This window comes from Cryptomeria japonica, chromosome 1 (assembly GCF_030272615.1).
Source record: "Cryptomeria japonica chromosome 1, Sugi_1.0, whole genome shotgun sequence".
In the NCBI taxonomy this organism is placed as follows: domain Eukaryota; kingdom Viridiplantae; phylum Streptophyta; class Pinopsida; order Cupressales; family Cupressaceae; genus Cryptomeria; species Cryptomeria japonica.
The window spans coordinates 282,621,756-282,765,934 of record NC_081405.1 but is presented as its reverse complement, the minus strand read 5'-3'; positions in this window follow the sequence as shown (position 1 = coordinate 282,765,934).

The window sequence follows — 144,179 nt, the reverse complement described above, 5'->3', positions numbered from 1 at the left end:
GCACACATAGGATAGTTAAAGGGAAAAGTTTGAGAACCACTGATTCACCATCATCTTAGTGGTACATTGTGTCTAACAACACTGTGAAAAATAAACTATACACTCAAGACTGCAAAACTTCAAAATTTCAAACTCACATAGAATAGACAAGATGCCCTTAAGAATTTACACAAATTTTCACTGTACTCTCCCCCCTTTGACAATAATGCCAAAGAGTCCGCCAAAACTAACATATAAAGAATATGTACAACTTCTCACAAAAAATTGAAGATGTCTACAAAAATTGTTCTAAGGGAAAGCAAATGGTTATCCCATGCCTTCTTCAAGCTTTCCAAAATTCTTATCATCCCACTGAAAAGGTAGGCATGCATTTTTGCTCCCTATCTATCTGCTGGAACAAGCTAATTTAGTTCACCGTTAACATCCTACATGCTACTCATCAAACAATATATCCACATAGTAATAAGACTCCTCAATTTAGACACTCTACCCAAAACTCTATCCTTTTCTTGGTTTAAAATCTTTAACTTGTTCAATAAACTAAAAAAAATGGGGTTCAAAATTGCTAGCCGAAGCTAATTGTGGTGTGTACCACTATGATATACTCGCTAGCTAGCCTTCAAATTCCCTTATTTTCTTGTCAATGTCTATAGTAAACCTGGACAGAATCAAGCAACTTGTATATATTACCTCCTTCATCAATTGCATCCTGAATACTTTATAGTGCAGTAACTAAACTGACTCTATCATATTCCATCATCTTCAAAAATTGTTTTATTTTTATTGCATTGAATTGATTCAAAACTTTGATATTTTCTGCGTTCTCTAAAGACTCAAAATGAGAACCAACAACATTTAGCAAACCCTTAATCTTACCAAAGGGATCAGATGTATCTGGTTTGAAATATGGCATGATTATCTCCAGCATATCCCCTACCAATGATATCAACTCCTTGTCGGCAAAATGGGACTTAAGAAAGTCCTCACTAGCTTTGGCTTGAGTGAGAGTTACCAATTTTAGTGCTTGAATTGAAGATAATGAGCTTAGATCTATATGCCCTTAGCCAAAATCATCTAAATCGGTAGTAATTTGTTTCCCTTTATCAACACTAGTGTCTCTTGCTAATGTTGTCAGAGCCTGATCTGCCTTCTCCTCTCCTTTCACCTTATCTATAGCCTCTACACTCTCATCCTTTCCACCTTTTTCACCATCATCCTCATCCTTCTCCTCATTCACTGTCTCCTCAACTGATTTCTCTGACACAACTTCAATTACTAGAGGTTCCTATACAACATCACCAGAGATATCATTTGCACCATCAACATTATCAATTTGAGTTTGATCATTTGATTGTCCTTCTAGAATGACTTTCTTAGATGATTGATCCTTTTGTTTATCAGGGAGAATGGCATGTACTTCTAGAATTGATATGTCTTGAGACGGTTCTTCCAGATTCATGTCAACTCTTTGATCTATCAAAAACTATCTCAAAATTGTTTCAGTCTCCTTTGTCACCTCATCTATTTTCCCTAGCATAAGCTTATTAACCCTCTTCTTGCTTCAAAATCTATCCTTATAAAGCTTCAATAATCTAATAACTTTGTCCTTAGAAATGACTGAGGATGATTTACTAGTACATATTTGTTTATTCTCTCATCTTCTAAACTATTTGTATACCTCCTAGCATCCAAAATTTCACACAAGCTTTTAGGAATCATAGATGCAAGTTCTATCAATGTCTTGCTATAGACATCCATACATTCTACAACCGCTTCTTCAATTGCCCTCTAATATTTATCAACAAATTTTTCATAAAATGTAGGCACATTTTTTAGATTTACATACTTAAGAATTTCATGAATTAACACTTTCAAAGTCAGTGGGAGCACAATTTCAAATGTACCTTCAATTTTACCAGATTTTAAAGCTGCATCTATCTTAGACTTCTACTTATTTCTTGCTCTATCCTTTCCAGGTGATTCTCAGGAGCACCTCAAGACTAAGATGATAAGAGAAACAAAGGCTAAAGGTCACACATGGGAATGTGACCTTCCAATCAATGTAATAGGATAGTCTTGTTTGTTTGATTTTTGTAATAAACCCCACCTTGTCACCCAATGACATGGATTTGGAAAATTGATAAGACAACATAGGCATATGGGCCTAGGGGTATTTGGTTGAGTATTTTCTAGGTGTTTATGTGTTGGAGATGTCTTAGGAAGGTTTAAGAAATGTTGAAACATCTCTAGGTAGGCGGATTTAACATATGTCAAAAGTTGCTCAAACTTGACAACTTTTGGTTGCAAATAGAAGCTTCTTTCCAATGGTCGCCTCAGTTCAAAAGGTGGTTGATAACCATTTAGGAAGGTATATAATGTCATTTACAATCATTATTGAGGGGAGAGGATGACTTTGTAAACATTTTGGCATCATTGAAGTAATACAATTTTGAGAATTTCTTGCAATTATGTTACCCTACACGGTGTATCAAACTCTATGATCATTTTGGAATTAGGAAACCACTAGGATGTGCTAGAGTGGCCAATAACCTTTCAAATGAATCAATTCTGAGGTCTTAATTCTCTAGGACAAGAGAGAAACCTGTAACTTTCTAGAAGTGGTCTAGATTTGACAGTTTTGCCTAGGGTTTTGCAAAGAGATGGCCTTACGTTGCTGATCTTTCATTGGTGGTTCATGGATTTGGAGGGGATGAAATTAAGGCCAATTTATTTAGGATTTTGATGGCCTTTTGTAGGTTAGGACCAGTTGGAGGCAAGGCTTTGATGTATTAAGGTGGGAAACTCCATGTCGCCACCATGCAAGTGTAAGCAAATAGGTCTCACGTCAGGGGTTAGAGGTCTAATAATGACCTAAGACTTAGAAATTGGTGCATTTTCCATGTCCTAAGAGTTTCCCTTGAGTTTTTTTGGTAAGTTAAGGTTTGTGTCTACACATTCCTTTGAAAAATAGGCCTAATTGGGGATATTAGGTCTCCTAACCAAGATAGGGTTTGGATTCTTGTACTCCCAACTAGTCAGAACCATTGGGATGTGTTTTGTAACTCTATAAAGGGTATCCAAATTTGGGATTTTTTGTCTAGGTCCTTTGGAGAAATAAGGAGTTAAGTGTGGAAAATTGGTCTAGTAGGGCTACTAAGATTAGTAGGCCTTATTGGAGCAGTTACCCCAAACCAGTAGAGGGAACCTAAATGTATTGATTGAAGGAAGTCTCCCTGGCCTAAGGGACTTCAAACCAAACCTTAAATAGCCATTGTTTGCCATAGGGTCCTTAAGAGCCTCTAGAAGACCTTATGAGATGCTCAATGAAAGAGACCTTGTGAGGGAGCTTCTTTGGAAGAAAGGGATGTGGGACTTGTCAAACTGATATTATTTGACCCCTTGTAGTGTGTTGTGATTTCTAGGTTCCTTGGTGTGCTCTTGGATTAGGGGAACCTATCCCATACCTATACCAGAGCTCTACATCAGATTGGTATCAGAGCATAGGAGAAATCCTTTCGGGAAGAAGAATAGTACATGTCAGTAGAAGAATCAGAGGGTGAGGCTAGAAGAATGCCTCCAAAGTTGACAAATGTGGAACTTGCCAGGATGGTGCAAGAGAACAAAGAAGAGAATGATCAGCTTAGAAAGTTGACTGAGAACTTGGAGGGCAGGCTAGAGAGACCTAATGGCTCGGAGGAAGTGGGAGAAGAAGAATTTCCTATAGAGCATAGGTACCTGGTCAATGCCTTGAAGTTTGTGGAGAGGAGAACCATGTACTAGAAATCAAACCTTCCTATTTTTAGTGGGAATATGGATGCTGATGGAGTGATAGACTGGATAGAGTCCTTAAACAACTTCTTTGAATGTGAAGACATTACTGACAACCAAAAGATGAATATTTCCAATTCAAAAATGTAGGGAGAAGCCCTAACATGGTGGAACTTTGTGCAAGGAGAAAGAGTAAAAGAGGGAAGAGGAATGATCACCTCTTGGAAGAAGATGATTGTAGAGATCAAGGGAGTATATGTACCTGAGGACTATGAATTCCAATTACACAAAAGAAGGCAGAATCTTAGACAGAAAGAGATGGATGTGTGTGCCTATATTGAAGAGTTTCAGAAACTGAGTATACAGTTTAAGAAGGTTGAAGATGAAAGTGAAAGAGTGGCAAGGTATTTAAACAACCTGAGGTGGAACATACAAGAAGAGTTGAACCTCTTATGTCCTGACACTATTCATAGATGCTATCAATTATCATTAAAGGTGGAGGAGAAGCTCAACAGAAGACAAGAGTAGAGCAGTAGATGAAGGGGTAAGCAACGAAGAAGAAGGAGAAACTTCAAAGGAAGAGGATAAAATTTTGAGTTTCAAGGAGAGAGCAGTCAAGACTCCTCAAGGAATGTAGCAACAAAAAAGGCAACTTTAGAGGGAGAAGGCCTAATTTTAGAGGTAAATCATCAGGAAGAGGAGTAGGACCAATAAATTGTTTTAATTGCAATTGAGAGGGACACATTGCTAGCAGATGCTCGAAGAAGATGAGGTCTAGTTCCCAAGGAAAAAGTAGAGCCAATCTAACCAAAGAATCAAATTATCAATCAGTAGTAAACCTGATTCATATGGTTATCTAGAGATCGAAGAGGCACTGATGTTGATAAGAACCCTCTTGAGCCACCTTAGAGGAAGTCTATCTTCCACACCACTTGTCAATCAGGAGGAAAGGTATGTAAAGTTTTTATTGACTCAAGGTCTACTGAGAATTTTGTGTCAATAGAAATGGTAGAGAAGTTGAAATTGAGGAGGATACCCATCCATACCCTATAAGGTGTCTTGGCTCACAAAGGGGCAACAAACACTTGTAGAAGAGAAACCATGGGTAGAATTCTAGATAGGTGCATATAAAGATAAGATTTTGTTTGATATTGTTAACATGGATGCTTGTCACCTCTTGTTTGGAAGACCATGGCAGTATGATCTCAAAGCACACCATGATGGATTTAGGAATACCTACTCCATTACAAAGAATGGAAAGGTCATAGAGCTACTGCCCTTGACTGAAGACAATGAAGAGCAGAAAGAAACTGAGTCCAAAGTGATGATGATGGAGGGTAAACCATTCCTGAAGGAGATAAAGATGGAAGAAGGAATATGATTTGTATTTCTTCCCATACCAACCTCAAAGTAGAAGCCTAATGTACATGACAAAGCAGAAGGAAAGGACAAGGATCTCAGTCCAGAATTGAAGGAGATCATTGGTAGATAACAAGGCATAGTTGCAGATGGAGTGCCAAGGAGTTTTCCACCAATGAGAGAGATCAGTCATTGTATTGACTTGATCCCAAGGGATACTTTTCCTAACAAGGCTGCATACAAACTCACACCACAGCAAAATGAGGAGATGGCAAGGTAGATTCAAGAGTTGCTAGATTCTGATCTGATTGGAAAGAGTCTTAGCCCATGTGCACTACCTACAATTTTGGCACCCAAAAAGGATGGAACATGGAGGCTTTGTACTAACTCAAGAGCTCTCAATAAGATCACCATAAGGTATAGATTTACAATGCCTAGGATAGAGGATTTTCTTGATTGTTTGGGGGTGCAAAATATTTTTCTAAAATTGATTTAAAGAGTGGATACCACCAAATTAGAATTAGGCCTAGTGATGAGTGGAAAAAAACCTTCAAAACAAATGAAGGGTTGTATGAGTGGAAGGTTATGCCATTTGGTTTGTCTAATGCCCCAAGTACGTTCATGAGACTCATGAATGAAGTTTTGAAATAATTCATAGGAAAGTTTGTAATAGTATACTTGGATGACATCCTAGTATTCAACAGGACAAAAGAAGAACACTTGAGGCATCTAGACATGGTTTTGAAAAAGTTGAGTGAAGAGGAATTGATGATCAATATGGAGAAGTGTTTGTTCATGTAGGAAGAACTCATCTACCTTGGATTTGCGATCTCCAAAGGTCACTTGAAGATGGATCAGGATAAGGTAAATGCAATTCTTTCTTGGCCTACTCCTAAGACTATTGGTGAAGTTAGAATTTTCCATGGATTAGCCACATTTTATAGAAAGTTCATAAGAGGTTTTAATCAAATATGTTATCCAATGTTAGAAACCATAAAAGGTGGTCAAAAGTGCAGGTTCTCTTGGACAAAGGAGGCGGATGAGGCATTTGAAACTCCCAAGAAAAAGGTAGCTCAACAACCAGTACTTGCTCTACCTGATTTTAACAAAGTGTTTTAGATTGAATGTTATGCTAGTCATGTGGTCATAGGCAATCATAAGCCAAGAAGGTAGACCTATAGCATTCTTTAGTGAAAAGTTCAATGAGACAAAGACAAAATATTCTTCTTATGACCTAGAAATGTATGCACTAGTTCAAGCTTTGAAAAAATGGAGGCACTATCTGTTACCAAAGGAATTTGTAGTCTATACTGACAACCAAGCCTTGAGTTTCATTAATAGCCAAGAAAAGTTAAACCATAGGCATATGAAGTAGGTAGAATCCCTGCAAGCCTATACCTTCTCCATAAAACACAAGAAAGGAGTAGCCAACAAAGTGGTTGATGCACTAAGTAGGAGAGTGCTAACCATATCTTAAATCCAATTAGAAAGCATTAGTATTGATGCAATGAAAGATATGTATGCTGGAGATGAGGACTTTAAGGAGATCTACAAGGCATGTACTGAATTTGGTGAAAGGTATCATGTGGAGTTTTCTAATTTTCTGATCCAAGATGGACTTTTTTTTAAAGGTGGGCAATTGTGCATACCAAAGTGCTCAATGAGGACTAATATCATCAAGGAAAAGCTTAGTGGGCCTATGGCAGGTCATTTTAGTTTAGACAAGACACTTGAATTGGTAAGGAGGCACTACTTTTGGCCCAAATTGTAGGTTGATGTAAGAAAGTTTGTAGATGCATGCACCATTTGCCAAAAGGTAAAACGAAGAAGCACCAATGTTGGTCTCTATCAACCCTTACCAATTCCCTCAAGACCTTGCAAAAGTGTGTCAATGGAATTTGTAATGGGTTTACCTAGGACCCAAAAGGGGTTTGACAGTGTATTTGTGGTAGTGGATAGGTTTAGTAAAATGGCACATTTCTTGCCTTGTAAGTCCACTAGTGATGCATCTTATATATCAGATTTGTTTTTCAGAAAAGTAGAAAGGATTAATGAAATTCCATTGAACATAGTGTCTGACATGGATGTCAAATTTGTTGGCCATTTTGGAGAACTCTATGGAGGAAACTTGGCACCAATCTATCCTTCTCATCAGCCTATCATTCACAAATGGATGGGCAGACAGAAGTAGTAAACCAGTCATTAGGGAATTTGTTGAGATGTCTTACAAGGCAGCATGGTGAATGTTGGAATTCTACACTCTAATGAGAAATGATGGTGTTGTCATTGATGACAACCTTTAGGAACCCTTGTGGCATTCATTTGGTAAACCACCGACAGGCACTGACATCAACAGACACTTCACCGGCAGCAGCAACAATGCATACCAACACCCTAGCCGACAGGAATAAACTTTTGTATATTGTATTTAATTGTAATTATCTTTTGTAAATCTGACATGGCATATTGTAATAGACTCATATATGTATGAGATCTTGTAAATCATTTAGATATATGAGATGGAATAAGAATGAGCGAATAATAAGGAAGATATATGCAAATGCATAAGGCCGATTTTGTACAAGGTTTATGGTTATAGTATGAGCTTAAACTGGTACTAAACCTGGCATAGTTGATGCTAATTTGAAGCAGTACATTGTATTGGATTCTCATAATCCATTTTGTAAGTTAGTGAGACTTCTATTTTGTAGATTGAGCAGTGAGCTCTAGGCAGTTGGCTTCTTGCATGTGCATGCCCCTCATTGTAAGTAATATTTATTCATTGGCTAGTCAGTGAATATTGTAGGTCACGAATCCCACCGAGGTTTTTCCCACACCGGGTTTCCTCATTAAAAATCTTATGTTATGGTGTGTTATCTATGCTATCTTTATTGTTCATGTTTACTGCATTAATTCTTATTTACCGATACGCTATTTTGGAATGCAAAATACTCAATAAGGTTAAATATTCTGTCAACCGGTTAGACACCGATTCACCCCCCCTCTCAATATCTTTGGGACTATCATTAATCCTAACAATTGGTATCAAAGTCTGGTCCTCTATTTTCAAAAGCCTAATAGCTTGAGGAAGATTCTGACACCGGTATAGATGGAGAACTTAAGAAAGCAATTGGAAGGAGCTCTTGTAGACTATGATTCAGAGAAGTTGAAGAATATCAAAATTGAAGATGATCTGAGGACTGCATAGGAATTCATTCAAGGACTTCAGGAGAATCTTACTATTGCTAGAAATAAAAGGAAAGAACTTCATGAGAAGATGCAGAATGATAATGATGAAAAGGAAACTCTTAATGAGCTTGTGAAAAATTGAGGCAAGAAAACATGACTATGAGGAATGAAATGCAAGATATGACTATGAGATTTTGTAAAGACATTGAAGATAGGAAGAAGAATGAAGATGACTTGACTAGGAGACTCAATGATGCTGGAAATGAAAATCTAAGACTCAGTCATGAAAATTATATGTTAAAGATAGATCTTATTCACATGCAACATGATAAAACTAAACTTATGAGACAAATGGGAATTCAGGAAAATGAGTTGGCTATTGCAAATCAACACAAAGAGAAATTCAAGAAAAGTTCAGAAGAACTTGATGATATGCTGAAAAGTCGGAAACCTAATGGAGATATTAATGAACTTGGATTTGAAATTGGTGAAAGTTTCTATAGTGCAAACAATCATGATCACAGTAAACCAGTAAGACAACCTAATGCTTACAAATTTAATGGGAAATGCTTTAACTGTAACAAGTATGGTCATAGAGAAAATCAGTGTAGATCTAGAAACAATCAGAACATTAATGCACCCATTGGTCAATGTTCCAAATGCAACAAAGTTGATCATAATTCAGAAAACTGCATAATGAATGTGAGATGTTATGTTTGTGGAAGATTTGGCCACTTATCTAATCAATGTAGAACACAAACCGACATAGTATATGAAAAGGCTATTCAGAAGAATAATGTGACTTGTTATGCTTGTAACAAAATTTGACATATTGCAAAATTTTGTAGAAGTAAGACTTCACTGGCAAAGAATAAAGGACCCAGTTTGAAAGGCAAAGAAAAGGTTGATGAGGTAAAGAAAGAATTTTCAAAACAATGGATTAGAAAGATAGATCAGAATGTTGATGAGACTATTTCTTCACCGGTAGAACAAAGTATTACTCCATCGACAGGAATTTATTCATCCAACTGAGAAGTAACCCTTTGGGGGTATTGCAGCAAGTTGAATATCATGCAGATTACCCTCGGTTGATGGTGAGAAGATAGATTTCTTCTTTACCAGTAAATGTGTTAAGTTTTCACTTAACCGACGATCATTTAATGCGGCTGTCGAAAGAAATTTTATTATAAATCATCCGTTTTTCCTCTTTTTTGATTCACCGAGCATTCAAACTAGCAGAAAGCACAAAATTTGAGCGAAGGCACTCAAGGCGAAGAAGTGAAGCAATTTCTTTCAAGGATTGAAACATTATCAGGCAACTTAAGGTAATTTTCAAATGGCTTCCTCTTCTACTCCCGAATTTATTGCAAACCCTACTATTGTGGAAATTGTAAAATGCCCTGGGCCCATTTTCAAAATTATTCCCGAGATAGTTAAGCAAGATTATTCCATAGGTGCATTCTCAAAAATTCCTAAAGGTGTAGCTTATGCTAAAGACCTTAGGATTTATAATCACTGCAAGATTGAAGAATTAGGTTATGAGGAAGTGTTAAAGATGTTTAAAACTATAATTTGTGATGAAAATGGAAATGTCAAACCCAAACACAAGATTATTGAGACTTTAGGTTTTGTGGAAATCTTGAACATCCCTAAATTTTCAAAGGAAGTAGTGAGAATTGTCCTAAGTAGGGCACATGGAGAATTTCTTTGGTTAGATTTAGTCTGCAAATTCACCTAGTAAGAAAGTAGGGCAATGACAGGTTTACCCTCAACCGACAACAGACCAGACAAGATAAAGAAGGCACCTAACAACACGGTCGTGACCTTAACTAGAGCAACATCTGATAGTAGATCTCTGAGAGTAAATGAAATCAAGGATATCAATGTGAGATTCATAAGTATGATTTAAGGCTATAATACTACACATGCAAACAAACTTAACTCAGTTTCTAGTCTTTGCATTAAAAGTGCTTATGATATGGTAAATAACAATACAAAAATAGATGTGTGTGAATGGCTAAAGGATGAACTAGTAGATAACTTGAAAAAGATAAAAGGTGAAAAGAAAGGGACATTTTGTTTTGGTAATATTTTGGTATGCCTTATGTTGTATTTCTCAAAACAAATTCCCGGTATTGGACAGAAAGATTTTGGATATGACATACTGGTAGGCAAATAATTGCAAGAAGATTTCACTGGCACATTGCTAGGGAAAACAATATTACTGAATATTTCAAAGCTTTCCAAGCCAAAATGAAAACCAGAGAGAGACTACCACAGAGTATAGTAGATAAATATGATAAGGAAATATGTTTTGTGATTAAGAAAGATGAAATATGGATGGAAGAAGTTCTTCCTAGAACTATATGGGTAACTGAAATGGGGTATGAGGCTGATGTAAATATTATTGAGACTTATGCTAAAGCCCTGTTAGAAGCACCTAGAGAACCAACATAAAAAGTTTTTGGTAGTGCAGAAACAATTGAGATTGATGTACAAACAATGAAACAAGGAAAGAAAAGAGAAAAGTACATAAGGAGTGCATCAAAACAGGTAAAGGAAATAAAAGAAAATGTTATGAACCTTACTAGAATAAAGGAAAGTGAATTGGAAGGATTGCAATTGGAGGCACATATTTCACTAGTTGGTACATCATCTGACAATGAGATACCTGCTAAATTTAAGAGAGTTGATAGGAAGAGAAAACCCTCACCAGTACCCTCTCCTTCATCCAAGAAAACAAGAACTCTGAGAAAGAAGCAACAAGCGGTAAGACAACCAGAAAAGAAGTTAACACCCTAGAAGAAACAAAAATAGGTTATACCACCTTTGGATAATTTACTAAATGAAATCACTGATGACGGTAACTTGACAAATGTGAGCAAGTTGTATAACACATTCACTGATTTAGAAAAGGAAAGTGTAGAAAATAGTATTATTCTACATCTGGATATATACAAGAAAGTGTTCCTTGAAGTAGTAGATGACTTACCAAATGATCTATATAGAAGGTTTAGATGTAAAGAGGATTGCAGTAATGGAGTTGGACAAGAAACTTAAGGTTGAAAAACTTCTAGCTGTACATCTAGTTAACTCTAAAGAGGAGATTGATGAATTAATCTGTGAAGCTAACAGATCAGTTTTTGCTAGTAGTCACTAACAAGTAAGCTTAATGGATGGTAGAGTTAATGAAATTGCAGAGGAAACGACTGATAAATGGGATATCTTTTTTGTAGAAAAGGAAAAACAAGAAGAATTAAACCGACCTAAGAAAACATTCAAAGTATATCAGAAGGACAAGGAAAAAGGGAAAGGTAAAGTTGGTGTAATACTAAACATCAAAATAACTGACAACTTACCACCACCCTTGGATACTACACCGGTACATACAGATGATACATCAACTACTAAAAATGTGGACATAAGACATGATGACACTAACCCTGAATCAGAAATTTTATTCACCATGAATGTTGATACTCAGGAAGTGAATATTGTTGTGGACAAGGACAACACAGAGGTACAAAATGATATTGCTAGTAGTGGAAACATTGTTGAGCAACAGACAAAAAATGTTGAGGTTGAAATACAAATCGAGCAAATAGAGCATACAGAGAAACCTTTGGATAGTTGAATGAATACTTGTAGTATAGATGCTAGCACTGAGAAACCTATAGAAACAGAGACAGAGATATCGGTAGCTGATAACATAGAGAAAACAATAGAGAAACCGGTAGACGCAATGGTACATACTGAGACAGTGAAACCAGTAATCACTGAGAAACCCAAACCATTACTAGTTGAAATGGAAACTCAAATAGGTCCACCAAAGGTTGATACAAGAAAATTGGTTAGTAATACTGGAAGCACTGAAATAATAAAGGCAGTTGGTCAGACATCCAAATTCAGACCTACTAATGTGACAGAGGTACTTCTGGACTCTATTAAGAAGATAACTAAATGTAATGCATTGGCCTACAAGGAAATTGATGATACAATACCTATTCTTAAGATGATTTCACCAAAATGTAATGTAGATCCTGTAAAGGATTATTTAGGCTAGTTACACACATTATCTAAATTTATTGCTAGAAATGTAATAACAGTTGATAAAGTAAATGAGGATACATTCAAAGAGAAAATGGAAAAAGAAAAGGAAAAATTCTTTGAGGACACAATAAAGAAGTGCACTGAACATATTAACACACTTTTACTAGCACTGAATACAACCATTTTAGAATATAAGGAACTATACAAAGAAACATGCAAGCCACATCTGTTGACCCAGGACATCGAAAAAGAAATAAGCAGAGTACAAAAGGAAATTGATGATATAGCTAATAACATTATTGGTTCATCCAAACCTATATCAGTTATTGAGAAAGAAATAATAGGATTTGAAGAAAAGTTGGAGAAATTTGAGAAGGAAAAAGCAAGGATCAAGGCAAATGCCAGAGAGCTTAAGTATAAACTTAGTCCTAAATTGGATAACCTTATCTCTCTGAGAAATGAGATCTCTAAGACATTAATTCAAGGGGAAAGATCACCGAAAGAGCATATGCATCATCTCACCAACACGATCCAAAAAATTGAGGCAACCATGAATGATAGCAATAGATTCATGTAGAGTTTCAATTTGGTTTTGGCTGATATATTTCATATTGTAACCAACCGGTTACAAACCTTAAGGTGAAATTTTGCACTTGTTTGACAATTTTTGACAACCTTTGTCATTGATGTCAAAGGGGGAGTAGTGGACAGAGGAAAATAGCTATTCAGAGGAGATCATCTGCTCAAGGGGAGCACATCTTTTTGGTAAATTTTTGGACTTCACTTTTTGGAACAGTTTTTGGATTTTTCTCATGAGTGTTGCCATCAATGCCAAAGGGGGAGATTGTTGGCATTCTACACTCTAATGAGAAATGAAGGTGTTTTCATTGATGGAAACCTTCAGGAAACCTTGTGGAATTCATCTTGTAAACCAACACCAACAAACACTTCACCAACAGTAGCAACAATGCATACCGTCACCCCAGCCGACAGGAATAAACTTTTGGTTATTGTATTTAATTGTAATTATCTTTTGTAAATCTGACATGGCATATTATAATAGACTCATATATGTATGAGATCTTGTAAATCATTTTGATATATGAGATAGAATAGGAATGAATGAATAATAAGGAAGATATATGCGAATGCATAAGGCAAATTTTGTATAAGGTTTATGGTTATAGTATGAGCTTAAACCGATACCAAACCTGGCATAGTTGATGTTGATTTGAAGCAGTACATTGTATTGGATTCTCATAATCCATTTTGTAAGTCAGTGAGACTTCTATTTTGTAGATTGAGTAGTGAGCTCTAGGCAGTTGGCCTTTCTGCATGTGCAGGCCCCTCATTGTAAGTAATATTTTTTCATTGGCCAGTGAGTGAATAATGTGGGTCACAAATCCCACCAAGGTTTTTCCCACACCGGGTTTCCTCGTTAAAAATCTTGTGTTATGGTGTGTTTTCTATGTTGTCTTTATTGTTCCTATTTACTGCATTAATTCTTATTTATCGGTACACTATTTTGGAATGCAAAATACTTAATAAGGTTAAATATTCTATCAACCAGTTAGATACTGATTCACCCCCCCCCCCCTCTCAGTATCTTTGAGACTATCATTAATCCTAATAGTGAAAAGTGGGATTCAATCTTACCTCAGGCTAAGTTTGCCTACAATGACACTGTAAATAGAAGTACAGGGAAGTCGCCATTTCAAATTGTGTATGGGTTACATCCAAGAGGGTTATTGGAGTTGAGAAAACTACCCCATATGGATACCATAAGTGCAGATGGTGAGAGGTTTGTTGAAGCTATAAAGGAAGTACATGTGAAGGTCAAAATACAACTTCAAAGGTCATCAAACAAGTACAAGGAACATGCAGATCAGAAAAGGAGAGAAGTGCAATTTCAAATTGGAGATTTGGTTTGGGTAAATTTGAAGAAGGAAAGGTTACCCAAGGGCAAACACACTAAGCTCATGTAGAGGAAAGTAGGACCATGTCAAATCTTGAAGAAGTTTGGTACCAATGCTTATGAAATTCAATTACCATCAAACATTGGCATATCTCCTATTTTTAATGTGTGTGATCTAACTCATTTTAAAGGTGACTCTAATGTAGGTGACTCACAACAAGTCCTAGAAGATGTAGCAGATATAGACCTTCCCAAACATGAACCACCTAGAATTGAGAAAGTGTTGGACACCAAGATTGTAAAGAAGACCAAGAACAATGAGTACAAGCAATACTTGGTCAATTGGAAAGGAAAACAAGACTCTGAAGCCATTTGGTTGGATGAAGATCAAATCAAGAAGCATGGCACTACATTACATGACCTCATCTCAAGTGGACTTGAGATTCATTCACCTCGGGAGTACGGTGCAACAGAACCTCAAGACTAAGATGATAAGAGAAATAAAGGCTAAAGGTCACACATGGGAATGCGACATTCCAATCAATGTAATAGGATAGTCTTGTTTGTTTGATTTTTGTAATAAACCCCACCTTGTCACCCAATGACATGGATCTGGCAAACTGATAAGCCATCATGGGAATATGGGCCTAGGGACATTTGGTTGAGTATTTTCTAGGTTTTTATGTGTTGGAGATGTCTTAGGAAGGTTTAGGACATGATGAAACATCACTAGGTAATCAAGTCTGAGGTCTCAATTCACCAGGACAATAGAGAAACCTGTAACTTTCTGAAAGTGGTCTACATTTGATAGTTTTGCCTAGGGTTTTCCAAAGAGATGGCCTTACCTTGTTGATCCTTCATTGGTGGTTCACGGTTTTGGAGGGGATGAAAGTATGGCCAATGCATTTTAGGATTTTGACTACCTTCTGAAGGTTAGGACCAGTTGGAGGTGAGGGTTTGATGCATTAAGGTGGGCAACTCCATGTGGCCACCATGCAAGTGTAAGAAAACAGGTCTCACATCAAGGGTTAGAGGTCTGATCATGACCTAAAACTTAGGAATTGGTGCATTTTCCATGTCCTAAGAGTTTCCCTTGATTTTTTTTGGTGATTTAAGGTTTGTGTCTACACATTCCTTTGTAAAATAGGCCTAATTGGGGCTATTAGGTCTCCTAACCAAGATAGGGTTTGGATTCTTGTGTTCCCAACCAGTCAGAACCCTTGGGATATGTTTTGTAACTCTCAAAAGGGTATCCAAATATAGGATTTTTTTGTCTAGTTCCTTTGGAGAAATAAGGAGTTAAGTGTGGAAAACCGGTCTGGCAGGGCTACTAAGATTAGTAGGCCTTATTGCAGCAGTTACCCCAAACCAGTAGAGGGAACCTAAATGTATTGATTTAAGGAGGTCTCCCTGGCCTAAGGGAATTCAAACCAAACCTTAAATAGTTATTTTTGTATTGGAGAAGGGACCAACCCATTGTTGGCCATAGGGTCCTTAAGAGCCTTTAGAAGACCTTATAAGATGCTCAATGAAAGAGACCTTGTGAGGGAGCTTCTTTGGAAGAAAGGGATGTGTGACTTGTCAAACTGATATTCTTTGACCCCTTGTAGTGTGTTGTTTTTTCTAGGGTCCTTGGTGTGCTCTTGGATTAGGGGAACCTATCCTATAGCTATATCAGGGCTCTGCATCAGATTCACTTTCTTCTCTTGGATTCTTTCTTTGCGAAACTCCACCAGATTGTGGGTTTTTCACCACTCTAGAATAGGTGGTTGTCTTCTTCACTTATTTCACTGCTTCATCAGATTCTATCACTACATCCATGACAATGGTAGAAACATATTCTCTTTGGGGTTTCTCCTTCTTCCTCTTCTCCGCCCCACCGATCAGTGAAGCTGATTGTGATTTAGGTGGAGGAATGGGCTTCTGCACGTCAGAAGTAGGTGCAAACTAAGACTATCTTGGCTTGGCCTACTTCATAGGAGTGGAAATAGGTTTATAATTCTTGTGCTTCGTCATATCTTCCTCCTTCAATATATTATGATAGTCCTCAGCTCAACTGCCTCCATGTGACATTGGTCCTTATCAACCATGAAGCAAATGGTTTTATCATACTTCTCAAAAATCTCTTTAGGAATCCTTTCCCTATTTTGCATTGTGGTTTGAAAGGATTTAAAATAACCCCATAAAGCAGATTTTTGTGCATCAATATCACCCAAACCCCGCAATCCTTCCTTGTTCTGAACGACCACCTGTTTATCATAAGCCCACATAATCTTTCCAATACCAGGGATTTCATTTAGGAAATACAATGCTAAGAAAACAATCATGGAACCAAATTTGAATACATGTTTCTTGTCTTTCTTAATCTTCTTCAGATTTCTCAAGAGCTCACTAAGAAGAACTGAACAAAGATCATACCTCTTGCCTTCCTTTAGCATCTCATATGCTGCAAATATAGTGGTGTTAGATACAGAATTATGCTTGCTGGATTGATTCACTTTATATCTAGTCATAATTGAGGCAAATATAACATCATGCTCTATGATATCACTGATAGTCACTGATTGGCTATCATGTCAAGATCCGGTAGCCTTTGTCACCATTGTATTTTGAACTTTCCTTAATCTGGAGACCTCACTGGTTGCATTTAAACATGTAACTGCTTTAATGGATTGCTTGGTGATCTTGTGAGGTTGGTCCAACCACATGAACTCATCATGGATTTGACTCAAAATGTATCACACCCATTTAGGTTCATCGAACATCGGGAAATGAATGAATTGGATGAAAACCTTGTCATGCAATGACTTGAATTTTGGCTTCAAATTTCCCATATCATCCATCATATGCTTGGTATAAAGTGAGATCATATCTGCATTCCCAAGCTCTTCAATGTTGCAATGGATGTATGCCCTAATATCTTCATTGTGAAGTATGCCATGCGAAACAAAATAAAATGCACCTTCTGGATAATCTCCAGTTGATTTGAATGGGTGCCTTTTGAATACGGGCCTTTCCCTCTTAGTAATTTTGACCACAAATGGATTTACAACACTAGATGTAGATGCATATGTGATTTCAAAATAAGGGTATAAATAGATAGCTTTGAGAATATATAAATACCTTTCTAGTCGCAACCGGATGCTCAAAATTTCTTATTGATCACTACAGGCTTGGATTTTGCTGCTAAATATTTTTCACTATGCTTCTCTACTCTTTTCTCTTGATCACATTGTGAAGAATGAGCTATTGATATGCCTTTTTATCCACCAAAAAACTAATTTTAAGTTGTAATAAATGCACAACCCTAAAGGCTTCTAGATGCCCTATTCTTCATGAATTTACCCATCAGAATCCCAAATTGCCATGAAATCTTACGGATAAAAACTGTATGACTGATCTCCATCATCTACAACCATCCTTGACTAGTTAGAGATCTTCGAAAGGGGATTTCTAAAGATATGCATGAAAATATCCCCCCTAAGGCATTAGGCCTTAGTTTACCAGATGAGGTTCCTACACAAGAATCAGGTGTATGGCCATTTTGAATAGTAGAATCTCTTCTCTTTACCCACATCTTCTTATGCTAATCGCTAATCTCTTCCACCTTAGCTTTTCCATTTTCATCTGATTTATTTTTGTCTACTGGAACATTCCTGCTTCTGCAATATCTTGCAATATGATTAGGTTTGTTGCATGCATGACAAATGACATTTCTTTGCATAGGCCTTAAGTTCACTTATTTTGGTCTCATCCTACATTGGTTAGAAATGTTCCCAAACATACCACAAGCATAACATCTCTTATTCTGAAAATTGTTCTACATGTGTTTGACTTATGACCAAAGTTGTTGCATATAAAACATTGACTGGTAAAAGTAGGACCATTGTTCTTCACTTTACTCAACATCCCATTATTCATCGTACTTTTGCATTGACTCTCCATGTGACCAAATTTACCACAAAAAAAAAATTACCATTGAATTTATAGGCATTAGGTTGTCTTACCAGAGGTTTCTTGATCTTTTGCTGATGATTTCTCTTACTAGAACTGGAGGATTCTCATTTCTCAAATCCAAGTCCTTGCATGTATTTTCCATGTCTCTGACTTTCTAGCATCTCATCCAACGGGATGAACTAGCTTTGAATTTTTCTTTGTACTCATTAGCAGTAGTCAGCTCATTTCTCATAATTATGATATGTCTTTTGAGTTCTTGTCCTTCATTATTTGTGTGCACCAATTCAAGCTTCAATTGATCATTCTCATATGTCAATCTACAACATTCATCTCATCTATCCTTCATTGACCGAGTCAAGGTTTCTTTGAATTATTCTTCTAGTCTTCGATCTCCTTGGTTAGCTTCATTATAATGGATTGCATCTCATTCTTCAAGACTACATTCTCCCTAGCCAACTTCTCACATTCATCTTTCTTGTCTTTTAGGGCTTGATTGTCTATGCTTTGTTCTTCTTTCTCCTTCATCTTATCCATCAATTCTTTTCTCTTCTCTCTTGATGTGCTCACTTGATCTTTCAATGTCTCAATGAAGTCTTCACCTGCATTTTGATTTCTTTTTCAGGGAAATCACTTCATTTCTAGCTGCATCAAGATCTTCAAGTGCCACACTAAGCTATCTGTGCAAACTAGAGTCCATTGATTCAATCTTCCGGATCTTCCTCCTGCTATTAGGCTTCTTCTGAGGAACAAATCTCTGATACCAATTGTTGGAATCAATGAACAATGAGAAGGGGGGTGAATCAGTGTTTTATAATTTGCAAACTTATTAATCTGATTCTTAAACCACTAGATACATGAGAAAGTAATCAAAGTGCAGAAACATAAAGTAAACAACCACACAAGCATAACACCAATATTTTTATGTGGAAACCCGGAAAGGGAAAAACCATGGTGGGATTGAGTACCCACAATATTATTATATTATGGCCAGTAGTAGAACAATATTACAAAAGGGGAATGCACTTGCATTTAGACACACTACTTGGAGCTCACTGCTCAATTACAAAAGGGCTACAACCCGAAGGAAGGCTCACTACCTTACAGGTTAATATAATTGATTACAATACTAAATGAACTAAAGTATAGAATCTAAATATACTAAAATACAGTTCCAATTAGGCTCATATTGTCTTCTACAACTAATCTGATATTATGCTTTGTTCTTCTGCTCTGTCACATACCAGAGCATCAAAATATTCATCAAACTTAGAAATGCGCTCACATAGACTTCCTTTGCTCATGAAATTCTTCAAAATGATCAACCAAATCAATCTTATATAATTGCATATAAAAAAGAATCATTTACTAAGTTGGCTTCCAAAAATCATATAACACGCAACTTGAAATGTGTTCCACCAAGTTGGCTCAATATTATCACAAATCCAAATGCGGACCAAAACAAGATGATAAAATGCTTCCCATAAGTCGGCGCAATCACCTCAAACATGAAATTGATCACTAAAATTAACCCAATAATTTTGCAACACATGTTACACCAAAATAGCTCTTCCCTAACTAAATTACCAAATACCGAAGCTCTAAACTTGCACACAATTCAATACTGGATATCAGGATCATGAGATAATCTATCTCAAACCTCAAATCAACTTCCTTGATCAGTGCAATAAAAAATACATCACCGAAATCAAGATGTGCACCATGATCTCATGCTCTATCGGTTACTGTGTTGCACCTTCCAGACTTATGTCTTATGAACAAAATGACTTTTGGTAAACCAAATTTTCATACACCGAATGTGATCTGCAAACTAAGTTTCCATCACTAACAACCCCTAAACATCTATCATGCACTAATCATCAGTGGAACGATATCTCTTGCCAACATATTCCTATTGGGAGACAAATACAAATAGAAAGCAAATGTTTTAATACAAAACATTTGGCAAGCAATAGACATAGAGTGGAACAATTAATCCAATGCAACTATTTGTCCCTCCCTAAATAGGTTTGGCATGACCAAACCTTAGACTTGGCATTTCAAACCTATTAGGTGAGTGTCCTTTTTGGCACATGCCAAATTACCCTTTTTTGAAAGAAAAAAAGTAACAACTTTTTGGTTGCACATCTTGATGCATATACCCCTTGGACAATGACAATCACTGAACAACATCCGACACTTTTTTGATAAAAAGTTAGAGAATATTCTGAGCAACATCCTGCTCTTGAATTTGTTATCAGTATCTACTTTTGATACCTAGAGGATTAGGTTGCATAGCCCCACAGTCCAACACTTTTTTGCTCAAATTGCAACACAAGTTGCATTCTAATTTCCATTTCCAGATCTATAATCAAAGTCTACATTTTTAATTTATAGCTTACTATTTATGCCAGTTAGTATCAATTTAATATCATTATCCCTCGTTATCACATTCTCTTATCAAATAAAATCATAAGCACAAAAAATAATTGAATCATAGTGTCCACCTCCCTCAATAGGTTTGAAGTTGGGGCTATTAATTATTATTAAATATATTGATGTGGTAAGTGAGTTTGATTTTATAGTTTACATAATTAGACCAATGGATCCCATTTACCCACATTATAATAACATTTTAAATCAATTCACGTATATGTATAAAATCCTCACCTATATCTCTATCTCACAAATTAGGATTGATTGAAGTAGTTGGAGTACTTGACACCACAGTCATCATTGTAGATGGAAACATAATAATGGCAACTCCACTCATCTCTCCATGATCGTAATGAATCAATACCTTAGCTGAAGAGGATGATGATCATGATACATGTGCTTGACAATTAGGTCTCTCTAGTAGTGTATCATCATCCATCTCCTCTCTCTCTTCCTTCTATCCTCTATGATTAGTTGACCTTAATCTCAATCTTCAGAATGATCCTGATCTTTCTCAAGCTATTCATCTCTATCCCCATCCTCCTATGAGTCATTTCTTTGATGAGCCCATGATCTGGGATTTTTGGTGTGATGATCTACATGAAACACGAGGTAGGACAGACAATCCTCAATCATATGGTGTATCCCTAAGATAGACCTACATCATCCTTGTTAGAGATTGTAAATGTATCTTGCTCCTCATCATAAAGTTCACTCAAGGTAACATCCAATGTGGTAGGACAGGTTCATCTCTAGGTCTCATTGCACTATGAGTTAACTGCATGTAGGTCAATAGTGCATAGGGAGCTTGCCTTGTCTTCCTAAACTACCAGATAAAAGAAAAAATAGGAGCCACACTTTAGGACAATTAAAATATTTGTGTTCAAAAAAGTTAAGCTACAAAGGTTCCATTTCAAACACTTTTGGCTAGAACTACGTGGCCTATATATAGCCCACAAGGTTTTGAGTAAAAGGATTTTGGCCAAAACCCAAATTCAAATTTTTCTTGTTGTGAAATTTAGGTTGGTACAAAATTTTCTTTTATGGTTTTAGCTCGAATTTTTTTGTCTAGAACTATTAATATGGCTACCTAGTTGGCAGCCACCTCATCACTTTTTAGAGTTTATGAAACTTTTCAGTTTAACTCAATATTTCTTTAAGTCAAAATGGATTCTTTAACAAAATATAAAAATCTTTTATAGATCTTGGAGTCTACAATCCAAACATCTATTTGTTTTTTTTAATATTTTGATTAGTTTTAATATGTTTTTAAAGTAGTGCAAGTAGATTGTTATAATAAAAGATGAGGTTGATTAAAAAAATAAATATTAAAGCATATTCAATTTAAAAAAAAAAATGTTTAGTTAGAGGGGAGAATTATCTCCAAAAGGGTATATATATATATATATATAATAGACAAAATTGATGTTAAATTGGAAACTATCAAATTCTGGTAAGTTTGACTTCAAAATGTTATTAAGAGAAAAATAATCATTAAAATTTTTTTTCGATGCATTAGATATTAAGTTTATTTATTTGATTAAAAAATAAGAAAAAACAACATTCTTTGATATTTGTAAATTGTGGTCCATTAATTATACCTTAGTTTTTCTAAAATTTTCAGCAATTCATAATTTGCTCTTAAATTTACAAAAAAAAAGTCAAAAGGTTTTTTTGTTTTTTTATTTTTTTATTACAAACATATGTAAACTTCATCAACATTTCTACATTTCATTAGTTTACATCATTTTTAAATTCAAAACATAAAGGCTACTTTTATGCATTTGAAGTTGACAATTTTTTATTGCGTTGGCTATTTCCTTTATAAAAGTGTGACATAGGTTTGTATGTTTACCCTTCCATATCACTCAATCATAATAGAATCAAATAATGATGTACTCATAGTGGCTCCATGATTCTTTCCCATCCCATAATAGTCATGTACAACCTCCATAAAATGTTTGTAGGGTCTAATCTATTAAATAGAACCCTCTAATATCTTCTTAATTTGTAGGCATGCGATCATGGTTTCATCCAATCAATATTGACTAGATAGTCCAATGGTCTAATGCATTTAATATACTTGAATACCCACACTTGGAGAACTATGCAGGTCATCAAGCTATGTGCCTCATAGTGAACATATCATTTAAGATCATAATAGAGATGTGTTGGCATACTCCATCACCATACAAAGATGATCCTTGATGCTCGTCCATCTCTCAATAAGTGTGTACAAGGCCCCCATGTGGGTGTGTGCCTCACACTTCTATTTATACCACAAGAGTGAATAGTAGTGATAAGTATGAGCCGTAGGACAAGAATGTTTGATTGGTACTTTATATTATCTAGCACATAAATAGTAAGATTTTCTCTAAAATCTCTTGGTATGACTTGACTAATGTAGTACATTCAATCCTTCTCAATGATGCTTAGTGTACATTGTCCTACTAGACTCATGATCACATCTCACACTGGAAGCTATACTATCTTATACATGACCTCTAAGGTGAGCATCATCTCTCCCATCAAAAGATAGAAATTGGAGGTATTTGGATCCTACTACTCCATGAGAGCCATCAACAACACTTAATGAAATCTCATCTTTGACATGGTGTTGACCCACCATACGACAATCTCTTGAAGATGTACTGCGTTCTTTAATGATATAGAATATGCTTGATCTTGTAATAATATGCATATGTGACCACCCACATGCTCTCATAATGTTGGAGGGACTTACCACAACATTAGAGATATTCAATCAATATTTTTTTTAATCAAATTCACCAAGTTTTATGCAAAATATCATGGACACTTATTTGGACAAGGGCACCCAAGTTGGACCCTAGTTCCAAGACATGATTTAAAGGTGGCTAGATTTGATAGAAGTGTCCAATTTGGATTTTGGTGCCCATGTTGGACTTTGACTAAAAGGATTACTAGGGCTCTAAAAGTATTATTTGTCCCACCTAATACAACAAAACATAAAAATTCAAGGCATAGAAAAGTTAGTTTGGCCTACCTCATGAGTCTAATTCCATTTGCAATGTGTTGGCTTAGCATATGAAGTGTAGGTGGCTGATACATTCATCTATATAGAATCCTCTCTCTCATGCTTGTGTAGACCCCTCTATAATATGACAAAGTGAATAAGAAATGAATCCTAGAAAAGTTAAAAAAATTCACTCTATGGTAAGATTTTTAATATACCCTAATTTTTCAAATTTCAATCATTTCATCATAACTTGAGCTTGATAACTTTAATTTTTCATGTCATTTGTTGCATTGAAATCATGATTCCTCTCTCTGTCACACTAAGTGATCTTCGATATGGAATTGTTTTACTGAATAATCCTACCAAAAGAACTTGTCATCACTTCTTTTATAGTTCAATGTGGTATACATGATACCCTATTTCCACCTGCATAATAAGTAAGTAGAAGTAGGGGCATCTTAGATTTCATCTTTCTTAGTAATGATTCTAGATAAAGTTTTATTTCGCTAACTATGATTTTGCAAGATGTAGTTCCTAACATTGTGAGATTGCAGGTCTTGCTACGCTAGGGTTTACATTCAACATCCTTATGAGTATCCTTTTTCATGAGCATTTACTTTTATGTACTTTATCTTGCATATTCACATAGTATCATATGACTATTAAATTGGGGGCTAAATACAGTGTCGTAAATTGTACTCCTTAATTATGAGCCCAATTTTACACTCTCCTTAGCATTTAATTTATTTCCCACTCCCCTAAATAATTTTTGGACAATTTATAGATTTAAATTTATCCCAAACTCAAGGTTCTCTAGTTGTGTCCGATTCTAATTTAAAATTTAATTATTTTATTTCACATTTAACATTGTAAAGAACCAAAATTAGGACCAAATCTAACATCATAGGCCTATTTTGTCACATCTCCCTTTTAAACAACTCATTTTGGTGGGACCAAGGGACCCAACAACCATATTTTGCCAAAATATTTCAAGATTTCAAATATTTTAAGTGTTGGCCTTGACATTATGAAATCTAGTCTCAATTTCTATTTATAACCATTTTATGTTAGTATCTTATCAAGAATAACCTTGTGAGTCTTATAAAATTTAGTAGCTTTCCTCTTATAGATATAAAATCTTTGTAATAGCGAAGCTTTGCTAAATTGATCACATAGGAAATCTGCAACATGGAGTTTTCAACATTATCCATCCACCATTATTTCAAACATGATTAAAGCTTCAAATATTGTTGGAGGATGATACAAAATTACCAATTGATGATGGGTTTGGTTCTATGTCGTTCTCTCATTTATGAGTTTTAATCTCTAGATCTTATAATAATCTCTTATTTGTTATTATTTACCTATTTATGCACTCCTAAGTTGGTTTGTAAACCACCTTTTGATTGATTCATCTAGGGATCATTCTAACACACTTGAGTAGGATTTCCTTTTACAATGTATGCATGTTATTACTTGCCACAATCTTAGACATGGTTAAGGTTTAGAGTAAACACTTTTGTTTTGGATCCAATTTAGCTATTCATGAAGGTGAGCATACCATAACAAGGGACTAAATAAGGAAAGATCGTATATAGAAAAATTAGAATTTTATGATAGTCTAAAAGTATCGAAAGATTATGTTTATAGAGATATAGACAATCACAACAATTTTGAGAGAAAATAACTAGCCAACAGTGCCCAATGGTCTAGTCCTACATATTTTGACAAGAATTTTAAGGAATAAGACATCCCTATCTACTAATCCTAGATCCGAATAATTATTGCAATCTGGACACCCTTTAAACTATGGCATTCAATGGTCGTGTTCGACACTTTTAGGCTACATTTTCAATCATAGGTACAAATCTATATATTTGTTCCATTTTTCATGACTTTCAGTGGCTTCTTGTGTGTTTTTAATTTTAATTCAACAATTTATATAATAATTTATGCATTATTTATTAGCCTACATCTAAATCAATCAATCCATCTTCTATGCAACAAAGGAATAGATACCAAATTGTTCAACTCTTTAATTAGAGTTAGTTAAAATAAACACCTTTGTTCTATTCATATTCCAATGTTTTATGAAAGAGAGGTTGGTTCTAGTTAATTTACTTGCTAGTTTTATGCATCTCTTTTCCATATCAAACAACTATTAAGAATATATTTCCCCTTTACAAAGCTTCCCTACTTAGATAATATCAAAGAATAGAAAAATTATTTTAGACAATCAACAATGAGTTTGGTAATTTTCATGCTATTTTTTGTAATAGAAAGTAAGAGTGTAAATGCAGTCAAAAGTGATATCCCTCACTTAAAATCAATGATATGATTGCATATTTGATTGTTGATCCTTTAAGATGCCCAAATTCTTGAAAACACTCGATAAGGAAGCCATCAAGGCTAGGAGGCTAACCTTCATTATTTATAATTATTTTTTTATTTTTCCAATTCCACGCGAGTGATACACCCCATAAGAAGACCATTCATTTTTTCAATAAGAAAAGAAGGGATGCAACCTAAAACAACCCTTTTCTCCACAACTATAAGATCACTTAAATAAAAAAGAGAAATAATTATTGACTTTCCAATTTCAATTAATCTCTTGATATGAACACAACTAAAGTCTTTAAGAGGAGATAATAAATGAAAGAACATTACTATTCATTTTTTTATTTTTTTAAAAAGAAAAATGATTATCGTCTTTCCTATTAATCTCTTGAAATGAACAAAACTAAAATCTTTAAAAAGAGATCATGGACGAAAGAACATCACTACTCCTTTCTTTAAATGAATTATGGAAAAATGAATTATTGAAAAATGAATTATGGAAAAAAATTTAAAAAAATCTCCCCCTAAGTTATCATTCATGAGACACTTTAAAAAACCAAATAAATTAAAGTGAATACAATGTGAACATATTCACATGTAGGCAAATAATATAAAACAAAGATATTAAAATATAAAATATACACTTGGGGCAGTGATTCCTATGAGCCCATATTTCAAAGCAGATAATGAGGGAAACAAGAAACTAATAATGATCTCTTGCCAAAGGCAATTATCAGTATAGTAAAATAATAATAAAGACCTACAAAGGTGATTAAACTAATACATGTTAACAATAAAGCCAAAATAGAGGTGCTTTTGGAAAACTAGTAGAAAAATAATGGAAAATCAGGGCCTAGGACAGGTCCCTCCACTAAGTTGGAAAAGCAAAGTAAAAGAAACTTGGAGCTCTCATACTTTAATCCAAACCTAACATTACTATATCCTTTATTTCTTCATAACGATTACCTCTCTTCTTAAGGTTTGATAGGCTACTCTCTGACGAAAAGAATAATAACAACGGCTATCTTCACTCCAATCATGATTGATGTTATGTATACACTCTGGACATGAATGGAATGTGCTCGTTTTCTGGACATGAATGGAATCTGCACTTTTCCTTGTTTATCTTTTGGTAGGACCAATACTCCATCACCAAATGACCTTCACAAACGTACTGCAACGTTGCCCAACGGAATAATTTCATGCTTTGTGTACCCAACAAGCAAGGCCGTCTCTTCATTCAAATCCTCATTTATTACATCTTAACAACATGTAAATCCCTGCATAAAATTCCGAACCACCCATGATTGCAGATACAATTCAATCTCAGAGGCGGGAGGATTAAAAATCTACACTAGATAGTCATTAGATCCCCCATCATCTGGGCTTTCTGTAGTCTGATAAACTTGAGCATTTCTTACCAGAATTTCAATAATGGGCAATACCCAAAACCGTCCAGCTGATCCACCAGTTTATTCTGCCTCTCTATCACCTTCTCCTGCTCCAAGCCCAGCTCCGCCGCCGCTCAAATCTGCACCCAGTGTTGCTCCCTCGCTCATTTCCACTCCGCCGCCGCCGCCGCCGCCACCGCCAAGTGGCTCACCAGCGCCGCCGCGGCGTTTGGCGGCGCCGCCTCAAATAAGCCCGAGCTATGCTCCCGTTCCGCTTATACTTCCTAAGATGGTCAACCACCACTACGCCGCCATTGCGGCGGCCGCCGCCGCCGTTTTCTTGGCGTTGCTTGTGTTGGGAGTGTTGGTGTTGAAGCGGAAGAAGCTTCCAGAGTGCATCAGAGCCGACAGAAATGGACACCCACAACAGGGTTCAGTGGAAGTTAAGTCAGAGGTGGTGGCAGGGGCATCAGAAAATGCGAAAAAGGATTTGGGTAGCAATGGGAATCCAAATCATGAGGATTATGTGATTACTCTGAATGTATACAGTAGCCCTGGTCATGGACGGCGCAGGACACATTTGCCTGCAACTTTATCAGCTGATCTTAGCTCTGATCATACCGATGGTTTGCAGAAACAGGGTGCGGCAGAATCAGGATCAGAAGGTGCTAAGGAGCTTAGAACAGATGACCTGAGTAAGTCTGGGAGATCGTTGGGTGAGCGCAATCGTGATGCCAGGAGCGTGAGAACTAGGAATTTTGCGGCTGCAAGAACAGATTGATGAAAATGCCGTTAGCCCATTTGGGATTCCTTTTGCTGAAGTTGTTGTCAAGATGATTTTACTCTTCTGACAAAGTGTGCGGATCTCATATATGTAGGAGTCATTTTCTTTCATCGATTTTACTTGTATATTCCTAACTTTTGATGTAATGTAGATATAGTTTTGTTATGACAATTTCAGAAATAGAGAGTCATTATATTGGGGCTTAAGAACTTTCACTGACAAACAGAATGTGTTAATAATTATTTAACATCAGATTTTATAGCTTACACGGTTTTCTTGACTTCAAGAAGCAGATGAAACTATGTGTAATCATTGTTTGGTTTGTGCTGTGTGCTTTAGTCGACTATTTATGGGTTTTTTAGGCTCTTAAAAAGTCAATGACTCTTTAATAGGGGACATTTCTCCATTTCTAACCTGGTTTCAAAATCGTATTATTGTACGACCGATAACTTTCGTGTTATGCGGACATAAAAACTGCAGAATAGGTACAAAATGGTTGCGGTGCTCGGCAGAAGCGTTGTGGCCAGTGTCCCCCGTATAGTATAACACGAAAGTTATCAGTGAATGACAGTGCCTTTTTGGAGCCATTAGCCTTGACTCTCACACACTCATCATTTATCCCCATATATCACATTTCTTATATTACGTCTTTTTTGCATCACATGTGAGTGATATCACAAGGCATGGATTTGACTTGATTTTAATTTTTTTAATCTCAAAATATCAACTCTTGCCCTTTCCTAATTGTGATTGGGAGCCAACTTTGTACACACTTATACAATGATTTATTTTTCTTCATATTTAAGTACATCAATTTGAGCATTAAAATATATATAATTATAATTTGAAATTCTAGAGCACAAGAGCATTGAATAGGAACATTTCATTCTAGAGCTTTAAAATAAACAATGCTCTGTAGCACAATGAACATCTAGATTGTTTGCATGAATGTCTATTGTTCAATGATATTTGTCATGGCCACAAAGTCACTCTAGTCGAGGGGGACATATTATTAGAACATGGCTCTTCTTCAAGTCCTTCCACTCATTTTTAATAGTTTATCATGGGGTTATAAAGTAGAGAACTGGTTGCTCAAATTATATTTCATATCGTTATATGTATAGACAAGCTACTGAGTTCCATGAGCTATATAAGCATAACATGATGACTAATAAATTTATGATAATATTCTCTTTGATCTTAAGAAGTATGCAAGATCAATCAGTGATGATGAGATGATAGTTCAATGTTTGTGAGAGGCCCGAAGGCTCAAATCAATGATGGTGAGATTAGGGTCCAATTAAATGGTTTAGTTTTGTTAGGTTTTGGTGTACGAGGTTCTCAAGCTCAACCTATAAAGTTTTCAAGGTATCATAAACACCTTTTAGGTCTATTTAGTAGCAATAGTAGTAGAGGTGAAGGCCTCTATAGGCCCCTTACAGTGGGAAGGGTTCAAGTGGGTTTTCTTTTAGAAAATGCATAACAATTAGCATGCTAGAGACCTTAGCTTATGTTACCAAACTAGCTCTAGTCACTTAAGTTTCTAGTACTTTTACACCTATTCTAGCATAGGCTCAAGTTAGGGCGCATGCTTTACATGTGCCCAATAGGGTCACTTTATAGGATCTTTTCCTTAGAGGTCCAAATTAGTGGGTTGGAATTGTCATATAGATTCATTGTTGATAATGGAAGATGTTGGTAGCTCCCATAGAGTATTTTTGATAGTGGATAGCCTTTAGGCTAAGCCTTAGGGTACTATCATCAAGACCTCAAATGTGTTGGAATGGGTCCACATTTCTATATTATTTTATTTTGGTCCTTAATTTTTTTATTTCCCCATCCTTGATAGAGTCTTTCCAGCTAGTGGTGGAGAGGTGGAGTGATATATGGCATGTTAAGCTAGCTACCAATGCTAAGGTGGGCGTGGAATCTCTTGTGCATGCTTGTGTGTATAGGATTTAGGAGCCTTCACTAACCTCACTAACCTATAGACCAAATCTTTGGAACCTTATTGGATTGTCTTGGTTAGAGGTTCACTAGGGATGCATTGATTAACTCCATAAGATAGTTGAGTGATGACCTTGGTTAGCAAGTGAGTTATCTAGGATTTAGAGACCCGTATCACTTTACATGAATTTAGCCAAGTAGTTAAAATGAAGGATGCAAAAGGGTTGTTAAACATTTTCTATTTAAAACTATGAGGATAAGTGCACAAAGATGGTGGTAAAAAAGGGGGGTATAAGTGGACACTTTTTTTCAAAAATTAGGTGAACCTCAACTTGGAGGCAAAATTTGAAAGTCATCCACTCAATATATGAAGATAATCAAACAACAAATATTGTAGTACTCTAAATCTAGTTTCCAAACTACTAAACATTTTAAAAATTGGATAAGATTAAGGGGGTCAAATCCTTCGTGCACGAAAAATAGACTCTGATTTTTTCTGAAAAACATAACATAGTGTCTAACATGCGCATCCAAAAAGTCATAGTTAGATTTAGTATTTTGGCAAATCCTTTGGCAGAAAGATAGTTAAGAGTGAGCACTAGAAGTTTTATATTTTTTTGTAATTTTTTGTTGAGTATTTTTTTTTATGATTTTTCCAATCGAGCACATCCTGAAAATTAGGTTCCTGTTCATGCACGAAGCATAACTTGCACTAAAAAATTGAAAATAATTTTTTTTTTTTTTAAATTGTACAGAATCAAGTGCACTACAATAATATATAAAGTTTTTTAAATTTGGATAAGTAGATCAAAAGTTATTTAAAAAATGGTACATGTATGTATGTGAGAACTATGGAGACACTGGTAAAAGAAATTCAATAATAATATGTTATTGTTGTTCAAATTTTTAAAAAATTATATGGTTAGAAAGCTCAGAAGATAGATGAAAATATGGTGGCAATTTTAAAAATACCCACTTGATGAAGTGTAAACCTGATGATGACAAACTCGAGAAACCAAGTTGATAAAATAAAACACGTCAAAAAGGAGGGAAATGGAGGAAAATCAAACATCCAATCCATAGCTTTGTCATCTAGGCCTATTTCCAAGCCTAAACAGTCAAAAGTGTGTACAGGGTACCTATGGTATAAGAAGAACGTACGCGTTGTCTTTACTATAAACATCACGTACGTGATAATAAAGAATAAACAACACGTATGCGCTACTTTTGTTTAAAATTTGGGAGTGTGTATAATATGTACAATATGATATTGTATATATAATGTGTATATACATATAATATACAATATATATAATATATAAATGTATGTATGCACATAACAATATATAATATATTAAGTGTATATACACACATATGTGTGTATGTATGTGTATGTCTCCCTCTCTCCCCCTCTCTCTCCCTCTCCCTCTCCCCTCTCCCTCTCCCTCTCTCTCTCTCCCCTCTCCCTCTCTCTCTCCCTCCCTCTACCTCTCTCTCCCTCTCTCCCCTTCTCCCTTCCTTCATACCCCATCCCTCTCTCTCTTCTTCTATCCCTCCCCACTCTTTCTCTCTCCCTACCCCCTTTATCTCCCTTACTTTATATTGTTTTATTGCAATTAGGTCTGCCATGTAGTGGTCACCATTTGGATGAACATTAGACCTAATAATCCCAAGATCCACAGTTTGAGCTCGAGAGGCTATGCTTTCCTTGGTAGACTTAGCATTTGACTCAGTGTACAAAACCCATTGTGCATCATCTCTCTCTCTCTCTCTCTCTCTCTCTCTCTCTCTCTCTCTCTCTCTCTCTCTCTCTCTCTCTCTCTCTCCCTTCCTCCATACCCCATCCCTCTCTCTCTTCTTCTCTCCCTCCCCACTCTTTCTCTATCCCTCTCCCCCCTTCTCCCTCTTCATCTCTCCCTCTCTCTCTCTCCCTCTTCTCCCTCTCTCTCTCTCTCTCTCCCTCTCCCTCTCTCCCCCTCTCCCTCTCTCTCCCTCCCTTTTCCTTCACATTTTCTTTATTACAAATAATGCATACGGGGTACTGAGCCTATTACTTTGTTGCCCTACCATAACATTTTTAAAGTGTAGGAGCACATATGCGGTATTTATGAGTTCTAAGTGTGTATAGGGTGAAATAAAAATATTGTTGGGCTTGCCAACATTTTAGGGACTAATAGTGTGTATACGGCTAGTAATATACCACGTACGTGGTACTTAGACATAGTTTTATTTTCCCAAGACCCTCAAATGCCTCAAAAGCAGTTTTTGAGGTCATTGAAGGCCCACTGCAACTTGTGTGCACTTCTATCACTGTTTTATACATAGAAGTAAGTGATTTTTTGTTGTTGCATGATTTCAAATGATTGAATTGTTTTTCTTATTAGTTTTGTCAATATTATTGTGATTGTTTAATAGTTTTGTTTTAAAAATAATAATGATAAGATGCATATTTATGGTTATTTGATTATTTATGAACTTTTGCTTACATATATATGTAATATGATTCTATTTAGGACAACTAATATCAACCATGGGAAAGAACAAGCAAGTAATGATGGAACAACAAGAGGCTGAGAAGGAAAGACAAAGGCAACGTATGAAGAAATTACATGACATAATAACAATGTGACAAGAAGGTATGTCATCCTCAACATCTCAATTTGGTTTACCAAATGAACATAATGCACCTAATACAATTGAAGAAGAGACATTTGATTTACCGTATGAACCTAATGCAATTGAAGAAGAGACCGCATTAAATAATCAATTAAATGATGAACATACATACACCTTCTCTATTTGATGAATTGAATGTACACAATGCACTGATGTTAACACCTCCTAGAATCATTCGTAGGAAACCAAAGTATCTAATTGACATTGAGGAGAATATATTGGAGTCAATGCCCGATAAAATGAATGAATGAACTTGTAGGAGAATGGTTAAAATAAAATGGCAAAACTATTTTGAAAACTTAAATCAAACTACAAGATGTCAATTAATTGTTCAAATGATTAAAAATTTGAATTTTAGAGAGACAATGAAAATTCTAGGCCTAAGATCATCCGAAAGTAACAGCGAAAAAACTATTGTGATAAATCTATTTGATGCATATCAAGCTATTGGTTCAAAATAACGTACTAAAGATTCTAATATTACTCGATGTGTCATTACATCAACCATAATGAGCAAGAAAATAAAAAAAGATCGTTTGATAAGCAAAACAAGTAAGTCATTAAACATTAGTAGAACAACATTAAGTAAAGCATTTCGAAAGTGAGAAAAAATAGAGGAACCTAACAATAATTCTCTTTGGGTATTCTCGGGTAGAATACCATGCAAAGACAAGGTTGTTGATGCACTAAGAACATTAATTGAAAATTTTTGGCATGACAATACAAGAGTTTCACCCAACCAAAGATATGTTGTTAGAAGGTAAATCGGGTCTACAAATCGTGAGCCCCATGCCAAACACTATTTGGATATGATTCAAACAAAATTTTATAAAAAATTCCTTGAAAAGTTTCCTCAAATAAGAATTTCTCAAAGATTTTTTGAAATGACAAAACCTTTTTATATTAAGATTAATTATGTATGCACCACATGTTGTTGTAGGATGCATATTGAATTTTCCATGCTCTATGATATTTTTCATCATATTTGTTCTACTTTGCACACTAACAATGTTTTGCAGGAATACAATATACAAGCACCTCCTAAGTCGGTAAGAAAATTTATTTCAAGTGTTCTATGTAATAGACATAATGGTTGCATTTATTATAAGATACCTTGTTTAAAAGGTTCTTGTGCTATATGTGGTGGTTTGCAACTTTTACCAAGATGTGTACATTTGGAGAGCACACATGAAATTGGTAGGAAACTAATTTCTTTTGGAAAATACAAGACAGTCACATATGGAGTTAAAGATGGAAAAGATTTGAAGAGATGTGACTTAGTGAAAAATGATATATGTGTAGCTGAATTTATGAAAATGTTTCAAGAGAAACTAGTTTATGATTACATAATGCATACACATAGATCTCGATGGTTAGATGCGCACATCAAGCTATGTAAGGACGCATTTCCTCTTGGCACCATTGTCTCTATTGTTGATTTTTCTGAAAATTATACACTACAACCTCAAAATGAAGTGCAATCTATGTATTATCATTCTACACAAGTTTCTATTTTTGTACATATAACATTCATGCATGCAGATGATAGTACAGAGGATGATAGAAAGGTTGTAAGAGAGTATCACTTCTACATAAGTGATGATCATACTCATTCATCAGAGTTTGTACAAGGATGCTTTAAAGTTTTCTATGATAATTTAAAGGAAAGAAACATACAATACAACTGACACTTAATATGGTCAGATAATTTCACCGCACAATTCAAGAATTCAATGATGTTTTATTGGTTGACAAGGATGCATATGACAAGCTGTGTGCAACATTTTTTGAATTTCACTGAGGCTGGACATGGTAAGGGAGAGCACGATGGTGCAGGAGCATGTGTAAAAAGAGCCCTAGCTAGAGAAGAATTGAAGTATGAAGGTGGTGTTGAGTTGATAGATGCAAAAACAATTGTGTGATGGTGTAACTCTACGATGGGTCCAGGTGATCCAGGTATGTCAATGGTTCATAGATATTTTTGGTTGATCACTGAATCTAACATTGAAAACTATCTAGATTGTTGTATAGTTGCAGGATCAAGTGACATGCACTTATTTATGAGTTCAAATGCAAGTTCACTAGTAATTTATACGAGACAAATGGTATGTTTTTTCTCTCTATGCATATATTGTTTGTGGGAAGAATGTGAATTACAAGAGTGGGTTGACAAATGGTCTTGTATACCATTGGTTCCTATTGATACATATCAAATTCTCAAAGCACTACAATTGAGCCAGATGGAGACATTAGTGGATTTTGACCATGTATCTGACCTAGTGGATTCAGGTGATTTTTTGAGTTAATTTTTTTGCATGTATTCTTTTTGGTTCATTTTGTTGTACATCACACTTTATTTTTGGTATTAATTATCACTTTATAAAATGCAGGTCATGTGTATGCAGTTGTTGTAGAAGAGAACAATGAAGAAGGAACAAATTACTATTTATGTCGTTGTGTTGAGCCTAAAAGAAATTTGACAACCACAATCATTGACATAGAGGGTATTGAGTACCCAATAGGGTTTGTTGTCATGACAAGAACATGGCTTAGGAGATACCCTATCAACAATTCTGATGTTTGATTATTCGAGGACTTTGAAACACACACACATATTCTTCATTTCTCTAACCTTATTGTTGCAGCAAATATTCATTCGATGAAGTAGCATGGTAGACCTCATAACAACATTTTATGGAAAGTTTGTGAATCTGACCACGAGGCAATAATTGACACAATATGGGTTAGAGCCGATCCTGAAGGCTCACTTGATTGATTCTATGATTCAAAGTAGAATAATTTTGAGAAATTTGTATATATCGTCGACGAATTATTCTATATTCATTTTTTGTATATATAAATGCCCATGAGTTGATTTGTACATGTTTAGGGGCATAATTTTGTAAATTTAAATGGCAATGAGCTGATATGTACATATTTAGATGCCACATTTTATATATTAAAATGGCAATGAGATGAATCGCACATATTGTAATTCTAAATTTTGTTTTAAAGCCCATGAGATGATTTGTAAGATATTTTTGTGTATATTCAAATAGCCAAGAGCTTATTTGACCATATTTAGAGGCAAATTTTTGAATAATACATGACAATGTTTTGTGACAATTTTTTGTGTCTATGTTTTGTGACTATGTTTTGAGTTTACATGATGTGATAAGGTCAATCATAAGCATTCTTGATTCTTGTATAATCATGGATAATTATTTGAGTCATTGTCAAGTCATAGGAGTCATAGATTGAGTCTAGATATAATTTGAGCAAAAATTGTCATTATCGTCAAAAAAGTTGTCAAAAAAGTTGTCAAGCAACTTGTACATCACGTCGATAGGGTATGACTCTCAATGTTTCGATGCTTTGGGATGCATGAGAGGAGAATGCCTAGCATAAACCTACCCACCTGGATGCGCTCGTGATCTCAGTTTGTGCACATGATGAATCAAATCAATTCTAGCTTGTCTTGCAACTTTGCATTGCATGCAACTGACGGTTTTTGCAATAGGCGAAAAATGCTACCAATTGAAAATGGATCCAAGTCATCAAAAAATGAGATAGGCCATTATACAGGAGCCTCATGCAACCCCACGAGTTCAAATGGATTAATCATATATTTCCTAGATTGGAAGAAACAATCCGTCAAAGTTTGACAAATTTTTGGACTTAGGGCACTTGAGAGATTGTGTCGGTAGGGTATGACTCTCGATGTTAAAACTCTTTGGGATGCTTGACAGGAGCATTCCTAGTGTAAACTTACCCACCCAGATGCACTTGTGGTTTTGGTTTGTGCACATGACGAACCGAATCAATTCTAGCCTATCTTGCAGCTTTGCATTGCATGCAGCTGATGGTTTTTGTAGCAGGCGAAAGAATGCTACCAATTGAAAATGACTCTGAGTCATTAGCAACCAAGATAAGCCATTGTAGAGAATCCCCACATGACCCCACATGTTCAAACAGATTAATCATATGTGTCTTGGATTGGAAGAAATAGTTCGTTAAAGTTTGACAAATTTTTTGGACTTAGGGCACTTGAGAGATCACATCGATAGTGTATGACTCTCGATGTTTTGATTCTTTGGGATGCACAATAGGAGCATGCCTAACGTAAAACTTCCCACCCGGGTGCACTCATGACATTGGTTTGTGCACATGATGAACCGAATCAATTCTAGCCTATCTTGCAACTTTACATTGCATGCAACTGATGGTTTTTGTAGAAGGCAAAAAAATGCTACCAATTGAAAATAGTTTCGATTCATTAGAAACCAAGATAGGACATTGTAGAGGATCCTCAAACAACCCCACGGGTTCAAACAGATCGATCATATGTGTCCTGGTTTGGAAGAAACAGTTTGTCAAAGTTTGATAATTTTTTGGACATAGGGCACTTGAGAGATCGCACCAATAGGGTATGACTCTCGACGTTCTGACATTTTGGGATGCATGAGAGGAGTATGCCTATTATAAACCTTCCCACAAAGATGCACTCGTGATGCCAATTTATGCACACAATGAACCAAATCAATTCTAGCCAATCTTACAACTTTGCATTGCATGCAATTGACAATTTTTGCAGTAGGAGAAAAAATGCTACCAATTGAAAATGGCTCCAAGTCGTTAGAAACTGAGATAGGCCATTGTTGAGGAGCCTCACATGACCCCACCAGTTCAAACAGATTAATCATATGTGTCCTGGATTGGAAGAAACAGTCCATCAAATTTTGACAATTTTTTGGACTCAAGGCACTTGAGAGATCGCATCGGTAGGGTATGACTCTCAACATTCCGATGCTTTGGGATCATGAGAGGAGCATTCCTAACACATACCTACCCACTTGAATGTGCTCATGACATCGGTTTGTGCACATGATGAACCAAATCAATTCTAGTCTATCTTGCAACTTTGACAACTTTGACAACAACTGAGCAACTTTTACATCTTTTATCTAAATGAAGCCAAACTTTGACAACTTTGACGACAATTGAGTAACTTTGACAACAATTGAGAAACTTTTTCATATTTGATCCAAATAACCCCAAACACGAAAACCAAAATTTGACCATTGTGTTAGGATAACCGATGGACAACTAAGAGGGGGGGGGGTGAATCAGTTGTCAAAAGATTATTTAAATAAAACCACTTTATAACCTTTAACCGGAGCACATAAACATTGAATACCAGAATAGTAGAAACAGATATTGGTAAGTAATAAAACTTAAGAATGAAACAGAGAATTAACACAATGCAACCATACCACATAACACCATTATTTGTACATGGAAAACCCGATAAAGGGAAAAACCACGGTGGGAAGCCTACCCATAGTTAGATGATACTTCTGTAGAAAGTATGTGATATAATAAGGGGCCTGCCCATGTAAGAAGGCACACTGCCTAGAGCGTACTTCTCATTACAAAAGAGTCTCACTAACTATAGAGAGGTTATAACCACCTCAAGATAATTAGACAACAATCTAGAAGAATGAACTACTAGTGATAGCATCTACCATGTCTGATTACAGTCTCGGTTAAGCTCAATACCAGAGGCCTTTGACCTCTTACATAAACCCAATTCGATCACCTATGATCGACCAGATCTCCTTCACATATGATATTTCATTCCATGACCACGATACACATTTTTCATTCCCATATCCTTGATCTACAATAAGATCTTACATCAATTTATGCAAACCCTAAGGCCAAAACCAATTAGGTCGGCCACCTAAAAGATATTACATTAAGATCATTACATACATCCATATTACAATGATATGCCATGTCGGCTTTAGACCAAAACAACATTAACCAATCCATAAATAATCACGGTAACGTATAGAAAACACGTTAACATGATACCAGTCCATAACCTAGATAGGCATCGGACCTAATCTGGGTCCACCATGCCAAAGTGATGTCTTCAATCAGTTGAGGCATGATTAAGGACCACCTTCTACATCCTGAATGCCATCTAGAAGCTGCACCAACACCACTTATGCATCCTATCAAAGATTCTCAGCAAAAGCTCTGCTGGTAAAACCTTAACCCTTACCGGTAACACTAGTTCTTCTACCAGTAACCAAAACCTGTCTGCCAGTAACCAACCATAACAGCTAGTGTTGACATCAATGACAAAACATTGATGCAACACATAATCAATTCCTCCATATTGCCAGCAATCTCCCCCTTTAGCATTGATGGCAACACTAGATGTGAAAAATAAAACATCTAAGTGCCAAGAAGTGCCAAACATTTCTTATTGAAGATATAACAATGAAAAACTGAAAAAATCCCAGCAACTCTCCTAGAGGAGTGCAGTCCAATCTGAAACTGATCTAAATTTTTCACATACAAATCTCCCCCTTTGACATCAATGCCAAAGATATGACATAGATATCAAAATTCTATGAATCTCAAAGTTGACTACTCCTCCTGAGTAGTAACACCACTACATCAACCCAGAGAAAAGGATAAATTTGATGATGCATACTGGTATGATGGTCTGCTCCATCAATTAAGTTTCTGTCGGAGGGGTAGATACCCCTAGCCTATCTCTCAAATACTCAAATGATTCCTTAGACAATGGTTTAGTGAATATATCTGCAATCTGTTCTTTAGTGTTCACATAAGCCAATTTGACTTCCTTTTCTTCCACCTTGTCCTTCAGAAAGTTATATTTTATTTATATGTGCTTAGTTTTAGAGTGAAATACCGGATTCTTAGACATGTCAATAGCTATAGAGTTGTTACAATAGATAACTACCGGTTCACTACAATTTACCTTAATATCCTCAACATTTGCTTCATCCACAAGACTTGAATGCAATTAGTTGCTGCTGCAACATATTCAGCTTCTGCAGTAGATACAGAAATGCATGAATGTTTTTTGCTGATCCATGAAACCAATTTCTTTCCAAGAAATAAATCTCCACCAAAAGTGTTCTTTCGATCATCAATATCTCCTGCCCAATCTGAATCTGTATATGCACATAAAGTGAAGTTATTGTCTCTAGAATATCATAAGCCATATTTTGTTGTTCCTTGCAAATACCAGAATATCCTCTTTACTGCACATTCATTATTTTCTTTAGGATTAATTTGATATCTTGAAACAATACTTACTGCATTCATAATATCCGATCTATTTTGAGTTAGATACAACAAGCCACCAATCATAGACTTATACCTTGTTGAATTTACTAGTGCAAATGTGTCTTTGATAGATAATTTCTCACTTGTCACCATACGAGTACTTACCGATTTGGAATTATCCATACCAAACTTCTTCAACAATTCCCTTAGATACTTAGTTTGACAAATAAAGATACCTTTGTCAGTTTGAGTAATCTACAAACCTAAAAAAAATCTCATCTAACCAATCATGGACATTTCAAATTTATTTTTCATATTATTAGAGAATTACATGCACAATTTATCTTCACCTCCAAAAATGATATTTATGAGTAATGATGAACAACAGATACCCTAACTGGTACTAAGACGGGGGGGAGGGGGGGGGGCAAAAACTTCTCAGCTTATAATGATAATCGAATGACTTCATTACTAGACTTAACCATGGCAATACCGATTAAACACAGTAAGACTTCATACATCCAAACTAGTAAACTAAATACTACATATATCATTCAACACTTGATAACTACTTCACCAATAAACATATGCATGTGTTGTATCAGTGATACCATAACTATTATCTCTGCATGCATAATCACCTAAACAAAGAATACTTAATCATCACATGAAAATGCACAACTCATGACACACATATTTTTCACATGGAAACCCAAATGGGAAAAACCACGGTGGGGATGAATACCCACAAGCATGTTTTGAACTCTTTCGAAGCTTGCTCTGTTAGGAGTGTAGACATATAAAAATGACCATATTCCTAAATGAATATTTTATGTTCATTTCTCTATTTGATTAAATCCAATTTAATTAAATTATCCACATTCTTCTATTTTATTAAGTAAATTACTCAATTTATTTAATTCACTATACCCATTTAATGAATAAATCATTTTATTCAATTAAATCCCCCCTATCCACTTTTAATTAAATTCAAATTTAATTAAATAGTTATCCTAAATTAAATTTAATTGCAACCAAATTGAATGAAATTCATTAAATTCAATTAAATCCTATTATCCCTCCATCCACTTGCATTCTCCTACATTTTCCACTTGCTTCCTAAACCCCTTCCTAATTTCTTCTAGACTCTTCTAATCGTTTCTAATTAGCCTAACCCCTCTTCTAAACTTTGTCGCATCCCTAAGCAAAGGGAAGTCACTTCTCAAACCTCAATGTCTTTGATAACCATTAAAGGCTTTAAGCCTCCAACCACTTAATTCCTCAAAGTCTTTGATAGCCATTAAAGGCTTCCAACCTTCAACCACTAAATCCCCCAAAGTCTTCAATAACCATTAATGGTTAACTCAAACCCTCTTACATGGTTAAATCATTTGTTTTAACTCAACCTTCATCCAACCCAAGGGTCTCATCAGGACTTTAATGCTTTGACCATGATTATCGCTTAATCATTTGCACAGAGGTTTATCCTTGGATTAACTCTTAATCCAGTGGGTAATCCTAACTTAAGCTTGACCCTTACCCTCTAGATAACCATAAGGTCTTCTTAGGCCTTTAATGCCTCCAACCCCTTTCTCTCAACCCAACCCTATGTTGACACTTGTCACCATTTCATTGGTGCAAATTGTGCACATGGATCCCCAACTTTCAAACTCAACCCTTGATTGAATCTTTCAATCCTGACCATCCATTGCCCTGTTTTTGCTATAAATAGAGCTCTCATTCCTCAATTTTAAATATCCTCCAAATTTGTATTATCACACTTATGTTCAAATACATTCAATCTTTCATATCATTTTTATGCTCATCATTTTAGCCTCTTTGAAATCAAGAATTAGTCTAAATATGCATGTTTAGAATACTTTCTTCATCATTTAGCTCAATCATAGACTAATATATCATGTTAGTATAGTATTCATACTAACCTTGTCATCTTATAATCTAGTTTATTGCATTTTAAGATCATGCATAGCTTAGAATGCATCTCATACAAAAACCTATCAAAAGCATCCCTCATTCTTGCATTTGCCATCCCTAAACCATTTTGCTCAGTGATCTGAGAGCAAAAACATTGGTTTGAGGGACATTGTGAGATAGAGAACCATGGGACCCACCTTGGAAAGCTGAGTAATACGTTATTACTCCATAGCTTGCACCAAGAAGTCTTGTGTGTGTGTGTGGACAAGTCATTTAGAATATTTTTCACATATTGAGTTTTATCAGCCCACTTTTCCCGCATACATTTCTGGTGCCCACCGTGGGGCCCTACCCCATATATCAAATCGGTTTATAAAATTAACTAATTTTGTAGGTCCGCGGGAAACAGGAATCAACGCCTGGGACACATTCCCTAGCGTATCTAGCTAACAGTTTAGCGCGTACCGCTTACTGTTTAGCGCGTGGGGTCTCTACTCTAGCACACAAAGTCCATTTTTTAGTGCATAGCCTCGACTAATTTTTTTCCTGTAGGTCTCAGTGCGGAAGAAAAACAAAGTAGCGCATCTGCAAAATATATTGGCACTTCGAATCTGTCAGATAGCGCATCCAGTTTACCATCTAGCACTTTAAGTCCATCATCCAACGCGTACAAACCTTCTTTTAGCACATCAATCAGCACTTTTCCTGCAGGTCTCAACGCGAAAAAAAACCAGAGCAGTGCTTCTAACGCATAGAGTAGTGCATTGAGAGATAATTTTAGCACATATAGGTTATATTGTAACGCGTGCAATCCTTTCTGTAGCGCATCACAGACAGAAGACAAAAATTTAAAATTGTAACCGAACTAAAATTTGGACTTGTGGAAGTCCACCGAAATCCAGATTTTCTAACTAGTGTATTGAAATTTTGCAAGATTCTGACCATTTCTTGCAGGTGGTTCGGGAAATTTTATTTCATCGATTTCTATTGTTGACCACCACGATCAAAAATTTTGCTTTGTTGACCAATTCTTTTTCATAGATCAGAAAACCATTGTCTTACAAGGATAAAATAAACACCATGCTTTCATGGAGCAACATCTCCATATAGATATTAGCAAATCACTGAATTAAAAGGCTAAAAAGAACCAACTTGATTGTTTTGTCTCGAAAGTGGAAGGAATATGCTCTCCCCTTAACTGGGTGATCAAAAATCCAGACCACTCTTATAGCTTTCTGTACTTCAAGCATTTACATCCTTTAGCAGGCCTACCTTCCCGAGGAGTTGGAATCAATTCTTAAAGCCGTTTATGGCCGGTGTGAAGGGAATGACCTAAGTGGGGAACGACTTTGATGCCAAGAATTCCAACCCACTATAATCAAATGTGGAAAGTGATAAAAGTCCTTTTCAACGGTTGCGCGCAGCGATTAGCCTTCCCCCAGTATCCTTGAGATACGTAAAGCCTTTGTTCTAAAGGTTGGGAAGCCTCTTGAGGGAGTTTATCACTGACGGCCGAATGGGAAGCCTGATTACGAACCATAGAAATAGAAGCTTTGAACCGAGTCAGTAACCAAACATTTATAACATCATAGTGCAAGGGTGGGGAAGAATCCGCCCCCAAGATTACTCACCATATATCTCCCAAGATACCTACTCAACTGTGAAGCGATTCACTTTGAGTTAATTTCTAGCAAAAGGCAAAAAAATGGGCCCCCTCTAGGGGGTGACACGGCTGTTTGAGCTGACGGAGTATCGAGACTAGTGAGCTATGATGTTATTTATGACCCTTGACTAAAGAGTCTTTTTGAAGTGTATTATTTGTATCCAAACCTATTAAAACATTGGGGATTTGAACACATCCTCGCAGAACATACACTTTTTGTTAGATTAGGCAAAATGGTTGTACTTTTTGTGCCTTGCTTACATTTATTACTTCAGAAAATCATCCATCAAACTTGAAAAATTCATAGCAAAAATTCAAAAATTCACAAAAACCAAACCAAAGAAAAAACCAGGGCAATTTAGCGCATAAAATCAACTTATTAGCGCATGGAGTACTTTTGTTAGCGCATCCAAACCTAAAGTTAGTGCGTCAGTTGCACATAGTAGCGTTTTAGTCAAAGACAAATCAGTGTTAAAACATTTTAGCGCATCAAAACAACAGTCTAGCGCGTGGAAGCAACAACTTAGCGCGTGGAAACCAAAAATTAGCGCATAAAGTCCAACAGTTAGCGCGTGATAGACCCAAGATAGTGCATAGGTTTTTCAACTGTTAGACAATAATTTTTTAAACAGTCAAAACTTTAGCGCGTGTCTGGTGGTAGCCTAGCGCGTGTGGTTATTATTTTAGTGCATAAAGGCATTTCAGTAGCGCATATAGACTCTGTTCTAATGCGTGATCCAAAACAAAAAAATAGAGAGCAAAACCAGGAAAATTTTGAAATTTTCAAAAACATTTTTTTAAGGCTTTTTTCCATCAACATCATCTTTCATCAAAGCAGAGTGACAAACAAACTATTAAAACTATTTCTTGCGTTAAATTTGTGTCAAAACAAACGTTGTCAGAATCCGAAACGAATTGTGCCAGAAATGATGTCTCTCCTATCATAATCCAGAAATTTTATCATCAGTATCAACAGAATCCTTTACCATCTTACGGATTTTTATCTCAAAACACTTGTTTAAAACTTTCAAATTGTCAAATCAAGTTTCCAGATCGGGAAGCTTTTATCCATATCATTTGACACACTTTGTCGTGAAGGGGCATCTAAACCTTCACTTTGATAGAATAAGATTTGAAATTTTTCAAACAAGATCAACTGAATCCAAAACAATCAAAGGAAACCATTGATTACTCATGCATGACTAATCCTCATATTCTGAGAAGAAAGAACCTTTATCGTAACATCACGTTGAAGAAACAACAACCTAGTTTTTCCAAATTCATCAAAAGAAACAAGTTCTTATATATCAATCATCAACTATTCAAATCTCATCAGGTATTCCTACATCACGTCAAACGTTATATCCAAAATAAATCTAGCGAATTTGATAAGGAATCCTTGAAAATAAGAAAATACTGTCAAAAGTCTGCTTTTAATCAAACCATAAACCGCAGCAGAAAGATCAATCTAGCATTCTTGCCTGACGAGTGCATCACGTATAACACATCTCGACTAGAACCACCCACCCCCGAGCAACACATCGAAGAGGATTTTGTCCCCTTCGTCACCGAAAGTTTCTAACTAAAATGCCTGCTACTCGCTCTCAAAAGAACCAACAAAGCGAGGCACACACAGAATCAAGTATGAATCGCAGACTGTCAAATCCTTTTGAAGTTCCACACTCGGAAGAGCCTAAAATTACTGAAGCACTTCTTCAGGAATGTCAGGAAAACCCTTCATTCCAAAAACTTGTAGAAAGGCTCATGGAAAATGACAAAGAAAAATATCTCCTCATGCTTACAAGTAAAGGCATTAAACTTCCCAAAGATTTAGACTCAAACATCTTTAAAACTGGATCTCAACAATATGCATATCACAAACAACAAAGAGAAGAAGAAACTCATAACTTTGAACAACACATACCTGAGCAACGCATTCCAGAACAATGCATACCAGAAATCCGTATACCCAAACTAGAAACACCAGAGCAACATATACCATTTACCACACCTTTTCAGCTGAGAACAAATACAAGGGAAGATGTATACCTTTAGCTGCCCTTACTCAACAAATGCAAATGTTGCAAAGGCAAATACAGGATATGCAACAAGGGAAGACAGTGCGGTACTCTTTGAACGAAATCTGTCCTTATCCATTTGACAGAAGATTGAACATGGTGCCTTTTCCTCCAAACTCAGACGTCCCCAAATTTGATAAATATGATGGGAAAAGTGATCCCCGAGACCATGTTTGAGAATTTTGCACACTGAGCCTTGAATTTGCTCATAATGACACCTATTTGATGAGGTTATTCCCCAGAAGCTTGGGAGGGCAAACCATGGAGTGGTTATCCAAAATTACGCCACCTGTTAGCTCATTTGATGAGTTGGTTAACAAATTCATAACCCACTATTCCTACAACATCCAACATGCCATAACCATGCTAGATGTTTGCAACACCAAACAAAAGAACAACGAAACATTCCTGGTATTCTTTCAATGTTGGCAACGCATGGTCTCCAGATATCCTCGAGATATTCCCGAAAAGGAGAAAATGGAAATCTTCATCGATAACTTGAATAGTGAAATGAGTTACAGACTAAAACTTCAATGCATACCATCTTTCGCTAAATTAATTGAAAATGGCATTCAAGTAGAAGAAGCATGTGTCAAAAAGGGAACACTCATATTTTACAAGGAAGGAACCAACTCATCAAACTACAATAACCAGAACAACACCAACCTTGACAAATCTCGATTTTGGACTCGAAACAAAAATGAAGGCAACAATGAAACGCATGATCCCAAATATAAACAACCAGTGCTTGCATTATCTGGAAATCCTCAAAATACAAAAAATCCTAAAAATGCTAGTCCAAATGCTAACACATATGTGCAAAACACCGATCAAGGACAACTCAACACAAACAACACCAATGATACTCAAAACAAAAACATGAATCCAGGACCTAACAACAATTTTCGCAACAACAAGAACAATTTCCAAGAGCGTATCTTCACACCACTAGGACAATCACTAGAATCAGCATTCAGAGAATTTTTGGCAAACAAAATTCTTTCTTTGCCTCCAATTAGCAACTATGAACCCCCAATCAAACCACCTTGGTGGAATGATTCACACTATTGTGATTTCCATCACAATAAGGGTCATAGGACAAATGAGTGCATGAGATTGAAATACCTGGTACAGGACATGATTGATCGAGGTGATTTAATGGTAGATGGTCTCAAAACAAATAGTGATCACGGAGCCTTCAAAAATCCTCTCCCAAATTACAACAAAGATGGAGCATCAACTTTGGATGATACACACGGAGCTCGTATCAATCACATCTACAACAACATGATCAATCACATATCAGCTGACGATCATCAAGTAAGTGTCATCACCATCCGAGATCAGCGTGATCATGAATCTGTCAATGTAACAACCCGAACTCAAAAATATGTCTTAAAAGGACATACTGCACCTACAACTACCACACCAAAAATCCAATATGACTTGGTCAGCCAACTACGTAAAACTCCAACACAGATATCTATACTAGAATTGCTGAAACTATCGCCAAAGCACAAAGACATATTAGAACAAGCGCTATTGGAAACCAATGTACCTCAAAATTTGGATACGGACAGATTTCAAGCCATGGTCGCCCATATGACTGGACCTCATAACCTTACCTTCTTAGAACATGACGATGCTTCCTTAATCCATCCGCATAATACTCCTCTCCATATCGAAGTCATTGTTTGCAAACACCGAGTAAAAAGAGTCCTAATAGATGGAGGAGCCGGCCTTAATATATGTACTTTAAAGCTTATCCGTGCATTAGGTTTCTCAAAAGAATCTATTGATCCCTGCAAGAAGATTACCATAAAGGCATATGATGATGAGGAAAGGTCCTCTAAAGGAACTGTGATATTACCTATTCAAGTGGGACCAATACAAAAGGATACTATATGTCAAGTCTTAGACATAGATCTAACCTACAATATCTTGTTAGGACGACCCTAGGTACATGAAATGCAAGCAGTACCTTCTACGTATCAGCATTGTGTCAAGTTTCCTTATGATGGACAAGAAATATCCATATCTACTGATCACAATCCATTTCAACATTGCAACGCAATGGGGGCAACCCAAGATAGTTTGGTTCCTCATAATAGAGAAAAGTAGCGATCTTCAACATCAGATCCACACACAGCAAAATCCAACTCCTTATGGGGAGACTTCAAACAGAAAATGCAAATCAAAGACCAAGGTATCGGGGAATACTCTTTGGAGCCTTTATGTTTGGCTAAATTGCCAACATCACCTAGATCTCATGGATTGCCTACTACATCAACACATCTGGTCACTCAGCCCATCACCAAATTTGAGGGTACTTTCATCCAACTGGGCACTCTGGCACATGAATTAGAAGATAAGGATATTCTTAGCTGGTTATACAAAGATGAGAAAGAAGATAATAGAGCAGCTTCTCTGGACATTGTTCTACCTACACACCTATATGGGAAAGGATACTTAATCATGCAGCAAATGGGATATAACGGTAAAGGACCTATTGGGAAACGCCAGGAAGGAGTCACTGAACCTATAAATCTTCCTTCCCAACCCAATAGAAACAAAGCAGGATTGGGTTGTGAGCTCACCTTCCTATTAAAAAGGCCACCCCCCCTAACTACCAAACCTCAATGGAAAGTAAAGATGAAGTACAAAGAGGAATCCTAGCAGGAAGCACTCTTTGAATCAGCAAAAACAATCCGCAAGGCACAGGAACATCAGGATCAGAAGTTACATCAGGAAAAGCTTCTAAAACACAAAAGGGCCATATCTGTAGTAGTAGCTCATATTCAGACACCAATATCTCAAGAAACAATGAAATCATCTCCAGATACCATTATTCCTCCCCAAGGAAGTACAGTCTATGAACAAATCCAGAAAATAGAAGATGGATCTAACACAGAATCAACAAAAACTATCAAAATGGTATCTATCATCAAAGATTTGTTTTCACCATACAACATACCAGTTCACAGCACAGATAGAATCTGGGATGATGCCTATGAGACATATTCCAATGAATATGAATGGGGTACCTACTCCAATGCTACTACAGATATCCCTGATGATACTGATTTTGTATCTCTTTCCCAAGAAGAACATAACGCAAGAGATAGACCTCTTGAATTTGGACTGCAGAATATCTATGACGCCGGGGAAAGCGAACAAAAACATTATGAACAAGTCTATGTGGAAGATAATACCATTGAAGACCTCGATGAAATCCTGGACTTCTTTAAAACCAAGAACACTCACGATGAAAATTCTATCCTCACACTCATAGTAGCCGAACTTGATCCACCTAACGATTCCTTACCACTTGTCTTTCCTGACCTCATTGACTGGGATGAACCTGAAATCCATGATATACCAATTTTCCCAAATGATGAATCTATTATCCATTACCTATGTACCATAAATCCGGAAACAGGCTCTACCAGTGAACAAAATAATGATGTCTACAAACCAGGGAGTGCCAAGTCTCTCAGTCGCAAAAATGAACTAAATAAAGGATCTAACGCTGAAAACCAGTCAGTGGCAGCTCTAGATCACAAAAAAGTAAAAATAAAGGACGCATCTGAGGGTGAAAACCTTTTTAAGGCACCTAATGATGGGAGACTTGACACTCTTCCTGAGCACTTTCATGAGCGATCACCCATATTGATTGAGCCCACTCAATCAATCAACATTGGTACCACGGAAGTAGCTAGAAACATACACCTTGCAAAATCTCTGACTGAGGGAGAAAGATCAGCATTCATCATCTTCTTCAAAGAACAGCAAATTAACTTTGCTTGGTCATATGCTGATATGCCTGGAGTGGATCCACACTTAATTATGCATCACTTGTCCATCTCTTCAGGAGTTAAACTAGTAAAGAAAAAGCTACGAAAGATGAATCCATAGGTGGCACTCATGGTCAAAACTGAACTAAAGAAATTATTAGACGTCGGATTCATCCGACCCATTGACTATGCAGAATGGATTTCCAACATCGTTCCAGTATCAAAACCAGATGGTAGTATCAGAATATGCACTGACTTCAGAGACGTCAACAAAGCTTGTCCAAAAGACAACTTTCCTCTGCCCAGTATAGACATAATTGTAGATCTCACAGCTGGCCACGCAATGCTCTCACTAATGGATGGTTTCTCAGGCTATAATCAAATCAAAATAGCTCCTGAAGATCAAGATAAAACTGCGTTCACCTATCCTTAGGGAACGTACTGTTGGAATGTTATGCCTTTTGGCTTAAAGAATGCAGGAGCCACTTATCAAAGAGCAATGACCACAATATTCCATGACATGATGCATACATTTATGGAAGACTATGTGGATGATTTACTCACTAAGTCCTTCACCAGAGCAGAACATCTTGGCATCCTAACAAAGATCTTTGATCGATTGGAGAAATTCCAAGTCAGGCTCAACCCTAAGAAGTGTGTCTTCAGGGTTACATCAGGAAAGTTACTAGGCTACATTGTCTCATCTAAAGGTATTGAAGTAGATCCAGCAAAGGTACAAGCCATTATGGACATGCCACCACCAAAGAATATCAGCCAACTCAGATCTTTACAAGGACGACTTCAATCAATCAAGCGATTCATCGCTCAACTAGCAGATAAAAGTCTACCATTTAACCATTTACTACACAAAAATGTACCATTCAAATGGGAGGTCAAGTGTGTAGAATCTTTTTACCAAATCAAACATTACCTGATGAATCCACCCGTGTTGGTACCACTAGTCGCAGGAAAGCCTCTTATCCTATATATCTCAACAACAGATATATCGCTGGGGGCACTATTGGCACAAGAAGATCAACAAGGGAAGGAATGAGCCATATATTACATCAGTAGGACATTGAATGGCTATGAACTGAACTATACATTCATTGAAAAAGCTTGCCTAACAGTGGTCTTCGCATCTCAGAAGTTCCGACATTATATGCTAGCACACACCATCAAGCTGGTCGCAAAAATTGATCCTCTCAAATATCTACTTAGCAAGGCAGCTCTTACAGGCCGATTAGCTAAATGGGTCATGATTCTCAGTGAATTTGACATTCAGTACATAGAAAGATGAGCAATCAAAGGACAGGCAATTGTAGATCAGTTGTCTAAAGCACCGCTACCAGGAAAACACACCATGGAGATTGAATTTTTGGACAGGGACGTTCTTGCTCTTTCTACTAAACAATGGACCCTATACTTTGATGGATCCTATACACAACATGGTTCAGGTGCTGGCATTCTGTTCATCACTCCTGAGGGACACACTATACCAAGATCATATAGGCTTATGTTTCCATGAACAAATAATGTGGCTGAATATGAGGCATTGGTTATAGGCATCAAAATGGCCATAGAATGGAAAATCACAAAGTTAAAGGTCTATGGAGACTCACAACTGGTCGTCCATCAAATCAACAACAACTATCAGACAAAGGATGACAAGCTACTACCCTACAAGCGAATGGTGGACGACTTCAAACAATATTTTGTGCACATCACCTTCGAGCAAATACCAAGGTTAAAAAAAAAAGAAGCCGATGCAATGGCTACCATCGCTTCCTTGCTACAAATTCCAGAGCAACAGAGTCATTATGAGTTCTTGGTAGAGCAACTGTTCTCCCCCGCCTATGACCACTCTGAATCCCATGTTATCTATGCCTTGACTAGTTCAGATTCTTCGTTATATGGACCAATATACAACTACCTCAAGCACAATATCTTACCAATTGACCAATCCCGTAACCAAAAATGTAACTTTATCTGACAAGCTGCCCGTTACACCCTTACCACTGATTCTTTATATCGTCAAGGTCTAGATGGTACTCTTCTCCGTTGCCTTGATCGTAATGATTCAGATTCTACTTTACACGAGCTTCACGAAGGTATTTGTGGCACACATTCAAGTGGCACTACTCTTGCTAAAAAGCTTCTATGAATGGGATACTACTAGCCTACAATGGAAAAAGACTCATATCACTTCGCCAAGAAATGTCCTAAATACCAGATCCATGGTAATCTGATTCATGCACTAGCACAGGAACTGCAGCCATTTACAACATCCTGGCCCTTTTGTTAGTGGGGACTGGACTTAGTAGGCAAAATTCATCCTTCATCTTCAAATGGACACAATTTCATTATAACAGCAACAAAATACTTTACCAAATGGATAGAAGCAGTTCCCATGACCACAGTAACTGGGAAACAAATTGCCTCTTTCATCCTCAATTATCTGATCTGCAGATATGGTATTCCAAGTTCAATCATCACAGATAATGGATGGCCTTTCAAGAATCAAGATGTCCAAGAACTATGTGAAAAATTCAAAATCCAACATAGGTTCTCTACACCATACTACCCACAAGGAAATGGTCAAGCAGAAGCATCTAACAAGACAATACTGAAAATCCTAAAGAAAACAGTAAATGATGCAGGCAAAGATTGGCACGTACAACTCAATCCAGCACTTTGGGCATACAGAACCAGCATCCGCACACCTACAGGAGCAACACCATACTCATTGGTATATGGATCAGAAGCCATTTTACCTCTGGAGGTAGAAATCCTATCTCTCAGAGTCTCTTTGAAAGGCTTAATCCCAGATGAAGAGTATCGAGTTAACCGACTGCAAGAGCTTGAACTATTGGATGAAAGATGCCAACATGCTTACACTCATCTCAAAGCATATTAGCAACGCATGTGCAGAAGCTACAATCACAAAGTCATCCCCTGCAACTTCAAAGTTGGTGATCTAGTCCTCAAAGAAAATCCAAGAAATTAGCAAGATCGAGTAAAGAAAGGGAAATTTGAACCTAACTGGTTGGGTCCGTATGTTATCATATCAGTCTATGGATCAGGTGCCTATCAGCTCACAAATTCAGAAGGAGATGTTCTCGATGAACCAACTAACAACATCCATCTAAAGAGGTACTACACTTAAGTAACCTAGTGCATGGAAAAAGCCAAAACAAACAAAAAAATCAAAAAAAAAAAGTCCAGAAAAAGAAAAAACATAAAGTACAATAAAAATAAATGGTGAAAACCTAGTAAACAGGCGCTCTTGTGAAATAATGGCTCCTCTATCTATATCCATACCATTTTATCCATACAAACACTATCGGCCATCACCCAACACTTAGCACATATCCATTCAGGACATACTTAGCATAGTCACTATCCTAGTTTATCTATATATATCCTCTTACCACTAATCCACCATGGCTTGAAAATCACTGTACATATTCACATCAAGATGGATACTCAGCTAGGGGCATGTAAATCATCTCAATATTGCAAACATTCAAGACATCAAGACTACTTGCACACCTCAAAAACATGACATCCAACAACCAAAACTGCACTTCATCGCAAAACCAAACAAAACAATTCACAAAAATACCAAGGATGGATGATTTTTTGAAGTATCAAATGTTGCATTATAGCATAAAATCTTAACTAGTTTGGCATTTTGAAATTTTTGAATTATTGGATTCTCTTCCTTGTCTCACTAAATGCTTCACAGCTAGGGCTCATGAGGAACTTCCAATATTTTCTTAGTCTTCTGTCTAGGAGGCGATCACTTGTACTGTGTGAATACATGCCTCGAGACGTGATACATCTAATATCACTGAAGGCCTGATTCCACTTCATGCATACAAATGATCTAATCTTGTCTATTTACGCAATACACACTCAGGTCATCCTGGTTCAATTATACCTTGACGCTTGTGCTATCTTGCAAAATAAAAACATCATGTAAATTTTTCTTAGGTCATCATGGTTCAATTATACCATTATGCTTGTATAAATTTTCAACATATCCTAAACAAATCAATTCTCAATGATGATATCTACAAAGAAAGCAAACAAATGGCTATATCGGATGGCAAATGTAAATGAGGATGCTCCAAAAACAATTAGTTGCATATCATTTTTCAATTAGTTGCATATCATTTTACAAATAGTTGCATATCATACAAGATACATTTAGCAGCATACTAAATCATACATCTCATTTTCAAGATACATCTCACAACACATAAAAGCATACATCCTGCATCATACATTATATCATATATTTAAGCATTGCATCATGACATAAACAAAATAACCCACATAACATGCATCCATATAAACACACCACATGATCAAGGAAAATGGGGTCGTATATATATATATATATATATATATATATATATATATATATATATATATATATATATATATATATATATCTCAAAAATGATCAAAATGTACAAAATGTGTCCAAAACTGTGTCTAGTACAAAGAATAACAATGATAAAAAATAAAACAGAGACCATGTCTCTCAAGTATGACTATCCCCTGATGGAGATGGTCTCACTTCAGATGTCCTTGCTCCTGGATCTCCAGGAGGGTCCTGTCTCAGTGGCCCTATAACACCTCGGCTCTCAGATCGTGACCCAGTATCTTGAGATCGACTAGATCTTGACTGTGCAAAACTCTATACTCGGTGATCCCTGGGTACTGCAGCCTCATAGTGTCGCCTATAATACTCCGCCTCTTGAGCTCTCAACACTAGCTCTCTCAGGGTGTCTCTCATAGGACCACCCGCCGCTGCTCTCTGCATACTCGACACCATCTCCTCCGCTAGTCCCCTCCGCTCTATCTCGGTATCTCGCTCAGTGGTCAACTGAGAAATCTACCGCTGATAGGTCAAAATTTGTGCCTGCAGCTGCTGAACAGTCACCTGTAGAGTCTGGATCTGTGCATCCTCCATATGACCTGGGACACGAACCCATAGCGGTACCTGTGCTAGAGGAACCCCTCCCACTCGGTCTGTCCTCGGTGCTGGAGGTGGGAGCACACCTGTCCTCCTCCTCTGCGTTGGTCGCCTAGCCTCCTCCGTACCACCCACTATAGCTAACACCTCCCCCACTCTCTCCTCTCCACCGACTCTGATAACCAATCCACCTCTCCCCTATCTATCCTCCCCTGTCGCACCGCTCTCTCCACACCTCTATCTCCTCTCCTCCCTCTATCCCCCCACCTCCCTCTGGCTCCTCTCCCTCGTCCTCCTCCTCCATCATCTCCATCGTCTCCCCCGTCTCCCTCCTCCTCATTTGAATCAAAGGCTGGCCTCATCTCCTCAGGATCAGATATCCTGGCCACCGCCCGCGCAACAAACAATCGGGAAAACTCATCCGTCATGCTCGCATCCTGAATCTCTGGGGCATAGTCCCATATCTGCCCTACTAACCCTACAAACTCCTCCACCACCACTCCACTATCAATGGTCGGCCCCCAATCCGCCACATCTTGCCACCGCCGTGCATAAAGGCAAGCTCCTTGCAGTATACCCTGCTGGCGCCCAAACTGCCTCAAAACTCGGGTCACCACGAATCTCTCTATCATGAACAGGGTCCTCCCAATCAGGTATCTGGTCATAAATACAAAGGGCATCTCCAGCCCATCCTCTCCCCACACCTCACATCCTGTGTATGGTCACCAGGTGACCATATCTATATCATCCAGTACTCTTCTCCAATGCTCTAGTTTGCCCAGCTTACACTGGACAACTAGACCCCTGTATCCGTACGCATATGCGCATCCCATAGGCCTGTCCCTATCTGCTAGTGGCCTCGCTGCTGAAATATGCTCCCAGCACCATACCTATAATAATGTCACGCCAGCTGACAAACTGTCATAACCGAGGTATACCACCTCATGCAGACCCCTATATAAATGGGCCAACATAGCTGACCCCCATGAAAACCTCCGCCCTTATGTAACCATCTCCTCCAACACCAGCCCCCATCCCACCGAGAATCCCTTTGACCTGCGATCAGGACAAAGGAATCCACCAATGAACCCTGCTAGTACGGATGGCAGTGGTGCGTAATCCAGGTCTAGAAACTCCTGCCATGGGATCTCATAGCCACAAACTATATCATCCTGGAAAATGCGACGCAGTGCCTCTGTCCCACCCTCCTCTGACTGCTCATATGGTAGTAGTGTCCCTACTACAGGGATGCGCAGGATCCTGTAACAGTCCTCTGGTGTGACTGTCATCTCTCGAGTGGTAAAATGGAAGGTGTTCGTATCACTGTGCCACCTCTCCGCAAGTGCTGTCAATAGCCTCCGGTTCACAGTGAACTGAGGCATATCTAAGAGGGAAGTCAACACACATCTCTCGATAATATCGAGATCGGCCTGCAACAACTGCGATATCAATGTCCACGGTCTGGGAAATCTCTCCCACGACTGCACCACACCCAATCGCTCCTATCAAACAAGAAAAATAAATCCAATATCAGTTTCCACATCAAATCAAAGATATCAAAATCAAACTCACATCAACAACATGAAACAATTTGCTCATCTACATCAAAGTTCAAAATCCTATCATTTCATATCAACTTGTAAAACAACTCAAGTTATCAAAAACCATATCAAAACTTGTAACACAACTCAAGTCTCCACAATCACATAAACTTGTAAAATAGCTCAAGTTTCCCACCCATATCAGCTTGTAACACAACTCAAGTTTCCAACCCATATCGGCTTGTAACACAACTCAGGCTTCACACATTGAACTTGAAACACGGTAAGCAAACAAATCATATTTTGATCAAAACACCACATTGATATCTATACATAACTTGAAAAAAATCGCAAATCAAAACAAGTTATATCGACACTCATATTGGAAAAATCCATAAAATCATGACAGACAGACACGACAAATTTACAAATCGGCTCATCTAGCAAAAATTTCTGGATGCGCTAAAACAGACTCCCGCTACGCTAAAAATCCCCCACATGCTAGGCTGTTTTTCCTACGCGCTAATCTATTTACCCTATGTGCTAGACTGACTCTACGCGCTAACTCTTTCCCCCCATGCGCCACCTAACTTACCCTATGCGCTAGACTGACTCTACGTGCTAATCTACACCTCCTAGGCGCTACCCGTTTGACCCTATGCGCTAGGTTAACCCTACGCACTAAACCCCCTTACCTATGCAAACCCCTGCGACCCCTATGTGCTAGGTCTACCCTACGCGCTAACCTGTTGACTTGAAGTGCTACCCGACTACTGCCATGCGCTATTCTACATATATGCGCTAACCTATATTTCCTATGCGCTATCTTATCTATTTCGGATGCGACCCCTAATATTCGACTCGATGCGCTACTTAAAACTTCGTATGCGCTAATCTAAGCCCTAGACATGCTAAACCGTTAAACCTGAACTTTGAAAATCAAAAAATGACTAAAACGACCAAATGAAAAGTCAAAAAAGGGTCAAAAATGTTGACTTACTAGTGGTCCATACGCTGCAGGTCTCCGGTACCTCCAAATGCGCTCGAAACAGTGTCTATGATAAGAAATAGGCATTTTCTCTGTAGACCAAATTCTCTTTCTCCAAAGTCAACAAAGCACCAATGAATCTAATTCAAGCCCTTTTCCCCTTTTATAGGAGGAAAATCAAATTAGGGTTAGCCGAATGGACCTGTAATATGGTCACGGTCTCCCCTATACCATAACATTTGTAACTTATCGAGAGATGAATCAATTTCACCACATTTCACATGCACAAAATCATACACATCATACGCAACTCATCAAATTAAATCAAAAAATTTCAAAATATTGATTCATCTCCCAAGGGGGCATCACCATCAAATATCAAATCTGGGACATCACCATCAAATATCGAATCTGGGACATCACCATCAAATATCAAATCTGGGGCATCACACATCAAATCAAATCCGGGGCACGACTTGCAAATTAAAAGAGCGATACAAAAATTGCATTTGATCATAAATCATGATAAAGCATCATTTTCTTTGAAATAAAATGTGCACACACACGTCACTTCAAAGAGGGGCAAAATGTAGACGTATAAAAATGACCATATTTCTAAATGAATATTTTATGTTCGTTTCTCTATTTGATTAAATCCAATTTAATTAAATTATCCACATTCTTCTATTTTATTAAGTAAATTACTCAATTTATTTAATTCACTATACCCATTTAATGAATAAATCATTTTATTCAATTAAATCCCCCCTATCCACTTTTAATTAAATTCAAATTTAATTAAATAGTTATCCTAAATTAAATTTAATTGCAACCAAATTGAATGAAATTCATTAAATTCAATTAAATCCTATTATCCCTCCATCCACTTGCATTCTCCTACATTTCCCACTTGCTTCCTAAACCCCTTCCTAATTTCTTCTAGACTCTTCTAATCATTTCTAATTATCCTAACCCCTCTTCTAAACTTTGTCACATCCCTAAGCAAAGGGAAGTCACTTCTGAAACCTCAAAGTCTTTGATAACCATTAAAGGCTTTAAGCCTCCAACCACTTAATTCCTCAAAGTCTTTGATAGCCATTAAAGGCTTCCAACCTTCAACCACTAAATCCCCCAAAGTCTTCAATAACCATTAATGGTTAACTCAAACCCTCTTACATGGTTAAATCATTTGTTTTAACTCAACCTTCATCCAACCCAAGGGTCTCATCAGGACTTTAATGCTTTGACCATGATTATCTCTTAATCATTTGCACAAAGGTTTATCCTTGGATTAACTCTTAATCCAGTGGGTTATCCTAACTTAAGCTTGACCCTTACCCTCTAGATAACCATAAGGTCTTCTCAGGCCTTTAATGCCTCCAACCCCTTTCTCTCAACCCAACCCTATGTTGACACTTGTCACCATTTCATTGGTGCAAATTATGCACATGGATCCCCAACTTTCAAACTCAACCCTTGATTGAATCTTTCAATCCTGACCATCCATTGCCCTGTTTTTGCTATAAATAGAGCTCTCATTCCTCCATTTTAAATATCCTCCAAATTTGTAGTATCACACTTATGCTCAAATACATTCAAGCTTTCATATCATTTTTATGCTCATCATTTTAGCCTCTTTGAAATCAAGAATTAGTCTAAATATGCATGTTTAGAATACTTTCTTCATCATTTAGCTCAATCATAGACTAATATATCATGTTAGGATAGTATTCATACTAATCTTGTCATCTTATAATCTAGTTTATTGCATTTTAAGATCATGCATAGCTTAGAATGCATCTCATACAAAAACCTATCAAAAGCATCCCTCGTTCTTGCATTTGCCATCCCTAAACCATTTTGCTCAGTGATCTGAGAGCAAAAACAATGGTTTGAGGGACATTGTGAGATAGAGAACCATGGGACCCACCTTGGGAAGCTGAGTAATACATTATTACTCCATAGCTTGCACTAAGAAGTGCTGTGTTTGTGTGTGGACAAGTCATTTAGAATATTTTTCACATATTGAGTTTTATCAGCCCACTTTTCCCGCATACAAGGAGCCTAGTCCGGTTAAAGACTTTTACAATAAGGTTCTACTAGGAACCGATCCTGTTAAAGATCACCTGGTTAAGGGATGGCTATATACCTTGTAAAAGGTTGAAACCCTATTAAAGGTTACCTTGCTAGAGGATTTAAAGAACTCAATGAACTTGAGTCTCCTGGTTAGAGGATTTATAGTAAGCTTGTTAAAGCTACCTGGCAAAGGGATTTTCCTTCTATTGGAATGGTTAGAAGACAACAGGTAAAATTGTGATTTGATAATAGCACTATATGCCAAGGCAGATCCTTTTCAGTTCCTCTACTCTGCAATCACACTCTGCAATTTTCACTCACTGGTTTGGCAAGTATCTCATCACTTGGATACATACACAACTTTTGCCAACAACTTACAATAACAAACATCATTGACCTTATAGACAACAATTAGGTCAGTAGCATAAACCTCAAACCCTAAGCATCTTAGGTTTACAATTACAAGCGGTCCAATCTTGACCGTACAAAACACTTAGGAGAGAATGAAACAATCTTAAATAGGTCACAAGTCATTCTACATCGTCCATTCTTTACAGCACATAGAAATCAGTAACCCATCACACTTTCTTCTCATACTGCTAAGAAGAATGTTCATTCCTAAGGTAGAGAATAAATGCAGTTGATCTTCACATGCAAGATCTTCAAGGAAATCCTTCACGTGTACAAAAATAACATGGCATCTCGATCTCATCCTCATTTCTTAGCTAACTCATCATAGAATATCATCGGTTGCATCGCACAAGATAGATTGCCAAACCGGAAACCCTAGAGCTGAGACTACCAGCTAGTAGTCACACTTAGTGAAACCCCGAGACCAGTTCACTACATCCCTTCATACCGGTTCTCCAACTTGATCACCAATAACAACTTCCTCCAATCATCATATCGGTTGACCTGAACTTATTGAGAACAATGACAACATACATTATTATCATATCATCATATGTCAACATACTAGTTCATCATCATCAAATGCCAACAATCTCCCCCTTTAGCATTGATGGCAATACTCAATGTAGCATTTCATATATCCTCATCAATAGATAGCTTCACCCCTACATCAGATACATCAGATATCTTCTCCCCCTTTGACAACAATGCCAAAGTGGAGGTACAAGCTTCCATTTTCTACTATGTTGCTCCCCCTATAGAGTAGCATCCTTCAACACATCAATCCTGAAAGATTTGTAACTATAATACCTGATTGATGTGAAGCACACACATATTTAGTTTACTTCATGAAGGGGAAAGACCCCTAATTCAACTCTCAAATAGGTAAATGTAGTCTTCGGTAAGGGCTTAGTGAATATGTCTACTAGCTGCTCCTTACTGGAAACATGTTGTAATACAACCTCTCTGTTTTGAACTTTCTCTCTCAAGAAATGATACTTGAGCTCAATGTGCTTAGTTCTAGCATGTGATACCGGATTCTTGGAAATATTGATTGCACTATTATTATCACAAAATATACTCACCGGTTTAGATATAGGTACTGTAGTCACATAAATCTGTCCACTTAATTAAATGAATACTTAGTATTTATTTGATTATTTAACCATCAATTAATAATTAATTAAATTAATATTTAATTAATTCATCTTAACCCTATTCTCCTATTAATTAAATAAATTATTCAATTTATTTGATTTAATTCACTTAACCAAATTCAGACCATTAATTAAATAAATAAATCATATTTATTTAATTAAATCTTCTCTCACATTTAAATAAATTAATATTTATTTAGAACCCCCAAAATCCCACCTCTCACATTTAAATAAATAAATCATTTATTTAAATCACCTTTATCCTCCACCCACTTGCATTTTCCTACAAATGCAAATTGCACAATTATTTTAAATAAATAATTTATTTAAATCACCTTTATCCTCCACCCACTTGCATTTTCCTACAAATGCAAATTGCACAATTATTTTAAATAAATAATTTATTTAAATCACCTTTATCCTCCACCCACTTGTATTTTCCTACAAAAGCAAGTTGCACAACTATTTTAAATAAATTATTTATTTAAAATCCTATTTATCCTCACCCACTTGAAACCTTTAATGGTTTCCCTTAAAGTAGTCAAACTTGATGGCTTTAAAGTCTTCAAACTTGATGGCTTCCTTCTATAGTCTTCTTAAGACTTTAATGGTTTTCCTTAAAGTCTTCAAGCCTTTAATGGTTTCCCTCAAAGTCTTCAAGCATTTTAAATGCTTTATCTTCTTTTTCTCATTTAAATAAATTAATATTTATTTAAATATTTATCCAAATTCAACTTACACCATTTAATTGAAATAAATGATTTTATTTTAATTGAAAATACCAAAATTTCTCCCACTTGCATTTTCCTACAAAATCCACTTGTATGCCTAAACCCCTTCTAAATTCTTCTAAACCCTTCCTAATTAGCCTAATCCATCCCCTAAATATTGTCACATTCCTAAGCAAATTGGAGTCACTTCTCAAAGACTCCAAAGTCTTTGAAAAGCAATTAATGCTTTGTGTGTTCAACAAATTAACCCTCAAAGTCTTGGATAACCTTTGAAAGCTTCCAACCTTCAACCACTAAATGGCTCAAAGTCTTGGATAACCTTTGAAAGCTTTCAACCTTCAACCACTTAATCCCCAAAGTCTCCAATAACCATTAATGGTTAATTCAACCCTCCCACATGGTTAAAACATTTGTTTTGACTCAACCTCTACCCAACCCAAAGGTCTCATCAGGCCATTAATGCTTTGACCATGATTATCTCTTAAACATTTGCACAAAGGTTTATCCTTGGATTAACTCTTAATCCAATGGGTAATCTTAATTTAGACTTGACCCTTACCTTCTAGATAACCATGAGGTCTTCTCAGGCCTTTAATGCCTCCAACCTCTTCTCTCAACCCAATCCTATGTTGACACTTGTCACCATTTTATTGGTGCCAATTGTGCACATGGATCCCCAACTTTCAAACTTGGCCCTTGATTAAACCATTCAATCTTAACCCTTCATTTCCCTATTTCTTCTATAAATAGAACCCTTCTCCTCAAGCAAAAGAAGAAGCATTTAGAGTATTGTTGTTATACTGGCATTAGCATAGAGCTTTTTCATAGCATCACTATCTACTCTTGCATAGTATTTGCTTATCATATTCAACCATCTTGAATCTCCATATGGCATCCATGGCTAGTGCTAAAAGCTGAGAGCTACACTCATTTGGGACTTGGAGAGGAGAGGAACAAGGGAGGAGCAACTATGAGCATCTTGATTAGCTATTTCATTCTATGTTTATATGCTTTCTATTTCATGCTTAATATCTCTCTTGATATGCCTGTTTAGGATAATCTTTTGTTGCTAACACTAATGTTTGTTTCTTGTGCTCTTGTGTGTGTTGCCATCAAACAGATTTTCTAATCCTTTTTGCAGAGCATCATTTGGTGAACCCGACGTGAATCGAACACGCAAAAAGAGCAACTTTTTTTTTTAACCAATAACATGTTTGAATGTTGAAAATGTCACACAGGTTGCGCTTTTGACACTGTTTTGGTGCGTTTGACATTATTTTGGCGCTATTCACTCTGTTTCAGTGCTTTTCCCTTCTCTGTCTTTCCCTTTCTTTTAGTGCGTTTGTGTTAAATAGTGCCTCTATTCAAACGCAGACTAGCGCTATTGTAACAAAACGTTGTACAAATCACCTTGTAACCAAAAAAAAAAAAACCAAAAAAAAAAAAATTAGGCTTGTAGAAGCCCACCAAATAGGCGGATTTTACTAACTATTTTTCTCTTTTGTGCAGATTTAAATTAGATTAAAAAGTAGATTTATATTTTTTACTAACTTGTTTTTTGAAGTTGGTTTTAAAAATGAATTCACTTTTTATTTTGGTTTAAAATTAACTTCACATTTCAAATTTGGGCTTTTAAAAAAGAATCACACATTCGTTTGGGGCTCTTAAAAAGAATTTCATTGTTCAAAGGTAAAAAGAACCACAAACTTATACAAAAACAACTTTATTTTTTTTGCAAGTTAGGAAACAAACTTCGTTTTGGTGCTTAAAATCAACAAGGCAAATTTTATTTCTTGCATCAAGATAAAACTCACAATCCACACTTCCATTTTTGGTGCAAATAAAATTCACAATCAACTTGTCTCATTTTCAAAGCAATTTTCCTTCAAAGCAAAACGTGTTTTTTCATTAAGTTGACCAGGATTTTCAAAATTCTAGATTACAAAACACATTGCCTTTGAAGTTAAAAAGAACACCATGACTGTTGGAGCAACATCTCCAAATAGTTAGATCATATTGCCATGATGGATTAAAAAGAACAAGTGAATTTCATGTTTGGCACGCTTGTGCACAAAAGTCAGTCGAGTGGACCTATTTCTAACACACACTATCCTCTCCCTTGGCTCTCGTGGTCCTAGGTGCAAGAGAAAAGTGTTAGTAACACTCAAAATTTTATTTTTGTAAGAGAGGCCTGCCAAGGGATCGATACTCTTGGGCACGACCTCGAGCGGTAAATCCTTCGAGCCGCTATAGAAATCAGGTGAGAGCGAAAGCTGTAGCCTTGGGTATAGCTGTTCCTACAGTGTAACTGGCCGAAAGGACAAATGGGCCCCACCACCAGTTACAAGGCTCTTAAGTGAGTCACTGCAGAATGAACTTATGTCCAAAAACATCGAACATGACTAAACACCTTTAAGTAGTAGCCCACCCGTTCTATTGATTGAGGATATTTGAGATACAATTTAGTGCAAGAGCATAGAAGGTTTTGCTCCCAAGATACTCACCATACATATTTCCTTGAGTAGAAACATAGCTTTTTGAAAAGTCACTTGTGACTTGATAAAAGTGGTGACTCCCCCATCATAGGGATCATCTATTTGTTATGCTCGTGCAAGACTTAGTATATCACATCCTTACCTGCCACGGCGGGATTCATAAGGTATGTAGTACCAAAGTCGAAGAAATATCAAGATGTGGGCTAAATTTATCACAACTGGCCACTTGACCTTAGGGATAAAAAGTGTTTGAAGAGTGTTCGTTTTACAGACCTAGAGCAAATTGAGCCGACTTCAGGCTTTGGAAATACACCTTAAAATACATCTAAAGGAAGGGTCAAAAACAAGTCCAAGAATTGGGTTGATCTAGACCCATACTCATTTGTGCCTTTGAGGCTACAATCTTGTGTTTGTGTGCTTGCTTTGTTTTCTTGTCAAAGAAAAATCAGAAAATCAATCCCAAAAACAAAGTATTCATCCAACATCTGTCAACACAACCAAAAATACCAAAAAACAAAGTGCAAACAAACAAAGAGTCAAAAATTTATGACCATTCTTCACATCTTGCGAAAGAAGAAGTGTCATCAGAGTATCACCTTGAAAAGGAGACCACTAAGCTCAAAGGCTTTAATCAAAAGGAGGAAATTCTTCTATATCAATCGACAAATCTTTGTCTCCCATAGAGTCTTTCTACATCGCATGCGTCTATACCTTCAAGGTAAAACAAACGAGTTTGATTCAGAATCATTGAACCACAGAGCTTTTATGCAATATAGAGCTCTGAGTTATCACAAAAATCAAGGAGGAAAGATTAATCCCAATTTCTTCCCAAACATCTGTATCACCTACAACACAGCTCGAGAAGTGCCACCAACGTCTGAAAGGGAAGAAGAAGAGTTTGTCCCATTTGTGACACAAAGTTTTTATTGAAAGTTGAAAACATTTTCATCCATCATCCCACTCATACATCATCACTTCATCATCAATCCATCCCAACTCTCAAAACATTAAGAGGTTCTTGTCCCAAGATTCCTTTTTAGATATTGCTTGAAATCAAACACATCACATCACTTTTAGATTGTTTCTACATCTAGGATAAGCTCATCCTAAGAGACACATCTACGCAGGTTAAAACTAGTTCATGAGTGAATCCTCTCATGACTAGGTAGTTAAATCTGTAACACATCTCAGATTTCTCTACACCTTATCGCATCCAAAAATCATCAAAACAAACAAGCAATTCAAAGAAGGAATTCTGGTTACATCTACCTTTAGAGTGCTAGAGATCTACATATCATACAATCCACTAATCATCCATCTTTCCTCAAAACAACTCATCATCATCATCAAATCAACTTCAAACATAAACTTGCAAACAAAATGGCTCAAACCCGATCGCGATCAAGGCAACGAGAAATAGAAATTGAGGAAGAAGAGGACAACCTCAATGAATTTCAAGAAGCACTTGGAGGAAATGGGAATGATGAAAACCCAGGTACACCCACTCCTTCAACAATCGAAAGGGTTCAGCATAATCCTCATTTTAACAGATTATTTGATGAAATACTAAGGAGCAACGCAGATGCTCACTTCTTAAAACTCGCTCAAGAAGGAGCCAAACTCCCCTCAGACTTTGATCTTGCCCAATTAAGACAAGCATCAGAAAGACAAAGTCGCCATGAGGAAGAAAGGCGTAGAGATCCCATCAGATATAACATCCCTCGAGGTAACCCACCACCTCCTCCTCCTAATGAAATAGAGATGTTGCGGCAACAAGTCGAGAATCTCGCCCAACAACTTCATAGTGGTGTTAAGACCAATCAATTCTCACTTAACGACATCTGTCCCTATCCGTTTGATAGGAATCTTTATATGCCACCCTTTCCACGCGGATTCGAAACACCAAAATTCAAAAAATATAGAGGAAAGGGAGATCCCCGCGATCATGTCCGAGAATTTCATTCCGCTTGTCTCGAAGTTGCATATGAAGACACATACTTAATGCGCCTTTTTCCCCAAAGCTTGGGAGGAACAACCACATCATGGTTTTCCCGACTACCAGGTGGCATTAGAACATTTGAGGAACTCATCCAGAAGTTCCTATCTCATTACTCTTATAATATTGAACGCGACATCACCATGGCTGATTTGTGCAATACCAAACAAAAACCAGGTGAACTATTCTCAGTATTCCTGCAACGATGGCGCCAAATGTCTAGCAGACGTTCTCTTCAGTTACCTGAACGAGAACTAGTGGAAATTTTCATTTCCAACTTAAACGAAGAAATGGAATTTCACCTGGATGTCAAAGACACAGACTCCTTTAACGATATGATCACCAAGGGTATAAAATGTGAAAGGGCACTCATCAAGAAAGGACTCATCAAAATCTTTAATGAACCAAAAGATGGTCCTCGCCCGCGATTCAATAGTGATAAACCAAACTTCTGGAACAAGAATAAAAATATCGTCAACGATGGGGTTGTGGATGCTCGGACTGTCCAAAATGCACAACCTATGGTTCGGCTTGCAGGACAAAATCCTCCACCTCAAAATAACACAAATGTTCCTCTTAATCAAGGTCGCATCACATCTCATGATGAACCAAGACCTCGTCCACAAAAACAAAAACGCACATACACTCCCTTAGGGGAACCCATTGAAACAGTGATGCGACAACTCATTTCTCAGAATTTGATCACTTTACCTAAGTTATCAAATTATGAGCCTCAAGTCAAACCGGCATGGTGGAGAGATACTGAACATTGTGAGTTCCATCAAGGAAGAGGACATAAGACAAGTAATTGTCATCGATTGAAAGATCTCATTCAGGATCTTATTGACCGAGGAGAAATTGAAATTGAAGGACATGACCCAAAAACAACCAATAATGATCATCAGATGTTCAAGAATCCACTTCCATCACAAGATCAAAGGGGTCCTTCCACTTCCAGACGAGGTCCTGATACCACTGATTATACGCAGGCTGCGTATAATTACACTGTCAATCACCTGTATGATGCCAGTGAACAAATTGCAACTATCACCTTCAAAAATCCCACCTCAAATTGCAATGTTGTTACGCGTCGCGGCAAAGTTACCATCAAGGTAGCTCCACAAGGCACCACCTCCATCCCAAAGCAGTACAATCTTGTGGAACAATTAGACAAAACGCCTGCGCTTATATCCATTTTAGAGCTGTTACGCCTATCGCCATCTCATAAAACAATCTTGGATCAAGCACTCCAAGAGGCGTCAGTCCCTGCAAACTTGAATACAGACCAATTTCAAGCCATGGTTGGAAATCTAAAGTCATCACCTTGTCTCACTTTTTCTGAAAGCGACAACTCTTCTTTCCAACAACCTCATAACGCCTCACTCCACATTGAAGGCTTTGTCAACCAACACAGGATCAAGCGAGTCTTGATCGATAATGGAGCAGGCCTAAACATTTGCACACTTCAGTTGGTCACAGCATTGGGATATGCAATAGAATCAGTGGATCCTCGTAAGAAGATCACCATCAAAGTCTATGATGATGCAGAGCGTTCATCCAAAGGAGCTGTGGTACTACCAATCCGAGTGGGCCCTGTGGTAAAGCATATCATTTGTCAGGTTCTGGACCTTCCTCTGCCATATAATCTATTATTAGGGAGACCTTGGATACATGCCATGCAAGCTGTTCCATCTACCTACCATCAATGTATCAAGTTCCCACATAACGGGGTCGAGATCACAATCCTGGGTGATGCAAATCCCTTTGCATTTTGCCATAATATCAACCATCAACCAGAGATTACCGTTCCTAATAATAGAGAAGCCATTTCCTCCACATCATATATAAACCCCGCCTCTCTTGCCAGTTCAAACACCCCTATGCCCAAGCAAGAAAAGCTAAAGATGAAAGTAGCAGAGGAAGGTCCTGGAGAATATAACTTGAGTCAGCTCTTTTGTGTGGGACAAATGCCCACTTCTCCTAGAACACATGGTAAACCACAGCAGTTGCTCCAGCAACCACTAATCACGCCAGCATGTGCCTTAACGCCTTTCATCCTTGGAAAGAGTCAAGAGGAAGAAACACAAGATGAGGACCTAGCGGACTGGATCTATAAAGATCCCATCACCACTGACAAACCGCAAGTTACACTTCCTACGGAACAATATGGCAAAGGCCTCCTCATTATGCAAAGAATGGGATATGATGGTCAGAGTGCTTTGGGATACTGCAAACAAGGACGACATGAACCTCTACTACCAGAATTCAAGCCCAAAGGTAATACAGGCCTTGGCTTTGAAAAAGAGATCCTTCCTAAACTCAGATTCAAAGGAAAACCCAGCAAACCATTTTGCCCACCTACTGCAAAGAGGATACCTTTCATAATCAAAGCACCATCAAGAACTATCCCCACTGCCCCCTCAAGGCTCAAAACTCCACCATCACCAATGTCACTCATCCCATCAAACGAACCAGTAATCCTATCAGCAACACCATTTGTAGCAGCAACTATATTAGAACCCGCAGCAGCATCTATGGCACCAGTAGTTCTAGCAAAAGCCACTGAGTCACCATTACTGATACTTCCAGTGACAAATCCATTAAACCCCATCACAATTCCTGCAGCACCGATCACTACAAGGATACATAAACCAATCACACCTGCCGTGTTTAACTCCAAAGACATCCCAGTATGGTATAGCAATCGGATGCTGGAGAGTGATTCAGAGACCGACTCACATGAGTGGGAATTCGATTCAGTGCAACTTAACACTTCAGATGAGGAAGACACATCACCACCTCCACCCCGCAAAGACATCCCTGTTTACGGAGAAGCACAGATAAAGACCACTTGGGTACCTGAGCTGGAAACATCTTCCACAGACCCTACGTCTCATCCTACGCCTGATTCTGACAGGGAGAGTACCATCAACGACCTTCACCACACTGTCTTAACCCTCACTGATACATCTCCCGCACTTAACCTAATCGATGAAGTAATGCCCATTATCCACCCTGAACTCATCGAATGGAACCAATCAAATCCCCCATGTCTTGACCTCTTCCAAAACGATGAGGCTATCATTGACTTTTTGGAATTAAGGGATAATCTACCAAGCGGGGATCACAAAGTTGGATTCGCCATTGAACTTAATAGCGCAGCATACTTCGGGGCGGATGCCAAACCCTTCAGCTGCAAAAATATAACATTAAAACATGGATCTTCCAGTGAAAACCACACTGTGGCACTGTTTGATCCAATAAAAGTAAAAAGAAAGAGCGTATCCAACGGTGAAAACCTCTCTGAGGCGCCTGAGGATGAAGGGTTTGACATTCTCCCTGCTAATGCACAATAGGAACGATCAACGATCCTCATTGAGGAGACCAAAGAATACAATGTGGGGACTCCTGAAAACCCTCATATTATACATCTGGCATCTCTTCTCACTCCAGAGGAACAACCTACATTTATAGAGTTCTTCCAGCAGCGTCAGATCAACTTTGCATGGTCATATGCAGACATGCCTGGGCTTGATCCGGATTTAGTTATGCATCATCTCACAGTAGCAAAAGGAGCCAAACCTGTCAAGCAAAAACTTCGTAAGATGCATCCTCAGATTGCCGTACTAGTCAAAACAGAACTCAAGAAACTCCTAGATGTTGGTTTCATTAGACCAATTGATTATGCAGAATGGATCTCCAACATTGTGCCAGTCGGCAAACCAAAAGGGGGCATCCGCATTTGTACAGACTTCAGAGATCTGAATAAGGCATGTCCTAAAGATGACTTCCCCCTACCAAATATCGACATCATAGTGGATTTGACAGCAGGACATGCCATGCTTTCACTCATGGATGGCTTTTCAGGATACAATCAAATAAAGATCGCACCAGAGGACCAACATAAGACAGCCTTCACATGTCCATGGGGCACATACTGCTGGAATGTAATGCCTTTTGGTCTAAAGAATGCAGGAGCGACCTATCAAAGAGCAATGACCACCATCTTCCATGACATGATGCATACTATAATGGAAGATTATGTGGATGATTTACTAGCAAAATCACTTACTAGAGAAGGACATCTTCACATCTTAGATAAAATCTTTGATAGACTGGAACAATACCATGTTCGACTCAACCCAAAGAAATGTGTCTTCGGAGTGACCTCCGGGAAGCTTCTAGGATACATTGTCTCAAGCAAAGGCATTGAGGTCGATCCAGCAAAGGTTAAAGCAATCATGGACATGCCACCTCCAAAGAATATCAGTCAGCTAAGAACACTACAAGGACGGCTTCAATCTATCCGCAGATTCATTGCACAATTAGCCGATAAGTGTCACCCATTCACACACCTGCTACACAAGAACATCCGCTTTCAGTGGGATGCTCGATGCCAGCAAGCATTTCAGACGCTTAAAGACTATCTCATGAATCCACCATTGCTGATGCCACCAGATCCAAGTAGACCGTTGTTACTCTATATCTCAGCAACAAGTACAGCATTGGGTGTACTACTAGCACAACATAATGCAGAAGGAAAAGAGTGTGCTATTTACTACATCTCTCGTACACTGGTTGGCTATGAACTCAATTATACACCTATTGAGCGAGCTTGCCTAGCAGTAATCCTGGCAGCCACTAAATTGCGGCACTATCTATTAACACACAAGGTGCAACTCATTGCAAAGATTGATCCACTCAAGTATTTACTTAACAAAGCAGCATTGACAGGTCGCTTAGCTAAATGGGTAATGATTCTAAGTGAATTCGACATCGAGTATGTGGACCGTAAAGCTATCAAAGGTCAGGTCATTGCAGATCAATTGGCCGATGCACCACTCATAGGCGATCATCCTCTCATTTCCAATTTTCCAGATGAAGAGATATTCATGATCACAGAAGCACAACCATGGAAACTATATTTTGATGGTTCATACACTAGGCACGGCTCGGGGGCAGGCATTCTGTTTATCACACCTCAAGGTGATAGCATCCCGAAGTCTTACAGGCTCACATTTCCATGCACAAACAACATAGCAGAGTATGAGGCCTTGATCACAGGACTCGGGTTAGCCGTACAATGGAAATTACAAGAACTACAAGTATATGGCGACTCACAACTGGTCATTCGACAAGCAACTAATGAATATCAGACCAAAGATGATAAACTCATGCCATACAAGCAAATGGTGGACAGTCTAAAGACATCATTTACTACTATCACTTTTGAGCAGATACCAAGAGATCAGAATCGAGCTGCTGACGCTATGGCTACCATCGCATCTCTACTAGATCTTCCACAGAATTCAACACGCTACGAGTTCTTGGTAGAACAACTTTGGATCCCCGCTTATGATATCCCCGAATCTGAAATGATATGTTGCCTTGTTGGTTCTGAATCCCCATGGTACGGTGAGTTCTACACCTATCTCCGCGATCACACCCTTCCTCCCAACCAATCAAATAACCAACGTAAAACCTTCATTCGCCAAACTGCTCGATATACCATTATTGCCGAAACCCTATACCGACGCAGTCTTGATGGTACTCTCCTTCGATGTCTAGAACAAGGTGAGATAACAAAGGCTTTGGAAGAGGTACATGAAGGAATTTGCGGGACTCACTCAAGTGGTCCATCACTAGCCAAGAAGATCATGCGAGCTGGATACTATTGGCCATCTATGGAAAAGGATTCCTACTACTTTGTTAGGAAGTGCAAAAAATGTCAAGTTCATGGCGACCTAATACATGCACCAGCTCAAGAACTGCAACCAATCACAACACCATGGCCTTTTTGTCAATGGGGTCTTGATCTTGTGGGTAAAATCCATCCATCTTCATCCAATGGCCATAAATTCATTATTACTGCCACCGAATATTTCACCAAGTGGATCGAAGCTGTTCCACTTACCCAAGTCACCGGCAAGCAGATCGCCTCATTCATCCTCAATTACATCATCTGTCGGTATGGTGTGCCCATGTCCATTGTCACAGATAACGGTCTTCCTTTCAAAAATCAGGATGTCCGTGAGCTTTGTGAGAAATTTCATATCCAACACCGCTTTTCCACTCCCTATTACCCACAAGGCAATGGTCAGGCCGAAGCATCCAATAAAAACATATTGAGGATCCTAAAGAAGACAGTCAATGATGCCGGTCGTGATTGGCATGTTCAATTGAATCCAGCGCTATGGGCATATCGAACTAGCATTCGAACCCCTACAGGTGCAACTCCTTATTCATTGGTCTATGGTGCAGAAGCTATCTTGCCTATTGAGGTCGAGATACCATCATTAAGGGTTTCCTTGCACAATCTCATTGATGATGACGCATACAGAGTCTCACGCCTTCAGGACTTGGAGCTACTTGATGAGAAGCGACAAGCTGCATACAACCATCTCAAAGCCTATCAGCAGCGCATGAGTAGAAGCTACAATCACCGAGTTAGACCTCGTACATTTGAGGTAGGTGATCTTGTTCTTCGAGAGAATCCTCGCAACCAACCAAACAGAGAACATCAAGGCAAGTTTGAATCAAATTGGCTAGGCCCATATGTTGTCACTGCTGTATTTGGGTCCGGGGCATATCAGTTGGCTACATCAGACGGAGAACCGCTCGCAGATCCAATCAACAACATGCACCTCAAACGGTTTTACACATAAGCTGTACAGAGCATCAGGCTCCCCTGCCTATCAGAAAATACCAAAAAACATTCAGAAAAATGTCCTGAAGAAAATATAAAAACATTCAAAAAAAGTAAAGAAAAATCATGCATCCAAACGGTGAACAACCACTCCGGTGGCACCTTGGGTAAGAACGATGGTGAAAACCTGGCAAACAGGCACCACTCATAAAGGCTATGGCTCCATTATCTTTCAGACTTGTGGCGATCACATCTACTTCATACATACATCCATCCATCCATCAACCATGGCTTGTTATTCCTCTGCAATTATGATAGTACTCCATACATCTTGCATCCCGCTTTTTCATAGTCATGTCTAAAACTGGGGGCAATGCCTTTAACCTATTGATGGAAGTGGATTCTACATTGTCTTATGATTCATTAAGTTCTTCATTCAAACAATCATCAAAAATCCAAAAACATTCAAAAATGACTCTCAAAATACCAAAAACATTCAAAATTGTTTCACAAAATCCAAAAAACATCAGAAAACCCATCAAAAATCACACAAAAACATGACAACACCTTGTACATATTCATCCGATCAGATACAAAATACTCACACAATGACCATTTACCAATCAAACCACACAATCGACATTAACAAATCCAAAACTGTCTTTAAACAAGGATGCATCCTTCCTTACCAAAACAAAGACAAGATGACATTTTCTTTGACAAGAAAATTATGTTAAGCTATCAAATACTTGGTTGATTTGTGAGTACAATCGTTCGTTTATCTGTATCGGGATCTTTTAGCATTGTTTTGTATCGTTTGCGCATTATTTCCGATGAAGTTCTGGGGCATGTACTAATGGTGTCTACGTGGGAAGTTCACCAAGCTACGTGATCTTATGCAAAATGCAGTCATAGATCATTACGGCTTGCTGACTATAGCGTATACCTCGACCATATGAACATGAACCATTACCAAGGATCCATATTCTTTATTCTTTATGTATATATTGTTTGTTTGCAGGTACAATTCTCTTTCTTTGGTTCCTCCTACCTCATCCAAACTGGATAAAGGTTTTATCTCTTATTACGGTATGCACTTGTCTCAGGATATGATCAGCCTAAGATCAAGGAGGACGATCCAAGTCATGCATGAACAGAGATAATCCTTGTCTGTTCCGCAAGCAATACTCAGGTCAACTTGATCCATTATATCAAGTTGCTTGTATTAACTTGCTATATCAAAATCCATGTAAGAAATACTCTGGTCATCTTGAATCTTTATGTCAAGTTGCTTGTATTTTCTTACAACATTTTAAAGCTCAATGATGAAAAATAAAGCACCATGGATCGTCATTCCATCTCATTTGTATATATTGCATTTCGTTGCATTCCACCCATCCATACATTCATAATAGCTGCATATCATGCATACATAGTCATAATAATGCATACTCTATTTTACTCATCTTCTTCCATAGGACTCGATCCTAGTCCTCCATATCTTCTATCTAACATCAAATCCCCCCTCACCCTCCCTATCTTGATCATCAACATCATCCTAATCCCTTCATCGCTTCCCATCCTCATTCATCCACACAATCCAGCAACTTGCTCTGTCTACACCGATACATCGACTCCCACACACCTAGACTATCAACAGATACTCTGATCAAGTATCTTCGGGTCTCAACAGGTAATCGATTATGGTAATCCTAGACTACATCAGGCATTTATCATAATGACCTAGTCTCAACGGGGCTGCTATGATTCCCCACAACCATCCATCACACACACATACTATCAATTGATCAACCAATCAAACACAATCCAATGGACAATTACATCAATTGTCTACGTCTCAACGAGTATTTTTCTTCATATACCTTGACTTCATCGGGCAATTACATCAATTGTCTAAGTCACATCAGGTCACTTTGATTCACTTACTCAGACTTTATCATGTCCAAGTGACCAACTGACATCAACTGTCACGCTTTGACTTGACCGGGGCAATTCAACCGATTGCACCAGATTGTCCAACCAATTTTGATCAATTGTATAGCATCAATCCAAACCCCACACTACATCTGCTATGTATCTCTTGCATGACCTCAGGGTACTCGCTGGCTTGTTGTTTCTTCATATTCACTCCATTTTCTCCCATTCTTTCATCATTAGTTCTAATTTCTTCTATTCTACCTCCCCTCCACTTTTCATTCTTTTTCGAGAGATCGCCCGATTTTTCAAAAAAATTCGGCCCATCTCTCGAGGGGGCATACCACCCATTAAATTTACATTTTATGGGGCATTTCTTCACACCTATTTTTCTTTCTTTGAAACGACGCGATAAACCGCACCGTCTCAAAGAGGGGCAAATGTAGTCACATAAATCTGTCCACTTAATTAAATGAATACTTAGTATTTATTTGATTATTTAACCATCAATTAATAATTAATTAAATTAATATTTAATTAATTCATCTTAACCCTATTCTCCTATTAATTAAATAAATTATTCAATTTATTTGATTTAATTCACTTAACCAAATTCAGACCATTAATTAAATAAATAAATCATATTTATTTAATTAAATCTTCTCTCACATTTAAATAAATTAATATTTATTTAGAACCCCCAAAATCCCACCTCTCACATTTAAATAAATAAATCATTTATTTAAATCACCTTTATCCTCCACCCACTTGCATTTTCCTACAAATGCAAATTGCACAATTATTTTAAATAAATAATTTATTTAAATCACCTTTATCCTCCACCCACTTGCATTTTCCTACAAATGCAAATTGCACAATTATTTTAAATAAATAATTTATTTAAATCACCTTTATCCTCCACCCACTTGTATTTTCCTACAAAAGCAAGTTGCACAACTATTTTAAATAAATTATTTATTTAAAATCCTATTTATCCTCACCCACTTGAAACCTTTAATGGTTTCCCTTAAAGTAGTCAAACTTGATGGCTTTAAAGTCTTCAAACTTGATGGCTTCCTTCTATAGTCTTCTTAAGACTTTAATGGTTTTCCTTAAAGTCTTCAAGCCTTTAATGGTTTCCCTCAAAGTCTTCAAGCATTTTAAATGCTTTATCTTCTTTTTCTCATTTAAATAAATTAATATTTATTTAAATATTTATCCAAATTCAACTTACACCATTTAATTGAAATAAATGATTTTATTTTAATTGAAAATACCAAAATTTCTCCCACTTGCATTTTCCTACAAAATCCACTTGTATGCCTAAACCCCTTCTAAATTCTTCTAAACCCTTCCTAATTAGCCTAATCCATCCCCTAAATATTGTCACATTCCTAAGCAAATTGGAGTCACTTCTCAAAGACTCCAAAGTCTTTGAAAAGCAATTAATGCTTTGTGTGTTCAACAAATTAACCCTCAAAGTCTTGGATAACCTTTGAAAGCTTCCAACCTTCAACCACTAAATGGCTCAAAGTCTTGGATAACCTTTGAAAGCTTTCAACCTTCAACCACTTAATCCCCAAAGTCTCCAATAACCATTAATGGTTAATTCAACCCTCCCACATGGTTAAAACATTTGTTTTGACTCAACCTCTACCCAACCCAAAGGTCTCATCAGGCCATTAATGCTTTGACCATGATTATCTCTTAAACATTTGCACAAAGGTTTATCCTTGGATTAACTCTTAATCCAATGGGTAATCTTAATTTAGACTTGACCCTTACCTTCTAGATAACCATGAGGTCTTCTCAGGCCTTTAATGCCTCCAACCTCTTCTCTCAACCCAATCCTATGTTGACACTTGTCACCATTTTATTGGTGCCAATTGTGCACATGGATCCCCAACTTTCAAACTTGGCCCTTGATTAAACCATTCAATCTTAACCCTTCATTTCCCTATTTCTTCTATAAATAGAACCCTTCTCCTCAAGCAAAAGAAGAAGCATTTAGAGTATTGTTGTTATACTGGCATTAGCATAGAGCTTTTTCATAGCATCACTATCTACTCTTGCATAGTATTTGCTTATCATATTCAACCATCTTGAATCTCCATATGGCATCCATGGCTAGTGCTAAAAGCTGAGAGCTACACTCATTTGGGACTTGGAGAGGAGAGGAACAAGGGAGGAGCAACTATGAGCATCTTGATTAGCTATTTCATTCTATGTTTATATGCTTTCTATTTCATGCTTAATATCTCTCTTGATATGCCTGTTTAGGATAATCTTTTGTTGCTAACACTAATGTTTGTTTCTTGTGCTCTTGTGTGTGTTTCCATCAAACAGATTTTCTAATCCTTTTTGCAGAGCATCAGGTACTTTGAAACCATCTAATACATGTTTCATCTAGATTTCCTTAGTGCAGTTCATAAATGCTACCACATATTCTGCTTCAGCTGTAGACTGAGAAGTACAAATCTACTTCTTACTCGTCCATGAAACTAGTCTTTCACGAAGAAAAAATGCTCCACTGGTTGTGCTTTTTCAGTCATCCACATTACCTGCCCAATCTGCATCGGTAAACACTTTGAGATTAAAATCACTATTGTATGGATACCACAATCCATAGTCAACAGTCCCTTTTAGGTATCTAAAAATCCTCTTTATCACTACCAATTGGGATTCTCTTGGACTTTTCTAAAAATGAGCAACTATGCCTACTGCATGAGCAATATAAGGTCTGTTGTGCACCACATAGTGCATCTTACCGATCATTAAATGATACTCTCTCATTCACCAATGCAGAATCATCTTCCTTAGTCAATTTATAGTCAATCACCATCGGTGTACCAACCGGTTTGCTCTCCTCCATGCCAAAGGTCTTCAATACCTCTTTGACATACTTGGACTGGATAATAAAGATACCCTCTTTCATTTGTTGAATCTGTAAACCAATGAAGAACTTTATCTCTCCAATCAGAGACATCTCAAACTCTTTCTTCATTTCATCTACAAATGCATGACTCATTTCATCATCTCCTCCAAAGATTATGTCATCTACAAATACTTCACAGATCGGAATCTGATCACCTTCAAATTTCAGGTAGATGTTGCTATCTTCACTTGTTCTCTGAAATACTATTTTCACAAAATGAGAGTGTAAACATTCATACCATGCCCTTGGTGCTTGTTTCAATCTGTATAGGGCCTTGTGTAATCTACACACCACGTTACTATCTTCTAATAAGGAAAACCCATCTGGCTGCTCAATATACACTTCCTCTTCTAGGATTCCATTCAAGAACGCAGACTTTATATCCATCTGATATACCTTAAATCCCTTGAATGATGCAAATGCGAGTAACATTCGGATGCCTTCTAGTCTAGTCATAGGAGCAAACATTTCTCCATAGTCTTCTCCTTCTTCCTAAGCGTATCCCGTGCATACAAGTCTTGCCTTGTTTCTTACAATTGTGCCTTCTTCATTTAGCTTATTTTTGAAAACCCATTTGGTACCTATGACATTTTTGTGTTCAAGTCTAGGTACCAAGGACCATGTTGCATTCTTTTCTATCTAGTCTAACTCCTCTTCTATTGCCTTAATCCAGTCTTTATCTGTAAATGCTTCTCTGGAAGTCTTGGGTTCCAATTCAGAAATCATGCAAGAGTTTTCTTTCACCTTTCTTCTTGTGAGTATCCCTGCATCTTTATCTCCTATGATCTACTTCAGATCATGATGTAGTTTTACATATCTAGGAATGGTTCGAGTTGGTTCTTCTTGCTTTTCCTCTTCTTCCTCACTTTCTTCTTCTTCTTCACCTACTGTAGCTTCTACCGGTACAGGAACATTGAGATCTTTACTTGCTTCTTTCTTAACTGGTTCCTAGAAGGCAATGCTTGATTCATCTTCCACTTCCTTGCTGCAGGTTTCCTCAGGTTCCTTCGGGGATTCATCAACCCTGACATTGATACTCTCAACAATTTTTTGTGTTCTATTATTGTAGCACTTGAGAGATTTACTCTTAGTGGAATATCCCAGAAATATTCCTTCATCGCTTTTGGCATCAAACTTGCTCAGATGCTCACCTCTCTTGATGTAACACTTACTACCAAATACTTTAAAATAACCGTTGGAGTCTTCCTAGTCCAATACTCATAAGGGGTTTTATATTTACCTTTCTTGATGAGTTCCCGGTTCATAGTATAGACTGTGGTGCTCACCGTTTCTCTCCAAAAGGTGTGAGCAACCTTTCCTTGGATCCACATTGTTTCAGCTGCTTCAACTACAATCATGTTATTCTATTCTACTATGCCATTCTGTTGTGGTGTCCTTGGAGCAAACAACTGGCTCTTGATACCACTATCTTCATAGTACTTGTTGAATTCATCGGAAGTGAATTCACCTCCTTGATCAATTCTTAGGCATTTTATCTTATGACCACTTTCCTTCTCTACTAATGCTCTGAAGGCTTTGAATTTTCTAAACGCCTTAGAATTGTCTTTCAAGAATGTGACACACATCATTCTTGAGCAGTCATCAGTAAGAATCATGAAATACCTATCTCCTTGAATACTTCTAGTTTTCATAGGACCACACAAATCAGTGTGTACAAGATCAAGTAAGTTTTCTGCTAAAAAAGACTTACCTTTGAAATTTGAGGAAGACATCTTCCCAAGTTGACATTCTCTACATAACGCATTCTCCGATTTGTTCAGCGAAGGCAATCCCCTTACTTTCTTGATCTTACTGGCCTTCACAATATTATCAAAGTTCATATGACAAAGTCTCCTATGCCATATCCAACTATCATTAAACTTCGCCATCAGACACTAACCTATCTTGGAATTCAACTGAAACAAGTTACCTCTAGTCTGCTTACCGGTGGCAATAAGTTCACCACTCTTTCCAATTATACTATAGACTCCACCTTTGAACTCCACAATGAGTCCTTTTTCATTTAGCTGAGCAACATTCAACAAGTTATGCTTAAGACCTTCTACCTAGTAGACATCATCCGCATTGCTCTTTCCATTAAGTGAGATGGATCCTTTTCCTTTTACCAAGCAAGGTGCCTCATTGCCAAATCTGACAACACCTCCATCATACTCTTCTAGAGACAGAAAATTTCTTCGATCACTAGTCATGTGGTGAGAATAACCACTATCAATAATCCACTCATTAGAGTTGTCAATGCGAGAGACAAATGCTTTCTTGTCAGACACTTCTTCCTTTACAACTACAAACACTATGTCCTCATTCTCTTCATCCTCTGATTCTTCATCAGTAACACCTTCATCCACTGCAACAAGACAATTTGTTCTATTTCCTCCTTTGTACTTTCTAAACCTCTCTTGTTTATCCTTATTGTCATTGTTAGGGCATTTAACAGATATATGTCCTATCTTATTGCAGGAAAAAAAATTTAAAGGAAGCTTACCTCTGTATTTTCTAGTGCCTTTTGGAAGTCTCTTGGCAAGAAGAGCTTCAAACTCCATCAAAATCTCTTCATCATCCATATCTTTGCATTGCCTGGATTCATAACTGGTACTTCTTTTCCTTTTCCGGTTGTTGCCACAGATGCTCTAAAGGTTGACTCAGTCTTCTGAACACTGCCATCATAACTATTCAACTTATATGCAGTCAATTTAATAATGATAGAGTCTAAGAATACCTTGGTTTTGTCAATAGACCTTAGCTCCTAAATAGTGGCAACTCTGATTGCATAGACCGGTAACAATGATCTCAAAACTTTACTAACAACGGTGGCATCATCAATTGTTCCACCAGTGCTCTTGATATCTCCAACAACAGTCTTGATCCTTATGCCATATTGTTGAATAGTCTCTCCTTCAACCATCCTCATGTCTTCAAATTTTCCTCTAAGGCTCTCTTCCTTAGCTTGCTTTACATACTCATCACTGTTGTAGATAGTTTCTAGTGTGTCTCATACATCTTTAGGAGTGTCCTTATCTTGTGCATCAATAAACTCAATATCGGACAAACTGCTAATAAGGGCTTCCATGACTTGCCCATTTTCTTGAATCTGTCTTTTTTGATCATCAGTTAAAGTGCTAGTGGGAATTACATAGGTATTCTCAACATAGCTCCAGTGTTGAGCACCCAAACTCTTGATATAGATCTTCATTATGTCCTTCCATATTTTGAAGTTATCTCTATTAAATTTAGGACCTTCCCTCTTCATCATTAAAGCAAGATCTTTTACCTCAAGCAGTTACGCTTATATCACCGAGGACTTGGAGTAGCTCTGGTACCAATTGATGAATAATGATGAACAACAGATACCCTAACTGGTATTGAGAGGAGGGGGTGAATCAGTACATACAAAAACATCTCCTCAACTTATAATGATAACTATTTGACTTCATTACTAGACTTAACCATGGCAATACCGATTAAACACAGTAAGACTTCAGACATCCAAACTAGTAAGCTGAATACTACAGATATCATTCAACACTTGATAACTACTTGACCAATAAACATATGCATGTGTTGTATCAGTAATACCATAACTATTATCTCTACATGCATAATCACCTAAACAAAGAATACTTAATCATCACATGAAAATGCACAACTCATGACACAGATTTTTCACATGAAAACCCAAATGGGAAAAAACATGGTGGGGATGAATACCCACAAGATTGTTTTGAACTCTTTTGAAGCTTGCTCTGTTAGGATCCTAGTCTGGTTAAATAATTTTACAATAAGGTTCTTCTAGGAACTGATCCTATTAAAGATCACCCAGTTAAGGGATGGCTATATACCCTGTTAAAGGTTACCTTGCTAGAGGATTTAAAGAACTCAATGAACTTGAGTCACGTGGTTAGAGGATTTACAGTAAGCCTATTAAAGCTACCTGAAAAAAGGATTTTCCTTCTATTGAAATGGTTAGAAGACAATAGGTAAAACTCTGATCTAATAATAGCACTATATGCCAAGGTAGATCCTTTTCAGTTCCTCTACTCTGCAATCACACTTTGCAATTTTCACTCACTGGTTTGGCAAATATCTCATCACTCGGATACATACACAAATTTTGCTAGTAATTTACAATAACAAACATCATCGATCTTATAGACAACAATTAGGTCGGTAGCATAAACCTCAAACCCTAAGCATCTTAGGTTTACAATTACAATCGGTCCAATCCTGACCATACAAAACACTTAGCATAGAATGAAACAATCTTAAATATATCAAAAGTCAATCTACATCGTCCATTCTTCACCGCACATAGAAATCGGTAACCCATCATGCTTTCTTCTCATACCGCTAAGAAGAATGTTCATTCCCGAGGTAGACAATAAATGTAGTCAATCTTCACATGCAAGATCTTCAAGGAAATCTTTCATGTGCACAAAATTGATGTGGCATCTTGATCTCATCCTCATTTATTAGCTAACTCATCACAGAATATCATTGGTTGTATCGCACAAGCTAGATTGCCAAACCGGAAACCCCAGAGCTGAGACTACCAATGGTAGTCACACTTAGTGAAACCCTGACACCGGTTCACTACATCCCTTCATACCGATTCTCCAACTTGATCTTCAATAACAACTTCCTCCAATCTTCATATCGGTTGACCTATACTTATTGACGCCAATGACAACATACATTATTATCATATCATCATATGCCAACATAGCGGTTCATCATCATCAACTGCCAACAATCATCAACAAATACTTCAATAATTAGAATATCATCATCAGTGATCTTATAATATAAATTATTGTCAGCATTTCCTTTAGTAAAACCAAACTTAAAAAGATATTTATCCAACCTTGCATACCAAGCTCTAGGAGCTTGTTTCAATCCATATAATGCTTTCCTTAACCTACAAACCATATCTTTGTCATCTGTCAGTGAAAATCCATCAGGCAGCTCAATGTATACCTCCTCAAGTTCATCATTCAAAAATGCACATTTAACATCCAGTTGATAGACAAGAAATAGTCTAACAGCTTCAATTCTAGCTACATGTGCAAACGTCTCATCATAATCAATTCCTTCCATTTGAGAATATCCTTTACAAACCAGTCTAGCCTTGTTTCTCACAACTTGACCATCCTCATTTAGTTTATTTCTGAAAACCCATTTAGAGGTAAGTGCACAAAGATGGTGGTTAGAAAAGTGGATACCACCCAAAAAAAACATGGAAAAACAAGGACCGCGTACGCAGTTCTAAAATTTGAAATGACTGCGTATGGGCTTAGGTTTTTTGTTCTTGAGCCTAGAGAAGGTAGCAAGTATGCACTACTTATAGGAAAATGATCGCATACGCACTAATAATCCCTAAAGAACCATGTATGTAGTACCTGTTAAATTTTTTTTTTTTTTAAAACCGCGTCTTATTTTCCCATGAAAGGCGCATTTTTATTTTGTTTTTCTTCATTTTCTCTCCTAAACTATTAATGAAGTGCTAGATTTCTCCTCCAGACACTATGGATCAATGTTAGTTTTTGTTAATTTTTGTCTTTCTTTCCCTTTTGTTCAATTTGTTTTACATTTTGAATTTAATTTCATTAATTTTGATTAGGTTTTTTCATTTTTTGTTTCAAAAACTAGATTCTTCTAATCCACAACAAGAACAACCAAATGCTTCTCCTAAAAACCCACAAGATACACCCCCAATTTCTCCTTTTGATCGCACACCTAAAACACAAGAGCAATTAATTAATTAGTTAGGACAAAATACATCTAAAATCAATAGAATAATTGATAAATTGAAAACATCCAAACTTGAGCATCATCAATCCCTCGCCACTATCCTAGAAACATTAGCTAGTGGTACCATAGTTTTTTCCACACAAATTACCAAATGGGGAAACGTTAGGGATAGGTGTCATCAATTCTATGTCGATGGGCTATCATACGAGGGAGTCAAAAACAAAAATATTAGTAAACAAGAAATATGTGCCCTTTTCGTTGATCCCAAAACTAGTCAGTCATTACCTCTTAACGCAAAGAGGTTTCCCATACATTGGTGTACCAATGTGCAGATGAAGAATCTTTTTTGGTAGAGGTGGTGGATGGTCTTTGATGATCCACCTTGTAATAATTATGAGGTGCCATTGTATTGTTTGAGAAAAGTATACTGTGAGTTTGTGCTCAATGTGCGGCCAAACTATTTTGACATGAGAGAGTTCCATGGTATAGGTGATGGCTCTGCCCAAGATAGACCTGGAACCCATAGGCGATTACTCGCAGAGAGTCGCCACCCCCTAGCACCCAAACCCAAAGTGCATCAGGCTATCCCAGTAGAGTTGAAAGAGTCGATGGAGCTACAGACTCTTCAGGAGGCCACAACATTGACTGGTGTCATCATCTACCATGGGACATCATTAGCACACCCTATTGTACTGGATGATGAGCCAATAGTTGCTCCAAGTGGCAACAGAGAGCCCATCCAGCATATGTGTGTCAATTTCTTGGGGATATGCTCGAGGATAGATGATGCAGCTGGTGTAGATGGATCCACATCTCATCCATGCATGATTTGCGGGAGTAGATGTCAGGACCGCATGGCTAAGGATTTTGTACTGACAGATGAGTTGATGGACATGGTGTTTGCCCATCAGCAACAGACATAGGTGTGTTGATTTGCATTCATATCATTTTATTTATCAGTCACTTTAAATTTGTAATTACATAAATGAATTTTCATTTTACATCGATTTAAATTGAGACAAATAATATGCATTTCAGGATGTAGCAGCGGTATCCCCTACTCCTCCCCTAGTTACTACAGCTACAACTTCGATGCCTAAGGTATAAATTTTGTAACATGTTAAAATAGAATAGTATACTTTGAATAAAAAAAAAATACAAGATATACTAACTATCTTTAATGCTTGGTCCAATTTTTGGTTTGTAGGTGTTGACGGGGGACCAAATGTCCTAGATTGATGACATCACGCTCTCACCGATCGATTTTGGCCTACAAGGCTATACGGTATCATATTTTGTACAACCCTTTTTATGTATTATTTTGATGGAATATGCAAGTCATTTTATTTTATATTTTTAAAATTATGTTTAATATATTATCTGTACTAATATCTCATGTTAATTTTGTTTTTTTAGGGTACCCCCTCCGTGTCTAGGGCTCGTCCTAAGAAAAAGAATTCCTCGAAGATGCCAAAACATGGGAAGAAGGTAATTGAACACATTTTTAGTTGTACAATTGTTTGAAAATGTTGAAATCAAGTATTAGTTGGGGTTTGTAGATTGATTAGTTCTTTTTGTCTATTTTACATGTACAATGGGCATTGAGCTATGTGGATTTGTTGAATCCACCTGATTCGCCTGTGGATCAAGAGAGGGCGGAGGTATGTATCTCTACTTTATTTTCTTGATTTCATGATTATATGCATGTGTACATGTGAACTTGTGATATATTATAATCTTATAATTTTTTCATATAGGAAATATCGATAGATGTTTCATGAATGGTGAACCCTCCTCCATGCACTGGAGAAGCATCTTAGGATCCAGTACACTTTTGTTTGATATATTACATTAATTGTTTTTAACCTACAATACTTATCATTATATTAATTGTATTTAATCTTTGATCATTTTTTGTATAGGTAATAGCGACAGTTTCTCCATTGATGGTGAGCCATCCTTAGTCCATTGGAGAAGCATCTTAGGCATGGGTATGTCATTGTTCTCTATATTATAGCTTTTAAGTGTTTTTGATATATTTATGTTAGTACATTGTATTAATTGTACATTTTATCTACAATAGACCCCTTTGCGGTACAACCATAACGTGGATCCTTTTAAGTATGTCTTCAAGAAAACTCCTAAGAGTGACAAGGAGAGGAGAGTGAAGACATTAGCTCCTACATCAGCCAATGAGGTAATCTACATTTCAATTGCAAAGGAATTATAGTTAAATGCATAGTTATGTTTTTAATTGTGAACTATTTTCTACAAAAAAATTCTAACTTGGCTTTTGAATTGTGGTTTTGCAACCATCTACAGAGCCACGTACTGCATCGAAGAAGCTTGATTTTGATGATCCACCACAAGTTTAGGATCATATAGTGTTAGTTTTGGTCATAGAATGACCAATACATGTAGATATATTCTACATTTTTATTGTATATCGAATTGGACATGGCATATGCCACATTTTTGTAATACTTGTATTGACTTGGCAAACATGCCTTTTTTTGATGTATAAATATTGATATTCGATCCAATAAATGTGTACTGAGTTCATTATTTTGTATTCATTGTATTTTGTGGTTGTCCTTTTATAAATTTAATTGATCATTTGCGTATGTAATCAACAATATGAATATAAACAACAAAATATATGATATAAAACATTGCAATCGTGCAATATGATTTGATAAAATTTCTAAAATGTTGAATTAACCCTACAAAACTACTTGTATTTAGTTCATTATAGTGTATTCGGTGTATTTGGTGGCTTCCCTTTTATAAATTTAAATGAATATTTGCATATGTAATCAACAATATGAATATAAACAACAATATGTGTTTGGTGCGAGAGCACCCCCACGCTCACAATGGTCAAATTTTGGCTATTGTGTGCACAAATAGATGTCACGAGTGCGTCCGGGTGGGAATTTTTATGCTAGGAATGCTCATGTCATGCATCCCAAAGTGCTAGAACATCGAGAGTCACACCCTACTGGTGCAATCTCTCGAGTGCCCTGAGTCAAAAAAATTATCAAAATTTGACGGACTGTTTCTTCCAATTCAAGACACATATGATCGATCTGTTTGAACCTATGGGGTCACGTGAGGCTCCTCTACAATGGCTTATCTTGGTTTTTGATGACTCAGAGCCATTTTCAATTGGTAGCATTGTTTCTCCTGCTACAAAAACCGTCAATTGCATGCAATGCAAAGTTGCAAGATTGGCTAGAATTGATTTGGTTTGCTGTGTGCACAAACTAACGTCACTAGCACGTTTGGGTTGGTAGGTTTACGCTAGGAATTCTCCTATCATGCATCCCAAAGCGCCATAATGTCAAGAGTCATACCCTAGCGATGTGATCTCTCAAGTGCCCTGAGTCCAAAAAATTGTCAAACTTTGATGGACTATTTCTTTCAATCCAAGACACATATGATCAATGTGTTTGAACCTATGGGGTCACATGAGGCTCCTCTAAATTTCCTATCTCATTTTTTGACGACTCTGAGCCATTTTCAATTGGTAGCATTTTTTTGCCTGCTGCAAAAACTGTCAGTTGCATGCAATGCAAAGTTGCAGGATTGGCTAGAATTGATTCGGTTCGTCGTGTGCACAAACCGACATCACGAGCATGTCAAAGTGGGAATTTTTATGCTAGGAATTCCCCTATTGTGCATCCCAAAGTGCAAGAATGTTGAGAGTCATACCCTTCAGGTGCGATCTCTCAAGTGCCTTGAGTCCAAAAAATTATCAAATTTTGACGGATGGTTTCTTCCAATCCAAGATACATATGATCGATATGTTTGAACCTGTTGGGTCACATGAGGCTCCTCTACAATGGCCTATTTCTGTTTTTGATGACTCGGAGCCATTTTCAATTGGTAGCATTTTTTTGCCTGCTACAAAAACCGTCAGTTGCACGCAATGCAAAGTTGCAGGATTGGCTAGAATTGATTTGGTTCGCCGTGTGCACAAACCGATGTCACGAGTGTGTTTGGGTGGGCACGTTTACGCTAGGCATGGCCTTGTCATGCATCCCAAAGTGCCAGAACGTCGAGAGTCATACCCTACCAACGCAATGTACAAGTTGCTTGACAACTTTTTTGACAATAATGACAATTTTTGCTCAAATTGTATCTAGTCTCAATCTATGAACTCTATGACCCAATAATGACTCAAATAATTCTTCATGGTTATACAAGAATCAAGAATGCTCATGATTAACCTTATCACATCACATATACTCAAAACATAGTCACAAATCATTGACACAAAAAATAGTCACATATTATTCAAAAATTTGCCTCTAAATATGGTCAAATCAGCTCTTGGCTATTTGATTATACAAAAAATGTCTTACAAATCATCTCATGGGATTTTATACAAATTTTGGCATTACAGTATGTGTGATTCAGCTCATCGGCATTTTAATATACAAAATTTGGCATGTACATATGTAAAAACCAACTCATTGCCATTTAAATATACAAAATTATGCCCCTAAACATGTAAAAATCAGCTCATGGGCATTTATATATACAAAAAATGAATATAGAACAATTTGTTGCTGATTTATACAAAATTCTCAAAATCATTCTACTCTGAATCATAGAATCAATCAAGCGAGCCTTCAGGATTAGCTCTAACCTGTATTGTGTCAAGTATTGCCTCGTGGTCAGATTCATGAACTTTCCATAAAATCTTGTTATGGGGTCTACCATGATACTTCATCAAATGAATATTTGTTGCAACAACAAGGTTAGAGAAATGAAGAATATGTCTATGTTTCTCAAAGTCATCAAACAACCAAACATCAGAATTCTTGATAGGGTATCTCCGAAGCCATGTTCTTGTCATGACAACAAATCCTATTGGGTACTCAATACCCTCTTTGTCAATGATTGTGGTTACCAATTTTCTTTTTGGCTCAACACAACAACACAAATAGTAATCTGTTCCTTCTTCATTGTTCTCTTTTGCAACAACTGCATACACATGACTTGCATTTTATAAAGTGTTAATTAATACAAAAAATAAAGTATGATGTACAACAAAATGAACCAAAAAGAATACTTGCAAAACAATTAACTAAAAAAATAACCTGAATCCACTAGGTCGGATACATGGTCAAAATCCACTAATGTCTCCATCTGGCTCAATTGTAGTGCTCTAGGAATTTGATATGTATCAATGGGAACCAACGGTCTACAAGACCATTTGTCAACCCACTCTTGTGACTCACATTCTTCCCACAAACAATACGTGCATGAAGAGAAAAAAAATACCATCTGTCTCGTATAAATTACCAGTGAACTTGAATTTGAACTCATAAATGAGTGCATGTCACTCGATCCTGCAACTGTACAACAATCTAGTAAACTTTCAATGTTAGATCCAGTGATCAACCAAAAATATCTACGAACCACTCACGTACCTGGATTACCTGGACCCATTGTAGAGTTACACCATCGCACAATTTTTTCTGCATCTATCAACTCATCACCACCATCGTACTTCAATTCTTCTCTAGCTAGGGCTCTTTTCACACATGCTCCTACACCATCGTGCTCTCCCTTACCATGTCCATCCTCAGTGAAATTCCAAAAATGTTGTACACCGCTTTTTATATGCATCCTTGTCAGCCAATAAAACATCCTTGCATTTTTTAATTATGCGGTGCAATTATCTGACCATATTAAGTGTTGCTTGTATCGTATGTTCCTTTCCCTTAAACTATCATAGAAAACTTTAAAGCATCATTGTACAAACTCTGATGAATGAGTATGATCATCACTTATGTAGAAGTGATACTCTCTTACAAGCTTTCTATCCTCCTTTGTGCTATCATCTGCATGCATGAATGCTATGTGTACAAAAATAGAAACTTTTGTAGAGTGATAATACATAGATTGCACTTAATTTTGAGGTTGTAGTGTATAATTTTCAGTGAAATCAATGATAGAGACAATGGTGCCAAGAGGAAATGTGTCCTTACATAACTGAAATTGCTCATCTAACCATCGAGCTCTATGTTTATGCATTATGTACTCATAAACTAGTTTCTCTTGAAACATTTTCATAAATTCAGCTACACATATATCATTTTTCACTAGCTTACATCTCTTCAAATCTTTTCCATCTTTAAATCCATATGTAACTGTCTTGTATTTTTTGAAAGAAACTAGTTTCATGCCAATTTCATGTGTGCTCTCCAAATGTACATATCTTGGTAAACGTTGCAAGCCACCACATACAGCACAAGAACCTTCCAAACAAGGCATCTTATAATAATTGTAACCATCATGTCTATTACATAGTACACTTGAAATAAATTCTCTTACCAACTTAGGAGGTGCTTGTATATTGCATTCCTGCAAAACATTGTTAGTGTGCAAAGTAGAACAAATTTGACGAAAAATATCATAGTGCATGGAAAATTCAATATGCATCCTACAAACACACGTGGTGCGTACATGATTAATCTTAATATAAAAAGGTTTTTCCATTTCAAAAAATGTTTGAGAAATTCTTATTTGAGGAAACTTTTGAAGGAATCTTTCATAAAATTTAGTTTGAGTCATATCCAAATAGTGTTTGCAATGTGGCTCATGATTTGTAGACCCAATTCTCCTTCTAACAACATCTCTCTGGTTGAGAGAAACTCTTGTGTTGTCATGGCAAAAAATTTCAATTAATGTTCTTCGTGCATCAACAACAACCTTGTCTTTGCGTGGTAGTCTACCCGAGAATGCTCAAAGAGAATTATTGTTAGGTTCCTCTATTTTTTCCCACCTCTTTAATGCTTTACTTAATGTTTTTCTACTAACGTTTAATGACTTACTTCTTCTTCTTATCAAACGATCTTTTTTTAATTTTCTTGCTCATTATGGTTGATGTAATGACACTTCAAGTAGCATTAGAATCTTTAGTACGTGATTTTGAACCAATAGCTTGATATGCATCAAATAGATTTCTCACAATAGTTCTTTCACTGTTACTTTCAAATGATCTTAGGCCTAGAATTTTCATTGTCTCTCTAAAATTCAATTTTTTAATCATTTGAACAATTAATTGACATCTTGTGATTTGGTTTGTGTTCAAAATGGTTTTTCCATATTCTTTTAACCATTCTCCTACAAGTTCGTTCATTCATTTTATTGGACATTGGCTTCAATATATTCTCATAAATGTCAATTAGATACCTTTGTTTCCTATGAATGATTCTAGGAGGTGTTAACATTGGTGCATTATGTACATTCAATTCATTAAATAGAGAAGGTGTATGTTCATCATTTAATTGATTATTTAATGCGGTATCTTCTTCAATTGTATTAGGTTCATACGGTAAATCAAATGTCTCTTCTTCAATTGCATTAGGTGCATTATGTTTGTTTGGTAAATCTAATTGAGATGTTGAGGATGACATACCTTCTTCTCTCATTGTTCTTATGTCACATAATTTCTTCATACTTTGCCCTTTTCTATCCTTTTTCAACCTCTCATTGTTCCATTGTTCCTCACTTGTTCTTTGACATGGTTGATGTCAGTTGTCCTAAATAGAATCATATTACATATATATGTAAACAGAAGTTCATAAACAAACAAATAACCATAAATATGCATCTTATCACTATTTTTTGGAATCAAACTATTAAACAATCACAATACTATTGACAAAACTAATCAGAACAACAATTCAATCATTTGAAATCATGCAAAAACAAAAAAATCACTTACTTCTATGTATAAAATAGTGATGGAAGTGTAGACATAGTTTCACTGGGGCCTTCAACGACCTCAAAAACTTCTTTTGAGGTTGTTGAGTCTCTTGGGCAACTAAAACTATGTCTATGTACCGCGTATGTGCTACATTAATAATCGCATACGCATTGTTAGTCCATAAAATGTTGGTAAGCCCAACGATTTTTTTTTTCCCATTATGTACTAATAAGTAGCACGTACGTGCTTCTAAGCCTAAAAATGTTATGGCAGGGTAGCGAATAATGGGCTCAGTACCCCGTACATTCTTAAAAGTAAAAATTATTGCGTACATGCTCCTATGCCTTAAAAACATTATGGCAGGGCAATGAACTAATAGGTTCAGTACCCTGTACGAGCTATTTGTGAATGAAAAGGGATGGAGAGAGAGAGAGAGAGGGGGGGGGAGTAGGGGGGAGGGAGAGAGGGAGAGAAGAAGGAGTGGGGGAGGGAGAGGGGGAGACAGAGAGAGAGAGAGAGAGAGAGAGAGAGAGAGAGAGAGAGAGAGAGAGAGAGGGAGAGAGGTATAGGGAGGGAGAGAGAGAGAGGGAAGGAGGGAGAGGGAGAGAGGGAGAGAGAGAGAGAGAGAGAGAGAGAGAGAGAGAGAGAGGAGAGGAGGAGGAGGGAGGGAGAGAGAGGGAGAGGGAGAGGGAGAGAGAGAGATAGGGGGAGGTAGGGGGAGAAGAAGGGGTATGGAGGAAGGAAGAGGGAGAGGGAGAGAGGGGGGAGATTAGGGGGGAGGGAGAGAGAAGGAGGGGGAGGGAGGGAGAGAGGAAGAGAAGAAGGAGGGGGAGGGAGAGGAAGAGAGAGAGAGAGAGAGAGAGGGAAGGAGGGAGAGGGAGAGAGGGAGAGAGAGGGGGAGGGGGAGAGAGAAGGTAGAGAGAGGGAGAGAGGTAGAGAGAGAGAGAGAGAGGGGGGGGGAGGGAGAGGAAGAGAGAGAGAGACCATATGAAGTCCTAAGGGGTCGTTGGAGACCATATGACCCCTAATAACACCATATGGTGTCCTAAGGGGTCATAAGGTGCCCTAAGGATCATAGAACACCATAAGACACATAACGACACCATACGGTGTCGTGTGGTGTTTTAAGGGGTCATATGGATTCCTAAGGGGTCAGAGGACACCATATGACCTCTAATGACACCTAAGGGGTCATATGGTGGGCTAATAAAATGATATATTATTTAAAGTTATGAATAGAACATCATACAATATAACATCAATAGTTTAGTTTTGATATAGCTAAGTTAGACCATTGTCAGCATAAGAGAGACTCCAAGTGAACAAACAATGAGGCTTCACTAGAAATCAAGTGTAAGAGCTTGACCTAACCATAAGAGTACTGCCTTTCTAAAACATATGATTCTATTAAATTTGCAAGGTTATAGAATTGATCTCGATTGTGACTATAGGAATTACACACTTGATTTATTTTATGGGTATGTACCCTTCCAAGCCTTTTGACAAGTGATGATCATCATTTACTACCACTTCCATGCTTACAACAAACTTTAATTTCTTTAGGTGACAGGCATTGTGTAACAACATGGGAACTCTCGCATACCCACCACTATCATTCTCTAGGACATCATCTGTGTTACTCTCCCTCTTTCTCTTCCTACTAGTTGTTTCCTTCTAAAAAACATATTGTAGGTACTCTGAGTCATCATTTTTCTTTGTTGACACTATTTTCCACATCTACTTTGCTCATTAAAAACACATTTGAGAAGAATATTGCTGCAGGTTTCCTTGTTTGTCATGGTAATCCACCCGTGGTTCAGTTTTAGACCCTTCTTCCTCCTATTCAATACACACACACAAATCCATCATTAGGGAGAGAGGGAAGGAGGGAATGAGAGAAAGAGAGAGAGGAAGAGCGGGAAGGAGGGAGAGGGAGAGAGGGAGAGAGATGAAGAGACGGGGAGAGAAAGAGAGGGGGGAGGGAGGGAAGGTAGAGAGAGGGAGAGAGGTAGAGGGAGAGAGGGAGAGAGAGAGAGAGAGGGAGAGGGAGAGGAAGAGAGAGAGAGGGAAGGAGGGAGGGAGAGAAGGGGGGAGGGAGAGGAAGAGAGAGAGGGGGAAGGAGGGAGAGGGAGAGAGGGAGAGAGGGAGAGGGAGAGAGCGGGAAGGAGGGAGAGGGAGAGAGAGAGGGAGAGAGAGAGAGGGAGGGGGAGGGAAGGAGAGAAGAAGGGTTATGGAGGAAGGGAGAGAGAGCTAGAGGGAGAGAGAGAGGGAGAGGGAGAGGAAGAGAGTGGGAGAGAGAGGGAGAGAGAGAGAGAGATGGAGAGAGAGAGAGAGAGGGGGGGGAGGGAGGGATAGAGAGAGGGAGAGAGAGAGAGGGGGGAGGTAGGGAGACAAGAAGGGGTATGGAGGAAGGGAGAGGGAGAGAGAGAGAGAAGGGGGAGAGTAGGGGGAGAGAGAGAAGGAGGTGGGAGGGAGGGAAGGTAGAGAGAGGGAGAGAAGGATGGGGAGGGGGAGAGAGAGAGAGAGAGAGAGGAGGGAGAGAGAGGGAGAGAGAGAGAGAGACCATAACGACACCATATGAAGTCCTAAGGGGTCGCTGGAGACTATATGACTCCTTAGGACACCATATGACCCCTAACAACACCATATGGTGTCTTAAGGGGTCATAAGGTGTCCTAAGGGTCATAGGACACCATAAGACACATAACGACATCATACGGTGTTGTATGGTGTCTTAAGGGGTCATATGGTGTCTTAAGGGGTCACTGGACACCATATGACCTCTTAGGAAAGAATATGACCTCTAATGACACCTAAGGGTTCATATGGTGGGCTAATAAAGCGATATATTATTTAAAGTTATGAATAGAACATCAGTAGTTTAGTTTTGATAAGAGAGACTCCAAGTGAAAAAACAATGAGGCTTCGCTAAAAAGCAAGTGTAAGAACTTGACCTAACCCTAAGAGTACTTCCTTTCTAAAATATATGATTCTATTAAAATTGCAAGGTTATAGGACTGATGATTTCTTTCATGGGTATGTACCCTTCTAAGCCTTTTAAGAAGTGATGATCATCATATACTACCACTACCATGCTTACAACAAACTTTAATTTCTTTAGGTGACAAGCATTCTGTAATAACATGGGAACTCTCAGATACCCACCGTTATCATTCTCTAGGACATCATCTATGTTACTCTCCCTCTTTCTCTTCCTACCAGTTGTTTCCTTTTGAAAAACATATTTAGGTACTCTGACTCATTATTTTGCTTTTTTGACACTATTTTCCACATCTACTTTGCTAATTAAAAACACATTCGAGAAGAATATTGCTGCAGGTTTCCTTGTTTGTCATGGTAATGCACCCATGATTCAATTTCAGACCCTTCTTCCTCCTATTCAATACACACACACAAATCCATCAGTCAATTTTCTTAGGAGAGCATACATGATAAACATAATTTAAACAAACTTAAACAAACTTCGCGTGTATGTGCTATTTATAGTAAACATAGTGCGTACGTGCTATTTATAGTAAATATAGTGCATACACGTTCTTTATAGTAAACATAGCGCATATGTACTACTTACAATATAAGTACCTCATACGCACTTTTGACTATTTAGGCTTGGAAATAGGTCTGGATGACAAAGCTACGGTTTGGAAGTTTGATTTCCCTCCATTTCCCTCATTTTTGACGTGTTTTATTTTATCAACTTGGTTTATCGACTTTGTCATCATCAGGTTTATACTTCATCAAGTGGGTATTTCTAAAATTTCCACCATATTTTAACCCATCTTCTGAGCTTTCTAACCATATATTTTTAAAAAAAAATTGAACAACAATAACATATTATTATTGAATTTATTTTACTAGTGTCTCCATAGTTCTCACAGGCATAGCTGCACCATGTTTTTTATAACTTCTGATATACTTATCCAAATTTTAAAAACTTTATATATTATTGTAGTGCACTTGATTCTATACAATTTTTTTTTTTAAATTGTATTTTAAATTTGTTTAGTGCAACTTATGCTTCACGCACGAACAGGTACCTAATTTTCAAGATGTGCTCGATTGAAAAATCATAAAAAAAAATACTCAACAAAAAATTACAAAAAAATACACATCTTCTAGTGCTCACTCTTAACTATCTTTCTACCAAAGTATTTGTCAAAATACTAAATTTAACTATGAATTTTTTGATGCACACGCCAGACACTATGTTATGTTTTTCATGCATGAAGGATTTGATCCCTTTAATCTTATCCACTTTAGAAAAAGTTTAGTAGTTTGGAAACTAGATTCAGAGTACTAAAATATTTGTTGTTTGATTATCTTCATAGCTTGAGTGGGTGACTTTCAAATTTTGCCTCCAAGTTCGGGTTCCCCTGATTTCAGAAAAAAAAAAAAAAAAAAAAAAGTGTCCACTTACACCCCCCTTTTTGACCACCATCTTTGTGCACTTACCCTTAGTTCCAATAATATTCTTATTTTTAGGCCGGGGAACTAAATTCCAAGTGTTATTCTTCTCTATCTGATCTAATTCATCTTCCATAGCCTTTAACCAATGTTTATCTTTACAAGCTTCAATAACAGACACCAGTTCAATTCAAGAAATAAGACATACCTCTTCATTTGCCAGTCTTCTTCTTGGAATAACTCCCTTGTTCCTATCTACAATGATTTGATCTTCAGAATGATTTAATCTTACATACCTTGGTGTCTACTGAACTTAAGGTTCGCTATTCTAATCATCAGTCACAGTTGAATTTTCTGATTGTGTTGGTGTAACTGTCTCAATGTCTTGTACCAGTTGAGGCATTGTCGGTTCAGTTATGATCATTTTCATTGTCAGTTCCCTATCATATGATATAGATTGATTTCTATATTTCTCATCCACTTTCACATTTGCACTCTCCATAATTTTCTGAAATCTTTTGTTATAACATCTATATGTTTTTCTTTGAATCGAATATCCTAGAAATATCCCTTCATCACATCTAGGATCAAACTTCCCAATTGAATCATCCCTTTTGATATAACATTTACTTCCATAAATTCTGAAATATTTAACAGTAGGTGTATGTCCAGACTATAATTCATAAGGGATCTTACCGGTTTCACCTTTGATGTGAACTCTGTTAAATGTGTAGAATGTTGTACTCACTACTTCTCTCCAGTAGATGTGAGGAAATTTGGCTTCCATCATCATGGATCTTGTTGCATCCAAAATGATTCTATTCTTCTTTTCCACTACTCTGTTCTTCTAAGGAGTCTGGGGTGCAGATAATTGTCTCCTAATTCCATTTGTCTCACAATAACTGTTAAATTCATGAGAAGTGAACTCACCGCTTTGATCTGATCTTAGACATTTGATTTTCAATTCAGTTTCTATTTCCACCTTTGCTTTAAAGATCTTTAATTTCTCAAAGGCTTGAGACTTCTCCCTTAGAAAAGTCACCCACATCATTCTAGAATAATCATCAATTATCAACATAAAGTATCTATCACCTTGAAATCTTCTATTCCTTGCTAGACCACATAAGTCGGCATGAATCAAATCAAGCAAATCATTAGATTTATCATGTATGCTCTTAAAAAAAATTCTAACTTGCTTTCCCAATTGGCATTCCTTACATACCAGATTATGAGGCTTTATAATCTTAGGTATATCTCTAACTGCCTTTATTAAACTGATCTTAACAATACAATTAAAATTAACACAACGCAACCTCTTATGCCATAACCAATTCTCATCAATATGAGCAATCAAACATGAATTATTACTATTGTTCAAGTGAAAGATATTACCTCCAGTCTGAGTACCGGTTGCAATCTCCAAACTAGTTTTGTTAATGATTTTGCCTTTTCTATCTTTGAACTAAAGTTGGAATCCCTTGTCCACCAATAGACCAACATTTACAAGATTATTCTTTAAACCTTCTACATAATAGATATTATCAGTATTATGCTTGCCATCCAGAGAAATGATACCTCTACATTTGATCATACATGCTTTGTCATCCCCAAATTTGACTTGACCACCATTGTATTCTTACAGGGACAAAAAATTTCTTTTATCTCCAGTCATATTATGTGACCATCCACTATCAATTAACCATTCATCCTTGTCTTCAACTTTTGTTGCCAGGGCCTTTTTTTTGTTCTTGATAGCCGGTTCCAATTCATCTTCCTTTAAGGCATAGAACACCCATTCCTTTCCATTGTCGAATGCACTAGCAGAGTCTCCTGTCGGTTCATCCTCAGAGACATCACTTACTCCTTCCTCATCCGCTATGTAGCATTGTTTGTTTTTCTTGAATCTATTTTTGTTCTGATTAGGCTTAAATGATTTCTTAACTCTTTCTTCAAATCTTGCATTCCTTTCAGGACATCTAGATGCAAAATGACCAATCTTATTACATGTAAAACATTTAAAAGGTGCTTTTTCTTCATACTTACTTCCTGTTGGTCCTTTAGGTACTCTTCTAGTAAATAAGGCTTCAAGTTGCCCAAATTATTCATCCTCTTTCCTCATATCTTCCAAGTCTTTTGCATATAGGGCTTTCCAATTACTTTTGCCAGTAGATGATGATGTATGAAAAGTAGGTTCAAGGTTTGTAGCTCCAGAGGGTCCAAATTCTTCAAGCTCAAAAGCAAATAATTTCCCAATCAAAATGTCTCTATTAACTGAAGTGTTTGCAATTGTTCTCAATTCATTAATTACAGTTGCCTTCATATTGTAAGCCGGTGGTAGGGCTCTCAAGACTTTGGAAACTATTTCATCTTCACTCAGAGATCCTCCACAACATTTAATTCCCATGACAATCTCATTTACTCTTTCCATTAATGTAGCAATTTTTTCATTATCTTCCATCTTCAAGCTCTCATATCTTACTCGATAACCAAGTTTAGCAATTTTGACAGTAGGATCACTTTCATTCAGAGTTTGCAATTTATCCCACATAACTTTTGCAGATGTTTTTTTAGTCAATCCCATGATTTGTTGATGCGTAAGTGCACACAGAAGCGCTTCTCTAGCTCTGCAATCATTTTCAATAGTTTTCTCCAAGTCTGCAGGAGTAGGATTGCCAGATGTCGGATCATAAGGTGTATATCCTTTCTCAGTGATCTCCCAAATATCCTTGCCAAGACATCTAAGATGAGTCTCCATTCGGATTTTCCATATCCCATAATTTGTTCCATCAAGCTTAGCGATTTCTCTTCTGAAAAATATTTGTCGGTGGATTTGAAGTGTTAGTTGCCATAGGATCTGCCTCAAGTGGTTAAGCTTCTGCAAAAGAGGACCAAATATCTAATACCAATTGTTAGGATAACTGGTGGAAAACTGAGAAGGGGGGGGTGAATCAGTTGTCAATAGATTATATTAATCAAACCACTCTATAACCTTTATCCAGAGCACATAAACATTGAATAACATAATAGCAGAAACAAATACCTGTAAGCGATAAAACTTAAGAATGAAACATAGAATTAACACAATGCAACCATACCACATAACACCATGATTTGTACATGGAAAACCTGGTGAAGGAAAAAACCACGGTGGGAAGCCTACCCATAGTCAAATGATACTTCTGCATAAAGTATGTGATATAATAAGGGGTTTGCACATGCAGGAAGGCACACTGCCTAGAGTGTACTGCTCATTACAAAGGAGTCTCACTGACTACAGAGAGGTTATAACCACTTCAAGATAATTGGACTACAATCCAGAAGAATGAACTGTCATCAAAAACTGAGATAGGCCATTATATAGGAGCCTCATGGAACCCCACGAGTTCAAATGGATTAATCATATGTGTCCTAGATTGGAAGAAACAATTCGTCAAAGTTTGACAATTTTTTGGACTCAGGGCACTTCAGAGATCGTGTCGGTAGGGTATGACTCTCGATGTTCCAACTCTTTGGGATGCTTGAGAGGAGCATTCCTAATGTAAACTTGCCCACCTGGACGCGCTTGTGATTTTGGTTTGTGCACATGATGAACCAAATCAATTCTAGTCTATCTTGCATCTTTGCATTGCATGCAACTGACAGTTTTTGTAGTAGGTGAAAGAATGCTACCAATTGAAAATGGCTCTAATTCATTAGAAACCAAGATAGGCCATTGTAGAGAAGCCCCACATGACCCCACAAGTTCAAACATATTGATCATATGTGTCTTGGATTGGAAGAAACAATTCATTAAAGTTTGATAATTTTTTGGACTTAGGGCACTTGAGAGATCACGTCGATAGGGTATGACTCTCGATGTTTTTACACTTTGGGATGCACGACAGGAGCATTCCTAGTGTAAAATTTCCCACCCAAATGTGCTCATGACATTGGTTTGTGCACACGACGAAGCGAATCAATTCTAGCCTATCTTGCAACTTTGCATTGCATGCATCTGATGGTTTTTGTAGCAGGCAAAAAATGCTACCAATTGAAAATAGCTCTGATTAGTTAGAAACTGAGATAGGACATTGTAGAGTATCCTCACACAACCCCACGGGTTCAAATAGATCGATCATATGTGTCCTGGATTGGAAGAAACAGTCTGTCAAAGTTTGACAATTTTTTAGAAATAGGGCACTTGAGAGATCGCACCAATAGGGTATGACTCTCGACATTCCAACACTTTGGGATGCATGAGAGTTGCATTCCTATTGTAAACCTTCTCACCAAGATGCACTCATGATGCCGATTTATGCACATGATGAACCAAATCAATCTTGGCCTATCTTACAACTTTGCATTGCATGCAATTGACAATTTTTGCAGCAGGCGAAAAAATGCTACCAATTGAAAATGGCTCCAAGTCATTAGAAACTGAGATAGGCCATTATGAAGGAGCCTCACATGACCCCACAGATTCAAACAGATTGATCATATGTGTTCTTGATTAGAAGAAGTAGTCCGTCAAAGTTTGACAAGTTTTTGGACTTAGGGCACTTGAGAGATCGCGTCGGTAGGGTATGACTCTCGATGTTTTGATGCTTTGGGATCATGAGAGGAGCATGCCTAACATATAGCTACCCACTCGGATATGCTCATGATGTCGATTTGTGCACACAATGAACCAAATCAATTCTAGTCTATCTTGCAACTTTGACAACTTTGACAACAACTGAGCAACTTTTACATCTTTTATCCAAATGAAGCCAAACTTTGACAACTCTAACGACAATTGAGTAACTTTGACAATAATTGAGCAACTTTTTCATCTTTGATCCAAATGACCCCAAACATGAGAACCAAAATTTGACCATTGTGTTAGGATAACCGATGGACAACTGAGAGGGGGGGATGAATCAGTTGTCAACAGATTATTTAAATAAAACCACTTTATAACCTTTCACTGGAGCACATAAACATTGAATACCGGAATAGTAGAAACAAATACTGGTAAGCAATAAAACTTAAGGATGAAACAGAGAATTAACAAATGCAACCATACCACATAACACCATTATTTGTACATGGAAAACTCGGTAAAGGGAAAAACCAAGGTGGGAAGCCTACCCACAGTTAGATGACACTTCTATAGAAATTATGTGATACAATAAGGGGCCTGCACATGCAAGAAGGCACATCACCTAGAGCGTACTTCTCATTACAAAGGAGTGTCACTGACTACAGAGAGGTTATAACCACCTCAAGATAATTGGACAACAATCCAGAAGAATGAACTACCAGTGATAGCATCTACCTTGCCTGATTATAGTCTCAGTTAAGCTCAATACCAAAGGCCTTTGACCTCTTACATAAACCTAATTCGATCACCTATGATCGACCAGATCTCCTTCGCATATGATATTTCATTCCATGACCATGATACACATTTTTCATTCCCATACCCTTGATCTACAATGAGATCTTACGTCAATTTATACAAACCCTAAGGCCTAAACCAATTAGTTCGGCCACCTAAAAGATATTACAATAATATCATTACATACATCCATATTACAATGATATGCCATGTTGGATTTAGACCAAAACAACATTAACCAATCCATAAATCATCTCGGTAATGTGTAGAGAACATGTTAACATGATACCAATCCATAACCTAGATAGGCACCAGACCTAATCTAGGTCCACCATGCCAAAGTAAGGTCTTTAATTAGTCGAGGCATGATCAAGGATCACCTTTTGCATCATGAATTCCATCTAGAAGCTGCACCAATAGCACTTATGCATCCTGTAAAAGATTCTCAGTAAAAGCTCTACTGATAAAACCTTAAACCATTACCGGTAACACTAGTTCTTCTACAGGTAACCAACCATAACAACTAGTGTTGACATCAATGCAACACATAATCAATTCCTCCATATTTCCAACACATTGCAAGCATGAGGGTGCTCTCGCACCACACACATATTATTGTTTATATTCATATTGTTGATTACATAGGTAAATATTCAATTAAATTTATAAAAGGGCAGCCACCAAATACAACGAATACACAATAATGAACTAAATACAAGGAGTTTTGTAGGGTTAATTCAACATTTTAGAAATTTTATCAAATTATATTCCACGATTGCAATGTTTTATATCATAGATTTTTGTTGTTTATATTCATATTGTTGATTACATAGGCAAATGATCAATTAACTTTATAAAAGGGCAGCCACAAAATACAACTAATACACAATAATGAACTTAGTACACATTTATTGGATTGAATATCAACATTTATATATATCAAAAAAAGGCATGTTTGCCAAGTCAATACAAGTATTACAAAAATGTGGCATATGCCATGTCCAAATTGATATACAATAAAAAAGTAGAATATATCTACATGTATTGGTCATTCTATGACCAAAACTAACACTATATGATCCTAAACTTGTGGTGGATCATCAAAATCAAGCCTCTTCGATGTAGTATGCGACTCTGTAGATGGCTGCAAAACCACAATTCAAAAGTTAGGTTAGAATTCTTTTGTAGAAAATAGTTCACAATTAACAACATAACTATGTATTTAACTATAATTTCTTTGCAAATGAAATTTAGATTACCTCATCGGCTGATCTTGGATCTAATGTCTTTGCTCTCCTCTCCTTATCAGTTTTAGGAGTTTTCTTGAGGACAAACTTAAAAGGATCCACATTATGGCCGAATTGCGAAGGAGGCTATTGTAGATTAAATGTACAATTAATACAATGTACTAACATAAATACATAAAAAAACACTTAAAAGCTATAATATAGAGAACAATGACGTACCCATGCCTGAGATGCTTCTCCAATGGATTGAGGATGGCTCACCATCGATGGAAAAATTGTCGCTATTACCTATACAAAAAATGATCAAAGATTAAATACAATTAATATAATGATAAGTATTGTAGGTTAAAAACAATTAATGTAATATATCAAACAAAAGTGTACCAGATCCTGAGATGCTTCTCTAGTGCACAGAGGAGGGCTCGCCATTGATGAAGCAACTATGGATATTTCCTGTATGAAAAAATTATAAGATTATAATTTATCAGAAGTTCACATGTACACGTGCATATAATCATGAAATCTAGAAAATAAAGTAGAGATACATACCTCCACCCTCTCTCGATCCACAGGCGAATCAAGTGCATTCAACAAATCCACATAGCAAAATGGCCACTGTACATGTAAAATAGACAAAAAACACTAATCAATCTACAAATCCCAACTAAGACAATTTCAACATTTTCAAACAATTGTACAACTAAAAATGTGTTCAATTACCTTATTCCCACATTTTGGCGTCTTCGAGGAATTCTTTTGCTTAGGACGAGGCCTAGACATGAAGCAGGTACCCTAAAAAGACAAAATTAACATGAGATATTAGTACAACTAATATATTAAACATAATTTTAAAAATATAAAATGAAATGACTTGCATATTCCATCAAAACAATACATAAAAAAGGGTGTAAAAAATATGATACTGTGTGGGAGAAAAAGTGACACTAAGCAAGCATGCCCTAATCTCACTTTCAACCACACACTTGTGGAATACGAAAGAGCCTAGAGGTATCACACAATTGGCTACTTCTTCTTGTGGAAGAGAGAGCCACGGGCTACCTATTAGGATTTCTATTCCTTTGTTGTAATTGAAAGATGAAATGATCCAAGTTCAATCCCTAACCCCAAAGTGCAAGTATGAAATAATGACAAGATTGCAGAATTGAACTTAAATAATGAAAAGCTGTAAACACAAGGACAAGACAAGAATGCAAATGTGTACCCAGAGTTAAAATCTGATTGAAAATGTTCAGGACGGGGGCGTGGGCGCCACTGTCCTGATTCGGCCCCTGAAACTGCTCCGGAAACTGCTGTTTTGCACTTTGGAAAAAGCTGTCAAAAATGCTGAAAATGCTGTCTGTCAGGAGGACCAGGGCGCCTAGCGCCCCTATCCTAGGGACCAGGGCGCCCAGCACCCCTGTCCTGGCAGGACCAGGGCGCCCCACGCCCCTGTCCTGGTCTTCTGGGCTGAAACTTGGTGTGTTATTCTGTCTTTGTCTGCTTCTCCCGGATCTGCAACCTGCGGCGTCGTCCGAGTCCCGAAACCTGCACTTATATCTGAAAAGGTGTTTGGGCGGCTATATAGGGTTTTGCCTTAGTCAAACCCCCACTTCGGTGATTTCCACCTCCACGAATAGCCAAGTTGTATTGTAAAATGTATTGTGTGTGCAGACCTAGTGTGTGTGCAAGGTCCTTAAATGCAAGAAAGCAAACTAGAGCAACCTAGAAAGTAAACCCTAATTGCTTGTAAATGATAATGTAAATGCTCTAAATCAAGATGCAAAGTGATCTAAAGCATGAATAAAGGATATATTGAAGCTTATGCAAAGACATGAAAACAATATGAAATCATACCCAACCCTCAAGGGAGGAGTACAAGCCAATCTTCAGTCGGTAATCTCCTATTGTTCTTCAATGTCTTCCAAGCCCTAAATAGATGAATGAAATTGATAAATGCTTGATAGAAGGATGTTGAATGTTGTTGAAGTCTTCAAAGATCTGCTCTTTTGCTGCATAGAAGGTCCTTGAAAGCCAAAAATCGGATCCCTTCAAATGAGGAAAGAGAGCTTTTATGTATGAAACCCTAGGTCGTAAATTCGTATTTTGGCCAACCTAGAGATTGAATATCCCGCCAATTTCTTGGGGTTAAGCTTTATTTTATGATTGGATCGTGCTCCCAAAATTTTGGGAAAAATGTCCGGGACCATGTGCACCGGGCGCCACGGTCCCGACAACTTTTCACCAAATTTTCAGGGCCGTCAGATATGATGATTTTAGAGAGAATCCCGAAGTTACAGGTGATTTCGAGATGTTTTGACCCCCAAAATCAAGCCCCCAAGTTCAAAATAGGACCTAATTAGGGTTTTTGATTAAATGATGTATAGGAGGAATAAAATGAAAAGGGCACACTTTAATGAAAGGGCTCAACTTTATGATGTAGGAAATGATAAAATAGGACCTTAGACCTAATTAATTTAATTAATTAAGTGCTAAAGGGGAAATGCAATGCAAAATGCAAAATGCGCCAAGGCGGGTGCTAAAATAGTTGTGAAATTGTACCACCCTAGCAAGTGCGTACAATTTACGATGCTACATTTAGCCCCCACTTTAGCGGTCATATGAACACTACGTGCATATGCAAGCTAAAGTACAGAAAAGTAAACATTATTTAAAAAAGGATATATCCATAAGTCTGTCGAACGAAGCCCCCAGCGGTATCTGCAGTACACAGTTAGGAACCACAACCTATAAAACCACATGTTAGATCACAAAATCACCTAATGCTTACTAAGGAAGGTGATGAAAATTCGAGGGTAGCTATATGCCCCCCCCTGTTTCGGCTTGCTAATTTTAGTGAGTTGAAACAGGGTATCATGTTTACCACTTCGACTTGTTAAAGAATATTGATGACAAATGCTCACAAGAAGATTTGATATGAGATCTAATGGAGAATCATTTGGTAAGAAAGAGGACTAAATCTCAATTCCAACACAACAAAGAGTGTGAGGATTTGGGAGTTCTCTAACACAAGATGAAGGATGTAAATGGAAACAAAATGCAACGAGAAGAAAAGAAAGGAAAAAAGCATGAATACACCCATTGGTGATCCATGAGAAGAATAGTGAGAGAGAAAACATGGACTTCTCGCCCCTAGATCTTGTCTAGGTGATCCATGGGAAAAAGGACATGGAAAACTAGCCCCTAGAGTCTGTCTAGGTGATCCATGTAAGGGAGGAGAGTGAAAAAGTCTAGCCTTATGCCGCTAGTTCCACTCAACCTCGTGCATGTGTGTGTAAGGGAGGTTAGAAGCACCTCATAGGAGTCTATGCCCGAGTATGCTACAACCTGTATATGTATAGTACAAAAGCGTGACATCTCGCTCTAAGAGTCTGTGCTCTGGTTCTGGGAATAATCACCCTGCATAAAAGAAAAATGGAGACATCTCACTCTAAGAGTCTGTGCTCTAGTTCTGAGAATGACCCATTGCTCAAAAATTGTAATGTTTATGTCATAAGAAAAGTAGAACAAGGATACCTACCTTCATCACAAAAGAAGATACCCCAAAAATGCAACAATGTCATAGATCCAAGCAAGAGAGTTTTGCACTCTTTAAGCAAGGATAAGATAGTTGGAAAGGGATATCTTGTAGTATGTGTAAAGGAGATCCTTAGAGGAGAAGAGATCTTTGTACAAAAGACACCTATCCCCGAGAGGAATTTGTCTTAGACAAATATAACATCTTTTAGAATAAGACAAAGAAGAGAATAAGAATGCAATACTTCCTTCTTTTGCGAGGTGAAAGTGATTCTTAATGAAGGATGACACTCTTTTTAACCCAATTGGGAGAGTGAATTCATTATGGATGTATTTTACCAAGTGCAAAAGAGGTTATAGTCAAGGACTTACACCTCTTGTAAGAGAGAATCCTTGAACAAACAACAACCAATGCATACAAGGAATAACATCAAGTAATAAAGTTCACACCATCCACGAAATAGGAAAAAAGTGGATCCTTAGATAAAATAAGGAAAGATCATTGCCTCAATGAGAAGGACTTACACAATCTTCTAGGGAGAGATTTGGACATAAGCAAAAGAAGAGATGTATGAAATCACTCTTGTCCCCATAGGAACAAGAAATAACATAGAAAATTAGGCTATTATGTTGCTTCAAAAATATGATTGCACTTGAAATTGTACCATCATGAATGACAATGAGCCCCCAGTAAATGAGCTACCAATGTCACATAATGATGAGCAACATAATAGCCATTAATGTTATTTAAAGACATGATAGATTGAATGAGGTATTTGACATGCTAAATGCTCAACTATAAGTGAGATCAAAAACATGTATAAAGTGATAAAAATTGAAGAAGAAAAGTCACATGAAATCTTAGAAGAGGGATGAGTGTAATTTATTAGAGCCTTATCCCTAGAGGAAAGGACTTTATGATGAATAGGAGATAAAGATTCATAAGTGGATTTAGAAATTTGAGGGGAGTCATAAAGAGATTTGTTCATCGCCAAGATTTCCTTATGAGGGGAATGAGAGTTGATAGAAGTAGAAGATGATTTAGTTGAAGTGAGATCATCATCACTACTAAATATAGCATTCACATTGAGAGATGGTCTTTTAGATGCTTTAGTGTGTTTGCAGGGATTATAGCCAAGTCCACAGGCATAATTGTGAAAATTAGTCTCTAGAGGAACTTTTATCCCTTGTTCATGAGCACCACAACCATTTCCATGATACCCATGCTTAGTAAAAATGCGAAAACCATGACCATAACGATCAGCCATTTCAGGAAGAGAAGGTGGTTTTTCATAAGACAAAGAATCAAACTCTTCATAATTAGAGATGTGAGGAGAAGAAGTTTGAGAAGCGGCCACAAAATTATTGCTCATAGGTTCAAGTAAGACTGATTGATCTCTAGTTTCTTCCTTCTTTTTACCTTTAAGATCTCTAGGAGGAACCCTATACTCACCTATAAAGGTGGGATTAAAGTCAAGGGATCCCCAATCATCTTCTACGAGAACCTTCTCAGGATCAAAAGCCTTTTCATGTGTAAACTCAAGTCGAGAAGGATCTTCTTCAGGAGCTTTAGACTTATCCAAAGAATTTTGATTATTAGAGAGTGATGATTCATCCATAGGTATTTTGTTTAAAGAGTCATCACTAGAAGAGGAAGGTTTAGAAGAACTCCCTTTGGAAGTAGATGTTTGCAAACAAGACTGAAGATTAGTATCACCTATCAAGGTATATGTCGTATTGTTATAAATAAATTTAACTTGTCTATGCAATGTAGAGGGGATAGCTTGCATACTGTGAATCCAAGGCCTCCCTAATAACAAGTTGTATGTTAGATTTCCCGACATAAAATGGATAGGAGTAGGCAAAGTAACAGGTCCCACTGTGATGGGTAAGGTGATAATACCTAATGAAGACTTAGCCACATTATCAAAGCCTCGAATGGGACGAGAGTCAGGCTCAATAAGGGATGTATCCACATTCATCTTATGCAATAGATTAATGCTACATACATTAAGGCCAGAGCCATTATCTACTAGTGTTCGTCTTATAGCAGTGTCATTTATGATAACCACAATCATCAAGGGATCATATTGTTGTTGAATTTCACTAGTAGGCAACTCATCTTGGGTAAACACAATTTGAGCTTTAGGATTCATCATGGAGTTAACCAAAGACACTATATTACTAGATGTATTAGGTGGAGGAACATTCAAATCTTTCAAGGCATCTTGTAACATTCCATGATGAGCGGAAGACGTTTGAATCAAATCCCAGAGGGATATCTTAGCAAGGGTAGCTTTAAGTTGTTCTATGAGATCATATTCCTTACCAAGAACTTGTGAAATACGTGGAGCTTGCGGAAGAATAGGTTGGGAAGGAGGAAGCGAAGTTGGGATAACTAGAGGAGGATTAGGTTGCCTATTGTTTCTTGTGTTATAGGTATGAGCAACCGCATGATAACTCTCTCTAGTTAGTTGCTTAGCATACTCATAAGGGCTCTTAGAAGAATAACCTCCTTGCACAGTAATAATAGGTTTCTTAGGAGTGCAAAAAGAATCATTAGCATAACCACCTTGAACCACTAAGATAGGCTTATTTAAAGGTTGAGAATTTTGAGAAGGACAAACACCTTGGACAGTGAAGAGAGGTTTGTTAGGTGTTTCATTCACATGTATCAAATTGATTGAGGATGGTTTAGAGGAATGAACAAAAGTGTTGGAAGAATTATTGATAGTCTTCTCTTGCACTAAAATCTTATCACGAATTAAATCAATTTTAGGAGAGAGACAAGGGATAGGCATTGATGTTCTAGTAGGGAGAGTAATACTAGGAAAGGTCATATCATCCTCTATCATCAAATGATCTACATGGGGAATAAACTCTCTAGGAGAAGGATCAAAATTACTCTCTAAAGTCTCACTTTTGAGAGGGAGATCTTTGAAAGAGATGTTAACCATCTTGCTTTGAACTAGGGTATCCTTATGAGTAGAACCAAGTTGAGGAGAGGGAGATGCTTTTTTAGAGGGAGAATAATTGATATTCAAGGAAGGTGAGAAACTATCAAGGGAGAGAGAATAATCTACACCTTCTTCTAATGGTTCATCCCAAATAGTGAGGTTGTTGAAAGGAATGTTTGAAGTATTGTCAATTTCGGGAGAGGAGATAACATTGTTTATTAATTCCTCATCCTTAGGAGGGAGAGCATCAATAGATGTGTTAAAATCATCCTCTTTCCTCAAAATATGTTCAATATGATATTTAGGGGAGAGAGAATTAAGGAAATTGCTTATTATTTCATCTTCTTTCTCTAAGGGATGCTTATGGGTAAGACAAACTTTAGGAGAAGGGTAAGCATTTATCATTAATTCATCATCTCTAGTGGTAATTTTGTTGGAAAAGGAAATTCCATCACTAGGAAATGTAGGGATCATGTCATCTTCTTGCACAAAAGGATCCTCGTGAAGGGAGTGTTTTTTAGGAGGAACATGAACATATTTCTCCAAAGATTCATGCTTAGGAAGGAGATCTTTGAAAGAAGTGTTCATAACCTCTTGTTGCACTAACATGCCCCCATTGGAAGGACCAACTTTAGGAGAAAATAAGTCAATGTCCATCAATACCTTTTCACTTAAAGAGGCATCATGTAGGGAAGGTGAAGTAACATTAAGAAAGGTGTTTATGATATCATTCTCTTCCTCTAGGATAGCTAAATAGGAAGGGCACATTTTAGGAGAGTTGTTAAGATCACTCTTAAAGTCCTCATCCGTAGAGCATGGGAGTGTCTCAAAGGGATTGTTAGCAACTCTTTTAGGCACTAAAATGTTGTTATAGATAGCGGGAGGTTCTTTAGGAGAAAAAATTGAAACAAGGGAAGCCAACCCATTATCACATCTATGAAATGAATGCATCATGACAACAATTTTCCTCTTTCAAATGATAACACATGCAAAATAGAAGAAAATGTTCAATTTTAACCAATGCAAGCACTTAGAATGTAGATTTAGAAAATGAAATTTATGATTCAAATGAGTTCCTAAATCAGATTTGAAATTATTGATCCAAAATAAGCTATCCACAAGTTCAACTTTGAATTGAAAAATTAGGGTTTTAGCAAAAATTTCCTCTAAATTTTTGAATCTTGCAAGAAATTGAAACTTGTAAATACAAATTTGAATTTGAAATAGCATAAACACTCAAATTTGAAAACATAAATTAGAGAAGATTGGAGTTCACCTCGGGTTCACCAAAATGTGTGGGAGAAAAAGTGACACTAAGCAAGCATGCCCTAATCTCACTTTCAACCACACACTTGTGGAATACGAAAGAGCCTAGAGGTATCACACAATTGGCTACTTCTTCTTGTGGAAGAGAGAGCCACGGGCTACCTATTAGGATTTCTATTCCTTTGTTGTAATTGAAAGATGAAATGATGCAAGTTCAATCCCTAACCCCAAAGTGCAAGTATGAAATAATGACAAGATTGCAGAATTGAACTTAAATAATGAAAAGATGTAAACACAAGGACAAGACAAGAATGAAAATGCGTACTCAGAGTTAAAATCTGACTGAAAATGTTCGGGACGGGGGCGTGGGCGCCACTGTCCTGATTCGGCCCCTGAAACTGCTCCGGAAACTACTGTTTTGCACTTTGGAAAAAGCTGTCAAAAATGCTGAAAATGCTGTCTGTCAGGAGGACCAGGGCGCCCAGCGCCCCTATCCCAGGGACCAGGGCGCCCAACACCCCTGTCCTGGCAGGACCAGGGCGCCCCACGTCCCTGTCCTGGTCTTCTGGGCTGAAACTTGGTGTGTTATTCTGTCTCTGTCTGCTTCTCCCGGATCTGCAACCTGCGGCGTCGTCTGAGTCCCGAAACCTGCACTTATATCTGAAAAGGTGTTTGGGCGGCTATATAGGGTTTTGCCTTAGTCAAACCCCCGCTTCGGTGATTTCCACCTCCACGAATAGCCAAGTTGTATTGTAAAATGTATTGTGTGTGCAGACCTAGTGTGTGTGCAAGGTCCTTAAATGCAAGAAAGCAAACTAGAGCAACCTAGAAAGTAAACCCTAATTGCTTGTAAATGATAATGTAAATGCTCTAAATCAAGATGCAAAGTGATCTAAAGCATGAATAAAGGATATATTGAAGCTTATGCAAAGACATGAAAATAATATGAAATCATACCCAACCCTCAAGGGAGGAGTACAAGCCAATCTTCAGTCGGTAATCTCCTATTGTTCTTCAATGTCTTCCAAGCCCTAAATAGATGAATGAAATTGATAAATGCTTGATAGAAGGATGTTGAATGTTGTTGAAGTCTTCAAAGATCTGCTCTTTTGCTGCATAGAAGGTCCTTGAAAGCCAAAAATCGGATCCCTTCAAATGAGGAAAGAGAGCTTTTATGTATGAAACCCTAGGTCGTAAATTCGTATTTTGGCCAACCTAGAGATTGAATATCCCGCCAATTTCTTGGGGTTAAGCTTTATTTTATGATTGGATCGTGCTCCCAAAATTTTGGGAAAAATGTCCGGGACCATGTGCACCGGGCGCCACGGTCCCGGCAACTTTTCACCAAATTTTCAGGGCCGTCAGATATGATGATTTTAGAGAGAATCCCGAAGTTACAGGTGATTTCGAGATGTTTTGACCCCCGAAATCAAGCCCCCAAGTTCAAAATAGGACCTAATTAGGGTTTTTGATTAAATGATGTATAGGAGGAATAAAATGAAAAGGGCACACTTTAATGAAAGGGCCCAACTTTATGATGTAGGAAATGATAAAATAGGACCTTAGACCTAATTAATTTAATTAATTAAGTGCTAAAGGGAAAATGCAATGCAAAATGCAAAATGCGCCAAGGCGGGTGCTAAACTAGGTGTGAAATTGTACCACCCTAGCAAGTGCGTACAATTTACGACGCTATAGATACCGTATAGCCTTGTAGGCCAAAATCGATTGCTGAGAGCGTGATGTCATCAATCTGGGACATTTGGTCTGCTATCAATACCTACAAACCAAAAAATGGACCAAGCATTAAAGATAGTTAGTATATCTTGTATTTTTTTTGAATTCAAAGTGTACTATTCTATTTTAACATGTTACAAAATGTATACCTCAAGCGTCGAAGTTGCAGCTGTAGTAACTGTGGGAGGAGTATGGAATACCACTGCTGCATCCTGAAATGCATATTATTTGTATCAATTTAAATCAATGTATAAATAAAAATTCATTTATGTAATTACAAATTTAAAGTGGCTGATAAATAAAATTCTATGAATTCAAATCAACACAGCTTTGTGTGTGGGTGATGGCCAAACAACATGTCCATCAACTCCTCTGTCAGCGCCGCATCCTCAGTCGTGCAGGTCTGAGATATACTCCCCCAGATCATGCATGAATGAGATGTGGATCCATCTGTAGAAGCCTCATCATTCATCCCTGAGAATATCCCTGAGCAACTCACACAAACATGCTGAATGGGCTCTCTGTTGCCACCTGGAGCAACTAATGGCTCATCATCCAGTACAAGAGGGTGTGCTAATTGTGTCCCATGCTTAATGATGGCACCAGTCATTGTTGTGGTTTCCTAAAGAGTTTGTAGCTCCATCAACTCTTTCAACTCTACTAGGACAACCTAATACACCTTGGGTTTAGGTGCTAGGGGGTGATGACTCTCCGGGGCTAATCGCCTACGGGCTCTAGGTCTATCTTGGGCAAAGCCGCCACCTCTACCATGGAACTCTCTCATGTCAAAATAGTTTGGCCACACATTGAGGAAAAAATCACAGTATACTTTTCTCAAAAAATACAATGGACCTCATAATTATTACAAGGTGGATCATCAAAGACCATCCACCACCTCTGCCAAAAAAGTTTCTTCATCTGCACATTGGTACACCAATGTATGGGAAACTTCTTTGCATTAAGAGGTAACAAATGACTAGTTTTAGGATCAACAAAAAGGGCACATATTTGTTGTTTACAAATATTTTTGTTTTTCACTCTCTCGTATGATAACCCACTAGCATAGTATTGACGACACATATCCCTAAAGTTTCCCCATTTTGTAATTTGTGTGGAAACGGATGTGGCACCACTAGCTAATTTTTTTAGGCTAATGGCAAGGGATTTATGATGCTCAAGCTCAGATGTTTTCAATTTATTAATCAACCTATTTATTTTAGACGTGTTTTTCCCTAACTGATTAATCAATTGCTCTCGTGTTTCATGTGTATAGTCAAAAGGAGGAACTGGAGGTGTATCTTGTGGGTTTTGTTTGGAGTTTATAGGAAGTGCATCTTGTTGTTGTTATGGATTATCATAATCTAGTTTTTGAAACAAAAAATAAAAAACCTAATCAAAACAAACGAAATTAAATTCAAAACGTCAAAAAATTGAATAAACGAGAAAGAAAAAAATAAAATTAAGAAAAACTAACCTTGATCCATAGCATTTGGTGGAGAAATGTGGCAACCTGTTTGCGGTTTCATGGAGAAAATAGAGGGAAAAAGGCCGTGGTCATGGGGAAAATAAGACCCAGTCATTTTTTTTAAAACTTTTTTTGACAGGTACCGCATATGCAGTTGTTTAGGACTTTAAACCGCATACGTGCTCACTTTCCTAAAAACACCGCATACGTAGTATCTTTCTTTAGGCTTGGGAACAACGAACCTAAGTGCGTATGTGGTGATTTCAAATTTTAATACCGCGTACGCGCTACTTATTTTTTCATGTTTTTTTAAGGTTGTGCCCACTTTTCTGACCACTATCTTTGTACACATACCCATGAGTGATCTCTTTGTGGTTGAGTTTCAATAGGTATATTTTAGTGATCAACCTCTTAGGTCAAGGAGTTTGTCAATGTATTTTTGAGTGAGATCCAAGGTATACCGCCAAAGTGTGATATAGATTTTTATATCGACCTTGTTCTTAGAGAAAAGCCCATTTATCATGCACCATATCGCATGAATTCTTAGGACCTTAGTGAGATTTAATTTTAGCTAGAGGATAGAGAATGGGCACATTCATTATACAATTTACCCTTGATATACACCAATAATCTTGATGATGAAGGATAGGTTTTTTTTGTTTATGTATTGATTACTGATAGTTGAATAAGGTGATGGTGAGAAACTAATATCTCTTCCCAAGGATTGATGACTTGTTTGAACAAATGAAGGGAGCCAAGGGTTCTCTAAGATTGACCTAAAGCTAGGATGTTGGTGTAAATAAATATTCATCATGGATATTATTATAATTTACTTAAGTTAACTTAGGATAATGCATCTCTTCATAGTTTGGATATGAGACACTTAGGGAAGTGTGCACATAGGGATATAGCTTGTAGGAGAAATTTCACCTTTTGTGGTTTTATTTTGCTATTACACTCCACATTCGGTGGGTCATCCACCTCTTGTGGAATATTATATTATTTCTCCTACCTACCCCTAGTATTTCTTACCTACCCTTGTTTCTCATTGAGCCACATGTCATGATTGTGTGCTCATATATCCATATGGCCTTGCCTATATAAGCAGGCTCATATTCATTGTATTGGTTAATCCAGTTGATCATTTGCATATTGATGAGACTACAATTTGTTCTTGTCATTCTTTTGTCTCTCTTTTATACTTTTCATTGTGCCCTTGATCTTGGAAAAATATCACATGGTATCAGAGCTATTGGGGTTTCATTGATTGGTTTTGGGAGACATCTTGGAAGGATTCTATTTTTGAATCTGAGGTATTGCATTTTTTGGAGGCATCCTAGAGCGTTTTCAACCTCACCATTGCGTCCGGGAGGCCATTTCCATAAAAATTGAGTATAAACTCGACCTATTTTGGTGAAAGTCAAATTTTGGGTGTTGGAGAATTTTTTTTGCCCAATTCGGGTGGTACGGTACATAATTTTTGGATTTTCAAAAAAAAAAAAAAACAATTCTGAAAAATAATTTTCTAGTTGAAAATCTGTATCTTTTGCCCAGTCAGCACCCAGTCAACAACACACAGTCAACCGCTCAATCAGTGCCCAATCAACATTTTTTGAAAATTTTAGACCCCTCTTTGTTGAGTAGTTTGGATTTTTGGGTCAACTTTGGAGGCTCATAACTTGCTCAATTTTACTCCTTTTTGGGTGCATTTTTTTTTTATTTGGGATAATTTATTGTTCTCTTTTCAGTGGTGTGGTTATTTTCTAATTTTGGTGAACAAGTTTTTCATAATTTTCAGATTCTCTCAGCTATACTTGTCCAATCCTCGATTTTGCAACTTCAAAGGCTTCGTTTGGGCTCATACGACCTCCTTTTCAGGTGCCATTTTTTATAAAGTGTATAATTATTCATCTAATTTCATAATCTATGATCAATTTTTAGAGGATTTGAGTGGATATTGTACTTTCAGATATTAGTCTTTTTTGGCCTATTTGGTACTTCTAATTTTATTGGATCTTAGTTTAGATCTCTTGCATTATTAGTTTGATTCTCCTTTGGCCTCATTGAGGCAGTTGTAAAGTTCAAATCAAAAGTCCACTTTGCCATTCTTTGCAAGTGGCTCATTGTACACGCATTAAGTATAAAGTGCCAAATCATCATTTTGGAGGAGGCTCTTTGATTGAGTGAATTTGGGGGGGTGTCTTGTATGATTGTGCCTCTCTTTCCTTGTGCTCTTTCATTTTTGTTGCAATGATTCCTCATAAATTTCCACCTTTAACTGCACATAATTATGCATCATGGAAAATTAAAGTATGGAGCAAATTAATGGAAAAAGGTCTCGCGCATTACATAGATGTAACAATAGAAACACCACCTTATCCTAAGGCTGATCCTAATTCTTAGTTAGAATGGATCACTAAGAATTGCATGGCTTTTGGAACTTTGCGTAAGTATGTATCAAATGACCTCATTTTTCACATTGAGAAGTGTACTACAATCAAAGAAGCTTGGGATATGTTACAGAAATTGTATGGTCAAGTTGATGAAATCAAAGGTTACAAGATTGATAATGAGCTCATCAACTTGGATCCCAAGAGTTTTGATACAATCCAAGATTATGTCACCAAAGCAAATGAGCTAAGAGCAAAGCTTAAGGATTGTGGAATTGACAAAAAGGATGATCGGTTGATATTCAACTTGTTGGACAAGCTTACACTAGAATACATAGCATTTGTTTCAAGCTTCCAAACTCATCGTTTGATAGTTGGGAGTTCCTACATTATGCCTTCATTTGATGCTTTCACAAAAATGTTGATATTGGAACAATCTAAGTTGTTGAACATGGGGCTTCTCAAGTCTTCAAAGTCCAAGGCTTTGGTGGCTAATCAAGGAAGTCAAGGGAGTCAAGGCAAAGATTCCAACAAGAAGAAGAAGCAATCTAAGTCAAAGCCACAACAGGAGAAAGGGCAATCATCCTCTCCATCACAAGGCAATTTTTCATCCTCTTCCAAGAAGGGGACTCCACCTAAGAAGGATAAACCAACTTGTGCATATTGCAAGAAGTATGGTCATGATGAGCATCGATGCCACACCAAGAAAGTTGATGAGTTGACAAATCTTCTTAAGAAAAACAACATCAACTTACCATCTGCCTACACAAAGAAGGATTCATCTCCTTCCTCTTCCTCATAGTCTAAGGGAAAAGGGCAAGCATTTGTGGCTACAATAGGTTCTTCATGGTAGTGGGTACTTGACTCAGATGCCTCTTATCACATGGGTTCTACAAAGGAGCAGTTTTCTTCATTGGAGCCATCAAAGGTACCTCACATTTACATAGGTAATGATACACAAGTTGAGGTTGAAGTGAAAGGTTCAGTTGACATGGATGATGGAACATTTGAGAATGTTCTCTATGTTCCTAACTTGTCTACCAATCTTCTCTCTATCTACCAAATCACTCACTATGGGAATGGGAAAAAGGTTGAGTTTACACCTAATTCAGTTGTGGTAAAAGAACTTGATGATGATGCCTTGGTAGCAGTGGGACAAGTCAATGACAACTCAAGGCTTTATTCATTCTCCCACTTTGTGCCAAGTTCTCCTTCTAGGGCCTTGCTTACTCATTCAAATTCAGAAAGTAAGTTATGGCATGAGCGGTTTGGTCACCTCAACTACTGCTATCTTCAACATCTCAACACTAAAGACATGGTCATAGGTCTACCTCGAATCAGTTTTTTAGACGGTGTATGTTCAATTTGTTGCATGGGCAAGCATCCCGAGGAGAAGTTTGATAAGGGGAAATCTTGGAGGGATTTGGAAGTTCTTCAACTTGTTCACAACGATGTAGCAGGTCCATTTTTGGCACCTTCATTTAGTAAGGCCCGCTATGTCCTCACCTTCATTGTGACTACTCCCGCTTCACTTGGGTCTACTTTCTTATTCATAAGAGTGAAGTATTTGACAGATTTCAGGACTTCAAGACTCATGTGGAGAAGCAATCCGAGAAAGTGGTCAATATTCTTCACACAAATAATGGAAGGGAATATGTGAACAAAAGACCTGAGGATTTTTGTACATTTGAGGGGATTGATCTTCAGCATTCTGTTGCTTACACTCCATAGCAGAACAAAGTTGTAGAGCACAAGAATAGAACTCTCAAAGAAATGGCTAGCTATGTGATACATGCACGTTCTCTTGATCCCACCTTTTGGGCAGAGGCTATTAGTTGTGCCACAGACATTCAGAATCGGTTTCCTCACAAAGCTTTGTAAGGTATTACTCCTTTTGAGGCTTGGGCTGGTAGGAAACTGATTGTGAGACATTTCAGAGTCTTTAGGTGTCCAGCATGGGCTCGCATACTTCTGCAGAAATGCAAGGCATTGGAACCTCAGAATAGGCCTTGTATTTTTGTTGGATATCCTGAGGGTGTTAAGGCATATTGATTGATGGATCCTGAGACACATGAGGTGTTCATTGAGAGGAGTGTTCACTTTGAGGAAATCTCTCCTAGCTTAGCCTCTCTACCTCCTCCACCTTCCTCCATTGTGGATATTGATGCTAGTGATTTAGATGATGAGACTCCTTCAACTCCAACTCATAGGGTTACACCTTCGTAGGGTCCACTTGCAGTTGAGGAGCCTCATTCTCCACCTCCACCTAGACCTCATTGGGCTTGATAGACACTTGAGTCAGTGGGTTCTCTTGTTGGGGATCCTTTAGATACATAGAGGACTCGATCACAACATCAAGACCTTCCACATGCATTCATTGCTACCGCTTTTGATCCATAGACATTTCGGGAATCATCAAGGGTTCCTGAATGGGACTAAGCTATGGAGGAAAAGTATAGTTCCTTGATAAGGAACAACACATGGGAGTTAGTCCCTCTCCCTAAGGGGAGAAAGATGGTTCGATGTAAGTGGATCCATCGGACCAATTTTGTAGTGGATGGTAGTGTGGATAAGTATAAGGCTCAGCTTGTTGTGAAAGGTTTATCTCAAGTTCTAGGTGTTGACTATACTGAGACCTTTGCACCCGTAGCCAAGATGAGCTCCATTCACTTGACACTTGCTATTGCCACAACTCATGGTTGAGTTGTACATCAGATGGATGTGAAGAGTGCTTTTCTTCATGAGGATCTTGATGAGGAGATTTTTATCAAGAAACACTTCATACTCACTATGGATACTACAATTTTATGATAGTTCTAATCTAGTTGATGAATGATCCTTTAATAATTCTAAGGAAGTTCAGTAGTAGAACAAATTCCTACACTAACCTTGAGAGGAGGGTAATGCAAAATATTTTATAGATTATTAAAATAGTTATAGAAACTTAACATAAATAAATATAAATAGCATGCATACCACAACACAGTGATTTACATGGGGAAAGCCCTTTCGGGAGGAAAACCCCACAATCCAAAAGCCATCCAATATATTATTCAAAAATCAATGAAAAATTACTATATAATTGCAGAGCAATATTTTCATAGGAGTATCACCAACCAGAGATTTAGAAGTAACTCAATAGCTATACTTAAGACTCTTACTCATGAGCTCCATCTCATGCACCTCATATATAGGAGATACAATACATAAAACAGTCAAACAGTATTACAAAACTATTGACTAAAACCACCCAATAGAGTGGAAACCATCTTATCCTCCAATCCTAGATACCCTATGATGTGTCAAAACACACATCAACACATGTACCTCCCTTTTATAGCTCATTTATGTGTCTAACACATTTTTAGATTTTCTATTTCAAGAGACCCAACTTTCAGAGGTGATAACTTTTGAACTGAGGGTCTAATAGATGAATTTTTTGAAGCGTTGTAAATATCACGACATGCTTTATCAAGCTATAACCTTCTACACTAATTATGGACACTTTAAAGCCATTTCAGAGTCTCTAAATCCCTCATAATTGACTTTGAAACTTTCACTCACAACTTTCAAAAATGAAAACTTTAATATCTTCAAATCTAGACATGATCTTGCAACAAAAATTTATCAACATACTTATTTGGTCAATTGAAATCTTTGGGGAAAATTTAGACCAATTCATGCTCAAACAGAAAATTACTATAAATAGTAGCCTTATGTAAATGCAAGTTTGAGACACCATTTTCCTAACAATATTCAAAAGATTGATGAAAGGGGCATTTTGTATCTACCTTAACTAATTTATCTTAATGTTTTTACCTATTTGAGGATAGTAGAGGAGTGTGAGGTGTACTTGCACTAAGTTATTTAGTGTTTACATAAACATCAACTTTTTGGCAACTTGACCAAGTGTGAATTCTTTCAATATGAGGTGAGGTATTTATCTCATATTACATCTAGTGAGGGTATCTTAGTGGATATCTCAAATATTCAAGATATTATGGATTGGTCAGTGCCCTTAAGTGTCTCTAATCTTCATAATTTCATGGTCTTTATGGGGTATTACCAAATGTAATTTTATAAGACTTCTCTAGTGTGGTATGTGAACTATCATTTCTCTTAAAAGGGTTCAATGGAAAAAAAAAATTTGGTGTATAGTATCTTTATCAAACTATTTAGCTATTAGCTCATTCTTAGAGATAGTCCTATTCACATTTCTTAAGCCTCCACTTAGGGACTTTTATAGGTTTGTCTCACCTCATCTAGTTGAGACATGTGTATTCACTTAGTGATCTACACCTCTTGTGAATGCATGTGTGACACTTGCTTAAATACACTTATCAAGTGTTGTCCCAAGTGTCCCACATATGGAGGGTAGTTAGTCATTATATTCTACTTCACTTGCTTCCATATGTATGCAAGCCTACTATGTTCATATATTTAAACTATTTGATAATATTCATTTGACTTTTTGTGCTCATAGTTTGTAAAACTTTAGTTTTTCCTTGTTCTTGAAAATCCAAAAATGGTATTAAATCCATGCTAGCAATAAAACCTTTCCCAAATCTATACCTAGCCTAGAAAAGTGTTCCTCATACAACCATTTTTTAGTGCATTTAATTTGGTTTCTTGTGAGTAATTAAATCTTTGTTTGATTTTTTTTTTGAGTTATATATACATTATGAGTTTCCAGCATTGTGAGAAGAAAATTCATTGTGAAGGTGTGTATATAGGTTGAGATTCATGAAGAGAGAATCTACTCACCAACTAGTGTAAAGAGGAAGCACATTTTCAGTCCTTGAAAGAGCAACCTTCACTTACAACAACTATCAACCAAGTTATTAAAGTCCATATTTTTAAGGATTCCCACCTATTCAAAAGAATTTTCCTTCACATTTTGCTAGATTTTTCAATATTATATACTATGAGAATCATTTTAGAAGGCACTTAATAGTTGAATCCTCGTGCAAACTCCCAGCTGTCTGCCACATTAGGAATTATTAGTGTTTCTTTAAAAGGTATTGGAGCTTTGAACATTGTCAATATTTGCATGGTTATTAGAGTTAATTGACACCACATTACTTAGAAATTTAAATTCTCAAAATAGATTTTTGATACCAATTAAATAAACTAAAATTCCCAGAAAGGGTAGAGACTAAGCTCTAATACCAACTTAGAAAACTCAAATGCCTAAATCTAGGATGCAAATAAACCTCAGAGGTTGCAACTCAAATTTGTCAATCATTGGCAATACACAACAGAAGCATAAATAAAATGGAGACACACACATGTAGAGGCATGCACCTTTGTTTGTTTCTTTCTATTATAATATAGAAATGAACTCCACATCCCTCTCACCCTCTAGGTCTCTCACATCTCTATCTCTCCCCTCTCTAGTTTTCTCCCTCCCTCGTTACTTCTCTCCATTTGTAAACTCTCTCCCTTTCTTCTCTCTCTCCTCTCCCTAGGTCTCTCGCTTCTTCCATGTCTACATCACCCTGCATTCCTTATTAATCTTATCTCTCTATATCTCTTTGTTCTTTTGTATCTCCTCTCCTTCCTCCTCTCTTCTCTATATTGTTATCACTCCTCCCCATTTATAGGGTTTAGGGTTTACAGCATATAGTTGAGTCTATAGGGTTTATGGTTGAGGGTATTGAGTCTTAATACTTTCCTCTCTCCCCTACTTACCCCCATCACTCTCTCTCACTCCCTCCCTCTCTCTAATTATCTCTCTTTCTCTTTGTCCTCTCTAGTCTCTCCCTCCCTCCCTCCACCTATCTACCCATCCATACCTATCTCATTACCCACATCTATCTATCCTCCTCAATCTATCTCACCTCTCTTCCCCCATCTAGGTCTCTTGAACTTTTATACCTCTCTCCCTTCCTCACTTTCTTCTTCTTCCTCCCCTTATCATGCTCCTACCCTCTCTAGGGTTGAGTGTATAAGGTTTAAGTTTGAGGGTATTGGGTTAATGTCTAAGGGTACATAAGTTATAGGAAATATGATTAAGGGAACATAACTATAGGGTTTAGGTTATAGGGTTTAGGGTTGAGTGTATTGGTATAAATGTTAGGATTTAGTGTTGAGGGTATAAGGTATAGAATATACATTGTATAGTTGAGGGTTGAGGGAATTGGTTATATGGTCAATGGTGTTGGTACAAGAATTAAGGTTTAGGTATTGGCTTTTTGGATGAGAGTATAAGGTGGAGGGTTTAGTATATAGGGTTATAGGAATCATGGTATTGGTGTACGGTTTATGGAATAGGTTTTAGGCTTGAGGGTATATGGTATATGGTTTAGGGTGTAGGGTGTAAGGTGTAAGTTATAGGATTGAGGGTATTTCTTATATGGTTGAGGGTATTGGTATAGGGTTTTGGGTTTTGTGTACGTGTAGGGTATAGGGCATTGGATTTATTTTTGAGGGTATAAGGTATAGATTGAGGGTTTAATATATAGGGTTATAGGGTTGAGGGTATTAATATAGGGTTTAGGATCGAGGGTATATGGTACAAAATGTGCCAAAGAAAATGGGATTATAGGTGACCAACACTAACAAAAACATATTTTAGTTTATTTCAATTTTGGTTTGATTTTGTTCTTCCATATCTCCATAATTTATCCAAACACTATTACAATCAATAATTCAGAGGGAAATATATATTTTGAAAGAAAGACTCAACTCTATGATGTGGATGGAAGTTATGTTGGTGATAAAGAATGACATAAGTCGCTTGGGTGTCAAGGATCATTTGAATGTCAATTATTTTTTGTTGATGACCAAATAGTGATGATGACACCTATTGATTTTCACTTTACTAGTTCTATAGTGAAAGGAAAATTTCTTTTTAGGCTCAATTGTATTCATGTTGCCAACCTTGCTTTTGAAGAGAATTTTGAAATTAAAAAAAATTGATGGAGGAAGTTCATTTCAAACTCTTAACATGGATTACAAAAATAAAGTAATCAGTCACATAGAATAAAATTGACACGGGAAAAGGAATACACCATTTCATTGGCATAGATAGTACTAAGAAGAGAAAAAAAAATATAGTGCATAGTAGAATAGGAGAGATCATCCATAGTGGTAAAGATACTAGATGAAATTAAAATGATAGATATGTTAAAAGGTGTAGGGTTTGGGAAACCCATCAATTAGATTTTATATATAAAAATCACCTAGCAATGAAGAGACTCAAAGGTGAAAGTTCAATGAGAAGTCAAAACCAAATGAAGTTGATATGTCATGGAATAGATTGAACTATCGTTGGGCTTTCTATGTGGGTTGTGAAGTGAGAGATATGCATCAGTTGAGAGAACAATTCTTAGTATTTGGGTATGTACAGGATCATGGTGGGCCAAATAGGCCCTTAAGTGGCAATGAAAATAAAAAAAATAGAGTTCGACAAGTTAACACAAAAATTTGAATAACTTACCAACATTATTTCAAAAATATGTTACAATAGAATATGCAAAAAATTGAATGTAGTTTCTAAGATACTAGTTGTTTTATAAAAAAAAAATCTATTTGACAAAAATCTGAAATTTCAATGCAATGGTACTAAAATTTCAGGAAAAACATAAGAAGCAGGTGTTTGTCTAACCACCCTAACCACAATAAAATCATAATATTTTTTAATAAGATTTTAGATATAAGTAGAAGACTCATGTCCATATGTGACAAATAGTTTTTTGTATTTTTCTTAAATAGATAATTAATTATAATTTTTTTACTACAAATTTTTTAAAAATATAAAAACTCGTATGTCTGACCACCATAACTTGGTCAAAACATTATGAAAAATTTTAATTTTTTTTTTATAATCCTATATTATACGAAGCATGGGATGTGATTCATATTTTGGACTTACCATTTTAATTTTATAGATATTTTTCAATCAGCCTAACAATCAAGAGTTTAGTTAGAATATCACCACTTTTTAGCCCCTCATGATCCTGCAAATACCCAGTTCAGCCAAAAGATAGTGAATTGGCTTGAACAATTTGCAAAGGGATGTCATGGCTAGAAGAAAGAAGTGTATGGCTACAAATTGATAGAGAGAAGATGAAAAAAATGAAAGAATAAAATTATGTTTGGGGAAAAATCTTTGTAAAGTGAGAGGCCAATAAGAAGGTCATGTATGTAATTGTTAGTTGTAGATTTGATGTGAATGAAAGTTTGTTATTGTTGCAATATAAAAGTTTATTTTGAAGTAAAGGGTCTCTACATACTTTTGTGTTGAGTTGTAGATTGAAGGCGAGAGGGGATTTTTTTGTCTTGGATCAATTGTTATCAAAGTAAGGGGTCTTGAGAGTGGAGAGGATCCACTAGGACTTGGGAGTAAAGTTGAAGTGAGGGAGTTGTCTCAAAAGATCAAGAGGATTGGTGTAGGTTTGTGAGGAGTCTCAAGTAATTGATAGCTAATATGGACAATTTGTCCAAGAAGAGTTGAAAGTGTGAAGTGGTAGTAGAGAACTCAAGGAGATCGTTGCAAGTGTGTGAAGTCTTGATCAATTGAGAGCTTGAAGTTGTGAAGAAGCATGAATAGGACTTAAAGATTGTAGTAGAGGATAAAATGATGAGTTTGATGAAGAGGATGAGGTGGGTTATACAGAGGCCCATGTTGATTTCATTTTTGGAGTGATATTGGGAAGAGAGTTATGGGATGTGGATATTACCATTCAGAAATAATAGTTGAAGCTGGAAAAAGAAATAAGTGAAAGCACCCCACATGAATGAAGAAAAAGAGAGGAGAGAATGGTTACAAAGGATCATTAGTTGATGAGTGAAAGATGAGAATGTAAAGGAGAAGAAAATAGCTCATGGTTGAGGTAGTAGAAGAGAAAGAAGATCAAAAGGTAGAGGGGGTTGAATGAGGATTTAATAAAGATGGCACATTTCCCAGAGAGGAGATCATGAAGATTGAAGAAGTTGTAGTTTTAAAAGGTAGTGATAAAGAAGATGTTACAGTAGTGGAGAGTGAAGAGGATGTTCTAGTAGTTGATGAGGTAAACATTGATTTTTTTGAGTATGAGTTAGTGCAAGAAGATGCAGTTGTAATTGTTTCATATGTAGAAGTCATAGAGAAATTACAAGTGGATTTTGTAAATTTTGTACATCTGCATGGTGATATAGAGTGTTTGTGTGTAGATCATATTAAGGATGCTATAGGAAATTGGTGGAGGTGGCCAGTTTGTAGTGGGAAAAACTCCAAAAAGATGGGAAGGAGAGGGGAGTTATTTTGGTAAAGGAGGATAGTCTTGATGGAGGAGAATCCATTTGGGTGAATAGGAGATTAGTGAATAGTAGGTAGAGGATGAAAAGTATCTCAGCTAAGTGCGAAAGAGGGGGTGGAAGAAGCTATCTTTATCTACATCAATGATGGTGTTAATATGTTGTTTACAACCTGAAAGGGTAGTTCAAATACCTGATTCCATTTTGTAACTCACAAATTTTTTCCTACTTGGCATGTCTAGTGTAAGAGCACGTAGGATTATAAGTGATCAACACCATCAAAAAAATATTTTAGTTTCTATTTTGGTTTGATTTTATTTTGGAATCTTTCCATAATTTTCCAAACCCTATTGAATCGAGAATTGAGAGGGTATTCTTAAGTTTGAAAGAAAGAATCAAAACTATGATGCAGATGGAATTCGTGTTTGTGAGAAAGAATGGAATAAGTCACTTGGGTGTTAGTGATGATTTGAACAATAATCAATTTTTTTTTATGAATAAATAGTGATACCAACACCTATTATTTTCACTTTACCAGTTTCTAGTGAAAAAAAAATTCTTTGGAGCATTTGTATTCATGTTTCCTATTTGGTTTTTGAATACAATTCTGAAATCAAAATAATTGATGGAGAAACTTCATTTCAAACCCTTAACATGGATTGTGAAAGAAAATAATCAGTTACATAGAATAGAATTGGCATGGGAAAAAGAATACACCATTTCATTACCTACCAAGAGGAGATAAAAAGATAGTGCATAGAAGAATAGAGGATATGTGCAGTGGTAAATGTAATATATGAAGTTGAAATAATAAGTATGTGAAAAGTTGCAGGATTCAAGACACCCATCAATTAGATTTTAGACTTAAAAATCAGTTAGCAATGAAGAGAATCACAGGTGAAAGTTTGATGAGAAGTTAGAATCAAATAAAGTAGATAAGTCATGGAATAGATTGAACTATTGTTTGGGAGAAGAAAATGAAATGAAGAACAAGAGGTTATTTTATATGTTCTGTAAAATTTGATTCCAATCCAATTGAAGTGCTGAGAATTTAAAAGGAATTGTCCGTTTTGAAAAGACCAAACACATATTATGAATGGTATTTAAGTAAGAAAAGATGAGGGAGTCATTAGTTCCGCCAAAAGACAATGAATTTGTCTTGAAAAATTTGTAGAGGGACCTTGTGGATGGAAGAAAGAAGTTTGTGGTTACGCGATGAAAGAGAGAAGATGAACATAGATGTAAGAGTGAAATTGTGTTTGTGTAAAAATATTTGTAAAGTGAATGCCAATAGGAAGGCCATGTATTTAATTGTTCATTGTGGATTTGATATTGTATGTTTATTATTGTTGCAATTTGAAAGTTTATTTTGAAGTAGAGGGTCTTTGCAAACTTTTGTGTTGAGTTGTAGTTTGGAGGAAAGAGGGGTTTTATATCTTGCATCAATAAGATATAAGTTGTAAGGTTTAGGGTTATGGGTACTCATTATAGGGTTGAGGTTATTGGAACTACAATTTAGGCTATAGGTTGAGGGTGTAAGGTTTAAATTTGATGGTATAAGATGTCTAGGGTTGAGGTGTAGGGCTTAGGATATTCAATTTATAGTTGAGGGTATTAGTATAGAGTTTAGGGTTTATGATTGAGTGCATAAAGCTTATTATTGAGGGTCTTTACGTGTGTGTCTCTCTCACTCATGCCATTTCTTTCTCTCTTTCTCTTTTTATTTGTCCTTCTCTCTTCTCTCTCTTCTCTTTTCCAATTTGTTAAGGATTGAAAATATCAATAGAAGTTATAATGCTAGTATATTATAATGCTAATGTGTTTGTTAGTTAACAAATTTGTCACTTCATTTTTATATTGTCTTGCTCATATCAATGACAATTTGACCAACAATTGAGTCAGTTGCAATTATATTTGCAAGTACTCTACTTATTTTACAAGGTGCAGCTACCTTCGAAAGATATGCAATGAATGAAAATAGGGTATGTTTTTCACCTAAAAGTAGAAAAGGTAAATTGACATCTACCCATAAACATGTAAGTATATGTGAAAGATTAAACTCAAAATCAAGTAAATGTAGATAAATAACACGAAGTTTACTTATTCCATACCCACAAATGTTATCCAAGAAAGAACAACAAACTCTTTTCAAAAAATGATTTAATTTGAATTCAAAGTTTCAAAATTAAATACATATACAACTCATTATATTAGAATGGCATTGAAGAGTAACCACAAAGAAACACAGTTCACTGCAATTTAAAGAAAACATTAAGAAATTCAAAGATTTAAACATATCTTCTTTATTTCTTCACTATCAAAACATGAGCTCATAGACTCATCTCTTTGTACAACAAGACTGCATGAAAAGATCAGTCCCCCCCTATCTATTATCTAAACCCCCCTTTTTATAACTAGCATCCATTTGTAATTTTGAAGTAACAATTTTTGGGAAGGTAATGGTCTTGAAAATGATCATTGTAGATGGAGGAAATGGATTGAATACAAGACTCAATCTTCCAACATCCAACAATGAAGTACCTACAAAACACACCCATGCAAATGCAAATATCTAAGATAAAACACACATGCATGCAACAGAAATTCACTCCATTGCACTCCTATTCCTCAAGATTTCACATTTGATATATTTGCTCTCAGAAGCACTTATGCAAAAAGCTATGAGGAAATGGAGATTTGAGAATGCAAAGATAGCGGATAAGATGTCAAGATAATGGAATATGAGATGCTCAAATAAGAGAAAGGGGCTTGTTTAAATAGATTTTCTCCAAGTGAGTTCATGTTGTGGGATGAATATGGGATAATGCAAGATGAGTGATAAATGGGAAATGGTAAGTGGTAGGAGGGAATATTTAAGGGTTTTATTAAATAAATAGAGAAATGTATATAAGGTGAATGCATGAAGGTGTATAAATGAATATGATACATGTTTTATTTAATAAATTTAATGGATAAATGATGAGATATTAATAATAATATAATAAAAGATGGAAATTATGAATAGTGAATTATGGAGAAATAATAGTGTAATAATAAGGACTTGCCCGATGTTCAGAAAAATTTGAAATTAAATTAGGACAAATTAATGGAAATTTTTTATGTGTCTATAATCATTTCAAAAATTACCCTAAACAAAGAAAAAAAAATCAAAAAACATCTTTAACACTAAACCCATACCATAAATAATCCTAATTTTCTACTTCTTCATTAGATACTAGATTCCTGCTTGCAATTTGATTTTCAATCATCTCAGCCTTTGTCTCTTCTTCAAACAGTACCCAGAGAACCGCCACAAATTCCTCTTCATTTTGAAAGTATTCTTGAGCAAAGTCAGTCAAATCAAAAAGGATGTCCTCCTGTATATATGCTCAACATCAGGTTGTATCACTAGAGCTTTCCCTATTCAAGCACCATCTTCCTTGTTGTTTGAAAAGTTAATTACCAAGGTTTCTTCTCACAATTATTTCTTCTTGTAACCGTTGTTCGTGATTTTTGGCATGTTCCACAATTTTACCTAGTAAGGTAATTGTCTTTCAATATTCTACAAAATCAATCGATTGTTTCCATGCAAGGGAATGTGGCCCCTAGATAATATTCTCTTATTTTCTATATGGCCTTGATTTAAGTTAGGATCAACAACTAGCAATCGGTTATCACAAGGAAAAACCATTCTGACAAAGGAAATTCATTATCAATAGTGTGTGTTACTTTGGCCAGCTCAAAGGGTGGTGCATTAAATTTCATTTACAAAAGGTGATGCTATTGAATGTTGTGACTCGTGTTGCCACCTTTACGTGCCTTTAGCCATTTAATCAACCATTAAAGAGGGTACTTGCAAATCTTCATTTGATTTGTTCCTTGGGAGTCATGTAATATATGACAATCGATTGAACTGGGAGCTTGTGGAGCACCCAACAAGAGATTTTTGAATTTTTCGATACCTCGACATTTTCCTCTAATGGAGTATCAGTCATTGGGAAGAATCAGGCATTTAGAATAGTGTAAACTTTTGGTTGTCACCCAATCACCCAATAGATAATGGTTCCCCCTTTGGAATTGTGGCATCGGGTCAAATCAAACATCAAGGGCCTTTAAATTTTCACAGATGAAGGCAAAATAAATAAAGAAGACCATTAATAAAATGAAAGTAGGCGTTTTAAGTTTGAAAAATGGAGGGGTGCTAACAACTAGCTCTCATTGGAGACAAGGACTGCTAAGGACGAAGCAAGTGACCCAGAATCTCAAACAAGACTAGTGAATTATATATTGGGATATAGAATTAGTAAGAATAAAAGGAATACAAGGCATTTCTTTGCAAAAGGAATACAAGGCATTTCTTTGCAAAAGGAATGGAGAAGAACAAGGAAAAAGACAAAAACGAGCATGCCAAAACCAACTAACACTACAGTACACCTAAAACTATTTACAAATATGTACAAGGGTGGGAACCCCTTACCTCAAGAAAGCCCCAGATGAATCATGCAAATCCATTAACAGGCTAGGAGAAATATGACCCACTACAAAAAAGAGGGATGCATCTACAAAGCCCTTGCAAACTCAAAAATAGCATGTGGGTCAATTGGAGACTCACCAGGTATAAGAAGCCCTTGTATATTAGTATGCAATTAAAGATCCATTTTTCATCATAGACCTCCTAAATATGACCGTCCACAACTTCTTGCTTTGTTTTAGACAAAAAGGAACCATGAAAAAAAGCAACCAGACTATCTTCTTCAACAAGGGTATGTGCATGATCATGGTGGTCCAAACAAGCCCTTAAGTGACAATGAAAATTAGAAAACAGAGTTAGGCAACTTGACGTAAAAATTTGAATAAGATACCAACATTATTTTAAAAATATGTAAGAATAGAATCTATAGTGAATTGAATGTAGTTTCTAAGCTACTAGTTGTTTTTTAAATAAAAATGAATCTATTGAAGAAAATTTGAAATTTCAATGTAGTAGTACTAAAAATTTAGGAAAAAGATAAGAAGCAGGTATTTGTCTAACCACCCTACTCACTATCAAATCATAATATTTTTTTATAAGATTTTAGATATAAGTACAAGAATCATGTCCGGATGTGACACATATCTTTTTGTATTTTTTTTGAAATAAATAATTAATTGTGATTTTTTTACTACAACATTTTTAAAATATAAAAAACTTGTATGTCTAACCACCATAACTTGGTCAAAACTTTATGGAATTCAATTTTTCTTTTTGTAATCCTATAGTATACGAAACATAGAATGTGACACATGTTTCATATTCAAATAATGTGATACCATTTGAAAGTTATAGATATTTTTCAATCAGCCTATTAATCAAAACTTTCCTTAGAGTATCGCCACTTTTTGGCCCCTCGTGATCCTGCACATACCCACAACCAATTCAAACAACTTGTCCTTTCTGAGAACCAATTCTCTGCCTTCTTGTTCATCAGCTGAAGAATCATTAAACCATGGTTTGACGACAAGGCATAGTAACTTTATTTTCCAGAAAATAATCATCAACAAGAGCCTTTAAGCACTGATATGGAATGCAAACATTATTAGCATGATCATCTTCTACTTGTCCATAGGAGCCCAAAACATTAGATTCAACATGTATATAATTTCCCCTTTTTGTAACATGGTCTCAAAAGTATCTTTTTCAAAGTCATTCTCAAGAAGGTATCCCTCCAGTTTATTTTTATCATGAGAAGGAAATAAATTCTCATTAATTATTTCAAAGTCACAAAACTTGAAGAGCGGATTGTGTCTAACTTTCGAATCCTCACAATATTCTGTGGGTATGTATAATGCATTAAATTTTCCGTCCATTTTCATTAGTGTGGTAACATTATTTTTTGATGCAACATCAATCATGATCTCACTTTGACGCAAAAGAGAGGCATCAAAAATCAAAGATTATTTTTGTAAACCATAGGATAAATCAATTTTGGGGTTTATAGTTGATGAGTGTGGCTTTTGAATATTAATTTCTACTATCATGGGGTCAAATTTAATAGAAACCACATCCTCTCCCTTTGCATAACAAAATCTTCATTGAGAAAGCAAGAGGATTGAAAAGACAAGTTATTCCTACCTTTAACCGATTCAACCAGATTACTTTTACATGCATGTGTTTATTTTTCTGATATTTTCTTGTCTTCAAACCTTTTATCAAAAGATTCAAACAATGACACATCTATACCTCTTTCAATGTTGTCGAAGTTGCAAGTGATTGCCTCTAAATTCACTTTAGTAACATAACCATTTTCATCCTCAACTCCACACCAAAATTCATCTTTTGAACCTTTCAAGAATCAACTTGAAACAAAGACAGTCATGCTTTCATTTGGTAACACCTTTTCTTCAACAAAAATTAATGATTTCTCTCTCTACTTCGTTTGCATGCATGATGAAAAGATTTAGGTTTCTCATCTTCACCTTGGTGCAACAATTTATTATGTTATTGATTGTTACTGCAAGGTATTGATGATTCCACTAATGTTTGCACTATATTTCGCTCACCAAGAACCAAGAAGTTATAAGATACCAGTTCTTTATCTTCTTCAAATGATTTTAGTTCTTTTATCAGAGTCTGCAATTGATGAATTTCTCTTTCAAGATCCTTGAGTTGAAAATATCTGTATTGCACACTTTTCAGCAACAATGTAGATTTGTGATCTTTGCAAGGATTCAACCCCCTCTTTTCAACTTCAAAAATACTTTCCTTGAAAATATTACAAAAAAATTGAAGTAATTAGTCAGTCACAACAATTATTTCTTCAATCATTGGTGCAAATCTCTTTCTTGATTTTAACTGACTTCTTTGCTTGGCTTAGAATCAAACCATTTTTCTAAGATATCTTGATTTAACAAAGTCGCTAGCCTTCATTTATTGGAAGGCACCATTTTATATTTGAAACAAGTAACTAGTGGTCTTTGTTTCCCTAACAAAGTCACTAGAAAAATTGTTAGTTAACATATTTGTCACTTCAATTTTATACTCTTGCCCATACCAATGACAATTTGACCAATAGTTGAGTCACTTGCAATGATATTTGCAAGTGCTCTCTACTTATTTTGCAAGGTGCAGCTACCTTTGAAAGATATGCAATGAATAAAAACAACGTATGTTGTTCATCTGAAAGAGAAAAAGGTAAAATTACACCCACCCATAACCATGAAAGTAGATGTGAAAGATTAAACTCAAAATGAAGTGAATGTAGATAAATAACACAAGGTTTACTTATTCCACACCCACAGATGTTATCTAGGAAAGAACAACATACTCTTTTCAATAAATGATTTAATTTGAATTCAAAGCTCCAAAATTAAATACATATATAGCTCATTATATCAAAATGACATTGAAAAGTAGTTAACAACAAAGAAACACAGTCCACTGTAATTTAAAGAAAACATTAAGAAATTCGAAGATTTAAACATATCTTCTTTATTTCTTCACTATCAAAACATGAGTTCACAGACTCATCTCTCTATACAAAAAGATTGCATGAAAAGATTAGTTCCCCCCCATCTATTATCTATAAATCCCTTTTTATAACTAGCATCCATTTGCAGTTTCAAAGTAACAGTTTCTAGGAAGGTAAAGGTCTTGAAAATAATAGTTTCAAAAATTACCCTAAACAAAGCAAAACTCATCAAAAAGCATCTTTAACACTAAACCTATACCATAAATAATCCTACTTTTCTACTTATTCATCAAGTACTGGATTCATGCTTGCAATTTGATTTTCAATCATCTCAGCCTTTGTCTCTTCTTCAATCAGTACCCAGAGAACTGCCCCAAATTCCTCTTCATTCTGAATGTATTTTTGAGAAAAGTCGGTCAAAATGAAGAGGATGTCCTCTTGCATATGCTCGACATTAGGTTGTATCACTGGAGCTTTCTCTTTGAGTACCATCTTCGTTGTCATATGAAAAGCTAACTACCAAGGTTTCTTCTCGCAATTATTTCTTCTTGTAACTATTTTTTGTGATTTTTGACCCATTCCACAATTTTAACTAATAAGGTAATTGTCTTTCTATATTCTGCAAAATCAATCTGTTATTTCCATGCAAGTGCATGGAGCCCTTGGATAATATTCCCTTGTTCTCTATCTGGCTAATTTAAGTTAGGATCAACAACTGGCAATTGGTTATCACAAGGCAAAACCATTTTGACAAAGGAAATTCATTATCAATAGTGTGTGTTACTTTGGCCAGCTCAAAGAGTGGTGCATTAAATTTCATCTATAAAAGGTGACAATATTGAATGATGCGACTTGTGTTGGCACCTTTACATGCCTTTAGCCATTTTATCAACCATTAAAGAGGGTACTTGCAAATCTTCATTCGATTTGTTCCTTGGGAGTTGTGCAATTTACGACAACCGATTGAGCTAAGAGCTTGTGGAGAACACAACAAGAGATTTTTTAATTTTCTGATACCCCAACATCATCCTCTAATGGAGTATCGGTCATCGTGAAGAATCGAGCATTTTTATTAGTGTAGATTTTCAGTTGTTGTCCGATTACATGATAGATAACAACTCCTCCTTTGGAATCGAGACATAAGGTCAAATCAGAATCAAGGACCTTTAAAGTTTTATTGATGAAGGCATAACCGATAAAGAAGACCACTAATAAAATGAAAGCAAGGCATTTTAAGTTTGAAAAATGGAGGGGTGCTAATAGTGTTATAATGCTAGCACATTGTAACCTCCTCTAAAAAGGGTTACAATTTTTTTCATAACAACTTTTCCATAACACAAGTGCTTCATAACTTGCTCATGTTATGGTTTGAATTGATTGAGATTAAGGCCTAGTCAATCCAAGCCTAAGCACGAGCATTTTATTTGGTTTGCAAATTATAAGGCACTTGCGTTATGCTCCAGTGGGTGCCAAAAAGTAAAGTGACGAATATTTTTACTAAACCTTTGAGCAAGGATAAGTTTGTATGTTCTCAAGAAGGTATTGGTGTCAAATGTTCTTCATGCATAAATGGGTAGTTGATGAACCTATTTATTATAGGTGGTCCCCATCATATAGTTGAGTTGTTTTATATGGTCTTAAAAATATATAAACCATAGTTAAAACCATACGTAGCATATTTTTTATATATATTCATGTCTCATGTAAGGGACACACCTTTTCATAAGTGTTATCTATTTAAAAAAAAAATTGGATCCATTTATTTGACAATTGAAAAAATCTATTCTAGCTATCCAATTTCAATAAATATAAATACATTTTCAAATTTTTTATATCTTGACTACTATTAAAAACCAACAAAATCACATTCTCCATGACATATATACACATGCAATTACACTCTTTATAGTTTAATTTATTCATCTCACATTTTTCACTATATTTTATCAAGAATAAACCATAAAATATTGGCTATATCTTGATGGTGCTCATGATTTTTCATAATAGTCTAAATTGAGATAACAAACATTGTGATGATGGAAAGTAGATAGTGACCCATTTGTTATTCTTTATGCATGCCATGGCGTTAGGAAAGAATGGCACAACAATTCAAGTGGATGCTTTAATTTTTCTTTTTAATGTTAGTTTTGTTTTCATTAAATTTGAGTATTCAAAGTACTTCTACATTATTTTTTGAAATTTATTGAGAGTTTTTAGGGTGTTTTTTGAATTTCTTTTTATTAAATTGTACATCATTGACACACATCATAAAGCTGATATTTTCCTATACATATGAATATCATTAAGTAGTTGCAAACTTTTGATGTATGAATAAATCTTTATATGAACATTTGTTGAATATCATATTTCACCAAAGGTTATAAAATATCATATTTGACTTTTTCAATATTGATTTGATTTGGTTTGGTGTCGAGTATGAGGGGTATTGGTTATGGTATTTAATGTGTGTATACATGAAAGCTACAATAAGATGATAAATTCAAACTCAAGCAGTTTCTTTTTCAACACTGCAAACTATATTGATGAGTAAAATTGACATATGGATCAAGATCATTGAATAATTGCATGTTGTTTGAATAAATCTACACCAAGATCATTAAATAATTGCATGTCGATACATGGATAAATTTGCACCAATATTATTGAATTATTGCATGTTGATGTATAGATAAATCTAGACCTAGATCATTGAGTAATTGCATGACAATTCATGAATAAATCAACACCAAGATCATTAAATATTATATGTCCTGGTATGGATAAATCTACACCAAGATAATTGAATAGTTGCATTATGATGTATAGACATTCTACACCAAACCAATATCATTGAGTAATTGCATGTTGATGTATGGATAAATCTACACAAAGATCATTGAATAATTAAATGTCGATGTATGAATAAATCTACACCATAACATTTCCTCTATACTATACGCCACCAAAATTGCAATAAATATTACTTGACTTCTAAAATATTGATTTGATTTTGATATGAGATGTCGAAATCTATTAATGTCTATCCAGTCACATAATGGACAATATTGGATAAACATTAACACTTTTAATAACTAGAACCTTGTCCATTATGTCGGCTAGATAAACACAACATCAATATGTACATCTAATTAAAAGCTCAACAACCAACCACTCTTCCTTGCTAACATTAGAAACTATAATCATAAGAAAAATTTAAACAAATAATACATCAAATACATAATAAACTAATTGAAAAAACTTACACTTACATATCTATACTATTGTATCATGGCAGATGCTAATAATTCCATATCCAATGGTCAAGAGTCAAAAATATAACTTTTAAGTTGAGACTGGATACCCAATTCCATGGCTCGTGGGGAAGGCAACGAAGGCCGAAGCTATTCTGGCTCCAAAACAGACCTTTTGTACAATGTGTTAGCGACAGGTTAGTCAATCGCAACTGTTAATTGCAAAATCGACAGTTTAAAACGTGCGACTAACACTTAAATATAACTATTGTATCATGGCAGATGCTAATTTTTCTCCTGTGAAATCGTCGAACTGGATCCTTTGTTCATCGAATTGGCTATGCTGGTTATGATCTCTTTATCTTTACTTTCTAAACATGGTTTGTTGTTAGGATTTATGGGCATAATTATAGGAGAATTGAAGTGTTGGGCGTCCTGTCTGTATCAATGGTGACTGGGTGATTTATGCCACTTGGGCCCTCTGATGGCTATGTGGATGCTCATTCCTGCAAGCTGATTCAATACGTTAGGAAGGAATTTTAAATAGTCTGAGGACGTTATGTGGAGACGCTTCTTCAACGTACCAATTTTGTGCTTCCGTAGATGCCAGGAAACTTTCATTACATGAGGAAGGTTTAACTGGCCCGAGTCTATCGAGCATGCTGACGCAGATATTACCAAAATTGTAATTGATTAAAATTCAGAAATAGATTCTTTGGGTTATTTTTATTATTTATTATTTTGGTGGATAGACATTATGGCTTTCACTTTCTTATTCATGTAAATTGTTGTACAAGTTGTTATTTATAATTATTTTGGTAGTATGCATATTTATATGGTTATTTAGGAGAGAAGACTTGGTCTTTATGGATCTTATTTATGTTTATTTTAAGTTCTTAAATAGTCAATTAAATTTTCTCTATGTGGTTTAAGAGCTTAAAGCTATTGTTTAGGGTTATAGGTAGTAATGACAACATCAAGATGAGTTGTTATGCTGACTTAGGATTTAATTGAAAGTGATAGCTAAAATCTATGTAAGAAGGGGTCCAATAATTATGAGCTATGCCAACAAGTAAAACTTTAATAAATCATTTAATTGATAATTATAAATCCATGTCAATGATTCAAACGTGAAAATCTCTCATTTATCACATGCCAAATTATTTTTTTATGACTTTATTATAAATTTATAATAGCACATTATTTCAACTTTTAGTCATATTTTATTAAAAAAATAGGCTAGCTAAATTACTAATATGAGATAAGACCTAATATCGAACATCATTTATTTCCTCTTCATTCCCTTGCAAGTAAAACCTTTGCGACTATAATTCATATTCATGGAAAGTAAGATAACTCACTCAAAAGGTAATAGAAGAGTGAGTAAATGTTTGATTGATGAAGTATGCAAATTAGACACCGGAGATATTGACTATGGCCAAATTAGAAGGTTAAAGGCTTTGTCATCGTCACATAAATGATGAGCCTAAAATCTACTTAGGTGCTGATTTGTAATGTCATGAATATGTAGGGTATTTTGAATGTAACTTTTTGTTAAAATCCGATAAGAACTGATCCATCCACTTTGGCATATGAATGCCCACCATATCAATCAAAAGTGGAGAAATAATTGTATGCTTTAATTACATCTTTAATGTGGATTCATGTTCTTTGGAGTGCTTTTAAAATTCAAAATCATGATGGCTATGATCACTATTTATTTCTTTTAAGAGCAGAAAAACATAATAGCGAATGCTACAAAATGCTTACATAAGAATTCATTTAAATCTTCCAACATCCAACAATCAAAACACATCAAATCCTACAATAAGGCTTTGACACTTTCGAGAAGAAAGAAATCGAACTACATGAGTCACCAGATGATCCAACTCAATGTAAAATTGTATGGTTTCTACTTGATTTCTATTTAGCTCTCTTGGTGTAGAAAAGACCACATTGGGAATCCTCCGATCAATAGCACACTATATTGTTGACAATTCCAGTGATAACTCAAAAGGAGTGCATCATTGGGAGCCTTAAAAGGAAATATATTTCAGGGATAACTCAAAATGCGTGCACCATTGGGAACCTGAAGACTCTGACGCCTTTGAGATGTGAGGGTTTGCCACAGTGTTGCTAATCTTATACTTATGAAGCTTGAAAGAGGAGCCACAACAATTTTGACATGAAAGATCCAATCAATTGTGAAACATTTCTGTAAACACGTCAATAATCCCATGGAATCATGAGGATCTGCCACATGCCTTTGTTGATTTCACTTTTTACTATGCTCACTACTTAGGACCATGCAAACAGAAGAGAAGGAGCATATTGCAATACTGCAGACCTATGCATTCACCTACCAATGGCTCATCAAAAACTCTAATACATCTCTGCCAACCATTTAGTAGTTGTATGGACCATATGGTTAATATACAAACATCACTTGTTCAAATTGATGAAAAACATTGACAACCCTTGCGAGTAGAGATCATTTGATTAAACTAAAATCAATAAGCTCCAATCCCTATTATCAAGATTAGAATCACCCAATACTATAAACTGATGAAATTATTGACAATGGACATCACAATTTAGAAACTTTCTAAGCTTAGTCATAATAAAATGCACAAGCATGGGACTTCATCATAAAGTGGTATACATTGTACTTGCTAGGAAAAGTCCATTTAAACAAGTAATAGGAGATTGTCTCATGTTCTATTAATTTCCTACACTTTATCATTTTATTTTTACACTGTGGATCAATCTACAAATACCTTAGTGACACCATATAATTATTTTGACTGGAAATATAAGATGTTAATCTTATCAAGTTGTAAAAGATTATATAGAATAAAAATGGATACAAAGTAGATAATGTCATAGGTACAAGGGAAATTTAAATAGCCTAATAAATGTGATGGGGTATATGAATTTTTGTGTATGTTTGTATCTCCTACTCTACTCTTTCACATTAAATCCTTGAATAATCTCCATTAAATTTGGATCGGCCATCCTTTTCGGGGTTCAATATTCTATGAGAGGTCATCAGTTGGAGAATGAAATCATTTGTTTTAGTCAAATTAATTTTGTCATTATTGAAGACTTCTTCACTAAATTGAAATCATTGTGAATGCAATTAAAATAATATGAAATTGAAAAGAAAGATGAACAATTGATCCTTGTTATTCTTTATAAATTTGGTTCAAACTATATTCAATATTTGTTTCTACCTTTCATGCCACATAGATTGCCTTAGGAACTCAATTATCTATCATCTCTAGATGGTTTTTGTATATTTCTTATGAATGAATAAGATAAGATCATCTAGATGGGTATTATAAAATCCTCTAAGTCACACCATTTGGTAGTCATCCAACACAAAATAATAAAAAAGATTGGTCAATGGGGATAAGAAATAGATAAATAAGGAAAAGAAAGATCAAAATCAAATTGCTTCTAAAATAGCCTAAGAAAGGAAAGTCCAATTGCATCTGTTGAATTCCTAGTCATGATAAACATATATGCCTAAAGAAACAAATAAATCACTTGAAAAAATATTTTGGAGAAGAATAATAAAAGTTATTGAGTTAGTAAAACAAAGTTCACGCGAGGGTTTCAATAAGGAAAAATATTTTAATGGGGGTCAATGAAAAAGAAAGGCCCTTGAAACAATTTTATCTTCACAATCTACTTGGGATCTTGATTCAGGTGCTTTACAGGACTTGGATTCATCTTAGGATAACTTCATATATTTGGATCCTTGTACTACACTGACTATTTATATGGGTGATGACACTCCTATTGAGATACATAGGAAAAGGTATATTTATGTGGGGGTGACATATTTCAAGATATTTTTATGTGTCTTAATTATCAATTGATATCTTGTCTATTTATAATATCACTCACATAGGTTTAGCTAAGAGAATCGAGTTCACTCCTTATTCAATTCTTGTTAGTGAAATGCATAATAGTTTTATAATTAAAGTGGGGAGAGTAGATTTTTAATCTCAACTTGATTTATTTATCACTTTGTTCTTAATCTTTCTTTGGATATTTTACTCTCATTCTCATGATGTGAGTACTTCATGGCATGAATGATTTCGTTACTTAACTATAGTTGTACTTGCAATAACTAAACCAATAGAATATGGTAATAGAATTTCCTTTGTTTCACTTTTTAAATGGTGTTTGTCAACTAGATTCTTTGTAAGAAACATAAATAGAAGCCTGAATACAAAAAGGCCTAGGGAAGTTCATAAATACTAGTTTTCCTATAGCCATTTAGCTGATCCATTTTCACATCCTTCCTTTGGTATGGCTAAACATATTTTAAACTTATTGATGGATTTAATATCTATACTTGGGTCTATTTTTTCAAGTAGATCTCTAAGGTCTTTGTGTACTTTCAATTCTATCATTAAGTTTTTATGCATAGACAAGAATAGTGAGTGTGTCAATAATCATTTTAGGTAGTTCTAAACTTTAGAGTTGATTTTTTTCTAGCATTCAATTCCATATAGTACTCAATACAAGAGTGTTTTATAAAAAATAACAAGTCCTTGGAGAAAATGAGAAACTATATAATTTACTCCAAATCGTGTGCACCATATTATCTAGTAGAGGCCATCAACTATGCTTTTACTTCTAGAACTAAGTTTCTCATTGATTCTTGAATATAGTAGTTCACACTGAAGCTTGCATTGGAGCAGTTGAAAACCATCAATAAATAACTTCAGAGTTTTTTGTTCGCCTATACTTCTCCAATTCCTATAGAGACACATAAGTCAATGGATCTATAGAACAAGACTTGTATATTTGGGGATACATAAAACTGTAAAGGATATTTCTTGCTTCACCTAATAGTAAATGAGTTATTCATTTAGAGGATTATTCAGTTTGAGGAGGGATCTTATAATTCCATGAATGTGGGACGTAGCTGCATTTCATGAATTAACCTCCGAGATTTCTGAGGCTAACTCTTCAAACTTGAGGGGAGGAAAAGAGAGAGAGAAATACTGAAAGGAAATAAAACTTTAAAGATATTCTTAAGGTGAAACACCAAGATTTTAGTGACATTCATACTTATAAAAACATAATATAATTCTAATTTTACAAAATATCTACGAAACTTGAAAGAGTAAAAACATGATCCGAGATCTCGAAAGTTAACTACATAGCTAAAATTATAAAAATTGATTAACAATAAAAACAACCTACAAACTCCAAAATTATGAACACAAAGCACTATATCTTTTATTAATTGAAAAGGAACATATTACAAAAGTCATAAAAACCAAGTTTAATATATACCAGTCTTCTTTTACAAATAAGAATCTACTAAGGTCTAATGGAATGGAAAAACTCATGCTACGACTACTGAAAATACTACCACTACTCCTGAAATTGGTGAATCCCCCTTTTACAAATGTTGACAAAATTTATATAGATTTGTCCTCTTAGAGACCTCAAGGTAACAAAACCCCTCTCGAGAGACTCCGGGCATGCAATTTGATCATGGGGGTCACTAGAACAACTTAACTGAACAATAATGATGACTCCTTTGTTGTGAGGTGTGAAAGTCGTGGATCCCCTCTAAAGAATAGAACAATGACCACAACAAAGAGGAGAAATCTACTTCTTTACCCTAGAGAGCATGATGGTGACACTTGATCCTTCCCCTTTCACTAGTAGAGGCTAGACTTTTCCAACCACTATATAGGGGAAAGGACCCAGTAGTTGAGCATGTACCAATTGTTGGGAGGGTTGTTGATACCTTTGGTTCCAAAAATTGAACAAATAAAACCTATTGTTTGAAACAAAAAATATCAATTTTTGTTAGGATATGTACCAACAGTTGCTAGGAAATGTACCAATAGTTGTTAAGAAATGTACTAATATTGTAAAAACTAACCAATTAGGTGATGCCATGTCAGCTGCACAACTATTGGGGTCTCTTTTGCACACCTATTGGTCTCACTTTTTTTAGGGTTGTTTTGGACACCTTGGCAAAAAGCATGCTGATGTGGCATCATATTTGATGATGTGGCCCTGAAACCTTAGTTATAAGTAGGGGACTTGCCAAGTAAGTTGCTATAAAAAAATCAGAGTGATTTGAAATTTCCAAGTAGGATTTTGAGAAGCACAAAGTTAGGGTGCACAACTACTGGGTCCTTTCCCCTACTTGGGCCAATGACACACCTTTAAAATCACAAGAAAATATTCACTCTCCAAACAAACGCATCTATGCGATGTGCCCTCCATTTTTCTTTCTTGATAGTGGCCTCACCAACTAATCTTCCTAAGTGTAGCAACCAATAGCTCAACTTTAAAGTTGCATGGCCTTCAAGCAATTTTCAAACATGCACTAGAGTGATAAGTGGCACACTATGAATCAAGCACAACAAAAAGGTTCGGACATCTTTCCTTGAATGGTAGCAAGTGGAGCAACCACTTGGCACCTTGGTTCTCCTCAAAGGGGAACAAAGGGGTTCATTCAGAGAGATCCTATGTGAGAGCAACACGTGGCTCATTCTGCACAATCTTTATTTAGTTGAATAAAAGAACAAAGAGCCGCCTGAGGAGGATGCTGCCAACTTGGACAAGGAAGATGCTAACTCTTCAAAAAGAAGACCAACTAGATCAAGGTGGAAACCATCTAAGGAGGACATTTAGATATTATTTCTATCAATACCTTCTTACCAGAAATCTACAAAATGTAGAATTTCTCTATACCTTATGGCCACTCAAAGGGCACCTTGCCTAGGAAGGAAAGAATTCAAAAACTTTGGTTCGTAGTTAAAAATAAAAAATAGGAACACTTTAAACTCAAAGATTCTAAATGGTAGACTGCATCACTCATCTTCCAATGGTTGTGATTTTTTCTTAAGTGTCTTGAAAACCTTATTCAAATCAATAATTCTTTCGAGGATATATTATTCAAACTTTGCATTACACCTCATATTTGATACTCAAGTTGAGCAAGTAGGTGTAGAATGCCCTCCACTTTTGATGTACTAGTAGTTTTACTCAGTCTCTAAAAGGCCATATGTTCCTTCTACTTTTCATCCAACAACTATTTGATTTTCTCCTCATAAAAGACTTGATTATCTTTGAGGAACAGAGAGGGAAGTCCCAATTGGACTAATTGTTCAATGTGCCCTTTCATGGCTATGACCATTTGATCTAAGGCATTCAAACATGCCTTGCATTTCAAAGAAACTTTATTGCACCTTAAAACTTCAATTACCTTTACCATTTCTTGCCTTGTATTAACAATTCCTGCTACTTGAAGGATTTTCTTTAGTTACATTGTATAGCTTTTGCACTAATAGTTCTTAATCTACAACTTTGGGGTATAGAAAAGAGACGAATTTCTCTATAGCAACACTTACCTCTACACTCAATAACTATGAATTGGCTATAGAATTGTGTGTATGTTTTAGATGCAAGCCTACATCTTTGATTCTCTCCTAGTAGAAAATATATAGCTCTTGGATCATGGGGAGAATGTTTGTTACCTATGAGCTATGATTTCTAGCTCATCTTTAAGCTACTAGATTTGCTAATCTTTTGTTTGAGTCTCCTATTACAACTATTGTTGTAAATTTGTATAGTTGAAAGGACTCTTGTGAACCTGAGACAATTCAACTACTCTCTCCTATAGAAACTATTTTATTCTCTTTCAATATGTCATTTAGAGTTTGAGCTTCACCCAACTCTATTTGTGTTTTCTTTCTTTTTTCTCTACTCAAATTAAAGTGTTTCTTTGTTACACATTCCTAAAGCTCCTTCATGAGCTAGGTGATTTCTACAACTTTGGCTTTAATTTCTATAGTTAGTTGAATCATAGTGGCCTTCACACAAGTAAGCTCTAGTTATCTCTTCTCTACCCATTGGTTGACTCTAATAAAATTGGTGATCACCACCTTTTGTATTTCCTCCATTAATTCCACTTTAGCTTAGGGGTGGGCCTAGCCTAGATATAGACTAACAACATGGATATAACAATCTTTGGGTCACATTTGTTCCTAGGACTTTATTATAGTGGGCTTCATGTATGCAATCATCAATGATTGTTGTGCTTGGTCATACATAGACCAGATATGATGGGCAACACCTTTCTTTCCTTCTTTGTCCCTTTTCTTCTTGAGTCGCTATTTTAGAACCTTCGTTGATGACTCAATCTGCTAATGAAAAAATGTGGTGGATTGGATGAATTGTCCTTCAAAAGGAATACCTAGTGGGAGAGTATAGGGAATTTGGACTTGTTCTGAACCAATAGATTCTTTACCCATGATAGTGGTTGATTGAATGATCTGGACAAATGGAGAAAAAGGATGCATGCGTTGGGTCATTTAGGTGAATAAAGTAGGTAGTGGAGTGATAAATGGAGTAGATGATAAGGAAGGAAGTAATGAAGTCGGCATAGGCATAGGCATGGGGGAAGATAAGAAATATTGAGATTTGAGGAGGGTAGGAGAAAAAATACCTTTGGCTTTGTGGTTATGTGTGACTATGTGGTAGTTTCTTCTTCTTCTTCTTCTTCTTCTTCATCATCATCATCTTCTTCTTCTTCCTATCTTCCTTCTCACTCTTTTTCCTATTCCCAACCTTCATGTAGATCTCCCCTATTCAACATCAATCTCCATCTCTTCAACCTCAATCTAGCAAGAGAATTGCTTGTAAATGCTTCAAAATCTAGTGTGCTTAATTTTGATTCACCCTATTGCAAGGCAAGTTGTTCTCTTTGTTGGCCAACTAAGCACAAAGGGGCCAACAATGTAGTCTAGGTCCAAGATATTTGGTATAATTCTTGGATTTGTTTTGGTGTGGATCATTTGGTGACATTTCTTCTACCCTCTACTCTTTTTGTTTAGCTTTCTTATATGTGTCACTAGTGCCAATGGGAGAACCATGTGGATCATGGGCACCAATCAAAAGCCTCTCCCATTGCTCATTCATAGGAACATCACAAAAAAAATTCTCTATTACATTGTTCTCTTGCCTATATTTCCAATAGGCTGCAATATTTTTGGCGCTCCAATCATCTCACTCGAGTTGGAAGTGAAGACCCTTTGTCA